General features: G+C 43.1%; 1 protein-coding gene across 3 annotated transcripts; it reads right to left on the bottom strand.

Moving 5' to 3' along the window:
• Positions 1 to 9,732: 9,732 nt before the first annotated feature.
• Positions 9,733 to 82,869, bottom strand: PRDM11 (PR/SET domain 11). 3 transcript variants are annotated; one of them, XM_075927543.1, is made up of 8 exons: positions 82,648 to 82,869; positions 60,801 to 60,919; positions 60,352 to 60,455; positions 58,928 to 59,190; positions 57,622 to 57,689; positions 35,838 to 36,025; positions 19,696 to 20,346; positions 9,733 to 18,896 (listed from the first exon to the last, which is right to left on the bottom strand). In XM_075927543.1, the coding sequence occupies exons 2-8, from the start codon at positions 60,914 to 60,916 to the stop codon at positions 16,732 to 16,734; spliced, it is 3,555 nt and encodes a 1,184-aa protein (XP_075783658.1). In that variant the 5' UTR covers positions 60,917 to 60,919; positions 82,648 to 82,869; the 3' UTR covers positions 9,733 to 16,731. The 3 variants fall into 3 exon arrangements, with proteins under 3 accessions (XP_075783658.1, XP_075783659.1, XP_075783660.1); XM_075927544.1 differs by lacking the exon at positions 19,696 to 20,346; XM_075927545.1 differs by lacking the exons at positions 9,733 to 18,896; positions 19,696 to 20,346; positions 35,838 to 36,025 and adding exons at positions 42,958 to 47,477; positions 49,438 to 49,850.
• Between the last annotated feature and the right edge of the window lie 34,682 nt (positions 82,870 to 117,551).

Here is a 117,551-nt window from a genome sequence, read left to right as displayed (position 1 = left end):
TTTCTGTAAGAATATGTAAAAGCAGTGCTGGGGAGACTTTTGTTAAGCTGTAATGATAAGACCAGTCATACTGGAGCACACCAATGGTCTATCTAACTCAGTCTCCTGTTTTCTAAAAGTAGCCAGGGACAATTGCTTCAGAGGGTAGAACAAGGATTTATTGTATAATCCATCCAGTCATAACTTCTGGCAGTCAGATGTTTAGGCACAGTCAGAGCTTGGGGTTGCAATCCTGACGATTTTAGTTAATAAGTATTGGTGGACCTATCCTCCATAAATTTATCTATTTTTTTTTAAACTTATTTATATTTTTGGTCTTTACAGCATCCCCTGGCAAGGAGTTCCACTGGTTGACTGTGTGAAGAAGTACTTTCTTAAGTATTGCTGCCTATTAGTTTCATTGGATTATGTGAAGGGGAGCTGCATTTCCAATGTAGTATCTTTTTTCTTCAAGAACAGCTAACAGTGGTGTGGATTTGAGGTTCTAGTTTGGGCCTGTTCCCAGTTTTATTTCCTTCAGTGCTGGCTTCTTTGTGAACATTAGCACATCAGTGAGCTACCAAGTTCATTAGAGCACAGGAGGTGTCCTTTGTGTATCAGTGGGGGAGAGCAGAAACAAGAAAGATGGGAAACAAAAGGATGGGAGACAGACACAGGAGACTGAATTCTGAAGCATCCACTTTAAAATGGGTGTTCAAGGCTATAACTAGTATAAGTTGTCCCAGCTGGAGAGGAGCCAAGGAAATAGTGTTGAGGGAGGCAGTACAGCTTAACAGTAGAAACATAATTCTGATTAAGAATTTTAAAACGTGGTGGGGAAAATGGTATAGTGTGTCTGACAGGGAACCCCCATGGTGCTGGTGTCACAGAGGAGATCAGCAAAACGTTGCCACCTGCAGAAGGCTCAGATGACTAATCAGTTCAAATTCTACTTAACTCCTTTTTTATACAGGAGGAAGAGGCAAAGTTCTGAGGATACTCAAACAAGTTTGGGATCCCATGCCATTTGAGGGCCTCCTCACCTATGTGAGCGCATCTGAACTAATCAGAGGTACTCAGGCCTGGTATATGTCATAGCAGAAAAAATTGCCACAGATCCCTCTTTTGCTGGGGTGTTTAATGTTCATATCAAATTTACTGAAGCTTCCTTTAAAACCCCTAAAAATAAGATGCTATGGCAGTCCCAGCCTGTTGCAGCAGAGCACAACTGAATCCAGGGCCTTTGCCATAGATATTGGGATCAAATTGCCTCACAGTAAACTGGGCTTTGAAGAGTCCTCTCTGCCCTAGGAAATTTTTCCCAGATTACTCCACCTTGTCTTGTTTAAATCTTGGTGGATGTGAAAATTGATGACTGAGAGTATGGATTGGGTAAATGGACTGTGAGGTGGATAGAAAGCTGGCTAGACTGTCAGGCCCAATGGGTAATGATCAACGACTTGATGTCTGGTTAGTGGTTGGTTTCAAGTGGAGTGCCCCAAGGATCGGTTCTAGGACCAGTTTTGTTCAACGTCTTTATTAATGACCTGGATATGGAGATGAATTGTACCCTCAGCAAGTTCGCAGATGACACTAGGCTGGGGGAGAGGTAGATATGCTGAAGGGCAGGGATGAGGTCCAGCGTGACCCAGACAAATTAGAGAATTGGGCCAAAAGAAATCAGATTAGGTTCAACAAGGACAAGTACAGAGTCCTGCAGTTGGGATGGAAGAATTCCAAGCACTGTTATAGGCTGGGGATTGACTGGCTAAATAGCAGTTCAGCAGAAAAGGACCTGGGGATTACAGTGGATGAGAAGCTGGATATGAGTACCCAATGTGACCTGGTAGCCAGGAAAGCTAATGGCATATTAGGGTGCATTAGAAAGAGCATGTCCAGCAGATCTAGAGAAGTTATAATTCCCATTTGTTCGACACTGATGAGGCCACATCTGGAGCATTGCATCCAGTCCTGAGCCCCCCACTATAGAAAGGATGTGGACGCATTGGAGAGGATCCAGCGGAGGACAACCAAAATTATTAGGAGGGACACGACCTATGAGGAGCGGTTGAGGGATTTGGTCCCTTCTTTAGTCTGTAGAAGAGAAGAGTGAGGGGATTTGATAGCAGCTTTCAACTAGGGAGGTTCCAAAGAGGATGGAGAGAGGCTGTTCTCAGTAGTGATGGATGGCAGAACAAGGAGCAAGAATCTCAAGTTACAGTGAGGAAGGTCTAGGTTGGATATTAGGAATAACTATTTCTCTAGGAGGGTGGTGAAGTACTGGAATGGGTCACCTAGGGAGGTGGTGGAATCTCCATCTCTAGAGATTTTTAAGTTCCAGCTTGACAAAGCCCTGGCTGGGATAATTTATTTAGGTTTGGTCCTGCTTTGGGCAGGTGGCTGGACTTGACCTCTTGAGGTCTCTTCCAGCCCTAGGATTCGAGAGCACTGCCCAGAGCTAGACAGGGGCTATGAAAAACTCTCCAATGCATTTGGATCTATATAGATCTGGCTGCAGCCTGCCTGAGACTCCAATCCAGCAAAGCTCAATTTAATCCCTTCTCTGCCGCTATCCCTGCTATTTCAGTCCTTGAGCATCTCCCAAACTCTTTCAATGCTTCTGTGGCCAATAAAGGACCCAGTGCATCTCAGTACTGACCTGTGCCACATCCTTCTGTAGCATGTCCCTCATGCACACACCTCCGCACCCGGCCTGCCCCTCAATCCTGACCTGCAGTACTCCATGTGATGCCAAGTCTGGGATCACGTCAGTCCCAAACTGCTGTCGCCCTTTCCCTCTCCTTTCTTCAAGGACACCATCTCTGCCGCATGTCCCAATAGCTCAAAAATGAGAGGCAGCTGTAAAGAATATGGACAACCCTCCATCTGAGGTCAGTAAACTTATTTCCCTCCCCCCCCGGACTAAAATGGGTTTCAAGCCCAAGAATTCAGCAGGATGAAAAGTCTAGTGAGTCACCACATTCTGTTCTACAGTAGCCTGTTGCTGTTGATTTTCTGTTAGCTATTTGCTATTTTTAGACACTCCTCCCCTGTAAATGGGCTGCAGCAAGATTCAGGTGGCAACTGTTCTGTCTGCAAAAACTGGCATCTGCTGCTCCCTCCTCTCGCCCACAGCTTGGTATCTCCATGAAGGCTGCAGCGCTCTTATAGTTTTACCCCCTTGTGGAGGTATCTGTTTATTGAGCACACTGAAGACAGGTCAGTGCATACAGCTGCCGTGCGTTGGGCGGGTGTGTGGCTGTTGGCAAAACCTTTGCTACTGCTTGCTTGAAACACCTTGGGAGGGGGAGGGGAAGATGGAGAGTGATAGGAGAGTGAGGCATCTCCATAGAAACCAATCTGCTTCATTAATAGGAAAGTCACACCATGGTTCCTTCCCTCCCTGCCTCAGCTGCTAACTCATTGAATCAGACACATCAATGCAGACTTAGTCTTCTCATACAGAGCCTGTCCTGAGGTAACTCCCAGCAGTATAGTCACATCAAAAGGAAATTAACAAGTGAGCTGACTAAGGAAATCTAACTTTATTAAAGGAAGGAAAGAAGAGCTGAGAAAAGTGTTAACCCTTAGACACACACTGCTCCCTTCCTTTCATCTACTATATTCAAGTAATAAGTTAGTGCTGACAGCTTCCCCTCTGGGTGACTGGTCAGTTTTAAAGGCAAGTTGGCCCCTTCCCCTGACCTTGCATTGCAGCTGACCTTGAGGGCATGTCTAGTGTTCCTCATGATGAAGAAATTGCTTGCTTGCTCCTCTGAGTCAAGTTTGCAATGCGAGATACCAGCATTTCAGAGCCTCTTGCCAGCAGCAGTAGCCATCTTGATGAGCAGTTATAATGACACCAGCAGAGACAGGAGGGAGTTTGCCAGTGGCTTGGATGCTAATGGATCTATCACAACCAATTGTTTCCTTTTTTCCCCCTTGCACTGTTTTCATATACATTTGGTGCTTGTTAACAGCATTAAAATCAGCAGCCCTGGAGATGGATAAATATTTTTATTCACAAACAAGTAACCAGCATGTTTTCCTTCCATGTACTGTCTCAACATTTGTACTCCACCCTGGCCTGCACTCCCAAGACGGAATCCAATTACAGCTCACTGGGAGGGTAATTTTTTGTGTTGCAAACACCTGGCTGCTGAGAACTAAACGGAGACGCGCTGATTCCTTTCACACACTGCACTTGTATTCACAGATTAGTTTAATCAGCTTGGTTTAAGGTGGAGTGTTGCAGTGGTTCTGTCGCCACCACTTCCACAGTAAGAAAAAGACCCACCTTCAGTGTAGACCCAGGTTCTACACTGCCACTCCCGCTGACCAGTCATGTGACCTTGGACAAGTCTCTCCAGGTCTTTGTTTTCCCAGTTGTAAAATGGAGGCAAACCCCCACCTCCAAGAAGTGCTTGGTGGCTCAAATTAATGTTTAAAAAAACCATAAGGCTATGTCTACACTCACGGCTTCTTGCGTAATATGCAAATGAGGCTGAGCATGGACAATCGCCGAGCCTCATTTGCATACCTAATGAGCCACCATTTTTTTTCAGAAGAGACTCTTACGCAAGAAGGAGCATCTACACTGCCCCTTCTCATGCAAGAAAAACCTCTTGCGCAATGCCATTCTTCCTGAAAAGTAATAGGTGCAATGGCATTGAGCAAGAGGGTTTTTCTTGCGCAAGAAGGGGCAGTGTAGATGCTCCTTCTTGCGCAAGAGCCTCTTCTGAAAAAAATGGTGGCTCATTAGGTATGCAAATGAGGCTTGGCGATATTCCACGCTTAGCCTCATTTGCATATTACTTGCGCAAGAAGCCGCGAGTGTAGACATAGCCTAAGAGTGGCCATATTGGGTCAGATCAAAGGTCCATCTAGCCCAGTATCCTGTTTTCCAACAGTGGCCAGTGCTAGGTGCCCCCAGAGAGAATCAACAGAACAGATAATCATCAAGTGATCCCACCCTGTCACCCACTCCCAGCTTCTGACAAATAGAGGCTAGGGACACCATTTCTCCCCATCCTAGCTAATAGCCCTTGATTGACCTAGACTCCATGAATTTACCTACTTTTTTTTGAACCCTGTTAAAAGTCCTGGCCTTCACAACATCAGAGAAAGGAGCTACAAGCACAGGCAGCACTGTTTTGCATGGTTTTGAACCACAGATCTTTTGCATGTTAGACAAAGGTGATAACTACTGCACTACAGAAACCACTCAAACCTTTGTGATGCATAGGAAAAAGCCTCCAGAGAAAGGCAAATTAATGTAACACTTGGATTGTTGGTGGCCTTGAACAAAGTCACTTATGCCAAAATATTGTAAAGTAGCCACTGATTTTGGATGTCTCTGATTCTGGAGGCCAAGCTTGAGACCCAGTTGTCCTCAATTTCCACAGGTGTTCAGCAGCTGCAACTCTCATTGACTTCTATTAGAACTGGGGGAGGAAGGGAATCACCTCTGCAAATGAAGCTCTGAAGTGTCTCAGGTTGCAACAGCCTAAGACAGAGGCACCCCAAATCAGCAGCCCCTTTTGAAAATTCTGGCACTTATTTATTTATAGAGGTAGAGCTTTGCAAATACAAAGTACTAGATGAGTATATTGGGAAAGCTTCTGAGCTGTTAGATTGCTATCACCAGTGAAACAGTATCATGATCCTTGTTCCTTCGGGTAAAATTGGTGGAATTCCTTCTCAAATAATTTTGACCCCCTGATGGCAGCTGTTGTGGAACAGAGTATGATCCAGGCTCACTCTAGGCATATATGCTGCACTTCAGACTTTGTAGTCAGTTCTTTGTGCTGTGCAGGACATGAAGCTCCAAGGCTGACAGGATAATCCAAAATTGGGACTAAAGGAAGAAACAAAAAACTTACTCCCTCTCTTCCCCTAAAGCAAGATACAAGCATTGATAAGCTTTAGAAGAAGATAATTCCCAAACTCCTAGGAGAGGTGGGTATCCACTTGGAATGCTATATTCACGGAGGCAGTATTACAGTAAGGCTACATCTACATTGGCAAGATTTTGCGCAAAAGTGGTTGCTTTTGCGCAAAAACTTGCCGCCTGTCTACACTGGCCGCGAGTTCTTGCGCAAGAACACTGATGTTCTAATGTAAAAAATCAGTGCTTCTTGTGCAAGAATTATGATGCTCCTGCTCAGGAAAAAGCCTTCTTGCGCAAGAACACTTGTGCAAGAGGTCAGTGTAGACAGGCAACATGAATTTCTTGCGCAAGAAAGCCCGATGGCTAAAATGGCCGTCGGAGCTTTCTTGTGCAAGAGTGTCTACACTGGCACGGATGTTTTTGCGCAAAAGCACATCTCTTACGCAAAAGCACATGCCAGTGTAGACGCTCTCTTGAGCAAATACTTTAACGCAAAAACTCTTGTGTTAAAAGTATTTGCGCAAAATCTTGCCAATGTAGACATAGCCTAAGTATTAGGGATATCAGCGTGTAGTCAACTACATGATTAACTGATATGCCTGGGCTTATAGGTTAATCCTATCGACTACATACCCTCTCACAGGCAGCAAGAGGGGGAGTGTATGTCTACACTTCCTCCCTATCTCGAGATAGGAGTAACGTTAGTTACAAAAAATGAGGAGTAATGTTAGTCCAAACCAAGGGGTTTGGTTCGAACTAATGCATCCTGGAGCGCACTTCCTGGTTCGAATCAGCTGGCGAGCAGAGTAGCGCGCGGGTGAGATTATGCTAATGAAGCACAGGATATTTAAATCCCTGCTTCTTTAGCAATTTCTGTCGGCTACATTTGCATCCCTATCTCGAGATAGGGAGCAAGTGTAGACGTACCCAAACAGAGGCAGCAGGGGAGCTGGTTCCCCATGATCACTGGATCCTGTGGAGCTGCCTGATAGAGGCTGGTGCCTGACAGAAAGGAAACAGTGCCAAGGGTGAGGGTGGAAGGTGGGAGCCAGTACATGGAGGAAATTGGCTTTCACACCAACTGCCAGTGCATATTGGTTCCCATGTAGCTGCTCATCCCACGCTCACTGTGGGGGGAGGGGAAGGGGAGGCTGCAATGGAGCAACCTCTGTCCACAGAGGGACTGGGCTCACCCTGGACATAGGGTGCTCCATAGCTTGGGCCTCCCGTGGACAGGGGCAGCAGGTGGGAGCCAATCTGTGCGGGGAGCTGTTTTTTAAACCAGCTCCTCTCACAGACACTCTTGCCTGTCACTCCACGTTGCTGCCTCTGATACAGAGGCAGCAGCGCAGGGTGGCTGGGGGCTCGCCAGGAGTGGGGCTGGAAGAACACTGGCTTCTGGCCCTGCCCCTGGGGACTATTGAATAAGTGTGTAACCACTAAGTTTTCATGTGGTTACATAATTGTTAAATTAATTGATATCTAACATCCCTAATAAGTACCTGTCTTTTCTCTAGAGAAACCATATACCAAGATACTGACTCAAAAGTAAGAAATTAGGCTTATTTAACACTTAAAGTCAACAAAACTGTTTTACAATCAGGCATATGAAAAAACAATTCCCCTCACCTCCAACTAACATAGCTATGCCAACCTCACCTCCAGTGTGGTTGTAGCTATGGCAACAGAAGAGTATTTCCATCTTCCGTCTAGCCAACTTTGTTCTGGAAGTTGTTCCTAGACGGGTGGAAATACCCATTCTGTTGGTGTACGCTGCATCTACACTATGGGGTTTTGTCAGCATAGTTACAACAACATTGCAATGCCATTATGGGCTCTGTAGCATAGACACGGCCTTAGACAAATATTCAGAAAGAAAACAGGTCCAGACCAATCAGGGTGGTAGTCCATCTAATCTAGGATCTAGCAGTGGTGTAAGAAAGTAACCCCTCTGGGTATGTCTACACTAGCTTGTTAGTTCAAGCTAGGTAGTATAATAAGGGTAAGCGGAGTTGCAAATGAAGCCCAGAATTTAAATATCCCAGGCTTCATTTGCATGTTCCCGGACGCTGCCATTTTTAAATTCCCCTTAGTCTGAACTACACGCAGCATGGACTAGGTAGTTCAAATTCAAGATCCTAATTCGAACTACCGTTACTCCTCATTCCACGAGGAGTAACGGTAGTTTGAATTAGGATCTTTAATTCGAACTACCTAGTCCGCGCAGTGTGTAGCTGCGGGCACGGAGTTTGGACAAAGCGGTGGGGGTTAAAAATGGCAGCACTCGGGAACATGCAAATGAAGCCCGGGATATTTAAATTACCCTACCTAGCTCGAACTAACAAGCTAGTGTAGCTGTATCCTTTCAGTAGTTTTACATTTGCTGCCCCTTTGCCTTCATTAGAGTGCCTTTTTTTTAGAAGGGATAAACACAAGTGCATGAATTACCTGCTCCGTGCAATTACTTTTTATATGATCATTATTTGTTTATTCACCAAAATAAATAGTTTCAATATTTTCAATCTCTTTGTTTAAAGAAGTCTGGGAAGATCACTGACATTGTCCATCTGTGGACTCTTTCAAATAGCTCCTAAGACCGGGTGATCAGAATGGCATACAAAATTCTGGGTGAGGGTATATCATTGATTTATATAATGGTATTAAAATTACTAGCCAGTTTTTTATACACCCTTTTTGCTGCCTTTTATTGTTGTTAAACTCTACAATGATACCTAGGTCTTTTTACTTGGCTCTGGTCTGAGTTAGATCAATGTAAGGCAGTTTAATTTGACCTAATTCTACAAGCATCTATAATCACAGATAGCTCCCACCAATACAGCTTGGCCACTATGCTAATAACTTCATCTAACTAATAATCTTCATCTGACTAATATTACATCTCTGTGAGAGGTGTAGCACTGAAGTCAATATAGTTAGGTTAGCACAGTGTCAGAGGAGACATTGCATTGCTTACAGCGAATGTTGCTGCTTTTCAGAAACTGTCCCACAATTCTCCAGTTAAATTGGTACTAGCGCTGCAGGTGAGGAGGGCACCACCAACACAAGGAGCATAGTGTAGATGTGTAAAACCAGTTCAATTACTGAGGTGACTGTACATCAGTCAAACTTAGGTCAACTTCATTCTGAAGTGTGGAGTTGCCTTGAGTTGTTATAGCTAATCAGAACCCAGAAATATGCATGAGTAGTTGTAAACTTTTTCCTTCAATGTGAATTACTTTGCACTTAATTTAAAAAGTGATTTAAACCATTACAAACCTTTGGGTGGAAACACCTGTACCTTAAAAAACTTGCCCAGTTATTTTAACTGATATGAATGTGCGCACACAAAGTTGCTCTGCTTACCTGAACCTTCATGCAAAAAATACATCAATTTAAAAGGAGAATCTTGATATAAAACAAAACTTCTTTTGGGGGTGGGTGAGCTTGGTATCCCCTACCTTGGAAGTGTGGAAAATCCAAAATGGGATTCTCTTCTGCAAACCAAATCCAGCCAACTTTTTGGGAATGTGTGGCAAGACAGCTAAGCGGGCAACTGTACCACTTAGAAAAAGCACCAGTGTGACTGAGGCAAAGGATCTCACCATTTAGCCAACTGTGGCTGAATGACTGGAAGGCAGGGGCACTCCATAAAGCAAATACAGAGAGACTGTGTGATAGCTGAAGTGATGCAGAAGCATAAGGGGAGCATCTTTGCAGACCATCCTCAAGAAGCAACTGACTGAATGCAAATGATTAGTCCCTCCTAGCAAGTTGCAAAATAGGCCTTTTTGGGGGAAATTTAGGTGTCCCTCCCTTTAGGAAATTAAGTTCTACGAAAATAAAGAGAGACTAACTCAACCTGATAAATTTAAATGTTTTATTAACAATCATCTTACATTACAAGGATAATATGACAAAAGGAAAGTTCTCGTGTACATATTATGATATATCAACATAGCTCTATTCGTATCCAGTGTCCTAGCTCCTTTCACACAGGTACTATAAAGCATAGTCTGCAAAGTAATAACATTTTAATGTTCTCTGAAAGTGTGATATTAACATATTAATACATATGTAATAATAAACTTCTAGATATTTTTTCTCTTATTTTGTGTATGTGGTTGACACAAACAGTTCAGCAGGGTTGTGCTTTTGAGGGGGAGGGAAGGTAAAGACTTTATTTTCTGTAGGAAGATAAACAAAAACATATTGCGTTAAATGGGTGATGAGACTCTGAAGTTGCCTGAATGGTAGGAACCATAATAGCCCTCCAATCACAATATAGTACAGTATATGGGAGTGGTTCCCCTGCACAGCCCAGTAAGCATTCTGTACATGAGGTGCAATGTATAAAGGATTCCAATGCCAGGCAGGAAATACTCTATGGGCAACATGTAGACTGTGGATTGGTTTGCTAACTGAGTTTAATGTCAGTGGCTTTTTCATAAAGTGGCCGGGGGTGGACTATCCATGAGGTTCCTGAGGAACTGATAAAGTTTCTCTCTGCTATATGTGTTTACTGGGTCACAACTGGCAGCCATTCTTCGGAGAGACCCAGAAAAGGCAGGTTTGTGACTGGGGCATATGAGCGCGGAGTTGTGTGGAGAGAGAGGCCCAGAATAGCAGGGGAATGAGGTGGCATGAGGAAAGTCTGCACAGCATCTGCTAGTGCAATACCAGTGTAACTAGTCACTCAATGGTCAGAACGAAAATGCCTTGAACTCTTCCTCCTCCCTAAAGAAATTAAAAATTAAAACAAATGTAAGAAGTTAAGTGGTTGCTAGGCTGACTCTGGAGCTGGAAAGCCAAATCTCCATTCCCCTCCTTTGAAGTTACAACTGCTCCCTCTTGGGGAGGAGCAGCCATGAGCCTCTTACATTCGAAAGAATAGCTGCTCTGGTTGCCCTGCCTCACACATCAAAAGCATCACCATGGAGCCAGGGCTGCGTAATACTCACTGCTCTGTCCACAGCAGGAATGGTGCATGGCGAGAGGAAGAGAGACAAGAGGTGCGAATGTCAGTACACATCCCACAAATGTCAATCCATGGAAGCTGTGGCATGGATCCACCAAGAAGTCCTCATCTGGAACTGCCATTCATACAAAAAGATTGATCTTACTCTTCTTGTCAAGGGAGGAGGTGAGGGACTGAGCTCCCTGAATGGCTCAACTCAGCAACATCAACACACCTTGTCTGTTGGCATAAGTGTCCCCCGTGTGTCATTTACAGTGTACCTCATTTAGCCAACTAATTCCTTTCTCCACCAAGAAAGTCGTCTGTATCAGCCAGGCTAGTTAACCACAGAGAAGAAGCTGCTCTTGGTGAAACACAGTAGTCAACGAGGAACATCTGTGCAGTTGCACTCATAGGGAAGTGGCCTAATTGCTCAATTTGGTAGAAATGCAGGTGTGATTCCCAGTTCGGTATGAACATACTCACTCCTCACTCATGGTCTTTTCTTGTGTTGTACTCTCTCTCCATACATCCTCCCATCTCTGACTATGTAAGAACAACAGCACCAACTCAGTATTTTCTCTCATTCTTGTTTTATTCTAACCCCATTTCTAAAACGTTGGTTGTTGCTGTGTGTGAAATATACTACATATGAACAGATTCTATTGTACTGCACTGGGCTAGTTACTGAAGACCACTAGGTCCCACTTACTGCATGTCAGTAGCCAACAAGGAATGCCAACTAGGTGAAGCAGAAAACCACATTGTCACTGCATTCAGACCCCTAGTCATCAAACCTGTCCATGAAGACAGAGAAAAGTGCATAAAGGAGTGAGATATGGATCAGCCCAAGCGTGAATACAAAGGAGATATAGTATGCTTATCTAAAAGACAAAGGCATTCACCTTTTTCCATCACCAAGACACAGTCCCAAGAGTACAGCTCCACAGGCCTTATTTAGCACCTTATTTAACATACAAAGTAAGAACCCCCTTGTTCTAACCACAGCAAAGTTCACACAAACATAGGCCCCCTCAGCATAAGGTTAAAGCTGTACTGAAGTCCTAGTCTTCTGTGTTACGTATCTCATACTAGAACACAGGGTCAGGTTTATACAAGGACAACTGATTCTATATCTATATTATATGTTTATAACTATTGAAAACATAGAAATATATAAATATATAGGATTTTATTTATAGATATATAGTCATGTGATTTTTATTTCTTATGTTGTGTGAAAATGTACTGGGATGTGCATATATACAATATATAGTCTGTATGCATAGGTACTGTATACATACATTAGCTTACATGCACACACATTATACATGTCTCCAAGGGAGACAGGAATTGCATAGGCATTACTGGTTTGACAGTACAATGGTTGGGGGAATCAACGTACCATTTCTTTACTTTTATGACCTCTTTATATGAGGTTGAGAGAGGAATCTGGATAAAGCAGATGTTACTGCATGTTTGCCAAGCAAACTGTCCATTGCCAAGCAAATAACAATATTAACAAGTTAAACAAGAAATGTAACTTAAAAAACCCACAGTGGCAAACTGGCTGAGTTTGCATTGGGGGTTAAAAAAATATTTCGAACCTGAATAGCATCTGAGAACTCATATCACCAAACATGCAAGGAATACATCTGCATACCACAGAGATCAATTCAAGATTTAATGCACAGAACATTATAGGACAATGCCTTCTTAGAGACATTCTTGCATGTTTGGTGTATGATCCTTGTAGCAAGCATTTGTAATCCTTGCACTTTTGGTAGAACAGGAAGAGCTTAGGTTTCCTGTGCCTTTAGGATTGTCCCTGTTGCATTCAGCCTAGAGGCCAGGAGGCCTAGACTTCATGCAGCCACTGGAAAGCTCTGTAAAAGAAAACATCTGGACATCTTCCAGCAAACAGGATAAAGGAGTAGAGGAGCCTGAGAAAAAAGAGGGTAGGAATTAGGCAATCAAACCCTCCAAGGGCTACACAGCCAAGGGTTTGGAGAAGTGCATGCTATTCACGGTCAGCTGTCTTAAAGTAGATGGAAATGAAAAAAGGCAAAGCTCATTCAAAGATTAACAAACCCATTATTTCTTTTCTCTTGAAGACATTCAAGATACCATGAGCAACGCATTCAAAACAATTGTCTCTTGATTCAAATGTAACAGGAGGGAAATAATTTAATCCCGATGCCATTAATTTCCCCACCTCCAGAGGAATCTGTCCTAGATGTCTACATCTACCCCCACCAGATTTATGAACGGTATGTGATGCTGCTACTGCTACACTGAAACCCAACAAGTGTTGTGAATTGGCCCCCTCTGCTGTCCCTCAGTCATCATTACAACCCAGCACATTTCAACCTCTGTTGCCTGCGTGAGAAACGTATAGTTAAAAAAATGCTAATGAAAAATATCTGTGAGAGTCAGCTGGTTATCAAACTGAATGCGCTTTGCTTTTCATAGCTAAATAAGAGGCATCTCTTGCCTTTCCAGTTGACAGAAATCAGCAGATCCAACCACTGTGGGTTACGTCTATCTCTGACACACAAATGTGGCATTTTTTGCAAGAGAAGCCATCATTGATCTGCAGACAGAACGGAGAGAAAGCAACACTATGCACACTTCATTCTAGTGTTGAGAACTTGTTACGAGAGGTGTCACCAATGACCAACTATATTTGAAAACAAAAAGGTAACAGTCACCAGAGCAATTTTTGAACCAGTTTCTGGTGGTATCCGCCTTCCTACAATTTTGGAACATTAGAAAGTAAGGACATTCAGGGTCGAAGTTGTAAATGGGATTTGTGTGGCTTTAACACGTGTTTGAACAAGGAGCAGGTGAGCTATACTATTTAAAAACTGTTTTGGGGATGGGCCACAAGCTAACTTTCCAGAAAGACAGCCATGGAGTTTGCAGCTCCAGTTTGAAAAAGGGCTGTGGGCCAAATAACTTATTCTATTGTCAATAGACTACACCGATTTTTCATGGCGAGTAATGTGAGATACTTGGATCTTCCAAATGCTTGTGCTGAGCACAAAAAGCAGAGAGGGGAAGCTATCTTTACAGTCTCCTTCACACCAGTCTATAGCAAGCACCTTTTCTACTGTCACCATTCACTTTGTTGCAGATTTCCTAGGTATCTGTATGTCATAAGAAAGAGAATTTCCTTGCAATTCCCTGCCCAAGGTCCTCCTGTAATAGCATGCCAGTTCACATTATCCAGCTACAGCTCACAGTTCAGAAGTGGTACAGTGGTTCTTTTGGGGACTTCATTTTCTATCTTCTCACTTTTTAATTAAGAAAGAGGGCAGAACAGCCCCCTAGAGGATATTGATCTGATGGTATGTGATCATGCATTAAGCAGTTGGGGCTTTTTTTTTTTTTTTTTTTTTTTTTTACTTTCCAGACTAGCAATGGCTGAGAATATATTGGGTCTCTAGCAAGGACTTCCCTTCTTATGACCAAACTGTTTGAGTCTGTACAGTTCCACTGGCCTCTGGTCTAGAGCTCTGCTCATTTGGGTAGACAGGTCATCCTGATGCAAGGCAGTTTATTACTATTGTTTATTTGCCAGGTATTATATTGCCTTCCCTTGTGCTGATATGGCATAATGTCATGATCTGACTCACTTGCTGATTTCTAAGGGGATTCCAGGGGAAAATATTCCAGTTCCTGGTTCTTAACGGTGATTTGGATTTATACTACATAACATTACCTATGAAGCTCACACTTGCACATCTGCACTAGCACACTCATTCCATATGCTGAATGGGGAATGGCAGGGGCAGAAAGGAAGAAGTGCTGCAGACTGTATTGCTTCGCTCTGATTTATCACTGTTTGAATTCAGAGACTCCACCGTCTATTTTAACCCTTTCAAAAGTGACCAGCTAAACATCTTTGCTGTATAGTATGTGCAGCAGAATTAGGGCAAGGAACACGGGGAGTCACCACAATTAGTGTTCCAAACAGCATCCAATGCCAATCCATACCACACCTCATAAGGGGCAATGTACGGGTAGACAGGCTGCACTTTCAAACCCGTCAGACAAACAAGCTCTGCCATTTCCCTTGGGCTTTGGAGCTGAGCTAGAATGCAGCGGCTCTGCCACGTATGTCCACCTGACCTGCATGCTGATGTCAAACACAGATTAGTTTGAAGAGCGCAGTGGGATCTAGGCAGAAGTGTGTGTTTTGTTGGGGAAGACAGTGAGAAAACCCTGGCAGTAGAAGTGACTCCAAGAGAGAGTGATTTAAAACATGCTACATCATGATTGAAAACAAAATGTTTTAAAAATAAAATAATTTTATATATATATATATATATTTATATATAAATGAAACTATCAACTAGCAGCAATGGTTCTAGAGATATCTTAGCACCAAGACCAAGGGTGGAGGTTAGCGGTAAAAAGGAAAGGTTCAGTGTTGCTGACACCACAGTCATGTTTCCAAACACCACAGGTTGGCACAAGATGTGTCACTCCGGGAACTGGAAACATGTCAGCCTGGTTTTTCCGGACAACACGGTCTCAACTCCCGTGATGCTCTGGTCAGATTGGTACTACCCATGTCACATCAGCAAGGTGAGGCACTAGCATCTGGGGAGTTTTTGCACCTTTTTTTTTTTCTAACCTGAAGCGATATCGTGTGAATGTGTGATGCCGTTAAAAGAAATATAATTTGTGATTCAAGGTGAAAGTGCTACTTCCAGGTTTCTGTGGGACTTCCTGTGGAAAAATATTTCACAGGAAGAAGTACAGTATTCTTCTTCCTTTTGTTGCCATTCTGCCATGCTTTGATACATGTCACCTTGCTCACAAGGGAATATATAACCTTTAAAAAAGACAGCATCACTTGATTATAACCCAAGATAGAGATCTTGCATTGATATACCCTGCCACAGAATTAGAACAGGTGCTTTTCTTACTCATTCAAAAAATAAAACCAAAACCACCACAATCTATGATTATGAAGACAGAGTATAAATAATGCAAATTAGAATATAATTTTCAGCCCCAAAATCCCCACCTTCTGATGGAGAGGCTGTCTCACTTCCACAGCAGCTCTGGTTTTGAATGAACAGTTGTACAGTCTATCTCCTACAATATAAAAAATATAAATGCAAAAAACCTCCCCATGTCTTCTCTATTATGCTCTCTTACAGTCCACACAAAACATTGTTAAAATATGTCTGACCAGTAATGGGGTTATCACAAGGGGAGCTGAAAACTTTGCCTTACTCGACAGCCCACCAGTGGGGAGTACTGAGAAAGGGGCATCACAGTTTAGCTGATATATTTGTTCTTAAAGTGTGTGTGTGTGGGGGGGACCCCACACCGTAAATAAGTGAATAAAGCTTCTACTTCCAAACAAGAAAACAAGGTAAAGTTGGGGAGCTGGGGAGGGATCCCCCAAAACATGCACAAGTTGTTCTGTTGGAAATCAGACAGCCATCAATGAAGGGCTCAAATGGCTCATTAACTAAACTAGATAAATGACAAGAAAGGCAGGAGACCTCCCCACCCCCAATGCCATCACACACTCACAAACACACAAGGAAAAACAACCGTGAGGAGGAGGTTGACAAAGACCCGTCATGTAGCTTATAAATTGACTGTTAGGTTTGAACATGTAGAGTATGGCCCCAGCACATGCTTCTGACAAATGAAATGTTGCCACCTACGCTGCAGCTGCCATGTTTGGAGACATCAGTAAATTTCAAATATTGTCTCTTTCTTAAAATTCCATTTAGCTTCTATCAGACGCACATCATCTTAACTTTTAATTTTCAGTGTGAGTTTTATATATATAATATATATATTTTATATAATATATCAAAGTTTAGCGTATAGACTACAAAAATTATTCAACAGCTTTTGGAATTGGAGGCATTCCTTCCTAAATATCAGCGTAAAATTCAGAGCCATGGTCCATGCTCTGCAGCATCGGCTTCTGATCAAGGGAGGACATTCTGCTCAGCATTTCTGCAGACAGTGCATAACTATTGCCCGACTTCTCCTCAAACCAACTATCTAGTGCCCTCTTGGCATCAAAGTTGGCAATGGGTGGCCCATTAACGGCAATTGTCAAAAGATCACTAAGTTGTTCCAGAGTGAGCCGAGAGCGGTTGTTTTTGCGCACTCTCTGCAGGGCATTGCGCCCCTTCTCGCAACAGGCTGTTGAGGTGGGAAGGACTTTGAGGATCTGAACTATTTTATTTAAAAGTGGGAATCTCTGTTTGAATTTACAAATGTGACTGATTAAGTCTTTAAAACCATTTTTGGTATAATAATCCACCTTAAGTTCTCTCCATTCCATCAGCAAACTCCCTCGGGTGTCCATACCCTCTCTGCAAACTTCTCTTGAAAATGATGGAACAGCTTCCAGGTGCTCAAATATTTGTACCATATCTTCCTTTCCATAGTTCATGAGCTCCTCGGTATTTCTGGGCCAAGTTGCAAGATCAAACACCTGACATGCTTTCACAAATGTCCGGCTACGGGAATCGAACCTTTGGGCCAGGATTACCTGGGTCTTCTGGCAGATCTTTTCTCTGATTGACTGGAATTTGGCCTCAGCCACCCGCAGGTTTTTCACAGCAACGCCATTAAAGTTTTCACGGAAGTTCTCTTCAAATTCCTGCAAGTACTCTCCAGGTGAGTCTGCCAGCCTACTGATCTCCTGGATAGCCTCCTCTATTTTGTCATCCACTTGTGACACAAGGAGATATTCACCTTGGAAGATATAGGCCAGGCGTGAAAGCACAGCAATCACATCCAACAAGAAATAGATCAATTTAATTGACTGGTAGTCCATAAGGAACTGCAAGAGAGCCAAGGCAATGGCAGAAGCATCTGCTCTTTGGGTCTGACCACTGACATCTTTGAGATGGGCCACAACTTCAAGGTAATCCTTGATCAGTGCATTGAGGACATTCTGTTCCCCTATGATCCATTTCACTGCTCGGATGTCTCCCAAGAACTCTGTCTCTTCGCAAAGGGTGGCAGCAGTGACTCTCAGCTCACACATCAGCCTGGGAGAGTAACGATAAAAGCTAAGCAATTGCTTCAAGTTGTTTTCCAGCTCCTCCAGACATGGAAGCTCTTTCCCACTGATTGCGTCCAAAATTTCTAGATGGGGCCTATGTACCATAAAGGGCAAGCAAAGCAACCAAGGCAGAGTCTTTCTGATTGTCATGAACAAGTTGGCTCTCAGGCTGGCAGTAATGTTAGCACCATCTACTCCCAAGCCTATAGTTGGTTTCTCATCCTGCAATCTTATTCCCAAACTGGAAAAAGCCCTGTCTAATGCTTGGAGGTAACTATCTGTTGTACAAAAGCCCAGCTCTTGAAGAGACAGGAATTCAGTTGCTGGAGGTCCATCGCTGCTTGTGTACTGAACGTAAACTGCTACTGTGTCAGCAAGCAAATCGTCACTTTGACCATCCAGAATGATGCTGAGAAAAGGAGACTGCCTGATACGTTCTACCAGATCCTCTCGCAGAGACCGGGCGATATGATGGATTAAGATTTGGCAGTCTCCCTCATTCATGTACTGATCCACCACTTTGAGTTCACACTTTCTCAGTAGTTCTGCAAGAGGTCGAAAGTCAAAATAAGGCCTGCCTTCCAGAGCCAAGTGATAGGCTGTGTTGAAGAGCAGGGTCATATTTCGGCACATCTCCTCCGTTTTCTCTGGATGCATCCTGAGCTTGTAGAGCTGCAGGCACTTCTTGTGGAGGTTGCTCTGGCTGTGAAGCTTTATAGTGTGTATTTTGAACTGTTTAGAGCCAATGATGAAGGCTGAAGTCCGAGAGGATTGCACCGTGTACTGCCTGCAGACGTGGCACCACATTTCATTCAACGTGGGGGAGTACCGCAGAAACCAGAACTTTTTAAGCCACTCTTGTTTGAAGCGTCGAATCCTCCTGCCAGTTGCAGAAGACATCTTTGAAGGCTCATCTGTAGCAGTCATCATATCATTGGAAACTGATTCATCAGCAGAGTCCACCTCCTGGTCATCATCCTCCATGATTGTGGGAACAGAGATGATGCTTTCAGAAGCTTAGAAGAAAAAGAAAAGATATTTACAAGTTCAGAGATGCAGCAAACATTCAAAAGATAACACAAAAATTTGTCTAAACAACTGGCCCAAATTCTACACTTCATTGGTTGCACACCAGTAGTACAGTTTGGTCCCCTGACTATAATTTTTGAAAGAAAAATCAACATAATTCCCAATAAATCTTACACATCAGGCCACATTGGACAAAAAAGGAACGGTATGACATTTTGGCAACTAGCACGATGCATAAGGTATACTGCACACTGTTTCGGGAGAGAAATTCGGTACGTTCCTGGAGGAAATTAAACATATCTTCAGAAAGGGACACGTGCTTGCATTAAGGCAATAGAGTAAGCAATGAGTACTTCCAGAGGAGGCCAAAAACTCATTACACTTTACACACATGCAGTGAGCTGGTATATTTGAGACTCAGCGTTTCAAGTCATTCAGACTTTCAGGCAGAGCTTCCTGGCGCTTCTGCTGGAAAAAAAGAATATGTCAAAAATACAGCAAACAAACCAGCTGCACTGGAATTCCTTTTTTTTTATTTATTGACAGTGTATTGATTACAATGGAAACAAACAGTGCATGTCATCATTACACAAAGTATGTCTTCCTAGTCTACCCACAGCAACTGCTTCTGCCCCTTGCAAAACCTAGTCAGCAGACTTCCACAAAACAAGGCCTTCCTCAGAAGGGATATTCGGGATAAAACATTTTTAAATATATGCAGCAGACAGTAACTCCATTACTCTCCTTAAGCAGGTGTGAAGAACATTCTAATTCTGCATGACTTACCTGTGGGGTCAGACAACTCTTGGAGCTCAGGTACCTGAGGGGGTACAAGAGGTGGCTCAGATAACTTGCCAGATCTTAACATGTCTAGCTCAGCCTGCAGCTCTCGGATCTTCTTCTTCAACCGTATGCAGTTGGGACAGAAGGAAGTTGTGGGGATTTCATGTGAGTTGCCTTGAGTTGATGCTAGCGATAGCTCAGTCGGGCTGTCTGCCGTGAGTGACAGAGGCTCTTCATCTTCATCTTCTAGGAGGCCCATCTCTTTGGCTGCACTGTAAGATGAACCATGGGGAACCTTCCATTCACCTTCATGTTGATTTCTTCTGAAGTTTGGGGAGCTATGCCGAATGGCAGCTCCACACCTTTCAAAAACGTCTTCGGCCTGGTATTTCGATGCCTTTCTGATAGAAAGGGGTGTGCTTGCACTTAGCTGGGGCTCTAGCCGCTTTGCTGACTCTAGCGAAGCCTCCAGAACATCTTTGAAGATGAGATCTATCTTCTTTTTCTTCATCTGGGTGTGGGATTCCCCCTCATCACAGCTGCGCTTGTATGGGCTCTTCCCTTGCTTTAAAGTGGTGAGCTGGAGGGGGCCTCTCATATCCTCTTGGTTTTCCACATTTTTTTCTGACTTTTCTCTCTGCAATTTTTTATCTCCTAGAAAGAAAAGTGAGGGGTAGGGATCATCAAAGAGAACATATGCAACATTTCTCAAAACTAAAAAGAAAAGAAAAAAGCAGGCCAAATCCCTGCATATTTGTATATTGCATTATAAATAAGGGAGCTAATAGAATTCAGTGGAAACCATGACTCAGGAGAAGAGGAGCTCTATTAAACGGGCAAGCCTTCAAAATGGAGAGACAAGTACCTAGGTAGCTACACAGGAATAGGACCCATACATTTTTTAAGAGAAGAAAAACTATTGGCAGGTTGCTGAATGTAATGGTATAACCAACCTGTGGTGGAATGAGACTACACAATGATTTACTGATCGCAGTGGAATCCAGGACCCTGTGCCCAAATATCTACTGCCCTTCTGGAAGTACAGTGACTACTTTGACTTGGTAAAAGGTATCAGGTAAATAACACACAAAGCTTGAGCTTCAGAGTTTTTCATCAGAGCCCTAGAGTCTACCCATTTCAAAATAGAAAGCTTGGAAGCAGTTTCATTCTGTTTCAGTTTGAAGGCTCTTCCAGAGATGAGAGCACAAAGGGATCAAAGAGTTGCAGTCTTAATCCCCATGGTACATGTTGCCAATGCAACCAGAATTGGTGAATTCCCTCCAGTACTGGGACAGCTATCTTGTCCCAATGGACTTTAACAATGTGGCCACTAATCAAAATTAAAAAAATAAAAGCAACTTTATATAAATGATTAATTGCTTAAAACAAAGGGAATAGCCAGATGTCCTTACCTGGATAGTCAAAGGATGAAGGGTTTGGTTCAATTTCCATCTTTCTTCTATCTTGTAAATAACTTCAAGCATTGGTGGCTTCCCAAACAAGATGTTGCTTTATGCTGATTTTTTGTGTTTTAAAACATATTCATGGTTTCGTAAGTTACAGTGTAGGAGTTACTAGGGTTTGAGGAGAGCAATGCTAAGAATGCAGAAAAGATGCAGGACTCAAAATACTCAGGGTATGCCACTAGGTGGAGGGTTTGACTGGACAACCAATTTCATGCCGAGTTGTTAGGTTATGGTTGTATCCCCACTTGCTGTCTTGTATAAACCAAAATAACAGCCTGTGTTTCAACACATTTCACCAAGGAATGGTTAAGGGCTTGAATTTTTTACATTGTTTTTTCTCCCTTTCATGGAGGACTGAAACCACGAATAAAGGAAGTGACTTAAGACTGATCCTACTTCTTTTACAACTAAATAAATGATTCAGCCCCATATAAACATATTAAATCACATTTTAAAAATCCCCTTATCTAATAGGTCTTAAACCCAGGGAATTCAACATTAAGACAAAAACTTTATAAAAGAACATGAAAAATAATAGCAGCTTTGCTACTTATTGTGACTTTACGAAGTCTGTCTTTTTACTTGGCAGGCTGCAGAGGACTCTGTATGCTTAGGATATGCTTCCAAATAGAGTATTATTTAACAGATTTCTATTTTCTACTGAGCTGCAAGGTGAGGCACCTTCCAGAGCCGCCTTCAGAGCAGATGCTGCTAAATCTGGGAATTAAAAAAGGAAACCTGCAAGTGATGCTCAGTATGCTCTACGTCTGTTCTCCAAAGTTTAGCCCACTGCAGAGGCGACTGGCTCCAAGAAATATCTGCAGGTTGGCCTTCTCAATTTCTCCTATAACAACATCTTGCAGCACCTGTTGGTCCAGGTGAGATGCACACACCTACCCTACTCTCATAGCTTCTTACCTACCCTCATAGCTTCTCTCTGGTCTAATGTGCACTATGATTTAATCTCTGAATTTATACAAACCCAAGGTCTAAATGTAAGTGTGGCATGTGTGTAGCAGGGCTATTGATTTCCAGAACCTGTGTCATGAGCATCCAGGCACAGACCAGCATTGGGGCATACCACTGAACTGCCAGCTGACATGTGGGATGCCCAGGACATATTCTTTTCCTTTAGGATCTTCTGAAAGTTTCAAAATATTTATGAGCAACTGGTGCAAGTGTGGGATAAAGCATCTCCCCTAAAACTTATATACAACGATTAATACAATTGTTCATGGAATAAGTGCATATTCATTAAATATTGTCATTGAGCTATTGTATTGCCAATAAATAAAAACAAGGGTAACAGAATAAACAGATCGTCCAGGAGGCCCCATCCTACCCATGTTTTAACAGAAGACACCTTTTACCAAGTCAAGGCAGCAGCTGTGCAGAAATATTATTGATTATAAATTTTCATTTAGGTTGGCTGCCTCTCAGAGGCCCTGCCATTCTGTGGCTGGGCTTGCAAAGAAATTCCAGTGATCCCTTTTGTGTCATAGCATTGTACAGACAATCAGGTACATCAGAGGTTTTGTAGGAGTTTGTCTTCCTCTAAATCTCTCTTTACTGAATACTGGGCCCAAAGGGCCAGTGGATTTGTTCCAGTATGACTATTACTGCAATAAGCCAACAATACTTATCCAAAGAAAAGACATTCTGATTCCACAGCCAATTGCAAAGCCTGCCATATGCACTACAAACCATGTAAAGCTGCATGTCTCAGGAGTCTCTAGCCAATGCAGTGATTAATCAATTCACTGAAGAAAGAGCAATGTTATGCCAGGAAATCAGACATATACAAAACACACCAAGGAAACATCCCTTTCACATACGCCAATACTAGATGATCACAATGGTCCCTTCTGATCTTGGAATGTAGGGTCTCCTGTTGAAGCCTATAGGGCTAACCTGCTTGCTTGCCTATAGGTATATAAATTTATGTTTTCCTTATCGTTTTGATTATATATTTATTATAATAAGTTATGGTAGGTTTACATTGGCAGTTTGGTTATAACACAAGAGATTTACAGGTCACGTCCTGTATGTTGAGCTAAGGAAAAATTTGTATTTTTGTCTGGGACCTTTCACCCAGACAGCACAGTTAGCTCACATATGTTTGGAACCATTCACCTAGCTAGATGATGATAACAGAGTAACTTTCCATGGTATAGGAACTTCCAAGAATACCCTCAAACTTAGCAGGTACATCATTACATAGAAAAACCTGAAATAACCAGGTCAAGTCCAGACTGAATAACCGGGTAGGATAAATGTGATAGACAACCACAAAAAGCCCATGGTAATGAACTGACACATATGATAATATGTTAAGATCAATGATATACTGACCTATTGGAAAAAGACTCCTTAGCATTAGTAAGGTGAGGAAATACAAATAAGGAGAAAACGTAACAACGTCAGTGTAACATATTATAAAAGTGGCATTCTAGTTTAGGTGGTAGGAGAAGAAGGTGTAGTTCTTGGGAGGTGCCAGAAAAGAGATTACACACCTTGTGCAGTAACTGGGCTTTGTCTACACTGTGCTTTCTTGCGCAATACAATATGCAAATGAGGCACGGCGATATTCATTGCCGTGCCTCATTTGCATTCCTAATGAGCCGCCATTTTGCAGAAGGGGCTTTTGCACAAGAAGGAGCTGTCTACACTGCTCCTTCCTTGAAAATAGCAGCAGAACGGCTCCTATGCAAGAGGGGGGTTTTGCACAAGACAGGTGAGTCGGGGGAAGAGTATCATCTTCCTGGGTCTCCTCTAAGTCTTCTATGTCATCTTGAGTGGAATCAGATCTCATTGATACTAGGGGTCTTGGAGCCACTGGTTGTGGTTTCTGCTGTGGTGGGGACTGAGGTGCTGCCATCTGGGCTCTGAAGGGGGCCAACGGATCCCATCCCTGCCAAGATGGAGGGAAAGGGATGAGAGGGAACCAGGGAAAAAGCTACCACATCTGCCCTTGGTTGGAGTTGTTAGGATGGTTTAGGTCAGGGGTGGGGAACCTCAGGCCTGGGATCTGGCTCCCAGCTTGTCTGGATCTAGCCCCCCAAGGCTCAAGGCCCCTCCCAACAGTGGGGAGTCCATGGTGTCACTCCAGCCCCCTTGCTGCCCACCGTGGGGCTGGAGTAAACAAAATTTTCTAGGCTGGCTTCCTCCCAACCTCTGGTGTGTGAGGGGAAGGTCGGGAATGTCTTTCTCCTTCTCAGTCGGGGGTCACATCAGTGAGGGTTTGTTTGTTTGCTTTTGCTTCTCACATGTATGTAGCCCCTGACTGACTTTTCTGTGGGTGAGTGGCTCCTGACCCAAAAAAAGGTTCCTCGCCCCTGGTTTAGGAAAAGAGTGAGAGAAGGACATTTCTTCATTCTCATCCTCATTCTGACTTGAGAAAGGCGGAGCAGAACGAGATAGGGTGGCAAGCCTGCTCAGTCTCTCAAATGTCAGAGTGGCATCGGTTCCGAAGAGAGTGGCTTCCAGTACTGATGTAACTGCGAAATCTTTATGTGAGGTCCCGGGGCATGGTGCCAGGAATAACAATACCGAGGATGCTGGTGTGATCTCGGTGTGCGCTGGTGTAGGTCCGGAGATGCTGTCTGCCTGTACCATCATTGGTACCAATGATGTCTTGGTGAGCGAGCCTGTTACCATTTTTGATGGGGCCTTTACCAGTAGGCTCAGGCAGCTCACAGTACTGGTCTGTTCTACTGGCTTCAGTGCCAACTTTTTCGGTGCCAACAGTGCAAGAGTGGTCTTTTTAGATTTTGAAGAGGAGACCTCAAGGTGTGCTTCTTTAGCTGACACTGCCCCTCAGGACTTGTCCGCACTGGACGTGTCTTTAACCTGCCAATCCCCCAAAGCCAGTGCCTTCGGAACTGAGGATGGCTTTTTTTGTGGAGATTCCTTTTTAGTCAGCCACTCAGTACTTGGGGATACGTGCTTCCTCTTTGCTGTCGTCTTAGCTGGATCCTCTTGAGGAGGTACAGTTGTCCCTTGCTCTGAGACTACATTAGGGAAAGTTTGTGGTGGAGTGGCCCAGAGGCGGATATAGGGCAGGGCGAGCGGGGCGGCTGCCCCGGGCCTCGCGCTTCAAGAAGCCCCACGCATGCGCTGCGGCAAAGGGGGACCCTGCGAAATTGGGCTGCCCTGGGCCCCGCAAAATGGTCATCTGCCCCTGGAGTGGCCTATGACTCTGGTTTAGATGCTGGTTTTATTGTCATCTCCATCATGAGAAGTTTTAACTGCCCATCTCTGGCCCTAAAACACTTGGAGGAGAACTTTTTTCAATGGTGACAATTTTGGGATGGACAGACTGCAAGTAAGGCATCTTTTAAAGCCAGGAAAGCCTGGCATGATTATAAGTCTAACTAGAGGGAAAAGGGTTAGAAAGAAATAGATTTTTTTAAGAGGAAATAGGGAGGGAAAGCACCCAAATAAATCTATATCTAAATAAACTATGCTAATAACAATCTTATCTGAAGAAGTGAACAGGAGTGCAGCTGGATTCTGACCAAACCCTGAAACGGTTGAGAAGGAATCGAGGGACTCCTGACAATGTGTGTGCATCGGCACGCTTGCTACGGCATGAGACAGCACCATGCATGAACATTAGCACCGAAGTTACCGCTGCTAAAAATATCCAACTATAAGCCCAGGGGTGCTGAAACACCTCCAGAGGAGCTACCACAGGACACGCCTTGAAGAAGAATGATGGCCATTGTTGATCATAGGGAAGCTGCAGGTGATGAGGAAGATGATGGCTAAGACTTCAGGTTGTTCTAGAACAGGGGGCAGCAACCTATGGTGCTTGAACCACATATGGCTCAGTATGGAACCAAATATGGCTCTTTTGTCATTCTCAAAACACATGCGACTTTTTAAATTAAAATGAAACATTCATTCTAAATTTAAAAAATGCATAATTATTCATGTAGCTTGAATGCGTGCAGGAACCTGAATTTGACTAGTTATGATGTAAACTTCAAAGAAAAGTTAAAAAAGATGCAGCAGCAGACATCCCATTAAATTAAAGGTACGTCTAAACTACACTCTATTTTCGACAAACGATATGCAAATTCCACAGGAATTCCAATCTCACTTTCGAAAGCAGAGCTTTCAAAAGTGAAAGTAGTCTGAACGCGTTTTTTTGGGAAAAAACCCTTTTTTAAAAAAAATCGCACAAACCTCATTTTTTAAGGAAGAGCAGTTTTTTTGAAATAGGGTTTTCTTCTGAAAAAAAAAAAAAAAAAAAAAACGCATCCAGACTTTCACTTTCGAAATATCCTCTTTTGAAAATAGAGCATAGTCTAGACATAGCCTAAGTCTGTGAGTAAATGTTTCATTTATGCTATTATTAATCATCATGTCAATTCTTAATAATATTAAGTTGTATATTTTCAGTCATGCAAATTGGCATTCTTATACAGCTCTTTGTTGACCACATGTTCTGAATTATGATGTAGTTTAGCTCTTTGGTTTGAAAAGGTTGCTGACCCCAGTTCTAGAAGGAATATTGGGAGTATATGGTATGGAAATATAGATGTACATTCCCTATTTATCTTCTGAAATTGGGGTGCTTGTGACTACAATACAAGTATTAATACACTATATTTGTAAATATACAAGAGTTCCTATAGTGTGTGTGTTGCATCTGTGCACACCAGGGTTCCCAACTATGGAATAATTGAATAATGGGCCTGATTCTGGGACAAAGGACCTGTCAATCCTAAAGGTGGTCATTGGAAATTCATAAGCAATCTTAGATCAGGCAACACAGTGGAAACACCAACTAGTCACTAAAATATAAAGGGGATTCCTTTATATGTGTGTTAAGAGGGCTTTGTAAGTTGAATTGTGATAATATTATGGTACCAGAAGAAGATAAAAGTGCAGTCATATCAGGATCCAAGGTGGTGGAAGAAGTTGATCAATTTATGTATTAGTTGCTGCCAAAAGACTGCATTAACTCAGAGCTTGTATTGTTCAAGCTGCCTTATTTCAGTCCCCTCAACTCCCCCAGGCTGCGACTAGATCCGTCTCCTTGCAGCTTCCCCCTTGCTGCTTGATAGGCCTCGACTGGGTAATAACCTCTTGATCAGTTAAGAGCCACAGAGCGAAGAGAGAGGGAGCCAATCTACCCCTCCCCCGCTGCTGTTTTGAGGGACTCATTTAAGTAATTGTTGAAACCCGTTAAGGGGTTATTTACTTAAGGAGAGATGTCTCTATACATGTTTGTGGATTTTTTGTACACCTATGTATAACACTAATTAGACTAGCGAGTAACCTATTAATTGAGCTCATTTCAAAAAGAAATTGAAAGTGAATGGAGTTCAGGAGGTTTAGTAGAGTAAGTATGAATAAAACATAGCCAGGTGATTAGCTAGGCATTGATCACAGGATCCTATGTTTAATGTAAGGTTTAAGACATTTAATAATATAGTCAGGGAAAGTATAGAAATATAGAGAGCAGTACAAAGTACAGTTTTTTGTATTTATTAGGGTAAAGAGAAGAAATGAAAGTTGCCTAAGTTTTGCTGTATAAGCTTCTCTTCCACCAAAAGCAGGGTGTTAATAATTCAGGAAATAAAACTGCATACAATGGTTAAACAAATTATTCAAAAGAAAAATGTACTTACCAAAAGGTACCAAAGACTCAGCCCCCACTTAGTTGTACAGACTATAATCTAAATTCCGTACTCTATCAGACTGACAGATACTGTGCTTTTAATATATGATTTCAACAGGAAGCAAAAAGTCACTGTATCTTCGACTAGTAGTTAACAGATCATGGCTAAATAAATAAATAAAGCCTATAGGGGAAATGCATCTGAGTGTTTTGGAGGAAAAAGGAAGTGGGCAAAGCGAATTACTTTTACCAGAATAATATTGAAGTTTAAACTAACCTTTTTTTTTCCTTGAAAAAAAGTTAAAATCTAATATTTTTGATTCATTGGGCTAAGTCTGGTGTAACAACAAAAGCAAACTCTTGCTAAGCACTACTCCACTCTCCCTGAATCTGTAAGTAGGAGGCAGTGGGAAAGGAAATGTAGGTAACAAGGATATCAAGGGTAATTTCATCCTTGGATTAAATGCAAGTATTAATATTGTTACTTACATATTTGTATTGGCCAATTGCAATCATAAACTTTGGGGTCTGACTCAGCTGCAATGCATCATGATTCTAAAAATAGGTGTCAAGTTAGTTGCGATTTCAAACATACCAAGTTTGGTAAAAGAAACCAGCAACCTATATTATTTCTGCTTTACATAGGAAGCATTTTAGGAAAATGCAGCTGCCTTTGTTACACACAATCTAGTTATTGTTACAAGTTTTAATTTTACAAAAGAATATATTTGACTTTTCTCTTGTAATTTTTCCTTTTATGTAACCTAAATAAAAAGTTAATATTTTAATATTTGTTTCATATTTTAAATAGTTTTACTGAAGAATAAAAGTATAATACAAAGTAAAGCAGATATTCTAGTTTGTTCTGTGAAACCATGTAACCAGCATCCTATGCATTAAAGAGGCAACAGCAAAGGAACTGCTGTTACTTAAAGGTACTAGCAATTCTTATCCAGACAGAAGTATTTTTTAGTATGAGCACCATTTAATAGCTGTTTAATAGCTTCCCAGATTCCCAATCAGTACTTGGACAGATCCTTTGGCACATATATTTAAAAGATACCCAGAGAATGAGGATCTTTCAGCAGACAAGGCTCCATCATAGGGTCTTTGAACAGTTAGAGCTGGGTAAACCGAAATGTGTTTTATTCCTACACTCTTCTGTGTAGGTCAGAGGAGTCCCTACTCCTACTCAGATTTTCCAACTAACCAGTTTTAATCTGAATCTGAAACAGATTCAGATGAGTTAATGGTTACTCACTTGTGTTCTAATCTAAAAATGCAAGGAAACATATTTGGCTCCTAATTAATTTATTAGACCTCTTTTACAGGTAAATCTGGAACCATTTATGTTTTAACCCTTAGGTTTCCTGGACATGGTCCAACAACGTTAACAACGTTCAGTACATTGATGGTATGATTTGGTGCTATGTTAAAATTATTTGTCTATAAGTTCTATGTTTTGTGTCACATGACCAAATTATGTTTTGTGGAGTTTTGTTGCAACAACACTGGGTAATGGAGGATATACACAAAATGTGCATAATATAAATATTTGTAATAATGTTTGTGGCACTGCACTAGTTATAGTATAATCAGTGTATAATTAGAGTCCTTATAAAACATAAATGGTGGTTCAATCTTTGTACAAGTCTATCATAAATTTAGGTGTATTTGCAATGAGCAACTTAATTGGAACTATTATATTTACAAATATATATATGTAATTTTGATTTGGAATTTGTTAAGCAACATGGCCAATTGTTTGTCAGAACCCAAGTTTCAAGAGTTTGTTGGCCAAACCTCCACAGTATTAATGTAGAATTCTATCTTTAATACCTATATTACAGCTATAATGTTTAACATTATATTTTTATATATTTTATATATACACACACGGCATATTGTAATATATATGTATATGCTGAAATGTTATAAAATATAAAATATGATTGATATAATAGAGTATATATTAGTATACTACAGCATCGATTAATTATATCATTTGGTTTTAATAATCAAACTCAATAAAATGTAAAATCAGGTTCCAGATAAAGTAACATGATGGTGGGATAATCATCAAGATTATAGCCAGCAAAGGGGGGCGGTGTATATGTCTACACTGGAACAAAATTTTAAATGTATAGAACTTGTCATTCAAAGCTTTGTTTAGAAATCGTTAAGAAATTAAGTGTAATGTAAAGCTAGGAAATGTCCATGTTGGATCAGGAAAGGGACATGACTTTAGAGGTACTTGGCAACATCACAAACGCCTCAGAGGAGACCCAAGCCAAAACCAACTCACAAAATCAGGTAGCAGCCAGCATGGCTCTTCTGCAGCAGCTGTGATGTCCTAATATTTGGTTCAGGAATTCACCTGGCCAATTAAATGTAGATTCCCAAGCTCCAGTGTTTGTACTCATAGACTTTAAGATCAGAAGGGACCATTATGATCATCTAGTCTGACCCCCTGCACACTGCAGGCCACAGAATCTCACCCATCCCTCCCAGAATAATCCTCTCACCTATATCTCAGATATTGAAGCCTTCAAATACTTTGAAGACCCCAAGATGCAGAGAATCCTGTAGCTGTGATCTGTACTCCATGCTACAGAGGAAGGCGAAAAACCTCCAGGGCCTCTGCCAATCTACCCTGGAGGAAAATTCCTTCCCGACCCCAAATATGGCGATCAGCTAAACCCTGAGCATGTGGGCAAGACTCATCAGCCAGACACCCAGAAAGTTCTCTATAGTAATTCCTATCATCCCTCCATTCACCTATTTCCCACTGATAATGAATGGTCAATTTGTTACCAAGATCATGTTATCTCATCAAACCATCCCCTTCATAAACCCATGGGCTGTGTCTACACTGCACCCCTTTTCCGGAAAAGGGATGCAGATTAGACACTTCGGAATTGCAAATCCACGGGGGATTTAAATATCCCCTGCGGCATTTGCATTTACATGGCTGCCGCTTTTTTCAGGCTCGGGGTTTTTGCCGGAGAAAAGCGCCAGTCTAGACGCGATTTTCCGGAAAATAAGCCCTTTTCCGGAGGATCCCTTATGCCTACTTTCAAGTGTCTAATCTGCATCCCTTTTCCGAAAAAGGGGTGCAGTGTAGACATAGCCATCTAGTTTAATCTTGAAGCCAGATAGATCTTTTGCCCCCACTACTTCCCTTGGAAGGCCGTTCCAGAACCTCACTCCTTTAATGGTTAGAAGCCTTCATCTAATCTCAAGTCTAAACTTCCTACTAGCCAGCTTATATCCATTTGTTCTTGTTTCCACATTGGTATTAAGCTTAAATAATTCCTTTCCCTCCCTGGTATTTATCCCTGTAATATATTTTAAAAGTACAATCATGTCCCCCCTCAGCCTTCTTTTGGTTAAGGTAAACAAGCCAAGCTCCTTGAGTCTCCTTTCATAAGACAGCTTTTCCATTCCTCGGATCATCCTAGTGGTCCTTCTTTGTACCTGTTCCAGTTTGAATTCATCCTTCTTAAACATGGGAGACCAGAACTGCACACAGTATTCCAAATGGGGTCTCACCAATGCCTTGTATAATGGCACTAACACCTCCTTATCCCTACTGGAAATACCTCGCCTAATACATCCCAAGACCATATTAGCCTTTTTCATGGCCATATCAAAATGACGGCTAATAGTCATCCTATAATCAACCAGGACTCCGAGGTCCTTCTCCTCCTCGATTACATCCAATTGATATGTCCCCAGCTTATAACTAAAATTCTTGTTATTAATCCCTAAATGCATAACCTTACACTTCTCACTATTACATTTCATCCTATTGCTATCACTCCAATTTACAAGATCATCCAGATCTTCCTGTATGATATCCCGATCCTTTTCTGTATTGGCAATAGCTCCCAACTTTGTGTCATCCACAAATTTTATCAGGACACTTCCACTTTTGGTGCCAAGGTCAGCGATAAAAAGATTAAATAAAATTGGCCCCAAAACTGATCCCTGAGGAACTCCGCTAGTAACCTTCCTCCAACCTGACAGTTCACCTTTCAATATGACCTGCTGTAGTCTCCCCTTTAACCAGTTGCTTATCCACCTCTCAACTTTCATATTAATCCCTATCTTTTCCAATTTAACCAATAATTCCCCATGTGGTACTGTATCAAATGCCTTACTAAAGTTGAGGTAGATTAGATCCACCTCATTTCCTTTATCTAAAAAATCTATTACTTTCTCAAGAAAGGAGATCAGGTTGGTTTGGCACGATCTACCTTTTGTAAAACCATGTTGTAATTTGTCCCAATTGCCATTAGCCTCAATGTCTCTAACTACTTTCTCCTTCAAAATTTTTTCCAGGATCTTACATACTACAGATGTCAAACTAACAGGCCTATAGTTACCTGGGTCGCTTTTTTTCCCTTTCTTAAAAATCGGAACTATATTAGCAATTCTCCAGTCAAATGGTACAACCCGAGTTTAGAGATTTATTAAAAATTTGTGCTAATGGACTTGCAAGTTCATGTGCCAGTTCCTTTAATATTCTTGGATGAAGATTATCTGGGCCCCCCGATTTACTCCCATTAAGCTGTTCAAGTTTGGCTTTTATCTCGGATATGGTAATATCTACCTCCATATCTTTAGCCCCATTTGTTAAGTTACCATTATCCCTAAGCTCTTCATTAGCCTCATTAAAGACTGAAGCAAAGTATTTGTTCAAATATTGGGCCATTCCTAGATTATCCTTAACCTCCACTCCATCCTTAGTAATTAGCGGTCCTACTTCTTCTTTTTTTGTTTTTTTTCCTATTTATATGGCTATAGAACCTTTTACTATTGGTTTTAATTCCCTTTGCAAGGTCCAAATCTACCTGACTTTTAGCCTTTCTCACTTTGTCCCTACATGCTCTAACCTCAATAAGGTAGCTTTCTTTACTGATCCCTCCCATTTTCCACTCCTTATATGCTTTCTGCTTTTTCTTAATCACCTCTCTGAGATACTTGCTCATCCAGCTTGGTCTAACACACCTGCCTATAATTTTTTTCCCCTTTTCTAGGGATACAGGCTTCTGACAGCTTCTGCAACTTTAACTTAAAATAATTCCAGGCCTCCTCCACTTTAAGGTCCATACTTTCTTTAGTCCAATCAACTTCCCTAACTAATTTCCTTAATTTATTAAAGTTAGCCCTTTTGAAATCAAAAACCCTAGTCTCAGATTAATTTTTGTTTATCCTTCCATTTAATTTGAACTGAATTAGCTTATGATCATTCAAGCCAAGGTTGTCTCCTACAACCATTTCATCTATGAGGTCCTTGCTACTCACCAAAACCAAATCTAAAATAGCATCCCCCCTTGTTGGTTCAGCAACTACTTGATGAAGGAATTCATCAGCTATCACATCTAGGAAAATCTGAGCCCTATTATTATTACTAGCACTTGTTCTCCAGTCTGTATCTGGAAAGTTGAAATCTCCCATGATTACGCAGTTTCCATGAGTATTTACTTCATGTACTGAATGAAGGTAATGGAGAAAACAGATTCTGTCCTAAATCTCCACATAGTGAACTCTAACTCAGTAATAATTGTGGTCTGAAGCCAACAGTACAAGGACACCCTTTGGTGCACTGGTGCAAGGACATCTTTTGTGCACTAATATCGTTTCTGGGGTGATATAATCTCATACCAAGTGGACAGTATGCAAAACTTGGAGAAGACTGGATATGGACAGTACTGAGTTTATTGCTTAAACTGTTGGTGTTATACCTGCATATATACAAAAACAAAATGTATCTTAAAGGAACATATTATTAAGGGGCATATCAGGTGAATGTGCAACCCTCTGTTATAAGCTAGTGAATGTAACCATGTCACCTTTAGTAACCTAAAAGGGATTTATATTCAAATCAATAACTTCAGAGTGGATACATCTATATCAGATGTAGCAATGGGTATGGTATGGCATATATCAGTTCTGTATGAAGTATGTACATATTACGCCATCCTATAAGTTTAGGATTGAAGAAGGTAATTTAACCAGGAATTAGCATTAAGTATATTGTGTTGGTAATTATGATTTTACAACAGGAAACAGGAAAAGACACTTGTTCAATTCTTATTAAAAATGCCACTAAATTAATTCATGTGTCAGGTCTGACACACTGCACTTCTACTTTTATTAAGATTATTATGGCAAAACCGTATGTGTTCTCTTCATAGCTTCTTTGACTGTGTTCAAACACCACAAAGATAACATCTATAGTAAACCCAGTGATGTATCTCTTTTGGTAATATATCACCACATGAAAATTCCACTAATGGCTTGCTGCTCTGAAGACAGGTATCTCTAAATTGGTAAATACAATACGTTTGAGGTGTATATACTGCATTGAGGCCAGAAGGAAGGTACCAACAGGATCAGTAGTCGTTGTTGTTGGTAGCTTACCAGGCTAACTAAACAGGAGACTTGTTTGTGAAGGATAACATATGGTGATATTGGCCAGCATCTTGCCATTGTTGATATATCTTACATTATTTGTATGGTCAATTGGAGAGCAGAGTCACAGGGTCAAATTTTTGCCAATCCCTTAACACATACTAATTAAGCCTGTGACATTTCCCATTTTCCTGTTATCTACTGTGTTAAGGGTAAAATCCTCATTGTACGTGATAGGGTTCATTAACACTCACTCTATCAAGGGGAGGACCTGTAGCCAATGGGCTAGTTTGTTTCTGTTGTATTTACTCTATTCTTGCTTCATTTTATTCTGCTTTTTATTAGATGTAGCAGTAATGTTGCGTGCGGTAGCTCTTATAGTGTCCAAGTTATTAGCGCACAAACATTCTCCTTTATATATTAGATTATAGTAAGTTTTGGCAGGTTTATATGGCAGTTTGGCTGTAACACTAGAGACTTACAGGCCACGTCCTCTATGTTGAGCCAAAGTAAAATTAGTATTTTTGTTTGGGACCTTTCACACAGAAAGCACAGTTAGCTCACATATGTTTGGAACCGTTCGCATAGCTAGATGGTGATAAGATAGAGTGACTTTCCATGGTATAGGCCTAGAATACCCTCAAATTTAGCACATACATCATTACATAGAAAAACCCAAAATAACCAGACTGAATAATCGGTAGGACAGAAATAATAAATGTGATAAACAACCACAAAAGGCCCATGGTATCAAATTGACACATATAATAATAAGTTGTGATAAATGATATACTGACCTACTGGAAACAGACATTCACCATTAGTAAGGTGAGGAAATACAAATACGCAGAAAACATAACATCAGTATAACGTATTATAAAAGTGGCATTTCAGCTTGGGGCAGTAGGAGAAAGAGATGTAGATCTTGGGAGGTGACAGAATGATGGCCACTGTTAATGATGGGGAAGGTGCAGGTGGTAAGGAAGATGATGGCTAAGACTTCGGGTTGTTCTGGAAGGAATGGTGTGAGTATATGATATGGAAATGTAAGAAGTACATTTCCTATTTATCTTATAAAGTTGTGGTGTTTGTGACTGTGCTAAATGTATTAATAAACTATATTTGCAAATATAGGCATTCCTATGGTGTGAGTGTTGCATCTTTGCACATCAGGGTTCCCAACGATTGTATAATTGAATTCAGGGCCTGATCCTGGGACAAAGAACCTGTCAGTCCTAAAGGCGGTAACTGGAAATTCATAAGCAATCTTAGATCAGGCAACACAGTGGAGCCACCAACTCAGCAACCTTCAGAAGGGACAAACCTTGTAGAAGGGAAATTCTGAGATCCCAGTGTTTTGTTTCAGTTTCTTACCTTATATAAAGTGAAAATGCCTTTCCATGATTCTCCACTCCACAATGTGTGGTTTTATTTCTTATATGTCTATCCCCTGGAACCCAGCAGCAGGGACTCTGCACCCAGTGAGCTTCAATTATAGAAGTTCAGAACACCATACACAGATTGAGTTTTATTTATTTATATTATATGCCTTTGATTGAAAGCATCTGGTGCACAGAGCTTGATCACAGAAAGGAAAACAAAAAGGTTATGGGAAGGCAGAAACTCACCTCTTGTGAGGTTTCTGTTGATGGTCTCCTGTGACATACTATGCAACCGCTTCATGTAATCCTCACTGTACCAGACTCTCAGCCTCTCCCCAGGCCGGATGTCCCGACAGGCTCGGAAGTAAATCCTCTCACTATGCTGAAAGGCCATCAGGTTCTGCTCCCTCTCTTCTCGGGATATGATCACGTACCTGAGGGTGAGGATAAGGCAGGCTTGAATCACAAACTTCAGTGGGAGTGTGCCCCAGGGGTGAAAGGAACTTAAATTTCTATTGCAATCCAGGTCTCTGACAGCTCTTTAAATAGCTCCGTACTACCTCTTGCCGCAGCTCAGCCAGCTCTTGCCAGAACTGCGTACCGGGATGCACCCCTCCTTACTTTCACCTCTGGTGTACTCCTACTTTTCTTATCAAAGTTAACTGAGACAGAGCCACAGTCATGACAGAATGATCTTCAAAGACAGCACAGAAACAGCAAGATTAGATAGCATGGAATTATGGATAATGATATGCCAATTTATAGATACAAAAAATATGAACAGGGATACCCAAGGACTATAAATCGCTTCTTGGGTCCATAGTAGCTGTTTCTGTCTGGGAAGGAAGGTTATTTCTTCTATTACTGTAACAATATGTATCCCATCTGAAGGGCTATCAGTGCCAGTACTTGTGATGCACACACTCATTCCTACAAGCGACAGCACCTTCTGGCCTCCCACCAATCCATCTGATGGCTTCTCTAACACCATTTGAGCCTTCAAATATAAGCTGTATTTCTTAGCCTCTCCCTGGGTGGTTAAGCAATACCTGGGTACTCAAAAGGGAGAAGATTGTGTTGGCTGACAATGAATGCATAAGACAAACATTCTGAACCAGAGCCTAGGAAATTGAGGGATTATCTACACTGGTGGCTTTTGTACTTGTGCACTTTCACTGCTACCCAGTGCAAAAAAAATACAGTATAGACAAATTGTAAATGCTTGAAATACAACAACACACACTTAGGGTGAGTCTACACTGCAGGACTTGATTAGAAAGAAGCTACGCAAACTGAGCAACCTCAATTGCATAGCTTATTTTGAAATAGGGAGCATCTACATGGCACTTATTTCAAAATGGAGCACTTTTCCTCTAGCTTCCCTTATTCCTCATACAATGAGGGTTATAGGAGTTGAAGTAAGAAGTCCTCCAGCTTGACAGTATTTTGACACTATTTTGAAATAACTGCTTGTTGTGTAGATGTGGACTACGTTTTTTTGAAATAATGTTGCAGTGTAGACCTACACTGCCACTGACTTCTGATGGAAAAACTGAAGTTCAACAATGAGGGGTTTTATTCCTATTCTTGAGAAGCCAAGTTTTAGCTCAGTAGGAACATGGAAATTTATCTTGCTACTCAGCCAATCCTCTACATGCATTGTGATAATATAACAGAGGCAGACATAATAGTCAAGCTACAGGTTGAACCTCCGAAATCCAGCACTTTCTGGCAGGATCACAGACATTGCTGGACCAGAAACCTGGCTGGGAGCAGGGGTGGCCAGGATCAGGAGTGAAGGCCCAGCCAGTGGAAAGCAGATCCAGCTGGGCTGGTGGCTGGGAATGCAGCCCACGCCAGTGTGGTGGGGAATGCAGCCTCAGCCGGGGCTGTTGGGAGCAGGGCAGGTGCGGCAGGGAGCGTTGGCTGGGGCTGGCAGTGGCAGGGTTCATGTACTAGGGAGTTCCACCATCAAGACCATCATAGTGGGGAGCACAGCCCCAGCCTTGACTGGGAGCTGATTCCAATGACCAGGGCTAGGAGTGGAGCCCAGTGGCTGGGACTCGTGCCTCCAGACAGGCTGGCAGCCAGGAGGGGAGCCTTAACCTCCCCTGGTCTGGCAAACTCTCTGGTGCTAGACTAGGGAGGTCCAACCCGTAGTGCGTCCTTTCTTCTTCTTGGAGAAGGTAAGAAAGCCATCCTGTAAGCCATAAGGATCTTTTCCATTGTTGCTTAACCACCTTTTCATAGTTCTATTGGACTGGAAGCAGAATCCTAATATTGTGCATATAAAACTGGTTGATGCTATTTGAACACTATATATTCTCCCTTTCACCCCCCACACATAAAAGGCATATCCTGCTCTCTCCTGCTGGCATAAATGTAAACATCTCCTCCCCCCCCCCCTGCTTTTTACTCCTCTTTGATTTTAAAGGCCCATGTCACAATGACCCCAATATTAACATGAGAGAGCAGGATACGTCTCCCACAATCTCCTACTGCTGTGCCTTGTATGAGTATTTGGAAGAGAAACCTGCATATTTTTCCTTGAATTTCTCTCTCTCTCTCTCTCTCGCTCTCTCTCTCTCACACACAAACAAGCATACACACATACAAATTGCAAAGAAAAAAAGTTCATAAATTTGATCAAGTTTTGCAAATACTCCAAACAGACTTACAAAGCCTTGGGCAGCACGAGCTTCATTAGCTCTGGGTTTTAGTATTAACCAACTGCTCATTTGACTGTAATCAGCTATGATTTATGTATTATCACACAACAGACATTATCCACAGTGGTCTATACAGCCATCAAGAATTATGCAAACAGCAGCCTTTTTTTACTCCCACCAGCAAAACAATGCAAACAGCCTATGAGATTTTTTTTTAAGTAGTCATTTATAATTGTGTCAGAACAAGTGAGCCCTCATTCACAGCAATGTAGCTCTGGGAAGGAGGCTACTAGGGATTGTGTTTGTGCATCAGATGTCACTTTTGTGTTGACCTATTCAGGCATTCAAAAAACAATGCCTAGTGCGCACAGGAGATATGCTGCTTTGTTATGATCTCTTCAGTAGTTAGTCCACTGAAGCAGCATAATTAAGTGCAGAGAATAATTACCCCAGCACAAGCAAAGTAACAGAACACTTTGAAGTGACAGGTAAGGCTTGATTCTCTAGCTGTTCTTCATTCTCAGTCTCCCAGTTCAGTAGGAACCTTGAGATAAGTCTATTCGTCTACACAAGCATGATTACTTTTAAGAACTTAACACCTTCCACAAAGGCGAATACTTCACAGAAAGTGCATGGTTAAGCCCTGTAGCCAATGACATGGATACATTTATAGGACTGCATCTTGTAGGTCAGAATAATCTGGTATGTGCCCAGTAACTAGATTTGTCATAAGAGATTTTGAGAATTCAATAAGGTTCAGCTTTGTGTGAGATTGAATTGGTAACATTTTCTATCAGCTCACACAGGAACAAGATATAGTTAAAACTGTGTTTTCCCGTTACACTGCTTTCTATGCCCACCAATCCCGTGCTTGATCCTAAAATAAAACTAAGGACTCACAATTCCCACCTTATGATTCCTATCCATTTTTCTTTTGCCAGCTGAGCTTCCCTATTTAGGTATAGTGCTGGCTGTACACTGTTTCTTCCCCTTCACTGCTTCCAATATAATTTATCTTGCCTGCCATTTCCTAAGCTTTCCACACATCAGGAACGTGTGTGGGGGTCTGTTAGTTATAGCAAATGCTATTGTGGATCTAGTTCAGGCTGTCTGATAGTGGTATGGAGAGTTCTGGGATAATCTGCCCATAAAGAAATGTTTTCCCAACCCCAGACAATTAGTGGTTAGTTCATACCGAAAGCAGGAGGCTCTATATCCCTTATATTTTCCCAATCTAATGTAAATGTGGATATTCTCATCCATATAACTAAACTTAAGAAATCCTACCAACCTTTTAGCTAATAGTATCCTGCAGCAGTTAGTTCCATAGATTCATTATGTGTGGTGTAAACAAGTATTTCCTTTTACAAGTTTAAAATTACATGGTCACTGAATGTCCACTTGAGGTTGGAACCATGATCACAGCAGGGTAAAAATTAAAATCAGGGAAACTGGCAACATATATAAATGTCAAGGCAGATTTCCTAATAGTAATGAAGTAAACAAACAATCAATTTGTAAGTACCTAGCAAGTAACAGTCAACATGTCAAACCAACTTAGTATCTTTCTTTGACAGAATAAACCTTGTGGATGGGAAAAAGCAGAAGATGAGTTATTGCCTGACTTTAGTAAGGATTTTGATTTTCTCTCTCATGACCTTCTCATAAGCAAACTATGGAAATGTAGCCTTGACAAATCTGATACAAGGTGGGTGCACAATTATTTGGAAAACCGTACTCAGCAATTATCAATAGTTCATAGTTAAGCTGGTAGGGCATATCCATGGGGGCCTGCAGGGATCTGTCCTGAGTCTGGTTCTATTCAATATCTTCATCAATGGTTTGGATAATGGCAGAGAGAGTAGTGTTATAAAGTTTACAGATGATATTAAGCAGGGAGAGGTTAGACATGCTTTGGAGGACATGATTAGAATTCAAAATTATGGAGAAACAGTCTGTAATAAATAGGATGAAATTCAATAAGGATAAATGGAAAATTCTCTATTTAGAAAGGTATGATCAACTGCATAAATACAAAATGTGAAATGACTGCCTAGGAAGGAGTACTTCAGAAAAGGATCTGGGAGTTAAAGTGGATCACAAACTAAATGAGACTCATCAATGTAATATTATTGGGGAAAAAAACAAGCAAGCATCATTTTGGAATGTATTAGCAGGAGTGTTGAAAGCAAGACATGAGAAGTAATCCTTCTACTCTACTCCATGCTGATAAGACCTTAATTAGAGTTCTGGCTACCAGACTTTGGGAAAGATATGGACAAATTAGAACAAGTCCAGAGGAATGCAACAAAAATTATTACAGTTCTAGAAATTATGACCTATGAGAAAACACTGAAAAAATCGGGTTTGTTTCATCTAAAGAAAAGGCATGATAAAAGTACAAGCCTGATAGTACGTAAAAGGTTACTATAAAGAGGAAAGTGATAAACTGTTTTCCTTATCCAGTGAGGCCTAGGCAAGAAGCAATGAGCTTATATTGCAGAAAGAGAGGTTTAGGTTAGATATTAGGAAAAACTTAACTGTCAGGGTAGTTAAGCATTGGAACAAATTACCCAGGGTAGTTGCAGAATCTCCATCATTGGAGGCTTTTTAAAACAAGTTTGATAAACACCTTTAAGGGATGGGCTAGATCATGCTTAGTTCTTCCGCAGTGCAGGGGACTGAACTAGGTAATCTCTTCAACTCTCTTCCATTCCTACATTGTAGGGTCAAAGAACTTTTGGTTATGAAGAAAGGCCAAATGGTTCTGCATTTTCTCAGAAGACCTTACCCAAGCCAATCTTCCAGCACTCAAAAATCTTCCCTGCTCCTATCAGACAGTGCTCTAGTGCCCCCACCCCTGCCAACTCGTGAAAATGGTTATTTCCCAGCTGTTACACACCTGGAAAGTAGTCAGCATCTTGGATTACACTGTTGTAATTCAACCTAGTGTAGTTAGGATCAGTACAACCCCACTGTGTAGGCATTTCTGAATTAGTTTAAGAGTCCCCTTTAACTGTATTGAATCATCTTAAAACTGATGTAAGGTTATGTCTATGTTGCAGTAGCACAGCACAGCTGCAGTTCTGCTCTATCACCATACTGAAGACATCTACTACAGAAGCAGGAGGGGATTTTCCATCACTGTAGCTAGGAGGTTGCTAGGCTGACAGAACTCTTCCGTCAATCTAATGATATCTACACCAAGGCTTAAGTTATCTTAACTGCATCTCTCAGGGGAGGGAGGAGGGGTGTATTTTTTTCCACATCCCTGGGTGATGTATTTAAGTTAACCTACGTTTTAGGCGTAGATAGTATCTACAGAGCTCAAACCAATTTAAGACTCTCTGCATGAGGAAGGTGCCACAATTTACCTATATCAGACCTTCATTAACAAGTTAGCTTCATTAAAAAGTTAGCTACCTAGCTACATTGCTCAGGGTATGAAAAAGCCACACAGGTGAGTCAACTTAACCCTGGCACTGATCTAGTTACCACGTTAAGGGAGATGGATTAACTACAGCGATGGACGAACTCTTGTCATGGTAGTGAGCATTTACACAGAAGTGCTTTAATGGTGCAGCTTAGTGCTGTGGCATTTCTAGTAAACTTCTGTTTAGACAAGATCTTAGGAATGTTTCCCAGCAAAATTCCTAAGTGGTGTGGTTCTAAAAGAAAAGAGACACTGGCGACCAACGACAAGTCAAACCCATCCACCTATAATGATCTCAGTTTTTGAAGAGGTTCCTGCAGATTACTGAATTATAGTTCTCTTGCTGGTGATAAAGTCTCCCAGCTATCCCATCCCCTGGGACAGAAAGACCAAAGTGTAAAGTCAGAGCAAACTCCTTTTCAAATGCTGACAAGGACTTTGCTTAGTCCATTCAGACCCTGCAAAATGCCAGGTGGCTGACTGAGAAGGAGAAGGAGTCCTGAGCCTCAGGAGCCAGATCCAAGTAAGCCAGGGTGCACATCCAGCCCCCGGGCTTTAGGTTCCCCACCCCTGATTTAGTGGATGAACGCTGTTCTGTATTCCCCTTACTCTGCTTCTCTCTCAAAGCTGACGCAGGACTGCCAACTGCCAAGAAGCTCTCAGGGTCTCCCTGATCAGGGTAGGTTGGTGTAGCTATTTTTCTCACACTTCAGAAGCAAGAGGGATTTGGAGGGAAAAAGGGAAACCCATTGGAGATTTGAGTATTGGAGAGAGCCACAGGCCACTTGAGGGCAGGGCCTGTGTGTTGTGGGACAGCTGGGAAGTCATTCTGTCCCTCCCTGTCAGCCTCCCTGATTCGGTCTTGTCTCCCCCATTCATCTGCACTAGCTCCTTCCTGGGGACTCCATGCTGGTCTGGTGTCAGTAGAAGCTGTGGGGAGGGTAGAGAGAAGCCACATGGCTGTCTGAAGCCAGATGCCACAGCAGCACCAGCAGCCAGGAGGAGCAACAGTCGCTGGTTGCCTCCATTCCAGCAAACCATAGGAGATACCTGCCTGCAGCCCAGCCATTAGAGACAGGCTGCCAAAGGCTTATGTGTCACTCCAGGTTTGTGACCCTTGGCAGCCCTGAGATGTCTGGGAATATCAGACAACAAATGGATGTGGTTGCAGAGATGGCTCTGTATTCTAGATCTTTAAATTTAGCTGCCTGGCACAAATCCAGGCAGAGGAGGACAGGGAAGAACAAATGACCCAACAAGCATGTGTGTTAAAAGTGTTATATATTTATTGTAATCTTAACAAAAATACTTTTAAAGAAATATTTTTCCAGCATATACAAGAAATGGAAATACTGGCATAAGCACAGCAATATGCTTTGACATGGACACTTTGTTTGTCAGGATCCAATCGTCAGTCACTGTGATGTTAACAGGAGGAAGTGCCTTTTGCAAGACAGCACAAAGCAACATTTCACTGAGGGTCTACACAGGGCAGACAATTATTCCCAAGAATCAGGCCCCATTTGTAAAACCCCACAGAGGAAATTCAGGGATACAACTTAATCTAGTAATTGGATTTTATAATACATGGTCCTTTCTTATCACCAATCCTCAAAGCCCCGATGTCCCATTAGCAGAACAGACAACAGGGCCATGGGGATTTAGTATTATCCCCAAAATATATTCATCTTATTTAATGTAGATAATTAAAACAAACACATTCGTATGTGTTGTTTTGGGTTGGTTTGTTTGTTTTTGGTTTCAGAAATAATGCATTTAGCCTTTTTAGGAAGTGGGTGAGAGGTAATGGAGGGCTCCTAAAATAAAGGACAAGCACCACCTCTGGTGGTCAACACTTTTTAAGTGCTTCTGTACATTAAGGGCTTAATCCTAAAAGGTTCTAAGTACCCATGACTACCGTAAGAGTCACTGGGAACTGTGGATGCTTACCAGCTGCAGAGATAGGCCTCCATTGTCTAGCTCTGAAAGTTCTCATGGCAGCTCCCTAAGGGCAAAATAATCAGGAGGGGGCGGGAGGAGGCTTTAGTCTTGTAATTATATCAACAAGACTGCAGCATGGACCAAATATTATAATAAATATAAACTAAGAATATTACTAAATACTATTCAGCAGTAGTACCATATTTACTCATATAAGCTTTAAAACATTTGCTATTACTCAGTTTCTCTGTGAGCCACATTAGATAAATTTCTCTAACCTCTGCCGAGATCAAATCTAGTCCCCCATCATAAAAATCAAAAAGAGTATTTTTCTACAGAATACAAATATTGAAAATGCAGCAAAACAGCAGACTCATGGAAAGGAAAGCAAGCATTGCCCTGCTCTGGCCTTGATGCTCTGGGGAAATTCCTTTATGAGAATTCAAAGTTGGTTAATTCCTGGAAGAAGGGGGTTTTCTCCTCACCGGACCCTGGCTTTCTTGACTAGAGCCCTTTCTCAAATGATTAAACTTATATCTAGTTGTATTAAGACAGTTGTATAAAAATATACACACTACTGACACTAGGAGTGGCTCAGCCAGTGCAGTAACACTGAACTAAAGTATTTTAGACAATTGTCACAGTATATTATAGAAGGGAAATGGTATACAGCTGAAAGAAGAAAACACTCTTAAGAACAGTTAAGTAGGTCTCACATATTGTGTTGTCTGAGTTCACTGTCCACTAAGGCTCTGTCTATGCAAATTTTAGCTGAAATTGCAGTTAGCTTGGGACAAGGGTAGCTTTAAATTGGATGGACATGTGTTCACATACTCAACATGGTTAGTACTTAGTAACCTTATGTCACCGTTTCAAGAGATATAGGATGACAGTGCTGTCTTTGTGCAACCAGGCAGTAACATTCTATATGTAGATATGAACCCCACCCCTCCAAAACTGTACTTGTGCCTCCAGTTTGTGTAGGCACAAACAGTAGGACGTCCCAGAGAGCATAGGCTCAGAAGTTGCTGGGGTTGTTCTGCATGAATGCCCTCTTGGCACACAGGGATAACTGCCCAAGTTTTTTTTAGAGTTAGAGGTGACACAACAGTTGATTGCACATGTATAGGCAGATGGAGCCTACGACAACAACAAAGATTAAAATGTTGAAACATTGTTTCTGTCCAGGCAAGAGAGAACTAAGTGTTTGTGGTTGTAGTTTAGATACAACTCAGGAAGCTGAGATAGCTCAGAAAATTTGGGTTGAAAGCTCTTCAGGGCAGAGACCATGCCACAAATTCTGCCCTAAAACACTCTGAGTGTAAATAACTCCACTGTAGTCAATAGAATTATACTGATGTAAAACTAGTGTATGTGAGTTCAGAATCAGACACACTTCTTATTTCTGTATAATACTAGTGCATGTTCGGTGTACAAAAGCAATAAAGATAGCATGCCAGAAAAGAACATGGTACATCCCTGTTTAGCCACAATCATAGTTCAGGTTGAACCTCTTTAGTCCGGCACCCTGACTAGACCTGACAGGTGCCAAACCAGAGAATTTTCTGGTCCATGGGAGGTCAATATTGTCTAACAGCATTACCAACAGTTTCACTGTTTACTGGGCTCTTAAAAGACATTTAGGGGTAAATTAGAGCTAAGTAACAGCACAGAATGCTGAAAGCCAGGACTGGTGGATGAAACCAAACATTATGGGACCGTGGGAAGCTTGACCACACCCATGATAAGTTGACATGCGGCTGAGTAAAATCATGCCGGAGCATTGATGTTGCAGGACCAGAGAGTTCCAGACTCGAAAGGTTCAACCTGTATAAAAAGCTAGCTATGTTTAACCACGACTGTGAAGTGCAAACGGAGCCTTAGAACACTCAAGGAAATAGATGGCTTAAACCCTGCAATGTAAGTGCATGAAATATTGCAGGGTTCTGGGTAAGCGCAATGCCACATCTTTGAGGGTTTATAAAATAGAAATGTTGCACAGATGGGGTGGTCATCTAGTCCATCCTTCCATGTGAAGGAAAGATTAAATATACAAAGGCCATTCTGGACAGGAATTCATCCAACCTTTTCCTAAAAGTCTCACATGATGGGGATTTCACAACCTCCTTTGGAATCCTGTTCAAGTCCTTAGCTAAGTTAAGAAGTTTGTCCTAATAACTACGTTAAACTGCCTTGACTGCTAACTAAGCTGATTACTACTTATCCTACCCTCAGTGGACATGAGCCATCCTCTATGCCAAACAGTTCTTGGATGATCTCTTCCAAGCTGCAGTGGGTAGGAGGTTCTGTCTGCAGCTACTTTCTCCCCGTCTCAGCATTAGCAATTTTATATCCTCATTCCCAAAGCTATGTACAATGATTATAGTAAGCCCTCGTCTCCCATTATTGCAGAGTACAAATATGAACTAATGAGTAACTACATCCTTTAAAGCTATAATGATGCATCATTTAGTTAAGAATCTGCACAGCATATATGCCAATTTGCAGGATAATGGTGGGAGGACAGAGGCTGGGGTATTTTGTGGTTTGGCTTTTAAAGGAATTTTGCTGCCCTAACAACATTTCATAGGCATAATATATCAAAGAAACCTGTCTAATTACATCTCTCAGCCTCTAGTGCTTTTAAGCTAAGGTGGGTAACCTTTTTAGGCTTGGGGGCTGCTGACCCACAGAAAAATCAGTTGGGGGCTGCACACAAAAAACAAGCAAAAAACAAAAAACAGTCACTGATACGGCCCCCGACTGAGGAGAAAAGCACTCCGCACATTCCCATTGCACACCAGAACCTAGTGGAGCCCAGGCTAGCAGATGTTGTATGCTCCAGCTCTGTGGAAGGGTGGCAAGGGGTACGGGGGGCTGGAAGTACCAGCGCGGGCTCCCCAATGCTGGGGGAAAACCCTGAACCTTGGGGGCCAGATCCAGGTAAGCTGAGTGCTGCATCCAGCCCCTGGACTTTAGGTTCCTCACCCTTGACTTAAGCAGAGGGCCCTGATGACTCAAAATAGCTACAAGACAAAAATAATTGAGATTTAACTGTCCTAGGTTTGAGACACCTGTTTGCCAGTCCATCAGACCAGGCCTTCTACTCAGCTGCCATAACTTTTACTGCTTTATAGGTACGGGAGTGGGGTTCTGCTGCTGCTCTTTCCCTTGTAATACTGATCCTTAGGTAGAGGCCCTGTGAATTTGCAACAGCTCAGGATGGGCCTCCTCCATTTATTTAACATGATGCAGATTAAAAATGGTGTTTTCTCTTTTGTGATCTGGTAGTCCGCGCAGGGGCAGTCAACTTTGGGGGGCTTTGGTTGGACTCTGCATGGGGCTCAGATGTGCTCCTGGAGCAAGCTGCCTGCAGGACAGTCCTTGAGGTGGCATTAGGGTCTTGCACCATATGAAAAGCCTGGACCCCATCACGGATTTCTGTCAGGGTCTGGCACATCTGGCTGACTTGCCCAGTCAGGTCAGCCATCCTCTGGCCAATCACATGCATGCTGTCCGCCATGTCTCTGTGGATAGCCACCAGCTCTTGGCAGAACTGCCTAAACAGGTCTGTCTGCTGGGTGTGGGAATGGAGTAGTTGCCGATCAAAGCTAGAAAGGGGTGGGCTCCTGGTGCGTGGGCGAGGGGGTTTGTAGGTTGACTGGGTGTGTGGGGACAAGTGATGCACTTCCTGCCTTTGGTTGGTAGCTTCAGATTGATCAGATGAAGAAGAAGTGCGGAGGAGAGAAGGCCCCGAGAGCTGGTTGGCTTCTTCACCATCCCTCTGCAGTGATGAGAAGTGGTGCTCCTGTGAGGGGCCTGGCATTTCCTCATCTTCATCAGCTTTAAACAGAACAAGAAGTGAAAATTATTATGGCAAAACTTTCTCTCCAATGACTAGTTTCAATAGATCTTAAAACAGCTGGAAAGCTCTCTCTTCACTATCCATGTAAAGCAAAAATTAGCATCTGAGCAACAAATGTTGTAATTCAGGCATTAAGAGTGAAGGGATCTAATCAACTGAGGATGGATCCAATCCAGTATAACTATATAGATTTGTTACCAGAAACTAAAATAATTTTAAACAATGACCTACCTTCTCCAAAACCATGGGTAAGTAAGAAATGTGCATGTTCTAGGTAAATTATAGCTGCTGACCTCAAAACTCACCAGAGATGTACAGATATCTGATGATAAACACCTAATCATGTACTATTGTTTACATTATATTTTATATAGACAGCTATACAAGATCACCCGGTCCTTGCCAAATTTGAATTGCAATGCAGTATTTTTGGTTTGGTGCCAAGGAATGCAATTTGGTAATGCTGCTTTAAAACGACAGGACACCGAGTTAGACTGATGCAGGAGAGGGGGGGAAAGCCACATGAAGAAAACTCCACTTCAGTGTAATGACACTGATTGCAATAAAAATCTAGTGACAATCCTTTCACGGGCATACATACATCAAAGAGAAGGATAATGCCTTATACTTCTAGTTAGCTACTGATAGCCTCACACAGACATGTTAACTATTTTGAAAAAGACTCTCAGTTCAGAAATGACTTTCTGGCTGATAAATGTTACAAACTCACTACAAATGTGCACATTGGCCTTCTGATTCTGAAAGACAGATTACTGATTTCCAAAGGTAGGCGCAAAAAGCCGTCGAAGGGTATGTCTACCTTGCGAAGAAAAAGAGAACTCATCTTCCCCCTTCCCCACACACACAAGATTTCAGAGCCAGGCTCCAGCCCAAGCAGAAATGTCTACACTGTTATTTTTAGCCCCGCAGCCTAGGGCCTCTGAACCTGAGTCACTAGATCCAGGCTCTGCAACTCAGCATCGTGGGTTTTTCTCTGTTGTGTAGACATACAATAACTAAGCCCTACATTGCCAGGGATAGTAGAATTCTGTCCGTGCATTTCTATTAACAACATTAACTGGTACAGCACTAAGGGAAGAGACGCCACATAGTGGAAACTTGGGAAGAACAACAGGAGTGCAACTATACTTAGTCCACTTTCCAGAATAAGAGATACCCCCTCCTTCCCTACTTCATATCGCCAATGGCTTATAGCCAAGAAAGTTCCACATCCACACAGAAAAATTCATAAGGAAAAAACAAAGCAACACAGAATAGAAAGGAGCTTAGGTCTACAGTCATGGAGGGAGATAGTGAGTATCACTATAGAAGTGTAACTAAAAACCAGAGTCAATCTTTTGTTTCGGGAAAGAAAAAAAAACATCACCATTCCTCTTTTACTAATATTACTTGCACTGAACACTCAAACCACCAGATAAGAAGCCTGCAATAGCCCAAGCACAAGCACCAGTGGTCACCATAAAAGAGGACCTCATGGAAGCCGGATACAGTGCATCTGATCCATTAGCAAAGGGACTTGGTGCAAGCTTGTCCAAGTCTCCTCCATACTGGGATGCAATTTGGGGAACCTTACCCTAGTACTTCAAGTAATTTCATCCAGTTCCCAATACCTGGCTGGCTTGGGGAAAGCTTTGATAGCTGCTTAAAAAAGGCAGAACCTTCTTACTGTCCAGCCATAGAAAGGGGAGCGACAATAGGGCAGAAGGCTGGGAGAAGTGGATGCAGAAGAAAATGTTAATTTGGGATGTGGGTAACTTGTTTCCATCTCACTTCACCATGATCAACAGACCTATTAAGCAACCAACATCAGTGAGAAGGAAGGCAAAACAACACCTTGTATGGTACACAAATGACACAGTTGTGTCAAAACTGAGATATGTGAGCATAAAACAGAGAGGTTAATGCAGTGATACTTACAGCTTGTTGATGGGCTGTCAACCACGTCCAGATCCGCTCTCCGGAAGCCGTGCATCTGGTGTGACGAATGCAGCGTCGACTCGATGGCTCTCTCGTGGGCGGTCAGGACGATGGCCGAGGGCCGCCCCGCACTGCCAGGGCTGGAGAGGGACCTCTGCATCAATGCCAGTTTGTCCTTGGTCCTTCTCTTCATGTCGTCCCATCTGTGCTTAATGTCTTTTACAGACCTGGGGACCTGGCTGACTGACGTGATTTTCCTGGCTATGCCTTCCCAGATCTTGTCCCTGTCAGCATGGGATAGACGCATGGTCTCCCTCCCAAACAGCATGGCTTCGTTCCGGGTCACCTCAGTGACCAGAATGTCCAGCTCCTCCTTGGAAAACTTGGGCTTCCTCTTTCGTTCAGTCATATTCCTTGGGTTGAACATCCCACAAAGCACAATTGGGTAAAAAGAAATCAATGCCAAGTACCAAATCCCCAAATCCAACCACATGGCCAGTGCTGTATCAGGGCTGATCTCCAGCCAGAGGAGTTGGTGGGGACCAATTCTGCCCACACCCAAACAAGCTTTCAGTATTCCTCAGTTGAGGTAGAAAAGGGTGGCCATTTTGTTTTTAAAAAGGTTATTTTTAAGCTTGAAACTGGGATTATGGAGATGCTAGTTTGAGCTCCACAATTAATGTTGAGTTAATTTCAAAGCAGGGATTCAAAGCCTCGTTATGTATGAACATTTCAGCATATCCTTGCCAAAATGATAGCACCTCCCCTGAGTAGTGAATTAATTTTGAGAGAATGTATGAGGACTATTAATTATTTTATTAATATTAATTTAAAAATGGGACCTTTTAAAAAACCCTAGTATTCTGTGCCAGACCTTACGGCTACCTCTACACTGGCACCCTTTTCCGGAAATGCTTAAAACAGAACAGTTTTCCGTTATAAGTATTTCCGGGAAAAGAGCGTCTACATTGGCAGGATGCTTTTCCGGGAAAGCCCTTTTTACGGAAAAGCGTCCATGGCCAATGTAGATGCGCTTTTCCGGAAAAAAGCCCCGATCGTCATTTTCACGATCGGGGCTTTTTTCCAGAAAAGACTACTGTGCTGTCTACACTGGCCCTTTTCAAGAACAGTTTTCTGGAAAAAGGACTTTTGCCCGAGCGGGAACAGCATAGTTTTTCCGGAAAAACACTGACAATTTTACAGTAGATCGTCAGTGCTTTTCCAGAAATTCAAGAGGCCAGTGTAGACAGCTCGCAGCTTATTCCGGAAAAGCGGCTGCTTTTCCGGAATAAGTGGCCCAGTGTAGAAACAGCCTACTTGTGTGTTGTAAATGATTCACAATACAGATTCAATTTCCCTTACCATTAAAACTCACTGAAATCTTATCCATAGACTACCATATGAATACTTCTTTTAAAATTTAAAAACTGATAAATGTCTTTTTTTTAAACTTATCTTCTGAAGTGAATATTTTTTCTTCAGTGTGGTTAATGAATACAGTTCTTCAGATAATTACCACAAATAGCTATGCAGTACACTCACTGAACAGTGCTCAGTCACTACACCATTGACCCAAATTTGGCCCAGCCACCTTTCTGCTATAGTGAGCAGCAACGATATGAGTACTGGTCCTGGCAGATCCATGTCATAGCCAGCCCGGCCTCAGCGAGTGTACTTGGTTATTCATATGCAGAGAGGCCCAGAAGTAGAGAGCCCACTGATGGATCAATCTGACTTTGGCAGGAGTGGGAGACTAGAAGACAGGAAGGGCAGGGGAAACATGTGTGCACTAAGAATGCAAAGCACCCGTAAACCCAGCTTAAGTAATCAGCATGCTCAGGCTACTTTATGCTATTCCAGAGCAGAGTAAAGCAAACAAAACACATAGATGACTCTGGTCTCAAAACTTAGAACAAACAGGATTTAGGATTGATACAACGTATCTACCATTCATTAAAAATACGGTAAGGTTCTCTTTGGGTTTCCTGGTTAGCATTGATGTATGATGTTTCTGATCATTTTTAAAAGGGGAATTCTCACACAAAATCTATATTAAGATGAAGTTAAGGTTGAAAGTATTTATCTTTAATGTAAGGTAAAAACTATCATTGGTGATATAATTAACTTAAAACCAACCTTTAGAAACTCATGAATTTCAGACTTATGATAAAACAAACAAAATCCAAACATGCTACAAATGGAAATGCACAGTTAGAGCATCTAAACCACCTTAACTTTGTGCCACAGTAATACCGTGGCAGCAGGGGAAAAATGAAAAAAAAAAAACTAATATGTCTCTAAAAATCAGTTTAATCGAATCTAAGATCACACAGTGAAAAGCCTTAATTATTGGATGGTGTCACTACTCGCAGGTGTAATTTAGGCCTTATTTTTCTAGATGTTATACAGGATCGATCTCTATTGTCTGGACTTCTATAGTCCGGCACCATCTGTGGACCAGCATCCCTATGGGTGCTCCCAGGCTTGACCCATACTCAGCAACTCCCACCCTTCTCTCCCACAGCTTCTGGTGTGCTAGAAGCTCAAGGAAGGAGGCAGGAGGGAGGGGGAGGAGGGGACAGAGGATGCTCAGGGAAGAGGCAGTATAGCTGCTGAGCCCCACAGCCAGAAGCATAGCCCTGCAGCCGGCAATGGAGTCCGGGAGCACACCCTCCCCATCATGTGACTTGTTGCTCTCGTGCGGGGTTGCACTCCTAACCCCTGGTCACAGAGCTCTGCATCCACCCTGCCTCTTCCCCTGAGCACCGTCCTCCCCCATCCTTTCTTGGTTGATGTTGGTCTCTCTGATGCTGCCAAAGTGGAGCCCAGTAGCCAGTGGCAGCAGAGGGGACAGCATGGACTTCTCCGGTCCAGCAAATTCCCTTATTCACGACCAGTCAGGTCCCAAGGACGCTGGACCAGGGATGTTTACTAGGGTGTGTGGGTATGTATGTTGAAGGGCCTGTCTGCCCTGCATGGACATTAAAGACTCCAAGATACATTTGAAAGGGTAAGTAATACGATCCAATGTACTGGCCAGTTTCCCACCTGTCCCATTTGTGTGATATGAACTAGATATCAAGAAGTGGCTGCCATTCAGTGTTGAAAGCTTTGGCATGCATTGGCATGAAAAACACTAGACAAATGGAAACTATGACAAACACTTATGAAAAAAAATGTGGAATCCCTTCAGGTGCATTTGTTTTCTTAGTACTCCCATGCTGAAACCTCACTGACTGTGTAACAGCCCCCCTTTGCTCAGGATTAATGTAAGAAGCAGTTAAGCTCCTTTACGGACTAGATATCTGAAACAATAGGAGCCACTGCCCAAAACATAGGTCACATAAAATGCTGATCAGGAGCTGGGTTAGTGGGCAGAGGGGTTTTACTGGAGGCTGAATGCAAATACCAAAGGTGAGGTATATTGTTCTGGTGGAGTTGTGTGTGCATGCACACATGGGCGTGGACACAGATGCATCCAGAAACACCTCAGAAGCACTCAGAGAAGGCAGCAGAAAGCCAAGGACAACCACTGAAGCATGTGTAGTGTGATCCTGAGAGAAGGCTGAGAGAAAGCTTTTGGGCAGAAAGCTGGCTGGGGAAAGAGGGTTGGAATATTTGCATGGAAAATGTCTCCTGTATGATTCCTACTGTGTTCATAGACGCTGAACTTTGTTCACATTCTTTGTAAATAAACAGAACTGTATGAAACAAATACCTTGACAACAGCCTCAATTTCTCCTCTTAACTGAAACAACCATAAGATTTTCAGTAGTGGCTAACTGTGTTGCTCAAAAGGGATAACAGTATGATCATCTTCCTCTAAAGTGAAAGCAGGTGAAATTGCAACAGAGAACTTGCTTGGGAGTTGCTCTGAGCAAAATAAGTTGACAGTGCTAACAACACTGAGCCCTTTCTACGTTACTGCTTCCATTAATGCTTTATCATTGTTTAAGCTACGCCTGTGGTGAATCATGGGTCGCAATTTTGGCATTGCAACTAATACCATGCAGGGAACTGCACAGATGCACTCGGTCACAAACTAAAGGGAGATGTGGCAGTTTTGGGTCCTGTGGGCCCATACCAATCTTTCCGTCCAAGTCAGTGCACCAGCATGGAATTCTCCCTTCATTTTGCAGTACAGGAGAATCCAAACACCAAAAGCAAAACCAGACCAAAACTGGTGAGTCTGGCCTTATTTTAAGACTAATCCTCAGGAAGCCAGTAAGTGTCAGGTGTCCAGCAAACATGGTTTGCACAGGTTTGTGAAAGACTTGTGCAGCACAGTGATAGTTACCAAGAGCATGGGATGAGTTTGGGGTCAGTATTAAAACCTAGTGTTTTGCCTGTTAGAGATTCTTCAGTCCCCTAGTTTTTGGCACCTGTTGTGTGATTGGAAGGAGACGGCTTCAACTTTCAAGTGTTGTGGCCCATGCACAATGAAATGTTGAGGGGATGCCAGGCCCTCCCCACAGGAGCCATAACAGCCCATCCACAGTTTGAATTCACTCCTCGCCTCAGAAGGAGCAAGTCCCCAGGACAGCTTAAAGCGGCACAAGTTTCACTTTCAGTTGCAAAGGGGCATCAGATAATGGCTAATGGGCGCTATACAGAACCGTTCTGCACACAAAACCACCTACTCTACACTGCTTCTGAGAAGCACATGCACAATGGCCTCAGAGTGCTGAGTGCAGGGAGCTTGTGGCTCCATCAGTGTTCCAGAGTGATGCTGCTGTATATTCGTATTCCTGCACAGCAGTTCACTGTTACAGGAGGATCCATAAGAGCCCTCAGACCCCATATACTGAGAGCGAACAGAATTGGGCATATGCAACCTAAATTAAATTAAATAAGCATGGGCATTGAAACCAGACATCCATTCCGAGCCACGTCCAAAGGGCAGAAGAAAGTAAGATAATGCTATTACAAACCCATTCAGCTGTGCGCACATGTAGCCATCATAAACCTGGTAGGAAACGGTCTCCAAGGAATTGCACCAACAATGCAGAACTTAAAAAGCAAACACACAAACATCTCCATGCACATGTGTACATGGGATGAGATAAATTAAGACTTTCCTATCCCAATGGTGAGGATTTGGAGCAGGTAATAAGTTTTTGAGTATTTGAGTGCTCTTTTCTAGCAACAACTTGGAGATTGTAACCTGCCACAGGCAGGGGCAGCTGAGAGTGCCGCGGGACCTAGGGCAACGCCGCGGGGCCCCGGGCAGCGAAATTTTGTGAGGCCTCCCCTTTGACACGGCGCATGCGCCATGGTGAATGTGCGGGGCCTCAGGAAGCGCGGGGCCTAGGGCAGCCGCCCCGCTCATCCTGCCCTAAATCCACCGCTGGCCACAGGCAGTCTAAGACACTCACATATGAGACACCACATGGTGATAATCCCCTTGACACTGCCACAACACTAGATGCTTCCCTTCACCATCTTCCAATGAGGAAAATGGTGGGTAAAGGGCTCCGTGCACTATTTCAAAGGCATTTCCAGTTTCTAGGCATATCCCCGGCCTCATTCCTTATGACAAAGGGTCACCAAAAAGTATGACGTGTCTCCTCCACATCCCAAAAGTAACCCAATGTAGTGGGTCTGGTTCTGGGTTTTGTGCGAGCCCTTGTAAGATTCAGGTTCAGGGCTATTTGTTTGTTTGTTTGTTTGTTTTATTAAAGCTGGTGGCAATCAAGTGATTTTGACTGAGGTTCAAAGCCAGTCCTCATGTGAAGTGAGACTGATGAAATGGTTCACACAAATCCTAGCACAACAAACCACTAAGTTCCACACAGTATTAGAGACAACAACCTTTTCTGTGAAGAGAGGTCTGTTAGAGTGACTGGTTCTTGGATCAGTAGCCATCTCAACATGCAACCCTGCTCCAAGAGCTTCTTAGAGACAAAGCATGAAGAGCAGGAAAAATATAACTTGCACGTGTCACCTGACAGCTGCTTGTCACCTGCCCTGTCTTGTGTTCTTCCTATCCACAGACTTAAAGAGGATCTGGATTCCCCAAAGAGTAAGCACTGGAAGGTGCCAAATTCAATCATTAGGAATATAAAGATGATCAGATTTGGTGGTTCAAACACACATAAAATGATACAATACAACGATGAATCTCAGCTCAGGCTGTTGACCACATACTACTCTACCACACTGAGCAGACCCACTTTGTTCCCAGAGAGAATGCTTTGCCATTCTTTTTTCAGATGCTGCTACAGCATTCCTAGAAGTACAGATTCTGGGGATAATATCCATGAAGGGTAAGACACTAAGGTAGGATCCTGAATGCCTACCAAATATGAAAGTTTCTGCATGCACAAAAACTTGCCCCGGCATTCCTTTTTAGTAACAGAATGTTTGTTAGCATGAACACAGTCATAGTTCCTATACTACTACTCTGGGAAACCGTATGTAGAAGGGTAAGAAAGATTTCACTCCATGGAATTCAGTCAGATAGTTGCTAGACCTTTCTGTATTACCTATGTAGGATCCCTAATAAACAATGTCTAAAGGAGTCTGGAGACCCTCTTTCACTATATCTCCATTATTGTCCCTATTCTCTCCATCCAACCTTTTATAGTCTACTCGCTCTACACGAAGCTGAGCACAATGGTTTGGCCAATCCCTTAGGACATAACCAAGGCAAATGTTGGCTTACGACAAGGTTTATATGAGGTCATTTTGTCCTATGGCACTGTTGGTAACTGGTCATGGATAGGATCAACATGAAATTGATAGTGGGATGGCCATGGAAGTCAAATCTAGGAAGAAGATATCTTTATAATGTACTCATTTCATGGGACTATGTTTTCTCTACTCCTACTCTTGCCCCTGATTGGGTTATGAGAAGAGGTAACAGTAGCAGAAAAAATCTCTCCGCAGTTTCTAACCTTGGAAATCTATGCTATAAGAGCTATGTCTAAATATCTATCTATTCTTCCTCTCACACTTTCTTTATTCCATGAGTTATGTAACACCAGACTAAAGACCAGTCCTATTGGCGTAAACTAGATTTCTCACACACAGAACTCCAGCCTTTCTTGTCTCATTGTCTGAAGATCCATCCTAGATAAAACTTTCAGGACACCCTCCATTTATGCAAATATCCAAAAAAGAAAGAGCAGTACCAGTCTACAGGTTGTACTGGCTGCTTTTGTAGTGTCTTCACACATGTTGCACACTATACTTCTTTCTCTGGTAAAGCTAATAAGTGGATTATTCATTTGGGCCAACAATTCAATTAATCCCAAAGTTATTTTGATCTTGTCTGGAATGCCTTCCTGAAGCGGACTATCTAGCTCTTCAAAACTCCACCACTGAAGGCAGTGCTATTGATTGGTAAGACAACTGCAGCAAGAAATCCACAAGTCCTCATGCCCTCTGTCAGCTCTGCCACTGACACATGCATGGCCTTGAGCAAGTCACTTCACCTCTTTGGAGTAGCTTCCCTATTTGTACAACGTCAACGCCATCTGCTTACAATGTCACTGGGGGCTGCAAAGAGCACATCAATGCTTGTAAAGAACTCAGAAGCTGAAGAGTGCCATATAAATGATAAACATCTTCATTTTTCACTCTTCCATTCAAAAACCAGCTCCACATTTCATCAAGTACCTACACTGCTCTGTGTTCTGACGCTATGAAACCACTCAGCCAGCAGAGTTCAATAACAAATGCAGAACCTGTATAATCAGTCATACTAGTGGCACAAACAAGAAAGCAAACAGAAGAGCGCTATAGCAGATTTTGCTCCATTAGAAACATACAGAAAAAGGGAGGGGGGGGGCACTCTCAATGTTTGGAAAATGGGAATAGCTAAAATCAATACGGAATATTTTCTTAGTGATTAAACATAAAATGGGGGGGAGGGAATCAAAGAAAGCTTGAGTGAGATTAGTTAATATTTGTAAAAAGGGGAAGCATATATCTGTTCACTGTTTTTACTGTCCTTGCTTATCACAAAGAGCCATTCTCTGCATACACCTCCCTCTGTTAGATCTGACCATTCAATTTGAGAACAGAGGACTCTAACCAGAGCATATAATAAAAGAACCTGAGAGCTGAACCCTTTCTTAAAGGGCCTCTTTTGTAACTGTGACCCAGAAGGATGAGATGCGTATTCTGCCTTTTCTCTGGGTCAGAAATCCCTTCCAGGGAAGTTAAGAGAGCTGGACTCACCTCATCCAATTTGCTTTGGTTTCATCTGTCCCATCTATAGATTTGTAGCGGTTGTTCTTATCGACAATCTGTAGAATAATAAAATGAAAGTAGCAGGAAGACTGGCTGGCTCAGAGGGAATTGGGGAATACAGAACCTTTCACCTCTAGATCATATTTCCAGGTCAGGGGATAGTGGGATATAAAGCATTTCACTTCTAGGTGATGGTTTCAAATCAAGCTTTGATCAATAGGGCATCTAGCTTGTTCCCACTAGATGTGTGTTTTTGGTCCCCTCTGAGAAAAGAGGAAAGGTGGTATCAGTCCACCACAAAACTATCACTGCAGCTGGCACTATTTTGTGCACTTGTTGGCAGTCTCAGCTAAAGATGCCAGGGACTGAATTCCCCGCCTTCCTCTTCCCCTTCTCCCTCAGAACAGAGACATGTCCCCACTTTATAGATAGCTAGACTGAGGCACAGAGATAAGGAGGGCCTTGGGTCAAGGTCACAAAGGGCCCTGGTCATGGTCACAAGGCATATCAATAGCAGTATTGTGAGCAGGAGTAGCCCGGTTTTCCTGTTCTGTGCTTTAACTATGCATAAGCAGTTCTCAAACATTTCCCAACCCCAATTCCACCTTGTGTCTTCTTTATGGCTGAAAAGGATTGTGGGAGAGGGAGAACAGCAAGAGGATTTTTAATGCTGACAATTGTGCGTGGTAGTAGGCTGCTCCTCATGAATGATAAATTTAGGGGATGCTGGGACAGCTGAATGCTGGTTGGTGGCTGTCTCCTTTCTTAGCACTTCACAATGCTCTGCTTCAGGGGAAAGAGAAGTGTTGTTTTGAGAGGCAATGCAAACCACACTCTTCGGCAGAAGCGACCCTCCTCAACCCTTAGAGTAGAGAAAGATACATTGAATTGGTTCCTCAGGGCATGTCAGAGAGAATAGCAAGAGGCAGGGGGGGAAGAGAGTAAATTATTCCCTCTTTCCTTCCAAGTTCCAATGTTTGTGAATCTTGGATACTTTCTCAGCCAGTGGGCTATGTACTAGAGGGCACCCTTTTGTGGGCCACTTGTGGGTTTTGCCCCATCAGTTGTGAGCTCCTGCACTAGACCACATTCCCTCCCAAGACTGGGAATACAATCCAGGAATTCTGACTCCCAGTTCCCTTCTCTAATCTGCATCCCTAAAAAAAAAAATAATTAGGGCAAGTGAACCTGGATCTGCTGTAAATTTAGCAGAGCTAGTAGAACTACTCTATAACTCAATGATCTAGGCGGTATGCTTGGATCATCACAATAGGGAGGCAGTTAAGACACTCACCAGCCAAGAGAAGAATCCAGCTGATTTGTCCTGACTAGAGATCTGTCCCTCATACGGTCCAAAGACGTGACCTTTGGGGATAACCTCATTCACACAGCGTACATCGTTCTCCCCGCTGGGTTCTTTCACCACCTCCATGCCAGGCGGGATGGTCAGTGCTGCCCGGTCAGGGATCCCAACGGGTACCGGAGTGTCTGACACAAACACGGGGGGACCATGGTTTGGGCATTCATCCACAAAATACTCCTGGCAGGCTTCACAAACTGGAAGAAACAGGAATTTGCTTGTGAACTGAAGCTTATACCAGAAAGGCCAACATGTGAAAGCCATTCTTAGCTTATACGACCTATTATAATGAGGACAAAACTCAGATTCTCCTACTGCAAAAGCAAAGAATCCTGTCACTGAAGTAAATGATAATTTTTCAGCAATACAGGGCCCATAACACAGTTTAGCAGTCCTGTGTCCATTCCGGAGAGGGCAGAAATGTGTTCTCACGCACACCTTCTTCTCCTGCTACTCTGACCATATCTTCCCACCTCCTCAAGCCCTTTACTAGCTTCCACTCACTTTCTGTATCAACTTAATCCTCCTTCCAGTCCAGAATGAGCACAATTCTACTCCCACGTATGTATCTTCCCATATCCCTCCTATACACCTTCTCTCCCGAAGTTCCTTGACAATGGCTTCTTTTGTGGCTCCTGCCATGTCAAAGCTTATATCTAGAGCAGTTTGCCAAGCATTTTATCTTCTGTTCCAGAGACCATGTTAGCCATACCGGCCAGTATCCCACAGGTTCTGTGCTGTCTCACTCCTTTAAACTACTCTGGCTCTTGGGGGCAGCACTCTTATTGGCTTGTTGAGTATATGACTCTTGTTCACATCCAGTAAATACACATGCCCACATAATCCCACTGCCTCTGTCATATGCCTTAGTGACAAGCAGTATCATATACTTCTCCTATGTGAAGAATGGACTGTGGCCTCTTCAGGAGGCCAACACCACTCAGGGGGTACAAGTGTGTGCCATGCCACTTTTGCCTTCCAGGATGTGAAGCAAGAAAAGAGGAGTTACCCATGCAATGCTCCCTTGCCAAGAAAGACAGTTCCAAAATCTACACCTTTTTGGCTCCATGGTTACCCAATCCTTATGTTTCAGAGCCTGTAGCACATTTGCCATCTATTTCCCCACACAATCCACTACAAACCCCGAACTTTGGTGACTTACTGTCACAGATCCCTGCCTGACAGTTTCAGCATCAAGTATTTGAGCGTCCTCAGGAGTTTAACTAAAGTGATGTGTTTTCAGGTAAATTATGCCTCAGACCCTCCTCCTTTTCTATCCAGGAGGAACTAGGTAGATTGGGAGTGGAGAAAAATTCTATCTAAGAGGAGGTGTCTATTCCCTCCAATAAGACACTTACACCAGAAATCCACCTGCTGAAAGCTCTTGGTCACAATCAAATCCCGTTTCCCTTTCAGTTTCTTCGGCTCCACTTCCATAGACTGAGACTCAGCCCTCCCAGAGCTGGGGAGAGACAGCAAGAAATTAAAGAATTTATGAGAAAGAATAGAAGGAAGAGACCATGAGATAAAACAGCCTTACACTGTTTCCCGAGTCTAAAGTGTCAAACTTGATTTTCTTATCTAAAGTGCTAATACATAGTGCCCCAGGCTGTCCTCCCAGAACATGGTGCTCCAAAGGCTTCATGGCTATTACATGTTTCCAGTGGAGAACCTCCATGTCTTGCAGAAATCACAAAGATTCCTAATCCCAGTACTGCTGCAGGTCAGGGATATGCAATCAAATCTTAAACGCCTGGCTGAGATGGATACAGGATGAGAAACACGAGGCAGAGGTACAGTATCTTACCAAGGTTGCCCATACTCCTGGTCTCGGCATGGAGAGCAGGCCTCAGTCTTTATTGTCACCATCTCCCCTAAGGAAGCGTGGGTCTGGATCAAGCAGTCCTTCAGGTTTTCACTCATGTTCTGAGAGAGAATGAAAAAAATAGGGATAGGGAAAGAAGTGAATGGTGGAGAAGTCACAACATTTTCCTGGATTTAAATATCCAGCTGCTAGAAACACCTATCTGAGCACAAACAAAAATCCCCTTTTGGACCAAGAGACAACAGCAATTCTATCACAGGTAACACCTAGGTTCAGGATACAGGCAGTTAACATGGGGCACTGGGAATAAGGATGCAAGGCAGGAAAACTATGCTATACAACATCTGCAGCAGAAGAAAGCTAATACAGGGCTACATGCTTTGAGATCAAAGAGAAGACACTATAGTAGTGCAGAGTGTGATTATATAACTAAAGACTTGTCTTTAAATAATGCTTAGAAACAGAAGCCTATGGGTTGGCAATGAGCCATGACTTGTCTAGGTGATCCAGAGGGTGCCATAGAGGGTGGAGTGAGGATATGGGCACACTGAAGTGCTCATATTCTTTGTGCACAATGACACAAAATCACCTGCCTCAAAGGCATGCCGGAATCCAATAGCACAGTATGCACAGTAGTCACTTATCTCCCTACCCTTTGTGGCTATCACCTCCCTTCTTGGAAGTATATTGTTTTATTTAAAATGCTGCTCCCCATCTTAGCACAAGAATAAGAGAATATTCAATTAAATTAAAAGATGGCTAATTCAAATATGTTATCAAACATCCCATTGTCACAGGATCCCATTGAGGAAGACTCAGAAAGACACAGGACATACATATTGATGTCAAGAATATTTAGAGTTGTTATATTAAATGCTAACAAAATTTTGGAATGGGGTATTAAACTTCATGCTTCAGGGCTTCTGCCAGCCTATAACCATTAGGAATCAGGATACTTCTTAGCTCATATTGCCCCACATATGCCTAATGTAGAGTTCTTACAACTTCCTCTGATACACCTGGTGCCAGGTACTTTCCCAGAAAGAAGTCTGGACTAGACAAAAATCAGTTCTGATCCAACATGGCAATTCTTTTATGTCACATATTCATGTCTCACGCAAGGCATGTCTACACTACAGCCTTAACCAACCTAAGTTAAGTTGACTTACAGACACTGAAATAATTACTGGGGTGGCTGATGTCCGCACAACTCTTCATCTGCCAGTGGGGTGCTTCCTCACCAAAAATACTAGCACTGATTGAAGAGGGGCAAGGTAGGGGGTTGAGAGTCAGGATTCTCAGCTCTGCGCAACTCCCTGCCAGCTGCCCCCTAGACAGGCAGATCCCCACTCAGAGTGTGGTTGGCTACCATGCTCCTTGTAGGAGACTGAGAGCTGGAGGGAAAGCCGGGGGGGGGGGGGGGGTAGGCATGCAAATTGGACTTCCTGCCAGGAATAGGGAGCTGGGATGTCATAGGGCAGAGCAAGCCTGAAGCCTGGTGACAAGCCCATTTGGAGCAGAGACCCGGCAGCAGCCCTGCTGGGAACCAGGCTTCAACATAGCCATGAAATTGACAAGGCAACCAACAGCTGATGTAAGTAATGCAGTGTCCCTATTGCCACTGTGTCATCCCTAAATACACCAACATAAGGCGGTGGAGATGTCAGTGTAGTGGGGCACTTATATAGACTGGACAATGCTGGAGTGTATACACTGATGTGGTTAGGTCAACATAAATTGCCTTATGCCAACTTAACTGGAGCATTCACCAGGACTCTGTTACACTGGATATCTACAAACAGTTCAGTTGTCGATGAGAACCCTTCTTTCTGAAGTGCCCATCTAGGAACAGTGGTTTCAGCACAAAATCAGAAACAAGACTCCTGGATCTTATTCAAGATTAGGTTCTAGATTCTTAGACTGTAAACTCTTGTCCATAACACAGCACGATGTGAGTCTGGACGAGGATTGGGGTCTGCAATACGAATACATAACAGTATTTCTAGCTTTAGCAGATTTTTTTGTGACTTTGGGAAGTCACAGACTTTCAGTTTCAATTTCCCACCTGTCAATCTAAATTAGAGGAATCACTGATTTGTATCATGACTTCACCAGTTAACACTCAGTGGATTTTGAAGGTGAAGCCTGTGTGTAAGTACTATTATGCTCACATGCATCTAGGCACAGAAACAAATCCCTAGCCAACAAAAGAGAGAGATTCTTTCAAGACCTGGGAGATCATTTCAGGGTGTGGCAAGGTACTTGCTCAGGCCTCTCGCCCTGGGACACCTTCTTTGTCCACAGATAACCAGAAGATCCTTTCTTGTGCAATGACCCATGCCTTTTTTTGTTTGTGTATTTCCCACCATCTTCTATTTACAGAGCTTTGGTTTTCCAACAGCTCCCCCTCCCTCTGGCACACATACAACCACTCTAGCTTCTCCCCTTTTCACGGCCCCTCTGGATGCCTTATATAGCCCTCTGGCTAATGAGGCCCACAGCTGTTTCCATCAGCCCTTCAGGCCTGGGCTCACTCAGCTGGCTGTAATTGGTCTTTTCAGACAGGCTGCAGTGGCAGAGTTCTGTTTAGTCAGCATCTGTCACAAGGGGAAGCAAGACATTGAGGGTGCGTCTAAACTGGCAATATTTTGCACAAAAGCAGCTGCTTTTGCACAAAATCTTGCTGCCTGTCTACATTGGCCGCGAGTATTTGTGCAAGAACACTGACTTTGTACTGTACAATATCAGTGGTTCTTGTGCAAATACTTCGATGCTCCCGCTCAGGGATAAGCCCTCTTGCGCAAGTGGGCCAGTGTAGACAGGCAAGTTAATTTCTTGCGCAAGAAAGCCCAATGGCTAAAATGGCCATCAGAGCTTTCTTGCGCAAGAGAGCATCTACACTGGCACGGATGCTTTTGCGCAAAAGCATCCGTGCAAGTGTAGACGCTCTCTTGCACAAATACTTTTAATGGAAAACCTTTTCCGTTAAAAGTATTTGCGCGAAATCATGCCAGTCTAGACGCAGCCTGAAAGTTACTGCCTTCAATGGACTTGCGTATTTTGGGTGGCTCAGAGCTCTGTCTGCATATCCAGAGTGGGGAATGAATTCTAAAACCAACTCTAGATACCTGGGCTGTAAATGGAGGCTAGCAGCCTTCTCCAGAGAAAGACAATCTTTTCTAAAGAGCTTGCTTTAAAAATGCATCAGAGCAAAAAGAAAAAGCAGAACTAAAGGGAAGGAAGCAGAGCAGCTCTTTCCTACAATGCCTCCCTAAGGGGAAGCATGTGCTGATGTTGGCATTGGGGCAGACATTCAACTTAACTTTCCACCAATGGAATGCAAGAGGAACCCCTGTTTTAAAACCCACAACTCCAAAGTTTTTATGCGGTAAAAACTTCAGATTGCCTGCTCTCAGGCATGGAGCAGACATTTGGCTGCGTGAACAGACAGTGTCTTGTCTTTTTCCTCCCCCCTTCCCGTTCAAGGAGGAATCTGAAGTTCCTTCGCAAATCCAGGATAACAGTATGAAGACATGATATGTAAACAGAGGAAGCCAACTTTCTATTATCTGCTATTTACCAGCCCTCAATAACTGCTGCAGTCACTTCAGTGCACTCAGCAGCATCTTACTTTCTTCATGCTACTTTCCAGCGGGTTGTCATGAGACCAGGGGTGGGCAATAATCTTTGGGGGAGGGGCCTCTTCAAGTTCTGGAAAGTGGTCAAGGGCCACACTTTTCTATGGAAGAGATGCAGGGTCTAGGGTGGAGGCTGGGTTCAGAAAGGTGTACGGGGTAAGGGACTGGGGCGCAGGAGATGGTGTGAGGTAAGAGAGGGAGTTTGAGTGAAAGAGGGGGCTGTGACCTGGGTCGGGGATAGGGAAGGAGTATGGGCGCAGGAGAGGATTCTGGTCTGGAGGGGGGGCTCTAGGAGGAGCTGCAAAATCTGGGAGGGAGCTGTGACCTGGGAGAAAGGGAAAAGGGGATGCAGACTGCAGAGGATGTGGGTGGTGACCTGGGGCAAGGGATTGGGGTGCAGAGTCTGGGAGGGTGTTTCGGTGCAGGACAGGATTCTGGCCTGGGGGAGGATTGTAGAAGGTGGAACAGGGTCTGGGAAGAGTTGTGACCTGGAGCAAGGGGGTACAGAGGGTTTGGATGGTGACCTGGGGAAGGAAGTTGAGGTGTGGGAGGGGCAGGGGTGACAGAGGCAGGCTCTGACTGGGAGGCGCTCACCTAAGCCAGCAGCTCTGTAGCAGGGCCGGATTAAGGCATGGCTGAGCAGGGAGGCTGGAACAGTGGGGACCATGATCCCATCACTTGCCCTTCAAGCAGGTAAAAAGTAACAGGGGAGAGGAGGTAGAGAGGAGCAATCAGGGGCAATCCTCGGGGAAGGGGTGGAGTCTACAGGGGAAGAGGTGGGGTGGGGCCATGGTTCAAGTGCTGGTGCTCCCCCTACTTCTAGGGAAATCCTGGCACTCGTGTGGCTAAACATGTAGGCTGTGTCTACACTGGGCCACTTATTCCGGAAAATCAGCCGCTTTTCTGGAATAAGCTGCGAGCTGTCTACACTGGCCCTTGAATTTCCGGAAAAGCAACGATGCTCTACTGTACAAAATCAGCCGCTATTCCGGAAAAACTATTCTGCTCCCGCTCGTGCATAAGTCCTTATTCCGGAACACTGTTCCAGAAAAGGGCCACTGTAGACAGCCCAGTAGTCTTTTCCGGAAAAAAGCCCTGATCGCGAAAATGGTGATCAGGGCTCTTTTCCGGAAAAGCGTGTCTACATTGGCTACAGACGCTTTTCCGGAAAAAGGGCTTTTCCGGAAAAGCAGCCTGCCAATGTAGACGCTCCTTTTCCGGAAAAACTGAAAACGGAATAGTATTCCATTTTAAGCATTTCCGGAAATTCATGCCAGTGTAGACACAGCCGTACTGTCCTGAGCTCACCTATACAGAGCTCTGTATAACTGCAGGACCTACACGACTATATAACATCACTTTTTTTTTTTTTTTTTTACAAGTTCCTGAAAACCAACATATCCCTCTCTGGTTCCTGCTATCAAATACATAGCAGCCCCTGTAGATAGCAACATACATGCAATTAGCCAAAGGAAAGTTATGTTTGCGGACTGTAAGGGGCCAGATTTTCAAATGAGCTGACATCCTATAGGCTCAGCTCATTTGCAAATCTGGCCCTATCGATCTTTTATAGTATCCTTTCAATAATGCTGCCAACAGTTCCACATACCTTCTGCAACACTTGCCAATTTTAATCTTGGTGAGTGTAGGCAATTCTCACTCATAAAACTTAAGGTCTTCTGAATGGGTTTCACATTTTGGTCATGTTTTCTCCTGACACCTCCCCTACCCTCCAAAATAGTGACAAACCACTGTCAAGTTCAAAGTTCCTTAGCAGCAACAGCTCTCTCACCTATGGGGTTTGTGTGTGTGTGTTTCCAGAAGGTGGGATGGGGTGATTGAGGCCAGAATCAGAACACGTGCTTTGGATTGGATTAATGGATTTCTCTTGTCTAGATTCTTACACTGGAAAGGGAGGATACCTCAACCTTCTATAACACGCATCAGGTTCAAGAGCCCCATCAGGTTTGGCCAGCCTAGCTGTGAATCGGGCACCCTGCCATATAATATCCACAATGTTACAGATCAAGATCAAACTGCTTCCCTGCCCCTCAAATGAAATCTCCAATGCATTTCAAAAGCATTTTCATGCCGGTTCTAAACACTCACTAAGCGTGTGCACTTTTTCAAACTAGCTGGTGAAATGTCGTGGGTAAGGGACACCAGTTATTGGTGTATCTCAAATCTACCCAAAAAGAAAAAGCATGTCCAGGAAGCAGATCCCAGAGATGGCACTTTAAATAGCAGATGTGGTTATGCCAGCTGGTAAACTGCCATTTTAATTTTTTTTTATCCACGGAGATGGGAAGGGATTCATGAAAGAATTAGCTAGAAGGCACAGAGATAATTCGCATTGCTCAACTGTCATGGGCAGAACTGCCAGCAGGACTAGCACTGCCTGGCAACTCAACCTCCAGTGCCCATCAGAAGAAAAGCCAGCCAGGGATCGAAGTTCCATGTGCATTAGCCCCCCTGAAGAGCATATCAATCTTATAATGAGATAGAAAGCGTGAAAGGCTGTTTCTAGACATTCGAGCCATTAATTACTTTATCCGTAATATCTTCTTTTCCCTTATTTTGGAGAATGTCAAGAGCTGATGAAAGGGATGGACAGAGCACGAGTAAGAGACAGTGAAGTACTGGCATGCTCTGTCCAAACTTCCCACATAGAACTTAATCAATTCACCTTTATCCATCTTATGCACTTCAGTGCAGATTCCCTGGCTATACCACTCAATTCTGACAATGGCCATAACCCTGACCAGCAGTGTGACCTATTTCTCCAGCCTTTGGCTTCTCCCAAGTAGTGGCTTCTCCCGTTGTACTGTCTAGAGCAGGGTTTCCCAACCTATGGGTCGGAACCCAAATATAAGTCGCCATTACATTTCACAAGGGTCAGCAAGTGTCTCCCCAGCTGGCTCTGCCCTCCCTTCTCCACCCATTTTTGAATTGCCTTGGGTCACTAAGTCTTCCTGAACTGTCAGAATGGGTCCCCATCTGGAAAAGGTTGAGAACCGCTGGTCTAGAGATTTGCCACTTAGACAAATGTCCACTAGGGACTAAGTAGTGACCATAAAACTAACTTCCATTCATATCCAACTCAGATGTGAAATCAGTTCTCTATAGGTAGACTATATTATTTACCTACTGCAACCTCAAGCCTTTCATCTTAAAAGGTGGAGAGCAGGAAAAACTCAGGTTACTTACATAACTATCTACAGATGAAGAGTTACTCATACCATTAGACACAGAGATATTGAGAGGAACTTTCTCAAACACACAAATCAAAAGTACACTGTAGAAAACAATTCTCAGGTTTCAAAGTTTTTTCATCAGAAACCATTTCTACTTAAGAACATAAGAACAGCCATACTAAGTCAGACCAAAGGTTCATCTAGCTCTGTATCCTGGGCTAGTTGCAGCTAGGAAGAGGTATGAAGGATAAGAAGAGTTTTTACAAGTATGTTAGCAACAAGATCAGGGAATGTATAGGGCCCTTACTGAATGAGGAAGGAAATCTAGTGACAGATGGTGTGGAAAAAGCTAAAGTACTCAATACTTTTTTTGCCTGGGGATCTTCACAGAAAAAGTCGCTCCCAGACTGCTACACTGGGCATCACAATGTGAGGAGGAGGAGAACAGCCTTCTGTAGTGAAAGAGCAGGGTAAGAACTATTTAGAAAAGTTGGACATGCACAAGCCCATCAGACGAGATGTAATGCATCCATGGGTGCTGAGAGAGTTAGGTGATGTGATTGCAGAGATATTGGTCATTATTGTTGAAATCTTGTGGCAATCGGGGGAGATCCCAGACAACTAGAAAAAAGAAAATGTAGTATCCATATTTGAAAAGGGGGAGGAGGATCCAGTCTCCAAGGAATCCATTTTGAAAGACTCGGAGGAGAGGAAGGTGATCAGGTGCAGTCAACCAAGGGCAAGTCATTACTTCACCATGGACAAGTCATGCCTAACCAGTCTGATTGATGAGATAACTGGCTCTGTGGATAATAGTTAGGGGGTAGGGCCCATGACTTATGAAAAGAGGCCGAGGGAATTGGGCTTATTTAGAAATCAGAAGAGAAGAATGGGAGAGGGGGGAAGAGGGATTGATAGTAGCCTTCAATAACTTGAAGGAGGAGAAGGGGTTCCAAAGAGGTTTGGGCTAGGCTATCATCAGCCACCACTGAGAATAGAACAAGAAGCAATGGTCTTAAGTTACAGCATGGAAGGTCTAGGTTGGATATTAGGAAAAACTGTTTCACTAGGAGAGTGGTGAAGCACTGGAATGGGTTGTCTAGGGAGGTGATGGAATCTCCATCCGAGATGGAGATAAGGCTTGACAAGGCCCTGGTTGAAATGGTTTAGTTGGGTTGGTCCTGATTTGAGCTGAGGGTTGGACTAGATGACATACTGAGGTCTCTTCCAACCCTAAACTTCTATGATTCTGTCTTCCAACAATGACCAGTATCAATAGTTTCAGAGAGAATGAACAGGACAGATAATCATCAAGTGATCCATTTCCTGTTGCTCTTTCCCAGCTTCTGGCAAACAGAATCTATGGACACCACCCCTGCTTATCCTGGGTAATACCTATTGATGGACATATCTTCCATGAATGTATCTAGTTCATTTTTGAACCCTTTTATAGTCTTGGCCTTCACAATATCCTCTGGCAAAGAGTTCCACAGTTTGACTATGCATTGTGTGATCAAATACTTCCTTTTATTTGTTTTAAACCAGCTGCCTATTAATTTCATTTGGTGACCCCTAGTTCTTATGTTATGAAAAAGAGCAAATAGCACTTCCTTAACTATTTTCTCTATACCCGCTCATGATTTTATAGACCTCATATCCCTCCTTAGTCATCGCTTTTCCAAGCTGAAAAAATACCAGTCTTATTAATCTCTCCTCATGCAGAAGCCATTCCATACCTTATATTTTTTGTTGCCCTTTTCTGAAATTTTTCCAGTTCTAATATAACTTTTTTGAGATACTGCATGTAGATGGTCGCCCTATTCAAGATGTGGGCGTACCATGGATTTATTTAAGAGGCAATTTCTCTTTATAGAAACCATGTAGACTCTTCCCCAACAAATTCTGTTAATTTATGTGTCTGACAATATTGTTCTTTACTATAGTTTCAACCAAATTGCTTGGTACTGAATTTAAGCTTACTGGCCTGTAATTGCCAGTATAACCTCTGGGCCCTTTTAAAAAACTGGTGTCGCATTAGCTATCTCCTAGTCATTTGGTACAGATTCCAGTCATTTCTTAATTTCTACTTCTGTTCATACAGCTCCTCATACAGCAGGCTCCCAATCCAGTTTAGGCTTTTGGGCATTATTATAATATAAATATTGTGTAATACTCCTGGCTCCAGACAGATTGACTAGGTAGTACCCAACAGAACTTTTTCATCTACAAATTCTAGGTTGACAACACTTGGACTCTTTACAGTTATTATAAAAAATACCCACTATCTGTATTACAGGAGGATACATATCATGTAGCAGTCTCCTTTCCAGAGTTTTAGGGCTTTTCTACACCTAAAATGCCAAAGCATCACTGCTGTAGCATTTCAGTGTAGACATTACCTATGGCAGGGGTGAGCAATTAAAAAAAAAAAAAAAAAAAAAGCAGCCTGCCAAGGTTAGTCCCTGGTGGGCTGCCGCTGCTATATCTCCCTACACCTCTGCAGGTATCAGGTGATCACAGCTCTCGCTGGCTGCAGATCACAATTTGTGGCCAATTGGAGTAGTGGGAAGTGACCGGGACATTACTTTCTGCCACTCCCAGTGGCTGAGAACAGCAATCCATGGCCAACGAGTGCTGCAATTGCCCGATATTTGCGGCAGCGCAGGTAAATATAGAGGTGGGGCCCTGCCAGGGACTAACCTGAAGACCAGATCTGGGAATTTGCACACCCCGACTTATGCTAATGGGAGGGATTCTCCTGTTGACAGAGATAATCCATCTCCTAGAGAGGTGGTAGTTAGATCGATGGAAGAATTCTTCCATCAAACCAGTATCTTCTATACAGAGACTTGGGTCAGCTTAACTTCACCACTCCCCGGCTTATGTGGTTAAACCCACCTAATTTTCTAGCCTAGACAAGGCCCTAATTTTGTTCTACAGGTGAATAGGGGAGGTATAACTTTAGGAAGGGGCAAAAAAAACCCTGAAACTCTTTATATATTTGTCACATTTTTTAAATTCTAACCGACTCAGCTCCTTAAAAGCATTAACAATAACATCAGTTCATAACAAAAGTAAATAAATGGTTCTAAAAAAATGCAGTGGAAACCAAAGCAAGAGTCTTATTTGTTCTTCCTCATTTGTACCTTCTTGCAGGCCATCAGGAAGATAAGATCTCACAGTACAACAGACATTATTCAGAGCTGATAAATCTGCCTGCAGGTTAGGGGTTCATGTTACAGAGCTTACAGCAGTGTTGTCTGAGTGTGGGTCATTTTGACTGCCTTTTCCTCAGCATAGGCTACAGTCCAGCTACTCCTGGGATCAAATCTGCCAAGAAATTAGATATCCGTGTGCTCAGTTCATCAATGCCATAATTCTAGCTGCACATTCCCTTCTATATTGAGAGGGGGAAGTTTGGGAACTGCATTCCCTAATCCAGCAGAGACAGGGCATTTCTGAAGTTATATTCCCTCATATCCCTGTCAGCCTCATATCCCTGTCCCCAAAGCAAGCGGTTTGTGCAAGAATAGCTGCAGCTCCTTTATGGCATGGAGAAATTTTAAGAATACATACTACGGCAAACAAGAAAAGATTCAATGGGCTTAATCCAATTCACAGCAAAGTTAATAAAAAAACCCTCACAATTCTCCAGAACTATCCCATTGACAATAAAAAAACAGAACTAGTCCAGGATATCCAGTAACTCTCAGAAAAGACTTTCAAACACCTGGCTACCGAATAATTCTACTCAACAAATATCAGCAAGGTCCACAGAATCACAAGGAAATATCAGCATTGGTTTACTTGGTGTTTTCAAAACCACAAAGATATCCAATAAATAGTGACACCCTCTGGGTGTACAAAATAAAGAGAGCACAGCCCCTTCAATTGCACCATATTTGGCAGACTCCAAAGCACTGGAATCCTACCAATTTCCCTTCTGACCCATTTCCACAATATACAGAATAGATTTCTCAAGGAGAAAAGCAGCACATCACACAGGTAGGGATATTTAAATATACAGGCAGTCCCTGGGTTACGTACATGTATGTAAGTCAGAACTGGTACATATTGTAGGGGAAACTCTAGCCTGTAGGGGAAACTCTAGCCAAACATTTCTCCAGAGCTCAGTTTTATTCTCCCACACCTCACTTCCCTCAGTCCTTTATTCTCAAGCTGAGGTGTCTGCTGAGAAAAGCCGCTCCGCGTCTCCCTGGTCTGGTGGGGGGGGGGGGGGGGGAGGCGCTAGCTTCACGTCTCCCTGGTCTGCTGGGGGGAAGCAGCTAGTGCGGGGTTGCCTCACCCCGTTTGTAAGTAGGGATCCGATGTAAGTCGGACCCATGTAACCCATGGACTGCCTGTATCTGAATGATGGCTCTGGACATCTAAATATATGGGGATTAAAGAATTCGTAAAGATCCTGCTAGCCCAAGGACTTTGCCTACTAGCCAAGATTATAAAAACTACTTTTGCATAGCCACACCTTTTCCCAAAACCTAAAAGCATCAGAAGCCTGGGCACCCTCAAAACTCAGGCAGGCACTGGGTGACATGCTATTCATATTTGGAAGATTTTCTTTATAGCCATAAGTAATAGAACACAATAGTATGAACACTAAAAGCTTAGATACTGCAGAGGCTGATGGTAACCGTTGAGGGGAGCTTCCTACTTGCCTAGGCATGTGGATTTTTCAAGCACTGATGAGACAGGTACACGTGCAGTCTCTAATGTATGTGTGTGTAATAAGAATGTATTATAGGGAGTGAGTAGAATCAATTGCCAATATTGATTTCTGCTGAGTTCAATTTTTGCAAGTGTATTGACAGTAATTGCTTCTTGTGGTAGTTTAAAAGTCTGATTACTAACTGTAGTTGTATCTAACATCTGTCCTGGTACAGTCCCTGCAAAATATCTCCTCTTTCAAAGGAAACAGCAGACTACAAAAAGGAGACAGGAGCACAAAGTACTTAAGCAGATTCAGAATTAAAGGTTACACAGAAAGGAGAAAGACTGCACAGACTGGGTGTAAAAAGAGAAGCCAGCAATTAAATGAGCATTTTGGGTACCCAGAGTGAAAGGTGCAAAGGATTTTAGATGCTTCATACATAAAGCAATTGCAACTGAAAACATATTTCTCCCTTGAAAACTCCTTTTAATTCCTATCTTATTAGTTATTTACCGCTGCAATTGTGTTTAACTCAGTACAGAAAGTTAAGATACCATTTGCATGAAAGATTATCAAAATAAAGTCTCAATATACTGAAAGAGAATGATACAATGTTTCAGCTGTTGCCTTAAATTGTCAACATGGAAACATCTGATGACCCCTAGAAATAATAGCTCCAATTACTGACCTTGAGTGGGTGATCAGAGGAACAGGACTCATCAGGAACTTGTAAAAGTTTCAGGCCTGTAACACTTCTGTTTATTGTTCACAAGTGTGGGGTTTCCAAACACATATCTGTGACCTGGCTCATGAATTCTGTATGTATTACACTAGCAACGTTTGTGGTTTTCAGTGGAAGTTAAGAAAAAGTACCCACATATTACACAGTGTTTCATAGCATCAGCCCATATATTATCACCAGTTTACACTCATACATCACCCCAGTTACACACATATGAGTCTTCACTGATCTTGACAATTAATTTGAGAGCTAAGCCATCCACAGGACTTATCCAGAATCAGGATCCACAAAACCACAGGCACTCATCTTTGCCAGTGCAGATTATTTCTGACTCACAATACCTGCGGCTATAACAGTCTTGGGCTCCCTTCACACACTTCTGGCAATTCCCCTGAATAATGACAGACAGCATGCCTTTCTATTTTAGTTCTACTTTCCAATCCATTCGGGACATCAGCACTTAATATGTTACATACCTGGCACATTATTTAGCATCTAAGTGGTCAAAACATTGTGGCTATGACAGCTAATCCAACTATCAAGACTACTCTGAAGCTTCAGCGAACGTAGAATATAGTTCTCTACTTCATCAGCTGGGCATATTGCCCAGGGAGCTGCTTTGTGAACTATGAGCTACAATGACTTTCTGTTAAATGTAAGGTGTAATTCAAACTACTGGTTTAATTGATAAAGCCTGTTATGATTTGTGTCCTGTGAATCATGAGGCATGACAGCAACTAGACGTCCATGCCAGTTGACTTGGGCTTCTGGGGCTGGTTCACTGCTGTGTAGACATATAAGCTCAGACTGATGCCTGGGGTCTTGGGCCCTATGGGAGGAGAGGATCTGAGAAGCTGGGTCCCAGCCTGCATCTAAAAGTAAACACAGCGGTGAAATATCCCTGCAGCTGTGAGTCTGAGCCAACTGGCACAGGCCAACTGAAGGATTTTCTTTGCTGTGTAGACTTACCCCAAGGGCATGTCTACACTAGAAAATTATAATATAAAATTATAATAAAAAATAATAATTTTGAAATAGCATGTCCACACTACCGGGAAGCCTCAAAATTAGTCTGAGGCAGGCTCCGTTAATGTGGATGCACTACTCAACTTAGAGCCCCAGGAAGCACTGGGGAGTAATTAGTTCGAATGACTTTGGGGAGTAGTTATTTCGAAATAGCAGCACTGGAGTGTCCACACTACCGCTATTTTGAAATAACTATTTCAAAATTAGCATTAGTCTTCGTAGAAAGCAGGAGTCATTATTTCAAAATAACAGCCTTAGTAGTGTGGACAGTCCACTTATTACAGGAAACCCCCGAGTTGCGACTGCCCGAGTTGCGACCCTCCTCCCCCACACACTTACAACTATTTTTTAAAGTGCGGGAGGGGCCAAAAAAACCCAATTTATGTCGTCGGCCCGCATTTATGACGGTGCACAGCACCTATCATCAACGAAGGTTCGAGTTACGATGCACCCGACTTGCAACGCTTCCCGGGGAACCAATCGTGTCACAAGTCGGGGGTTGCCTGTATTTCAGAATAGATGAGGAGCAAGAGACCTGTCTCTCTTTCCATGTTATGCAATCACACTTCAACCCATTGGCCTGCAATGCAATTCATTGCCAGGCCTCTATTTTCTTTTTACCAAGGCTTTTAATGAGGCAGGGAAGATCGTGGCTTTGTAGGTTAACATTTTGCCACCTTTAATTACTTTACTGATATGTTTTTATTAAAAGTACAAATGCCTAAAACATTTTTTGTCAGACACTGACATTATACATAAAGACCAACATATGGGTCATACTGCGATTTTCCTAATAGCAGCTGTAGAATGGCAGGGTTGTGTTGCTGATGCAGGCATACAATTAAAGTCAATTTGCCATCTAAGAAACAGCAGAATGAGAAGTAGAGAAGCTAGTCCTTTTGGGCATGCACACACAACTAATAAGTATTGCTCCTAGCTCACACTGACCCATACATTCTAGTTCAGTTCAAGCTAGTGAGCTAAAAATAGTGGTGTGGCCACAGCAGCAAGAATGGAGGCCAAGGCTAGCTGCCCAAGCATGTAGCCAAGGGATCAGGTGGGATTGTGCCCAGGCAGTTAACCTATTTTTAGCATGCTGGCTCAGGCAGAGCTAGCATTATGTCTCTAAACTGAGCTATGAAGCACACCTCCCTGCTGCTGCGTAAGCATGCCTTTTGTGAGATGCATGCTTAAATTAGATGCATGCACCTAGATACCCTGGCAATGAACAAAAATGATAGCTATTTGTGACCTATGGGTTGCACTGAGATGATAGCCTGCAGTTGTATTTTATTGAAGTTTCTTTGGAAACCAGCCATTTATGGAGAGTTTTAGCTTTTGTTTTTTAAAAAAATTATGTTGTCACCTTCTGAATACAAAGAAAATGCTTTGAATGTGAAATACCTGGAATGTTGTCTTCTGTATACAAAGCTTTTAAGCAATAGTTCTGAGAAATTCGAAGTGTCAGACTGTCAGAGACCCTGAGGGTTTTTAGGGTGTTGTCTTAAACTATGCAATTGCTGGATTCTCTGTAACTTGACGTCTTTAAATCATGATTTCAGTACTTCAACAGCTCAGCCAGAGGTTACGGGCCTATTACAGGAGTGGGTGGGTGAAGTTCTGTGGCTTGCAATGTCCAGGCAGTCAGAGTAAAAGATCATGATAGCTCCTTTTGGCTTTAGCATTTATGAGCCCCATTCCCTTCTGTGATGTGTTGACTCTGAACTCTAGCTAGGGTAGGTCTACACTGCAACACTATTTTGAAATAACTAGTGCTATTCCAAAATAACTTACTCTGCATCTACCCAGCAGGCAGTTATTTCAAAATACAGGCAGTCCCCGGGTTATGTACAAGATAGGGACTGTAGGTTTGTTCTTAAGTTGAATTTGTATGTAAGTCGGAACTGGCGTCAAGATTCAGCCGCTGCTGAAACTGACCAGCGGCTGACTACAGGAAGCCCGAGGCAGAGTTGCTCTGCCCTGGGCTTCCTGGAATCAGCCACTGGTCAGTTTCAGCAGCGGCTGACTTGGGGACGCCTGGGGCAGAGCAGCTGGGATGCTGCCAGGTTGGTCCAGTAGCGCCAAGGAGCGTTGGCGAGAAAAGCCTGGTCTGCTGGGGGGAGGGGGGTGCACTAGCTGCGCCCCCCCCAGCGGACCAGGGAGACGCGGGTGGCAGGACCGCCGAGACGCGCCGTGGTCCCACCCACATCCTCCGCGGCTTTGCTCCGCATCTCCCTGGTCTGCTGGGGGGAGGGCTTCCCCCCCAGCAGACCAGGGAGATGCGGAGCAGCTTTTCTCGCCCCGGAGGACATGGGCAGCAGGACCGCGGCACATCAGGGCGTCCCGCTGCTCACGTCCTCCGGGGCGAGAAAAGCCCTGTTCATAACGGCGGATCTGACGTAACTTGGGGACTACCAGTAGTACCAAAATACTGTCAAGCTGGAGGACTTCTTACTCCGGCTCCTGTAAGCCTCATTGTACGAGAAAAAAGGAAAGTCAGAAGAAGAGTGCTCTGTTTTGAAATAAGTGCTGTGTAGATGCTACCCATTTTGAAATAAGGTACGCAATTGACGTAGCTCAATTTGAGTAGCTTATTTCGATTTAAGCTCTGTAGTGCAGATGCATCTTTTGGGTAACAGTTTAAGCCTCAGCATTCTGACTAGCGATGTTAAGGACTAGTTGATAGGATAGTTGACTTGTCACTTCCTCCCACCCCTGCTGCCTCTATCAGAAAGAGGCAGCAAGTGGAGGGAACCCGGGCTCAGTGCTGCACTGCCCCTTTGAAACTCTGCTGCAGCATGTCAAACAGGCAGTGTCGCACAGCTGGTCCCAGGCTCCTTGCAGCACTGCCCCTTCGACACGCCGCCATGGTGGCGTGTCAAAGGGGAAGCATAGTGCGAAGCCTGGTATCAGTTGTGTGGTGCTGCCTCTTTGACACACCGCAGCAGTATTTCAAAGGGGCAGTGAAGCACTGAGCCCGGGATCAGCTGCCCCTTTGAAACGCTGCCGCAGCATTTCAAAGCAACAGCACTGTGTGGAGCCTGGGGTCAGCTGGGAAGTCCCCAGCTGATCCCGGGCTCCATGTGGCATTGCCACAATGTTTCAAAGGGGCAGCACCACCTCATCGACTAATCAATTAGTCAATTACACGATACTTATCCTTAAATCTGTCCAGCCTCACTGTTTCCACCAAAAAACCTTTGGATTTTGGAAGAAGCTCCAGTACCTTCACTTTTCCCCACACTGCCTCTTGCTGTAACCTTAATGAGTGTCTAAAGTGTAAAAACTGTTCACAAACCTGTTTTCATTAGTGCATGTTACGTACAAAGCATCTCAGAATTACCACTTTTTCCTTTCCCATGCTCTCACCTTCCTAATCTTTGCTATTAATACAGTTCTTGACATGAAACATGTACTTTGCAGAACAAATAAAATATATGTTCCCTGCCTTGGAGTACTTTTCTCTCTTTCTTCCTGATATTTTTGTATCCACCCCTCTATACTCAACCTTTCCCTTCAGAGGCCACATGCAGAGCTTTTCTGGGTGATTTGGCCTTTTCAGTCTGCAGTGTGATTGTTCTCTCTGGGTTACCTTCTGTTCTGAAGATTCTCCTCTCTGACTTTCCTTCTAGGCAGTGGAATCAAATGACCAGGCCCAAACTTTCCTTCCCTGAGCTCAAACAACAAGGGAATCCTTAAAACATAACATTCCACTGGACAGTTTTACAAGGGACCACACATACAGAAGGAACCTTTCCACTTGTGAGGACGGGGGAAGAGGGAAGGTTCCAACAGTAGCGAGAAAATGGGGAAGATAGCCAAAGCCTATAAAATGAGCACCCACTTGCCTCATTACCAGGGAAAAGGCCAGTGCTAAGGGAGACACTTCAAGCTGCTACAACCCTGCAGAAGTCATTGGACCATGAAATCTTATGCTTCCCATTCAAAAGCCAGTGCTGCAAAGACGACCCTCTCATTTTTCAAGCAAAAACTAGTTAGCACCCCTTTTGGTGGAATGTGTTGCAAATATAAATACAATGAGAAGAAGGGAAGATTAGGATTAAGGGCAGGAAAGGAAAGCTAAGCACCTCACTGGAAGGCAACACAGTCTAGTAGATTGGACAGGGAGTCAGATGACTTGCGATCTACACCCAGATCTAACAACGACCTACTGTGTTGTCCATTTCTCCTCCAAGCCCTTGCCTGTCAGGTTGATTTAGCTAGACAGTACTTTGGCTCAGACACGTTCCCTTATTTTGTGTTTTAACAGAGCATAGCAAAATGAGGGAGCACCAGTCTAATAAATATTACCATGTAGTAATGTTTCTGTGGTGTGCCTAATAATCGCATTTGCTGAATGCACAGTCTTCCTTTAAAACAGACAAGGTGCCAGGTGTCAAAAGAGCCTTACTCAGTGTATTCATGTTAACCAAAGGACATTTGAGGCAAAAGAACTCCAACTTTGTACTGAGAAAGTATTATATCTAGACAACTGGCAAACAAAATCCAAAGGACTACTGACTTCTTAAGTTTCCTAAAAGCTGCACATCAAATTCAGCAAAATGTCTTTTTGCTGAATGTGGGTTCTCTTGTGAATGTAATAGATTTTCCTGTATGCTAGATACAGACATCCCCTCACATAGTGCATTTGGGGCTATATTTAGCTTCTCCTGGGAAATCTCTGGAGAAGATTTTAAGGAGTAAAAAACCTTGCATAACTACATTAAAAGACAAGAAATAAAACAACTGCAGGAAATCAAGTTATCTTAAAACTAGTTTTCAGTGCAAAAGTTACTGTCACCAAACTCCTTCCCACTGAACTGTCCTAAAAGCAGCTAATGTGACTCAGAATCAGAAAGATAAAAAGAACCCATGAAATGTCAAGATAATATTGTGCTTGAGATATTAGCGTGAACTATATTTCAGGGAAATGCTAGACTGTTGTTGGTAGGCCAGTAGAAGAGTGACTTAGGTAGATATATCCTTTGCCTGAACATACAGCCCAATATCTTTTGTTTCAGATCATAATCTTCAATTAAAAGTAAAAATGGCCTTGTCCTAATTAGAAATGTTATATATCATTTTTACATTAGTAAAGAGCTGAAAATAGAGCCACTTTCCTGACTCTTTCATTACCTTGTAACATTTCACTCCATATCAAGATTATATTTAAGATCCAACTCTGTCAGTCAGATGTCACATACCCTTAACTTCTACTGATTCTAGTGGAAGTTAAAATTGTTCTTTACTTCTCAGGAGTTGCTTTGCGTAATTGGATACTTGGACTATAAGGTTTTTGGATCTGGAACTATATTTTTAAGTATACTGTACCTGATGTAAAACATTATATGTGCTCACAGTGCCAGGGGAACAATCGTTTGATTTGATAAGATTTGGGGGTTTGTTTTTACAAACTCAGTCCTTTATTCTCTTCAAGACTCTAGCAGCTGAAATAAAAGGGAACACAGGGCCCAACAGTTTTGTGTGTAGGCTGAACTACAACTTTTCTAATTGAGCAAGTCAGGGTTCTAGCATGGTTTGACATAGTTATCTCACTTCCCCATCTGGAAGGCCTGGAGAATCCAAGAAATTGATTTCCTTCCAACCTGAAAAGCCATGTTTTCCCATTCTTGGGGGCTTCAGAAGGAAGCTCCAAAGATTTAATAACAAAAATAAAAAGGAATTTCACTGTTCATATCAAACAACGTACATTCAGCTCAAACAGAGAAGGTGAAAGTTTTCCACATGGTAAACAACTAGTTCAGCAAAGCACTGAGACAACTTTTCCATTTCCACTATGTGGGGGACCTAAGGCAGTTCTAATTTTAAAACCAGGCAAATTGAACCTTAATTCTGTTAATCCTGGATGAATGAATATGCAGAGACCGGTTTTGACTCAAAAAGGAAAATGCAGATCTTGTTCTTTGACATAAATAGAACCTTGGATAGTCCAAGTTTCAGTTCCTTCCAAGGAAATGTACTTCACATGGAGTTAGCTTTTAGCAAACATATTTGCACACCTTATGGGCTCATCGGTCCAGAAAACAGCCTAACTCCAAATTCTTGCAGGAAGAGTCAGGTATTTGTTAACTTATTATATATGGTCTTTAAATCATTTCAAAATACAGACATATAAAAAACAATGTTAATTGTACTACATTGCTCTGTCTTATCTCATCCACTCTTATTTTAAGCACTTCCAAAAATTTTCTTAATCCTAAACAATACATTTCACATTTTCCAATTCTGACTTCAAGCCACACTTCTTTTTTCCTGTATGCAACACAGGATGACACCGTTCAGAGTTTTTAACCCTGTATTTTGGCTCACCAACATTGTTGAAATAACTAATTTTTTTATACATCCACAGATGGATCAGAACTTGGACTGAACTTGGAGCTGGGATTTAACAAATATAATTCTAGCTCTGGTGCTGATTTGCTGTGAAATCTTGAATTAGTGAATTCAACTCTAAAACTAGTTTCTCTAAGTAGGGGATAGTACTTAATTATCTACTGAGGATATGGGGTAGTGAGTCTTACTTTGTAAAATGATTAAAAAATGTAAATTATTTCTAAGTCAGTGTTAAGTCCATAAACCACACTAACAGGCACTCTAAGGCTGTGTCTAGCAGGTGCTTTTGCGGAAAAACTTGTCAGCTGTCTACACTGGCCGCTTGAATTTCCGCAAGAACACGGACGATCTCATGTAAGAAATCAGTGCTTCTTGCGGAAATACTATGCTGCTCCCGTTCGGGCAAAAGTCCTTTTGCTCAAAGCTTTTGCGCAAAAGGGCCAGTGTAGACAGCTCAGATTTGTTTTGAGCAAAAAAGCTCCGATCGCGAAAATGGCGTTCGGGGCTTTTTTGCGGAAAAGCACATCTAGATTGGCATGGACGGTTTTCCGCAAAAAGTGCTTTTGTGGAAAAGCATCCGTGCCAATCTAGACGCTCTTTTCCACAAATGCTTTTAATGGAAAACTTTTCCATTAAAAGTATTTGCGGAAAATCATGCCAGTCTAGACATAGCCTAAAAACATGCAGTTACCTTCCTGCATTAGTCACTGCAACTACTTTTTTGTTGATGATTTCACACTTTTTTCTGGCTTTGAATCATTCATAACCACACTGTGATTTCTGCAGATCTGGTATCTGAAAGTATAGGTATCCGGCCAGTGACTTTTGAGAACAAGTTTCAGCTTATAGGGTGTTCCTGAGCAGCTAATTTGGGCTATGCATGATGAACAGAAACTCACAAGCCATATGATATTGTGTTTGTTTCTTGAGTGGCAACAAACAGCTTTTGCAGAAGTATAAATGAATGATTAATTAAATAGTATGGACAGTTGTTTACTGAATGATCATATGTAAGAAGTCTGAGATATGCAGTGGTTGTTTGAATACTCAGGGAATAATACATACAACTCCACAAAAGCTAAACTTACTTGAGAATTTCTCTGTTAGCTATTTGTAAGAGTGGTTATTTTAGGGGTAAAGAAGTGTTTGTATACTACTTATTTCCCATTTATAATCCCAGACCACCCTGGAGTTTTTGTTAAAGCAACAATCAACAGCACAATTACTGCTGGAATGTAAATTGAGATCCTTAGGTTTCAGGCTGGACACTCTACACAAATGAGGCCATTCCACACCTGTCAAGAGCTCAGTATGTCAGTGCACAGTTTGCTCACGTTCAGAAGTTTGATTCTCAGTACCAGCTATACTTATTTAATGAAATCTTAATTCTGCAGAAGCTGAGGAGGTCAGCTAAAAAATGCTGGCAATGCATGACACTACCCAGAATCTTGGGAATGGGCAGGCTCAGCACAGAACGGTCCTTATTAAGGCGAGAAGCAGCAAAACTAACCGGTCAGTACCACTCTGCGCTACACCTTTAGCCCAAGGAGAAGACATTGAAGGGCATGGTAAAAGAACCCGAAAGGAAATTAACCAGAGCACTTACCCACCACAATGGGGGAAGAGTATAATACCCCCCCCCCCCCGTCATCCTACATACAATCGCCTCCTCTCCCTTCCAAATAGAACTGTCACACAATCCAATACCCCCTCCCCATTACCCTCCACAACACACGGCCACTGCCAGGGCCTCCCTCTCCAACCCCCAGCACCGCGGCTTCTCTGCTCCCCCCCAGCTCTCCCGATCCTTAAGCGGCCCCACGGCCCCGCCCCCGCGTTCCAATCTCGAACGCTCGCTGCCCTCCCCCACCGCCCATTGGCCCGCTGCCGCGTCACTCACCGGATACACTGTAACAGCCAGGGGAGGAAGGGGCGGGGAGGGAGCAAAGCAGCAGCGGGGCGGGCGGGAGAGGAGGGGGCCGAGCCCAGCGCCCGCGCGCTACAAGGGGAGGGGGAGGCACCTACCTGCCCACCCGCGGACCCCGGGGCGGGGCGGGGCGGGCCGGGGGGAGGCGGCCCCTGCCCCGCCGCGTCCCCTCTGCAGCGAGCCCGGCTCCCGGCCCCGCGCGGCTCCGGCCCCGCCGCCCGCCCCCGCGTGCCGCAGCCATTTTCGTGGCCACCTTGGCTACCAAAGGGGCTGACTCACCTCGGCGCTGCGGGCGCGGGGGCCCCGCCTCGGTGTGGGGGGGCCCGCTCCGCCCGGGGGCCCCCGCCTCGCTGCCCCCTCCCTGCCCGCCGGCCCGGCCAGCCCGGCTCGCTAGTCCCAGGCGAGGACGGGTCCCGTGGCCGGGCCGGGCTCGGCGGAGGCGGCGGCGGCTCCCTCCCTCCCGGCCGTGACCACCATCTTATTAGCACAGGAAATGACATGGAGAACGGAAGAGAGGGGCGTTCGGGGGCCGAGCCCGGGGACCCCCCGAACCGGGGGAGGGAGGCGCAGCTGGCCGGGCCCGGGACGCGGGGCTCTGCCACTGCCCCTGCGCTGCCCCCTTCCCTGCGAATAGCTTCTGAGCCCGCAGCACAGACCTTGATTGCCATTCCTCCCCGATCCTGCGCTTTCGGCAGAAAAGCAGCGGGAATTTGGCACCGAAACTAGAAAAAGGAGGAAGACTTGAAAAGGGTTAAAAACACCCAAATAGGGGCAGGGGGGAAGCAACTTTGGGAAAAGAAGAAAAAAATTGCACAGCAAAAGTTGCTGAGCTTTTTTTTTTTTTTTCTGGCTTCTTGCTCCTTGCTGCTGGCTCCACGTTTGATTTACTCCCCTGATCTCTGCTGTCGCCAGCTGCCTTGCAAACTCATCCCACTCTTGACTTCTAAAAATATCCACACACATAAGTGAGTTTTTGAGGGGAGGTATCTTAGATCAGTCCCAATGTGAAATAATTAAGCTTGCAGAAAAAAGTAAAGGTTTTCCCTGCATTCATAAAATGTTATTGTTTTAGGTGCTGCTCCTGCAGAGGTTACACGTTATAGAATCATAGAATAATAGGACTGGAAGGGACCTCAAGAGGTCATCGAGTCCAGCCCCCCGCCCTCAAGGCAGGACCAAGCTCCGAGTTCTTACTGAAGTCCTTGGGAGGAGCATGCATAAAATTAAGCTTTAGTGTGTGAAGGATTCAGGCCATTGATTTTTAAAACTGGTGTCAGTACATATGTGAAGTTATTTATATGTAAAGGCATTTTCATAATTGAGTCCTATTTAGTGCTGTTGAAGGAAAGTCAATCACTCTGCATTCTTGAAGAAAACTGGACAAAGTGCTAGGAAATATCCCTTAGGGCAACATATGTTGACTGGTACTGGAGCTATCAGGCCAGCCATCTGGAAAAAGGTGATTTTAAGTGACTAATTGGAACATGCAGGAAAACCATTTGTTGCCCGAAGGAAGTATTTTTAAATGGCCGTAAGGTGAATCCAGTGGTGGGAAATCTTCATCCAGGTGGGAAGACACAGCAAGTCTGGGATGTGTACATATATGCCCTCATTAATTTCCATGAATCTCTGCAATATTCTTCAGTGTGGAAAATTCAACTTCCTAGTGAAATTGTAACACATAACTGGTGTTCAAAGCTGCTAAGATTTGAAATAGGGTGAGGAGCTATGTGCACTGATTAAGGACAATATGACAAAGGAAAGAGAATTAGGCATAATTTAATAAAATGACATTTTATTAATAAAATTCTAGCTAAAGCTATCTGCAGACATTACATTTTAAACTAAACAATGCAGACTGCCTGAATGCTGTGCCAATTGGGATACAGTGCATGAGGGAAAAGGGAAAGCTAGATTAGTTTTCCAGTTTGTGAGTTGACGACAGGCTTGTATGAGAATAGGGCAATGATGGTAATACAAATGCTGGTATTGCCTCCCTTTTTTACTGTCCTGATAAATTAGATTCTTTTCCATTATGTAATGTTCGCAGATATGCATTGGGAAAAGGATGAGTTGAGTTGAGAAACAAAGGAAGTGTGTGTGTGTGTGTGTGTGTGTGTGTGCGTGTGTGTGTGTGTGTAAAAGGAAATAAAGTGTATTCTGACAAAAATAAAAGCCCAGTTCTGTATCCCTTGCACTCAACTAATTTCAATGGGAATTGCGGGTGTGCATTGTTGGCAGAATCAGGCCCCTATATGTTCCTCAAAGCTGTCTCTAGATTGGCAAGTTTTTCCGCAAAAGCAGGTGCTTTTGCGGAAAAACTTGCCAGCTCTCTACACTGGCCGCTTGAATTTCCACAAGAACACTGACTTCCTACTGTCTGAAATCAGTGCTTCTTGTGGAAAAACTATGATGCTCCTGTTTGGGCAAAAGTCCTTTTGCGCAAAAGGGCCAGTGTAGACAGCTCAGATTTGTTTTGCGCAAAAAAGCCCCAATTGCGAAAATGGCGATCAGGGCTTTTTTGTTCAAAAGCGCGTCTAGATTGGCACGGATGCTTTTCCACAAAAAGTGCTTTTGCGGAAAAGCATCCATGACAATCTAGACGCTCTTTTCCGCAAATGCTTTTAACGGAAATCTTTTCCATTAAAAGCATTTCTGGAAAATCATGCCAGTCTAGAAGTAGCCCAAGTGTATAAAAGATTAGCTGTCTGGCTATATAATGAGAGTCAGGAGGTAATCTACTTTAGCTTCAGAAAGAGCTTAATTTACAAAACAAGGATCATGTGAATCAAGTTGCTGCACTGATGTCCAAATGTAAATCACTGTGGTCTCTGATTATGGTCTCTCTTTGTGTTCCCCATTTCCAGCCATTCAGGAATATGCTGCTACATGGAGGGTAACTTTGCTGTGTAGTTTTATCACTAACTTCTGATGACATAACTATGGCAGTTTCATAAATAAGCATGGGAAAATAATACCATGAGCTGTCAACACCTTCAGACTTTTCAGAAATATATCCGATCCCACTGCAGATTGCCTCTGGTTTGCGATTTCTATTTGTGTTGGAGAATACAATTTGCATCATATACAATATTGGGCAGAGTGCAAAGATGATTAACACACAATACAGTGAGCTGCACTTGCTGACTTCTGGAGGTCTGTTCCAGCCTGACATGATGTTTGTATGAAGTTAGTTAAAAGAAAAAGTAATAATGAACCCTCTCCCCCATGGAATTAATAAAGACAACTACTAAATGGCATTGCACATTTTTTGTGTGTGCTTGTCTCACTGCCACTTGACCCTTCTCCCCAGTGTTTCTTGTTCAGAGTGTAACATGTTTGTGGTAGGGATCTTGTCTCCTTTCCTGTCTAGAAAATAATAATAGTATCAATCAACCCTCTCTGCTGAAGACTCCTCTCTTCCAAATCAGTTTCCCTTAATTTATTATAAATCATTAATTTTGTAATGAATCCTTACCCAGTCTTTCCCTCCCCCCCCATCTTCATGGATTCCTGGGTGTTCTGAAGTGCTGTGCTATACTTGTCCTGTGCTCTGAGAAAAGCTTTACGTACAACAGCACTCATTTGTGGGCCAGGTAGCTAGAGCTGGAAAAGACCTTGCAGATTATCAACTGCATTGCCCTGCAGTAGCAAGATAGTCTTCGAGCAGTGGATGTATTAGAATCAGATATTAAAAAGTTCTTATACTGGAATTTAGCTTTGGGAGCAGGGCCAGCCCGAACCTTTCGTGCGCCCCGGGAGCGCGGTGCTGCCCCCAGGAGTGCGTCGCATGCACGGCCTCGCCCCTGGGCACCAGCGCATGCGTAGCCCTGCCTGGTCCAGCAGCCCTGCGCAGTGCCCCCTATAATGGGGTGCCCCCAGCGGTAGCCCGGTCAGCCCGTAGCTCTGTTTGGGGCCACAGGAAAAACAGTTTGCACACTGATGTCAACACAACAATCCACAACTTAAACTCCTTCAACGTGTTATCAACAATCTACAACCTCTCCTGGAAAAATACCCCTTCCTTTCAGAAGCCTTGGGGGAAAGGCCAATCCTTGCATGCAGAAAACCCCCTAACCTCAAATTATTTCCAGTAACCGCACAACACACCATCATAATCATCCAGGAACCCACCCCTGCAATCAGCCCCGGTGCCAGCTCTGCCCACACATCTACACCAGCAATTTCATCACTGGATCCAATCACATCAGTCACCAAATCAGAGGCTCATTTAATTGCACATCCACTAATGTGATCTATTCCAGCATTGCCCTCTGCCAAGTATATTGGCCAAACTGGACAGTGTCTACGGGAAAGAATTAAGGGATACAAATCAGATGTCTGAAAAGGCAATACACAAAAATCTGTTGGAGAACACTTTAATCTGCCTGGATATTCATTAATGGATCTCCAAATCATTGTGTTGTTTTAGGCCAATTCCACACGCTAAATACACAGGGAAGGATTAGAAATTGACTTCATTTACAAGTTTAATTCTTATGCAAATGGTATGAACAGGGACATTGGCTGGCTAACACACTACTAGGGCTCGTCTACACTGGCCCCTTTTCCGGAAGGGGCATGTAAATTTCATGAGTCGTAGTAGGGAACTGCGCGGGGGATTTAAATATCCCCCGCGGCATTTAAATAAAAATGTCTGCCGCTTTTTCAAAGTAGGAATAAGAGCCTCCGGAAAAGGGCGCTTTTTCCGGAGGATCGGGGCCAGTGTAGACGCTCTTTTCCGGCTTTTTTAAAAGCCGGAAAAAAGCGGCGGACATTTTTATTTAGATGCCGCGGGGGATATTTAAATCCCGCGCGCAGTTCCCTACTACGACTCATGAAATTTACATGCCCCTTCCGGAAAAGGGGCCAGTGTAGACGTAGCCCTAGTGTCTTAAGAACAATTAGTACCTCCGTTGATTGGTTTGTTAACAGCCTCTTATAACTATTTGAACCATCTACTCACAGGGTATGTCTAGACTGCATCCCTCTGCTGACAGAGGGATGCAGATTAGGCAGGTCAACATTGCAAATGAGGCAAGGATTTAAATATCCCGTGCCTAATTTGCATAGAAATGGCTGCCACGTTTTGCTGACTCCGCACTTGGTCGACAAAAGGCAGCAGTCTAGAGGGGATATGTCGAGAAAGAAAGCCTTTTTTGACCGATCCTGTAAACCTCCTTGCAGGAGGCATAAGGGAATGCCTCTTCCGAAAAAACTATCGGAAAAAGGCTTCTGGGCACTATGGTAATACAAATTAGTAGTAGTAGTAGTAGTAGTAGTAGTATTAGTATTGAGCTTCGGAGGGTTGGCCGAGTTAGTCTGTAACAGGAAAAACTTTAAAAACAACAAATAGTCTAGTAGCACCTTAAAGACTAACAAAACATGGTATCAGGAGCTTTCGTGGGCACAACCCACTTCTTCAGAAGACAGGGCATTTTTATTGAGAGCATTTTTAAACTTGTGTCTATGGACTTTAGAAACATGATCATTGAGGAATTTGTTTGTATGATCCCTTAGGCTGCGTCTAGACTGGCATGATTTTGCGCAAAGCGACTGCTTTTGCGCAAAATCTTGCCGCCTGTCTACAGTGGCCGCGAGTATTTGTGCAAGAACACTGACTTTGTAATGTACTAAATCAGTGGTTCTTGCGCAAATACTCCGAGGCTCCCACTCAGGGATAAGCCCTCTTGCGCAAGTATTCTTGCACAAGAGGGCCAGTGTAGACAGCCATGTTAATTTCTTGCGCAAGAAAGCCCGATGGCTAAAATGGCCATCAGAGCTTTCTTGCACAAGAGAGCGTCTACACTGGCACGGATGCTTTTGTACCAAGGCAAATCTTTTGCACAAAGGCACATGCCAGTATAGATGTTCTCTTCAACAAATACTTTTAACAGAAAAACTTTTCCGTTAAAAGTATTTGCGCAAAATCAAGCCAGTCAAGATGCAGCCTTAGGGTATATCTACACTTGCACCCTAGTTTGAACTAGGAATGCAAATGCAGGCATTTGAACTAGTCAATGAAGCGGAGATTTAAATATCCCACACTTCATTAGCATGATCTCGCAGGAGTGCTAGTTTGAATCACAGCTGATTCGAACCAGGAAGTGCACGCTGGGATCTGGTAGTTTGAACCAAACCCCTTGTTTCGAACTAATGTTCCACTCATTGACCTGTTTATACTATGACTAACTTCAGGAGTAAAAGTTTAATATTTACGGCCCTGTGCAACTTTTACTCCTGGGCTACGTCTATACCAGCATGATTTTCCAGAAATGCTTTTAACGGAAAAGGTTTCCGTTAAAAGCATTTTCGGAAAAGAGCGTCTAGATTGGCATGGATGCTTTTCCGCAAAAGCACTTTTTGCGGAAAACTGTCCGTGGCCAATCTAGACGCACTTTTGCACAAAAAAGCCCCAATCATCATTTTCGTGATCAGGGCTTTTTTGCAGAAAACAAATCTCAGCTGTCTACACTGGCCCTTTTGCACAAAAGGGACTTTTGCCCGAATGGGAGCAGCATAGTATTTCCGCAAAAAGCACTGATTTCTTACAGTAGGAAGTCCGTGCTTTTGCGGAAATTCAAGCGGCCAGTGTAGACAGCTGGCAAGTTTTTCCGGAAAAGCGGCTGGTTTTCCAGAAAAACTGGCCCGTCTAGACACAACCCTGAAGTTTCCTTGTTGCCTAGAGTCAGTACTGCATTCTCTGTGTGCATCTTTTTTCAAAAACAAACAAACAAACAAACAGACCACCATGTTTAAAGGAGGAAGAGGTAAAGCAATTTGAATGTTTTAAATGAAAGATATTATGATGGAAAAATGGTCCTTTAAATTGAACAATTTAATTGTTCACAAAAAGTGCTTTTAAAAATAAATGTTATTGGAAATATTGAAAATGTGTGTTTACCACAAACCAGGGCTGTGTCTACATTGGCACCCTACTTTCAAGTAGGAATAAGGGATCTTCCGGAAAAGGGTTTATTTTCCACAAGATCCTGTCTAGACTGGTGCTTTTCTCCGGCAAAACCCCAAGCCGGAAAAAAGCGGCAGCTATGTTCATGCAAATGCTGCGGGGGATATTTAAATCTCCCGCGGCATTTGCAATTCCGAAGTGTCTCATTAGCATCCCTTTTACAGAAAAGGGTGCCAATGTACACACAGACCAGGTGTTTAGTCAATGAAAAATTCTGATAACATTTTCAATAGCCGTTTTGAAAATATATTTGAAAAATTCATGAAAAGTTTTGAAAAAATGAAAAACGTGTTCATTTCAATACTTCAGCACAAAAAAACCTTCAACATTTATTACATATTTCACACAAGTATTTTTTCATTTGAAGATCATTTACAGGATGAAGGGGTACTGACTGCTTTAGAGTGCATGGTGAATTCAATAATGAGTCCCCATACTTACATATGTTTTGTGTTTCTTTTTAAAGTGGCAACACCAACTGAAGTCTAGACTTGTTTGAACATTTTTGTCTAATGCTTTTACAAATTATCCCTAAAATCAGAGCAAACGTTTTTTTTCCGGTTTATTTTGTACATTTGGTAGCACATTAGGTATATCCATTTTTGCTGTTTCTTCTGAATAATCTGTTGGACAATTTCCCCTGTTCTTCTAGGTCTTTTATTATAGTGACAAGAAATATGTAAATGTTATCACAAAACCACAGGCATTTGCAGGTGTAGGACCTGCAACTATTTTAATTTTTGTTTAAAAATTGGCTAGATTTCAAATTGATAGTGCCTTTTGATAGAGGTCTATAAAATCATGAGTGGTGTGGAGCGGGCCGATAAAGAAAAGTTATTTATTAGTTCCCTAAATAGAAGAACTAGAGGACTAGAGAAAATTAATGGGTAGCAGGTTTAAAACTAATAAAAGAAAGTTCTTCTTCACACAGCGTGTAGTTAACCTGTGGAACTCCTTGCCAGAGGAGGCTGTGAAGGCTAGGACTATAATAGAGTTTAAAGAGAAGCTAGATAATTTCATGGAGGTTAGGTCCATAAAAGGCTATTAGCCAGGGGATAAAATGGTGTCCTTGGCCTCTGTTTGTCAGAGGCTGGAGAGAGATGGCAGGAGACAAATCGCTTGATGACTGTCTTCGGTCCACCCTCTCTGGGGCACCTGGTGCTGGCCACTGTCGGCAGACAGGATACTGGGCTAGATGGACCTTTGGTCTGACCCAGTTCAGCCGTTCTTATGTTCTATGTTCTTTTAAATGTAAGTAGTTCTCTAGCAATTAAATTTTCCCCATATTTTGTTCAACAAAAACAAATACCCTCTCTGCATTAGATTCGACATCTGTATAGTCCTGCAAATCCGCAGATATCCACAGGTACCTGCCCTCGTGATATGAATGCAGATATCCATGGCTGATTTTTGCAGATGCAGATGCAGATACAAATTTTGTATCTTTGCAGAGCTCTACATGTGTGTGAATCTCCATTCAAGTCCCTGGAGCTCAGTGTAGGCACAGGAATCTAACTGTTCAGACTCAGTTGCAGGATCACAGCTTGAAGTAGCCAGAACTTTGATTAAATATGTTTGTGTAAGCCAGCTCCAGGGCACCCTGGGTCTATAGCAGAGTTTATTCTTGCCTACTTCAGTGGCCAGGACTATGTTAAAACAATGTGAATTCTTGCACAGATAGTCCCTTTATTGCTCCACTCCATATATATATATATATAGGGGCTATGTCCTTAAAAGCAACTGTTCTTCAAACTGCCTGAAGCAGAAGGCACCAGTGGACAAATGGGTCTTCCTCAGTGTTTTAAACAGATCGGCTACGTCTAGACTGGCATGATTTTCCGGAAATGCTTTTAACAGAAAATTTTTCCGTTAAAAGCATTTTCGGAACAGAGTGTCTAGATTGGCACGGACGCTTTTCCACAAAAGCACTTTTTGCGGAAAAGCATCCGTGGCCAGTCTAGATGCACTTTTCCGCAAAAAAGCCCCGATCGCCATTTTTGCGATCCGGGCTTTTTTGCGCAAAACAAATCTCAGCTGTCTACACTGGCCCTTTTGCGCAAAAGGGACTTTTGCCTGAACGGGAGCAGCATAGTATTTCCGCAAAAGGCACTGATTTCTTACAGTAGGAAGTCAGTGCTTTTGTGGAAATTCATGCGGCCAGTGTAGACAGCTGGCAAGTTTTTCCGGAAAAGCGGCTGATTTTCCAGAAAAACTGGCCAGTCCAGACACAGCCATCATGTAATTCATTTTCCCTGCAAGAGAGACTCAAGGAAGCCTCAGCATTCAGGTCCAATTCCAAAAACTGGGAAAGAGTTGGCTCTGGGGAGTTGATTTAGGTCTGTCTCTGCCTCAGATTTGACTGTCTGGTATGAGGCCCCTCTTTATCTTGCAATTTTTAATAAGTGTGTTTTCTGTTTCTGTGTTATCAAGCTCCCACTTCCTCTCTAGGTTTGTCTGTGTGGTTCATTGTGCATGTAAAAATGTAAAGTTTTACCTGTCAAGTGCGGTACCTTTCTCATTTCTGTCGGCATCTCTATGTAGCTTTCCTCAGATGTGCCCATGAGATCTCTTGGAAAGGATCATCTTTGCTTATGTTCAGAATATTTGCAGGAGTCAAACTGAGCACAGGCAGAATTCCAGGCACTCCAATGGCATGTAATGATTCCTCCCTCTCATGGACATTTGTATTATTACAGTTTGACACTATGTTGGACACTGGTGCACCTCTTCAGGAGTGATTCAGATGCTGCCCAGCTGATTAGCAGAGTGCCTACAGCTAGAATTGGGTTTCTCCTAGTGGTGCACTTTCATACAAGCCTCGGTTCACATAAAAATATTCCACACATGGATGGGGGAAAATCTGCACATGGATTGAAAAGATTAGCGGAAACACTGTATGTGTGGAAGATGTGGGCATATAAAACAGAGGGGAATAGCAAGCAAAGAGTGTTCTTAGAAAGCAGCATTATAGATAGGGCTTAGAGAAAAGCATGGGAGGAGGCAAAGGGAGGCCTAAATCAGGTGGGTGTATGTCAGTCCTTGGACCAGTATCCATTGACTTTGAAAGTCTCAGTTGCAGGGATTTTGCCCATCTCCAGGATATCTTCTTATGAGGATTCATAATTCTCTCTGTTTGCAATTTATTATAGTCTCCTCTCATTTATCTGAGCATGTCTCCAGGCTTGTGGAGGAAGCACTATACTGATTGATGGGAAGAGGACAGGACAACCACACAAGTTTTTAACTGAAACAAAAGACAGGACTATGCAGCACTTTAAAGACTAACAAGATATTTATTAGGTGATGAGCTTTCATGGGCCAGACCCACTTCCTCAGATCAAATTGTGGAAGAAAATTGGCATGGCCATATATACCAAAGTGATAAAATCAAAGAAAGTGAACACACATAAAATTGACAAATCAGATTTTAGAACAGAGGGGGGTGAGGGGAAGAGGTTAGTGTCTATGAGATAATGATATTAGGGGTGATACCTATCTCTAATTCTTAATACGATGCATGCTTTTGTTGACTTGGAGAGCCAATGTGTTAATCTCACAAGTATCACACTTCCATATACCTTTAACACACATGGGAATCCCAGGAGCCTTTCACAAATGGAAGCATTTGACACAGGGTATGTGTACACTACAGAGGGGATTTTTTTAAAATGTTTTTTTTAAAATTCAATTACGTCCACACTGCAATCGCAAAAATTGAAAGAACTGAAGGGTTTTTCCGACATTGATGAACCTCTGTCTATGAGGAAGGAGCCTTTTTCCAAAAGAGCTCTGTGTGGATGGGGAAGAGGGAGTTCTTTTGCAAGAAGAGGAAAGAAAAGCACAGGTGCCTTGGTGGCCATTTCGCCTATAGTAATTGCAGCTTACATGCAAGATAGCGTCCATTCAGTGTGGACACTATCTGTCGAAAAAGCAGATCGCTTTTCCGATGTGCTTTCGCAGTGTGGATGCTCTCTTTCGGAAGAAGTTTTTTCGGAAGATCTCTTTCGGAAAAGCTTCTTCCGAAAGAAGCCTGCAGTTTAGACATAGCCACAGAGAACTGAGCCAAAGAAGCTGCTGTAACACATCAGTCTTCTCTATTATCCTGCACTCAACATGGTGTGGAATGGTAAATAAATAACAGGATTTAATTTTGGTTTGCTTCAGGTTATGTGCACAATTCTCTCTAAGTTCTGCCTCTGTGTTTCTGTGACAGAACTGCACAGAGAAAAAATCTGCTTCTCTGGCTTTTCTGCTGTACTGCAGGGCATGCTTTATCATTAGCATATATTTGTTATGATATGTAAAGAACATATTATACTATCACATAACTTAGACACACCTGCCCTCTCCCAACCTTCAGAAATCTGATGACTTGGAACATTAAATAGAATAGGAATCTCTGTCAGTTTCTAAATATTTCCTTTTTGGATTACTGTTTGTAGCTAGGGTTGTGAATCATCAGATTTACATGTATTTTCCCTCCTATTTAGATGTACTCTCTTCCTCTCCAATCCTGTTTTATGTATATTTTTGGACATATGTTTTGATTATTTAACAACCTGATCAGAGGGAAAATCTACTGATTCCCTGTAGGATGCTTTTGCTCTTTAAAATCTGAAATATTTGTACTATCAAAAATATGCTGCTGAATTTAATATAAAAAGCATTAATAAAAAGTAAAACAACATTGAACAATTAATTTATGCAAGACATAGACTGAAATTAGTTTTGTGCTGTTGCAGTGGGAACAGAACTTTGTTAACAATTCCCTTTGCACTACTTCGTTTCCATTGCTACAGATAGAAAAGCATAAATGAGGAAGAAAGATTTTAAAAGTCAAATTCACTCACTGTACGTGCCATTAGAACTACAGATTAAATCACAAATAATCAGAGTCATGTTTGCCAAATGGAAAAGTACTAGTCAGGAGAACTATGCTATTTTCAGTCTTTTGAAAGCACCTCAAAGCACTAGTGCAATCAGTCTGTGGCCATAAACAAGATGAAATTCAATAGAGATAAGTGCAACATACTACACTTAGGAAGGAAAGATCAACTGCACAACTACAACTGGAAGTGGGTGGTAATATTGCTGAAAAGCATCTGGGTGTTCTAATGTTTCTTAAATGGAATATAAATCAACAATATCATTAGGGGGTCTAGTAACAGCAGTGTTGCATGTAAGACACAGAAAGTAACTGTCACGCTTTGCCCAGCACTGGTGAAGCCTCAGCTGGAATACTGTGTCCAGTTCTAGGCATCACTTTTCAGGAAAGATGTGGACAAAGAGAGTCCAAAGAGGAGAGTCACAACAATTTTAAAGGGTTAAGAAAACCTGACCTATGAAGAAAAGTTAAAAAAAAAACCACCCCCAAAACATGGGTAGGTTTAGTCCTGAGAATTGAAGACTGAAGATGACCCAATAGTCTACAAATATGTTAAGGGCTATTATAAAGAGGATGGTGATCAACTGTCCTCTGTGTCCACTGAAGGTAAGAGAAGGAGAAATGGGATGAATCTTCAGCAAGGGAGTTCTAGGTTAGATATTATGGGGGAAAACTTTCTAACTGTAAGAATAGTTGAGACATTGCACTAGACTTCCAAAGTGGACTGCAGAACCCTTCTCAACATGTCATAGATAGTGTAGATGTCCTTGTCCAGCTTTAGCTCAGAGATCTGGACTATATGACCTTTCAAGGTCCCTTCCAGCCTTACATTTTTTATGATTCTATGAGTTTTCTACTTCAGTACTTATCTGGTGCTCCTATCACTATAATATGTGTGCATCTTCTTTCCATACTTGATTACGATCTCTTTTGTACAGATGATTAAGTAACAGACATGGTCTCTGATGAACTATAAATGCTTCCAAATGGCCAGACCAAGCAGTGAGCTCTCTCTGCTTACACAACAGGCTAACTTCAGTTTACTGTATGTCAATGAAAGTGTCAAACTGAAGATGAAAGGGGAGTCACTAGAAAGAGGATTTTGGGGGAATGTGGAAGGGCTAGGCCAGATTACAGAAGGGAGAGAAGTGGGGGGGGGGGGAGCGATGGGGGGTAGCAGGAGGGAGAGAGTGTAGAATGAAAAGAAGCAATAGAGGGGATGAGGAGGGCATTGAGTGCTGCTGGAAACCAAAATAAGATAGAACCAAGTGAAGAAAATCTTGTGATTAGCCACATTTATTGAGGGTTAAATGATATCAACACATACTCTAAATAACCCATGAGAACATGAACCAAGAACCTATGTGTGTCTTCAGTTGTGGGAACCATATAATTGAAACTGGCTGCATCTATAATTATTTCATCAAATCTCTTGTCCCGTTTGACATGCAAGTGCCACAGACCAAGATTGGATGTCTTTCTAAAAGATGTGCACTCATACTACAAGTTACTGGGCTCGATGCAGGAACTGTGTGATGAAACTCTGTGGACTAGATGGTCATAAATCAGGGGTCAGCAACCTATGGCTCTTGAGCCAAATATGGCTCTTTTGTCATTCCCAAAATACACACTATTTTTTAAATTACAGTAGACTTCCGATAATCCGGAACCTATGGGACTATCAGGAGGTACTATAAAATGGTTATATATATATACTGTATACATTATATACTGTATATAAAGTGTTCTCAACCCTTTTTATTGTACATACTGTATACAGTATACTGTAATGTTTTTGGTTTTTTAAGCCTTTTTTACCCTTTTTACTCAGTTCAGCTGCTGCCGCTGTTACCTTGTGACTCATTTTTTGCCGAAGCTCACTCACTAGGCTCTTGCCATTTTGATGCCGGACTATCAGGAGTGCCAGACTATTGGATGCCGGACTATTGGAGTTTTACTGTAAAATGAAAAATTAATTCAACATTTTTAAAACACATAATTATTCATGTCAAGATGGTCTTTTTTGGGGGGGGGGTCTATTTCACCTTTAACCAGAGGTGAAAGTAAGGCATTGCGCCTCAGTAAGAAACAGCTGCACTCCGGCAAGAGGTGGCTGGGGCACTTTGCTCATTTCAAGGGCTGGCTGAGGGCATGCTATAGGGTGCGCTTCCAGTCGGAATAGTGAGAGAAGCTGGTGGTGGTAGATGCCTCCATCTGTCCGTGGTGGCCTGGCTCCAGCCCCCATGTGATTGCCATGGTCTGTTCCCAGCTGCCATGCTCCTGGGGCAGACCACATGACCCAGCCCTGACAACCCTGCGAGTGCTGCAACAGCCGGACCAGGATATAGTAGCCTGGCCAACAGGGCCCAGCCCCCCTCTGGCTACCGTGTCCTACCCCCAACCCGATCATGGGGCATGCAGCAAGGGCTGGTGATGGCCCCCCTCTTGCTGCAGCACGAGTAGGAGGGGAGGCCCCCTAGCACCCTGCTCTGCCTTCTGCGCCTCCCACACAACCACAACCCCCTGCCCTGAGTCCCTCATACACCCCAACCCTGACTCCTGCACCCCCACATCCACAAACTGCACCCCCAGCACCTGCAGAAGTCCCATTAAATAAAGTCTGTGAGTATAATTTTTTATTTACGCAATTATTAATCATGTCAATTATCAATAATATTAAGTTGTATATTTTCAGTCATGCAAAGGGGCATTCTTATACGGCTCTTTGTTAACCACTTGTTCTGAATTTTGATGTAGTTTAGCTCTTTGGTATGAAAAAATTGCCAATCCCTGTCATAAATGATCTCTTCTACCTTTAAAATCTAAGACTATATCCTGTATTTCATATGGGCAAAGCATGGCAATGTCTTTTCCTTGTTCATACTACTTTAAAAGCCCCATTGTGATGCATTGAGAGTGAAGGTCCCCATCCGCTGGAGCATAGACCCATGATGATATACTTTGCTTTTTTTATTTTCCTCACAGTCCTGAGCCAACATTTATGATCCGGTAGCATCTGGAGCATTGTCATTGCACTGTTTCTCCACCAAGGGGCATAGGAGGCTTTTGGTTGAAATAGCTGCCTCACCACTTTGGTAACTATTCATTTCTTTCAGGGCTGTTTCTTGATGTTCAAAGGAGTACCCAGTTCAATTTCTAGGTGACTGTGACCAGCCTGAGTCAAATCAATACTCATGGTTGTCTGGACAGCCCCATCTCCCCATTTGGCCTGTGAATGGCTTTGGGATGTGGTGCAGATGAAAAAAGATAATTGTTCCATTTCAGGAGCTTCAGGGGGTAGCCGAGTTAGTCTGTTACAGAAACATCATGGTATCATCTACATGTTTTGTTAGTCTATAAAGTGCTACCAGACCATTTGTTGTTGTTCCATTTCAGTTGTTAATACAATCATAGCCCTCATAGTTGATTCTGATGTTTTCACATTAGATTTTTACAACTGTGTATCCTGCAATGTATTTTCATAAACACCAGCACTAAAATAACATATGATTCTATACTAATTCTCATTACAAACCATGGGCAGATTTCTGTCTGGAACCTAGAAACAACCAAGTCTCCCTCACACAGGCAAGTATAGCCACTGCCATGATATGTGTCCATATTCTGGACAAGACCAGTCCAATATGCACTTCTTGTGCACTGTATGGGGTGGATCTTTCAGTAGTGTTACATCAAGGATGAATTTAACACTACATCAAGTAGTGTTACATCAAGGATGAACCCAGCAGGTTCAGAGATCATTACCAGAAAATGAAGTGCATGTGCAAGCTACCAGATGACCATGTAGAAAACCCCCATCCCTTCTGTGATGTATGTATTAGAAGATCTACAAAATGGTCTCTCCTTGAGATTTTCCAGGAGACAGAATTAGGCCAAACAGTTTAATCTCTGCTTCTGACTGAAGGTTTCTTGTCACAGAATCATAGAATATTAGGACTGGAAGGGACCTCGAGAGGTCATTGAGTCCAGTCCCCTGCCCCCATGGCAGGACCAAATACTGTCTAGACCATCCCTGAGAGACATTTATCTAACCTACTCTTAAATATCTCCAGAGATGGGGATTCCACAACCTCTATGGGCAATTTATTCCAGTGTTTGACTACCCTGACAGTTAGGAACTTTTTCCTAATGTCCAACCTAAACCTCCCTTGATGCAGTTTAAGCCCATTGCTTCTTGTTCTATCCTCAGAGGCCAAGATGAACAAGTTTTCTCCTTCCTCCTTATGACACCCTTTTAGAGACCTGAAAACTGCTATCATGTCCCCCCTCAATCTTCTCTTTTCTAAACTAAACAAACCCAATTCTTTCAGCCTTCCTTCATAGGTCATGTTCTCTAGACCTTTAATCATTCTTGTTGCTCTTCTCTGGACCCTCTCCAATTTCTTCACATCTTTCTTGTCACGTGCCTATCACTGCTGGAATTTAGGCTTCTCTGCAAGCATCACTATGTCCTCCTGAGAAGCTCCATGAAGGCAGATGAGTGCAAAGAAGACAAGATCCTGGGGAAGTTCTCATCCAAGATATGGTCTAAGAGTTTGTACTCCTGAAGGAAGGGAGCAGAAAACACTGGTGGGAAAGGAACAGCTGAATTGCACAAAACCAAGGAAACTTCGTCTGCTTGTTTTTCAAAGGAGATGCACAATTCCCTGGAGATTTCAGAGAGCAAAGTTTTTGGTATGAAAAATGGATATTTAGCTAAGTGGTCAATAGGTGCGCATAGAATCATAGAATCATAGAATAATAGGACTGGAAGGGACCTCAAGAGGTCATCGAGTCCAGCCCCCCGCCCTCAAGGCAGGATCAAGCTCCGTCTATACCATCCCTGACAGATGTCTATCTAACCTGTTCTTAAATATCTCCAGAGAGGGAGATTCCACCACCTCCCTTGGCAATTTATTCCAATATTTGACCACCCTGACAGTTAGGAATTTTTTCCTAATGTCCAATCTAAACCTCCCCTGCTGCACTTTAAGCCCATTACTCCTTGTCCTGTCCTCAGAAACCAAGAGGAACAAATTTTCGCCTTCCTCCTTGTGACACCCTTTTAGATATTTGAAAACCGCTATCATGTCCCCCCTTAATCTTCTTTTTTCCAAACTAAACAAGCCCAGTTCATGAAGCCTGGCTTCATAGGTCATGTTCTCTAGACCTTTAATCATTCTTGTCGCTCTTCTCTGTACCCTTTCCAATTTCTCCACATCTTTCTTGAAATGTGGCGCCCAGAACTGGACACAGTACTCCAGCTGAGGCCTAACTAGTGCAGAGTAGAGCGGCAGAATGACTTCACGAGTTTTGCTTACAACACACCTGTTGATACAACCTAGAATCATATTTGCTTTTTTTGCAACAGCATCACACTGTTGACTCATATTCAACTTGTGGTCCACTATGACCCCTAGATCCCTTTCCGCCATGCTCCTTCCTAGACAGTCGCTTCCCATCTTGTATGTATGGAACTGATTGTTCCTTCCTAAGTGGAGCACTTTGCATTTCTCTTTATTAAACCTCATCCTGTTTACCTCTGACCATTTCTCTAACTTGCTAAGGTCATTTTGAATTATGTCCCTATCCTCCAAAGAAGTTGCAACCCCACCCAGTTTGGTATCATCTGCAAACTTAATAAGCGTACTCTCTATCCCAATATCTACATCATTGATGAAGATATTGAACAGTACGGGTCCCAAAACAGACCCTTGAGGAACTCCACTTGCTATCCCTTTCCAGCAGGATTTAGAACCGTTAACAACAACTCTCTGACTACGGTTATCCAGCCAATTATGCACCCACCTTATCGTGGCCCTATCTAAGTTATATTTGCCTAGTTTATCAATAAGAATATCATGCGAGACCGTATCAAATGCCTTACTAAAGTCTAGGTATATGACATCCACCGCTTCTCCCTTATCCACAAGGCTCGTTATCTTATCAAAGAAAGCTATCAGATTAGTTTGGCATGACTTGTTCTTCATAAACCCATGCTGGCTATTCCCTATCACTTTATTACCTTCCAAGTGTTTGCATATGATTTCCTTAATTACCTGCTCCATTATCTTCCCTGGGACAGACGTTAAACTGACCGGTCTGTAGTTTCCTGGGTTGTTCTTATTCCCCTTTTTATAGATGGGTACAATATTTGCCCTTTTCCAGTCTTCTGGAATCTCCCCTGTCTGCCATGATTTTTCAAAGATCATAGCTAAAGGCTCAGATACCTCCTCTATCAGCTCCTTGAGTATCCTGGGATGCATTTCATCAGGACCTGGTGACTTGCTGACATCTAACTTTCCTAAGTGATTTTTAACTTGTTCTTTGTGTATCCTATCTTCTAAACTTACCCTCTCTCTGCTTGTATTCATTACGTTAGGCACTCTTCCAGACTTCTCGGTGAAGACCGAAACAAAGAAGTCATTGAGCATCTCCGCCATTTCCAAGTTTCCTGTTACTGCTTCTCCCTCCTCACTAAGCAGTGGGCCTACCCTGTCCTTGGTCTTCCTCTTGCTTTTAATGTATTTATAAAAGGTCTTCTTGTTTCCCTTTATGCCTGTAGCTAGTTTGATCTCATTTTGTGCCTTTGCCTTTCTAATCTTGCCCCTGCATTCCCGTGTTGCTTGCTTATATTCATCCTTTGTTAGTTGTCCTAGTTTCCATTTTTTATATGACTCCTTTTTTATTTTGAGATCATGCAAGATCTCCTTGTTAAGCCAAGCTGGTCTTTTGCCATATTTTCTATCTTTCCTACACAGCGGAATTGTTTGCTTTTGGGCCCTTAACAACGTCCCTTTGAAATACTTCCAACTCTCCTCAGTTGTTTTTCCCTTCAGTCTTGCTTCCCATGGGACCTTACCTACAAGTTCTCTGAGCTTATCAAAATCTGCCTTCCTGAAATCCATTACCTCAATTGTGCTGGTCTCCCTTCTACCTTTCCTTAAGATCATGAACTCTATTATTTCGTGATCACTGTCCCCTATACTGTCTTCCACTTTCAAGTTCTCAACTAGTTCCTCCCTATTTGTTAAAACCAAATCCAGAACAGCTTCTCCTCTGGTAGCTTTTTCAACCTTCTGAAACAGAAAGTTGTCTCCAATGCAGTCCAGAAACTTATTGGATAGCCTGTGCCTCGCTGTGTTAGTTTCCCAACATATGTCTGGATAGTTGAAGTCCCCCATCACCACCAAATCTTGGGCTTTGGATAGTTTTGTTAATTGTTTAAAAAAGGCCTCATCCACCTCTTCCACCTGGCTAGGTGGCCTGTAGTAGACTCCTAGCATGATATCACCCTCGTTTTTTACTCCTTTTAATTTAACCCAGAGACTCTCTACACGGCTATCTCCTACGTTCATCTCCACTTCAGTCCAAGTGTGTACATTTTTAATATACAAGGCAACCCCTCCTCCCTTTTTTCCCTGTCTGTCCTTCCTGAGCAAGCCGTACCCTTCCATACCAACATTCCAATCATGTGTCCCATCCCACCAGGTTTCTGTAATACCAATGATATCATAGTTGTATTTATTGGTTAGCAATTCCAGTTCTTCCTGCTTATTACCCATACTTCTCGCATTTGTATATAGGCATCTAAGATACTGATTTGATCTTGCCTCCCTGTTGTGCCCTGACCCTCCTTTCTCCTTGCCATTATAGGCCGTAGTCCCCCCCATTTCCAACCCATCTCCCAGTCCCGCACATGCAGCACTTACCTGTGGGCTTTGCTCACCTGCCCCCGTCGAACCTAGTTTAAAGCCCTCCTCACAAGGTTAGCCAGTCTGTGTCCAAACAAGGCCTTCCCGCTCCTGGAAAGGTGAACTCCATCTCCGCCAAGCAGTCCCTCCTGGAAGAGCACCCCGTGATCAAGGAAGCCGAATCCCTCCTGGCGACACCATCGTCGCAGCCAGGCATTCACCTCCAGGATGCACCTCTCTCTGCCCGGGCCCCTACCTTTGACAGGAAGGATCGAAGAGAATACCACCTGCGCTCCAAACTCCTTCACCCGTACTCCCAAAGCCCTGTAGTCACACTTGATCCGCTCAGTGTCACACCTGGCAGTATCATTTGTGCCCACATGGATGAGTAGCATGGGGTAGTAGTCAGAGGGCCGGATAATCCTCGACAATGCCTCCATAACATCTCGGATACGGGCCCCTGGCAGACAGCATACCTCTCGAGATGAGCTGTCAGGGCGACAGATGGGTGCCTCCGTTCCCCTCAGAAGAGAGTCTCCAACCACCACTACCCTACGTTTCCTCCTCGCAGTGGTGGCAGGAGACTGCTCAAACTTGGTGGTGCAAGGCCTGGTCTCCTCCACAGTGGGGGGTGACTCCTTGTCTCCTGCAGAAAGTAAAGTGTAACGGTTATGTAACAACACAGTGGGAGGGTTAGGAGCAGGGGTGGAACACTGCCCGCTGCCGGAAGTAACCAGCTGCCAGTGCTCACCCTGCACCACTGCCTCCTCCATAAGTGGCTGGTCAACAATCCCATATCCTAGGACAGTGACCTCCGTGGACTCCACAGGAATACTGTCCAGGAATTCCTCATGGCTTCGAATGCTCCTCAGCCTGGCCACCTCCTCCTGTAGCTCTCCCACCTGCTGCCTGAGAGATTCCACCAGCAGGCACCTTTCACAATGGTTGTCTCCCCCAGCCTGGAGATTACTCAGTGGGAATTGCAAGCCACAAATACAGCAAGACCACACCAGGACCTGGGTAGAGGCATCCATGCTCAGGTTCTCTGTCTGGATACAGGCACAGGTGGAGGAGACAGGAGAAGTACTGGCACAAGCGCTTCGGGTCTTCATCACCATCAGTTACTCCCTCTGCCCAACTCCCTCTTCAACTCCCCTGTCTGCAGTCCCCTGTCCGCTTCGCTCCCCTGGTCGCACTGCTCTGGCTTTTTAAAGCCTGCTTGCCTTGGCATTCTGCTCTGCTCTTGGCATGATTGGGTCTTTTCCTAACTGGCTCATCTGTACCATATATTGCTTCCCAGAATGGAACCAAAACACTCTCTGAAAAGGGGATTCTCATTTCATCCTTCTCTGTATATCACACACACTTGCCATCCCACGGTTTATTGGTATGTTTCCATCCCACAGTTTATTAATATGTTTACAAGAACAAAACCTGCACTTCCAATCTAAAATGGCTTATTTTAGCTGAAGAACACAAGAGAAAACAAAAGTTAAGTCTTCAAGACAAAAAATATTGTCTATGTGTCTGGGTCCTCTGACCGACAGTAGTGACTGTCAGAATTAAACACAGATTGTGTCTGCACTCAGGCAGAGTTCTTAGAAAAATATTCATACCAATACATTGCATCTTCTTCCTTTTGTTAATTCCATGAAATGGGTCTGCTCTCTCCCTCGAACGAGCTCTGTTCAGTGCCATATCTTCTCTTACACTGCAGCCTGACATGTTTTTCTTTGTGACATCCCACTACCTCTTCTTGGGTCAGTCTCCTCTTTGTCATTTTTTTCATCCGTTGGATTCTCTTACCCCCACAATTGCAGTTGGCAGTTGTGCAGGCAGATAGGTAAACAAGTTCCTGTGCCCTGAATAGATTGCCTGAATAGATAGAACTAAAGATTTTAACTTGTGCTGTTTAGTTTTTGTCCCAGATAATGAAAAGCTGAAACACAATCAAGTCATCATACATTTCAAAGGATAATTGTTAATAGTGATCTTTATCATCCAAATTTGTAATCTTTGTCAAAATTGATGTTAGTTGATTAAATCTATTTTTTATGAAACCATGCTGATTGGCGTGAACTATGTTACCATACCTTGAGTTCTTTTTTGGCTGCATCCTATATTACCTGTTCCTTTATTTTAGTCAGGATTGATGTCAAGTTAATAGGCCTATAATTACTTATGTCACTCTGTTTATATTTTTAAAGTATTAACATAATATTGGCATTTCTAGTTTTCGGGGTTTCACAGTTTCTCCAAGATTTATTTAAAATGATCATTATTGGTTTGGAAAGCTCCTCAACCAACTTTTAAAAAAAATTTTGAGCACCATCTGAACCTGCAGATTTAAACATATTTAACTTTGGTAGGCGCTGCCTAACATTCTCATTAATATATATTATAATGGAAAGTATTTAATCATCACATTTGTATAGAATGTAAATATTTATTGAACACTTCTGCTTTTTCTACATCATTATCAACAATTTTACCATCTCCATCTAACAATGGACCTGTAACATGATTAAATTTCCTTTTGTTTTTTATATGTTTCAAAAATCAATTTTATTTTCCTTAACTCTGTCAATTCATAGATTTTCCTCTTATACTTTTAGCTTCCTTTATCAATTACCTGCATTCCTTTATTGCCATCAGCCTCCCCTTTTCTCCCTATATTGTATATATTTATTTTATAAAATTGTTTTTCTGTCCTCTCTTAACTAGAATGGCTTTTTAACACAAATAGACTTCTTTCATGATTGAAGAATTGTGGCTTTTGGAGTATCAAAATATCGTTAAATAACTCCCAATTTTTCCTTCTTCTGATCAGTTTTGCTTATAAGGATTTAGCTTATTATTTTTAGCTTTGAGTAATTGTCCCTTTTAAATCACCATGTGTATATATTCACTGATTATGGGCATGCCCAATTCACTCCTAATGAACATACTTGTCATTTGTAACTTAGGAGCCCCTAATTTTAAGTTCAGTGATTCATCGTTATCTTTCAGACTGAAGTCTAATATTGAACTCCACACTGGATGCAATGAAAGGATAAAGTGTCTGGAGCAGAAGGTTAATGCCTTAGCTTTTCACTTCTGAATATGTAGGGTATGTCTACACTGGAAAAAAAAACAATAGTGGAAGTGAGTCTTAGAACCATGGTCTACAGACTTGGGCTCATGCTTATGAGTCTAAAAATAGCAATATAGATTTTTCTGCTTGGGCTCCACCTATTTTTAGCATGAGTTCTCTGAACCCATATCTGTAGACCTCACTTCTGAAACTCATTGTCAAGTTGTTGTTGTTTTGTTTTATTTTGTTTTTGTAGCACAGACATATTTTTAGGCTCAAAGCCTGAATTAGTAAATGATTCCAAAGAAAGGCAGCAGTATGATAGTGCACACCAGTCTACTACAAGGAACAAGCTATGAAGATACTCTGAGTGGAGATAATTAACAACACTTCCATTTCCTTAACTCTTATTGGTTCATGAATGTAGGTCTGAAGGTGATCAGTTCAAATCTAGTCACCTTCTCTTGTGGTTAACAGGAACAACAATCTCACAAATTTGTGTCCAAGTCGGGCAAAATGTAAAGAACTGCAGTGAACAAATGGATGTCCTCTTTGTCTTGGCTTCCAAATGATTTAGCTTCAAAGTAAAGGGATTTGATTATCCCTGGAACCTGCTGAGAGAGACAAATGGAAATGGCAAGAGCCGATCCCATTATAGACCCCTGAACGGAAAATTAAATTTCACATTAAGAGACCAGGGTCGGAGCTCGCTGCAAAAAAAAAAAAAAAAAAAAAAAAGGACAGGTCTTGAAACACCTGCCACTCTTTAAACCACTAAAAGAGAGGAAATGAGACAGCTTAAAAAATTCTTTCTTGGGAAGGATTTAGTCAAACACCAAAACCTGCCACTCTGTTTTTCTGTGTCATGAAGCATTAACATCATTTGGAACTTCTTCCATTTTTAGTTCAGTTTTCTCTCTCAAAGAGGCATGAAGAGACTTAGTGAAATAATAAACCTGTCACTCTGTGTTTTGGGTGGAGGAATCAAAAGTGCAGGAGTTAGAGGTGCCATCATCCTAGACCAGGGACTCCAGAACTTGTCTGACATTGCTGCACATGAGAGAAAGTGGCAGCAGCCCCAGAAGCATTTCGGGAAATTCAGAATGTGATTGAGTCATGGGTAGCAACGCTCCAGAGTCTGTAGGGGTTCCTTTAGTATATCATGAGAATGTATCTAAAATGTCACTGCATGTTTCAAAATTTTCATTACATACCATTGAGAATTGCTATGTTACCGAATGGTGCTGTGTCCATATGTCACTTCCTATCAATACACCAGCATGCCTCCATGTTATTACACTTTGCTGTGAATGTGATTGCATGTTACTGCACATCCGTACATTCCTGTGTTACTGCAGCTCCCTATGAACCTGTTCAACACTGTACCCCCATTTCATTTCACACCTCCATAGGTGGTAAAAAGGTCACTTGTTAACTTGTATGTAGCACACATATGTATTCTATCATCCTCTGGGATAGGAGAGAAGGGAAATTTTATAGAGAGGCAATGCAGTGGTGGGGTTGGTTCTTAAGTCTGGTGTTTCTGTAGGAATGCCGGGACAGTCATCGGCTTAAGAAATCCTGTGTGTCCATAACACCTGGAGAACAGAGATATTGGATATTGACTTGGTCTTTCTTCCGTCATCCCTGTGCCTTCCTGTAATAGAACTATGCCCACTGCAGCTAAGTGTTCAATGCTGTTTTACTTTGCTGATCTTTGTGGTTCTTCCATTGAACAGACAAGCTGATTGTCTCAATTTTTGAGGAAGAAGGGATCTTGTGCAAAAAGGGTTTATTTGTTTTTTGCAAAAAGGCGCCACTACACAGCACTTTTTTGCACAAATACCTCTTCTGCAAAAAGGATTGGAAGAGAATATGCAAATGAGAGCACAAGATATACAAATGAGTGCTCCATTTGCATTTCCTCCTCCAGAAAAAGTTTGTAGTGTAGCCATAGCCTAAGAGACCAGTCCAATTCAAGAGTTCGGCAATTCCTCTGTTTTCTAGGAAGTAGTTTTCTTTTCAGTGGTACATGTGACAAGTTGAAATAAACATGAAATGGGGACTGCCCTGTGACAAAGGTGATAACACAGAGAGATAATACTGAAGAAAGAATTTCATTAGGCAAAGAAAACACTATTATGGTTAAAACTATTTTGTCTCTGTCATCTCTGTTTCACAACAGAGCTTCAGTGTGTCCTAATGCCTTCGCCTGCTCCTCTCCAGCCTGGCTTCCTGTGGTGGATTTTTTAAAAAAAGCAATATTCCTTCTGACACGGACCTCAAAGGAACAGCCCTCTATAATGCTGCAGCTATAACTAAGACACTTTCCACCTTGACTTTCCTAAAAGAAACAGCTAGTTAAATTGCTATCCTCTCCCAACTACTCCGGAGTGCTCAGCGCTCAAAATCAGATCAGTAGAGTTAGTACTTCTTAAGCTAGTCCAAAAACATGAGAGAACTGACTTGCTCAATACAGATGTGTTAGTAGCACTGGACAAGGCCTGGTTAGAATGGGTGTAGAACAAAGTCTGGTACATTATCACTTGCAGTCCGATTTCAAATGGAGTGCAGTGAGATGGTTAGCAATGCTGATATGTGTCCAGACGATGGCAATGAAGATACTTAAAGGTCTGAATGGAAGATTCAGCTGATGAGAGGTTGTATAATGAACTGGCTATCGTTCTCTCCTTTTTTATGGCTCTCCATCTCTGTAGTATTTGAACTCCTTGCAAATATTAAATGCATTAATGTATACAACCTCCTGTGAAGTTGGGAAGTGCAGATGGGGAATGGAGGCAGAGGGAGATTCGGTGATTAAATTGGTAACTGCTCCCAGATTACTGAGTCAAGCCAATGCTACACAATCATCATTTCTAACACGTTGTGTCTGCATGGCTGTGAACATGTGAGAGCTACAATGTAATGGATGGAATCCGAAGGGATCCTTTGTATGTCGTAGACTCTACTGATAGCCGTTGAAGGAGATTCTCCTTTTACTCCAGTGGCAGGTGCCTTTGCTTTTGGAGTAGAAGGATCTGATCCTTGCTGCTGCTGTGAAGAATAATGAAACTGGAGAAGACCACCTATGTGACCATGGATTGGTTACAGTTGGTAAAAAGTGGGATTATTTAGCACAAAAAGGAAACAGAGCTCTACAAATCTGGCTGTATCATTCAAAGTTAGGAAGGTGTAGTGTTCCCTCGCTCTCCTGTCAGGAAGGAGGCCACGCTGCCTCATAGCCTTGGGGGTTTAGTCCTTGGCCTTGGGTGGGGTCAAGTTGTTAGCAGTCTAGAGCTTTGGACCTCTCTGACAGAGGCAAACACACAACAACTGAGGTGGGGCAGCGCTCCATATAGTCTCTAGCTCACAGCCCTTCCATATGGCTGACAGCCATTAACAGTCTAGTGCCTTAGCCTTCATGCAGGGCTGGAGCCAGAAGCAGATTGTGGCCTAAAGATCCCACCTTAGTCAGACAATAAATATGCTGAGTGAATAAGTTCTAAACTGGGGGGGGGGGGGGGGGCAGAGAAGGGATCAGGTTTTAGCCTAAACTTGTGGGCTCAGGCAGCCAGCAAGCACACACTGTCTTGTGGTAAAGGTAGTAGTGAGTGCCCACACAGTCGAAGGGGCTCCAACAAAGCGTGAGCATCCAGCAGGCAGTCTATGATGTTGGCAGGGGTGTTCACAGAACACAGGCTCCTGACCTAAGGTGGGGAGTCAGCTACTCTATGGTTGGGGTGGCAGAGGGATATGGGCTTGCCTTATTCCACAGCATCCCAATCTAGGATCCTAGCAGTGACAGAGTGGTCTGCCCCTGCGGTGAAAGGGATGTAGCCACAATACGCCAACTTAGACATGGTCAGACCTGTACCTGGCCAGTAGTTGGCTGCCCCTGGCCACTTCCTATATCCCTGTGGTTTGGTATCATTGGCATCCATCAGTCCTAGGGCTCCTCAGGATATACAGATGGCTGTAGTCCCAGCAACTCCTCTTCTGGATCCATCTCCTTTGGGGTAGGGGGCAGCCGGACACAGGTATAGCTTCCAGTGCTGTCTTTTCTGCTGGCTCCAGTCTAACTGAGCTGCAGAGCCTTCTTTTTATACTTCCTGCCCCACACTAGTACTTGCAGTGAGGGAGGAGTGGGGAAGGTTCATCTCTGCCCACCAAGGAAGTGGGGAGGAAGGCCACTCTGCATCACTACAAAAGGATATAACAAAAAGGGAACAGTTCCTCCCTGCCCTACGGTCATTCCTCAACCTTTAGAGCTGGTTAAAATGGGAACTAATAAAAGGAAATGCTCTTATCACGTTATCTGCCTGTAGAATTCCCTTCATAAGAGGGTCATAAACGGGGGCATCATTTGCGATGGATTAAGGAGGGCAGTTTCTTCCCTCACAATGTTTCATAGGCGTATATGATCTACTCCCCCAACTTTGCAGGATATAATATCATCACATATAATGTTCTACATGCTGACACACAACTTTGCACCAGATATTTTTTTCTGAAATGACACCTCTAGTTATAGGCTCGAACACAGCGGCTAGTTTTTAAAAGAACTTGGCATTTTATGACCAATAGCCATACTAGCACTTAGCCCTAGGCTAAGAGTAATCCCACACCATGCGTCTGGGGCAAGGCATTAAATATGGGCCTTTAAAATAGTGCTAAGGAAGTTCCAAAGACCGTCTCAGCTGTGATACAGTCCAATTTCAGGAAAGCATGGGGAGGGCATATTTGGTTTGACCTGCTCTCATGAGAAGCAATAAGGTTTAGTGCCAGTATAATTCTGACACTGGTGTTCATGTGCTGGGTGGGTTCTTGTGTGAGAATGGGAGGGGAAGAGGGAGAGATGTAGTGCTGTCTGTGGTGCTGAAAGTAGAAGGGGTGCTAGGAAGCAAAAAGCCAGCAACGGATGAAAATAACAGCAGTGAGAATATCCATGTGCTTTGCCCTCCCATAGCACCTTTCATCCCAAGGGGTCTCCAAGTGCTTTATTCACAGTGGACTCAGCTGTGCTAACTTTACCTACACACAAAGTCTCATTGATTCTGATGGCAGTTTCTGTGCGAGTATGTGTCCACCAACCTGAACAAGGGTTGCACAACTGGGCTTAATTCAATAAGTCTCAACCCACTGAGATGAAGGTAAAGGATTTATAGGAATTTATCTCACCAGCTGCAACTAACATGCATACCCTTTCAATTAGCACGCAGCAGCAATTTAACCGTACACAACAGCATTAAGCTACAGCGGAGAACAGAAAGTGAATAAGAATCCAGTCTGCAGTTGAAACTCTAAGTGGCAGGAGAATGCAATTCCTTGAGCTGAAATTCTGCCAGGATGCTAATGCTTGAAAAATAAATCCATGAGCTCTTTGATGACTCATTGGTCAAGACCTTTCCTGAGCTATTCAAAGCAGGCCAGGGACTTAGTTATATATCTTCCCACAGGCATCTCCAGACATTCCCCCCATGGTACATGCTAGTGATCCACACTCAACTTGCAGCAGCAGCTTGGCTCTTGTCCTATGGGACTGAGCCCAGTTCCTTGCTCTGGGCATTGCAACCTGACCCATGGGGGTGCAGCACCCCTCGGGCTTGGCCTGGTGATTCCTCTATTGTGACAGAGGGGCCACCAGGCCAAATTTCAGGAAGTGGCTTTCTGAGTGGGTATGTGGGGTTGCAGCACCACTCTGGTTTGGCTTCGCTGTCCCTCCATCCAGGGTCACCAGGCCAAACCTGAGTGGTGCTATCACCCAGGTCCCAGTGCCATTTGGTTTGGGGCCCTTTTCAGACATGGGGACCAGGCAAATTGCCTCCCTCTTAGCACCAGATTGATGTCCCTGACAATGGTATGCACTTTCTATACATGTGTATGCCCCTGCATCTTCCATTCAAACTACTGCAAGATGCATGGCTAAATTTCCTTGGACTCCTGTGAAAATCTCAATCCTAGATTTCACAATTAACCTGAAAGACAAAACCTCCAGCACAATATCCCCCCACCTTGCATTGATTCATACCATTGACTGCCTACTTAAAAATCACCTACAGTCCTTTCTGTATTATCTAATTATACTTCAGAGGTCTCCTATCCAAGTACTGACTCTTTCCTGCTGTGTGAAGCAAGTGAGACTCAGGAGGCTCCTGGCTCACAGTGACATGACAGCAGGTGGCAAATATTTATGGTTAACTATATGAACCCAGCCATTGCCAGGGGCCAAGAGGTGGAGAAAGTGGAACTTTCTCTGCAGCTATACTCTTCCCTCAACCCTTTTACTCTAGTTCTTTTAGGATTAATGGAGTCAAAGATTGCAAGGCTGCCCAATGACAGATATTGTCTGGGGACTGATATTGCAAACACATGGCAACGGTCCTGTCATTTTCCTTTGTCAGGCAGGCAGCTGGTAACACATTCTCTCAGCCTGGGCATTGTTTGGGAGTGGAGTGGCAGATGGGAGGAACCACCTCCTGTTGAAATGGAAATGAATCCAGATGGCAACATTGCACATAGTTAACCTTCATGTTGATCAATCAAACATGTGTGCCACCCTGAGATATTAATGTTATTAATGTCATTACACGAGGAGTAACAGTTAATTTGAGGGAAGGATTTTGGATCGGACTACCGCATCTACACGCGGCGAGTTAATTCAGGCTATCGGCTTTTTAAAATGGCGACCGGCCGCGAATATGCTAATCAAGTGTGGGATATTTAAATCCCGCACTTCAATAGCAACTTCGGTATGCTTCATTTGCCTCCCTAGTTCGACCTAGAGGGCAAGTGTAGACGTACCCTCAGTGATGACATACTTCAGGTTGGTGGATATGGTCAAGAGAGGGAATATATATTAGCCTATCACACACTGACACTTGGGTCCTATTCATGGTTCAGTCTCACTTGTGTGGTATTGAAAATTCTCTCATTTTAGGTTTGAAACTCACAGCTCTGGAGGCAACAAGCTAGCACTGTAGGACTTGCAGACCCCTCTCAGCACAAAATCCTCTGCATTGTTTGGAGCCCTCTTCCATGGCCCCTCTCAAATGCCCCCACCCACTATGCCTTTAAGCTCCCTTTCCCTGACACTTCCTGCCATTTCAGCTATAACTCTAATATCCACACACATGCATGATGTATTTTTTCATTTCTAACACACAAGTCTCTTTCTCTTTTTCTGAGATTGTGCATCACTGATATCTGACCACCTCTGGCCATCCCCACTTCCTTATGGGTTTACCCCCTTACGGCCATCTGTCCTTTAGAGACTGAAATATATTCTTTCTTGACATAGTTGGATTAATCTCCCAGCATGTACCGACTAAGACTGTTCATCCCAGAATTCAGATCAGTCTCTTGAATATACACAGCTGTGAGGTGTATTTGAGTGATTAACAATAGTAATTAATATGCAACTCCTCATGGGAAGCATGTACATGTGTGTACGTTGACTGTGCTTCCAAAACTTTTGTCTCTTGTGCCCAAAGATGCAACTGTGTGTATGTGTATCATGGGAGGGATACATACAACATATGCTACCAACTCCCCCACTCCCCGCTACCTTCTTGTATTGATCACACATAAGCAGCAGAACTGCATCTGTTTTAGAAAGGCTTTCTTTGCCATCTCAACTCCTTTTCTTTTCATCTTTTTTAATCATGGGGTTTGTTAGTTACATGCGGTATTGACCCAGGCAGCTGTCAACTGCTCAAAAATATCCCCACCAACATCAGAACAATTAGCTAGCTCCTCTCTATTCAAGCCCGTGTTGCCACCATGGACATAAAATACTGGGACAGATCCTCCTCTCACTTGCACTGGGGCAAATCAGGAGTAACTCCTTGAAGTCAACAGAATTACCCTGGCATAGATGGAAGAAGAAGCAGACCCACTTTGTTCAGTGCTGGGCACCTCATTACTGGAAAGATATTGACAAATTGGAAAGAGTTCAGAGAAAAGCTACAAAAATATTTCAGGGATGGACGTAAGAGGCTAGATGAAAAGAGAGAAAACTAAAGGGGTTATCTAAGTGATGACTAAGTAGTGATATAAAAACAGTCTGCAAACACCAGGGAGAGAGTGGAAACATTTAACTGAATAGCGGAGATCTTTAGCTAAGGATGATAGTTTGAAATTAAAAACAGGGTGGGGGATTAGGAAAAGTCTCTTGGCAGTAGGATAGTCTTTCAGGGTAAGGATGGAAGTCCTGTTGCTATTTCAAAATAGAGGGGCCAAAGCACTAGAAAAATATGCAGCAGGAGACTATCTTTCCCCCCACTCCCTGGCATGGCCCGGGAGATGGATAAGATGTTACCTATGGGAGCTTTTCCATTGCTAGAATCTGTGATTTTCAACCAGGCATGGCTGTAGCCTGGTATGCAGTTCAAGGGAAACTGTATGGTGCAACAACAGAACTTCTTTTGAGGAAGGGCTGGAATGAGCCATTTCCAGCCCAGTTTCCTGTCAATCAGTTCTCAATAGCATTTTACATAGTATAACACTTCAACTTCCCTGAAAAGCCTTCCTTCAGAAACCAAAGGCTGAGGTCCCCTCAGGGGTCCCCATATGGGCTGGTGTTTGCACCTTTCACAAGATGTACATTTTGCTTTAGAGACAACCACACAGTGCCCCTGGCTGGGAGCAGGGCTTTTGGACTGCGTCCCAGGGCTGATTGCACCCTCTGTAGAGTTTATGAGGATGAGGATGTTAATGGAAAAAGCTTTGGAAGAATGTTCCTTAATGTGCCTGATTTTGTGTTTTCAAATCTGATCAGCATTTTTGGATGATTGGTAGTGGCGGCAGTGGCATTTCATTCTGTGCAGGCTGGGCATTGATTAGCAATTTCAGAAAGATATTTGAAAAAAAGAATCAGGCTGCTGCTAATCAAGGTAAATCGAACCCTGCTGAGCCAGTGATTACACATTTATTCAGTATCATTTGATAACTCTCCCAAGATGCTTCTCCATCTCTTGCAATTCTCTGTTTCTTGCTTGCTCGCCTCTCTGTGTGCATTGGCATCCCCATTACCCATCTTGGGTGTCTGCATCAGTGACTCAGTGAGAAATAGGGTAGCTGCTGTTTTCCAGTGATAGAGTAGAAAGGGGATGAATGTGTGTGTGCGTGCGTATCCATCTCTTCTGAGAAATACAGGCCTATGGTGCAAGTTCCAGCACAGTTAGGTGGAGTGGAAACAAAATTTCCCTCTACAGCAAAAAGGAACGGCAGTCAGAACTAGCAACTGCCAGGACAGTAAGAAAGTGTCAGCAAAGTATGCTGGGGATATGGATCAAGGAAACAGGATCACAGACACTTGTGTTGCTGTTTGGTTACCAGAGCGCTAGCCTGGGGTTTTGATTTCAGCAGAAAAATAGACAATTCATTCAAACAATAATTCAGTATTGATTAGAAATGGGAAGTACGGGAGCAGTAGAGAATGACACAGGATGAGTTATATACATTCCTGGCTTCATTCTCTGTACTCACAATTAATCTGAATATCTCCCCCCTCATTGCCAAACCAGACATAATTTGCCCTCTTGCCCCAGAAGAGAACACCATGACTTAGCCTCAAGGGGGTGCTCAGGGAGGAGAAAGAATCATTCCCAGGGAGGTTGAGTGCCCTATCACTAAGCTTACCATTCCACTCCCCTCTCAGGCCCCTAAGAACTCTACAAGTGGGCTGTCTTGCCTCATTAATACCAGTGTAAAGCCCAACAGTCCTCTTTTCCTGTGGTTTGTCCCCAGTCCTGCACTGAGTCCAAAATGAATGTGGTTTTGTCCAGTAGCACACAAGAAAGATGCTCTTTTGAAGAGTGCACTGCTATGCCAGCACGACTTCAGTATGGCAGGGTCACACAGGCAGAGATAGGCCTACACTCCTGGAAGTACCGGAATATCCAGTAATCTGGGGATGCATGCAATGCATAATACAAGTACCAAAACACAGTCCATTGATCACTCCCAGTGCAGGTAGCTCTTAAATTCCCATTCCTTTGACATAGTAGATACCACACTTCGGGGACTTCTACTAATCTAGGCTTTTCTTAGGGCCTCCCCTTGTCCTCCTGCTAGGACAGCACTTCCCCGGCACTTCCATCTGGACTGGACCCTCACTCTTCTCAGCATGAATCCTCACAGTCTCTTTTCTGGTAGCATCCTTACTAGGGAAGTAAATCTAATGCTCCCTGTTCTGTCAACCTCTCATCTCAGGCAGGTCAGCAAGTAGGCCCTTTCTCTGTTCCCCTGGCCCTTACACCTCTCCAGTGCTCCGACTCCAGCTCACCGGCATAGAGACCTCTATAGAGATCGGCATAGAGACCTCCCCTCTACTGCTTCCCACCATTTAACCCTTTTCAGCCATCTGCTCCAGGTTGGAAGTCAGCAGGCAACTCTGTGTACTGCTTTTCTGATTTCCTGCCTTCCACCCTGCAGCTGGGGGAGGTCTGCCAGCAAACCTCTCTTCAGCCTTCCTCCAAGAACCTCCATCATATCAGGCTGCCCCCTTCTCTTAATTAGGGAAATTGGGAGTGTCTATTCTGACACATGGGAGCTGCAACTCCTTCATTTAACGGGGTTGGCCTCTCTGGGTATGTCTAGACTACATGGTTCCATCGACGGAGCCATGTAGATGAGTTTACTAGACATAGGAAAATAAAGCGGCGATTTAAATAATCGCCACTTCATTTACGTCAAAATGGCCGCCGCGCTGTGCTGATCAGCTGTTTGGTGGCACAATGGGGCAGTCTGGACACGCCGCGGTCGACAAGGGAAGCCTTTATCAACCGCTCCAGTATGCGTCCGTTGACGGAGCCATGTAGTCTAGACATACTCTCTGTGACACTCCTGCAGGAGTAGCTTCAAGTACTGAGATCATCAAAGCTTTCACCTGCCAAGTGAATGCTATCCTCCTTATCCATGGAATCCCAACCAATGGGGAGCTCTGATCAATGGACCCACATATGGATCCCCCCTCAGACACCAAACTTGAAATGTGATTGAAAGAAAACCCCATATTCAAACACTCTATCAGAGCTGTGGTGTTGGAAAGCCAGTTCTCATACTCATGGGTTGAGCCTCTCTCTTGTTTCAAATGAGACGAACAAATTGGAGGAGTCTGATACAGGAAAAATGGATTGAGGAACTGGGGAGGCCAAGAAAGTGTGAGCTCCATTCTGTGAGGCCCATGGTATCATATGCACTAAGATAGCCCTGCCCTAACTTCATTACTTCACATCCCAGCATCGTAAGAAATTGATGTTTGAAATGCTCCATGCAAATCTCTCCTTTTTTTGCACATTATTGTAGGTCTTAAAGGGCATTGCTAGACTCTAAAGTAAAATAAATGCCTACAGTGTTTGAATATAACATTGTTTTTAAAACAGCAGGGGTTAAAACAGTGAATAAAAAGAAATACAATGAAGCAACCATTATTATTACTCAAATTACAAGAAATAATTATCTACCATATATTTGAGAGAGTCTCTCTGTCTGCTTGTCCAAGAACTCCTCCTAAATGGTAAGAGCTAGGACCACCAAATTCAGTATACAGCTGCCTCTTATCACACCTTAAAGCAAGGTCAGGGTTTGGTTATGCCAGGAAAATGGGATGTGCCTGGAATGGGAGTGCTTCTCATAAACCATACAGAAAAGAGACAGAATCACCAGGCAAGTGAAAGGGGCTGGCTTGGGACACCTCCCACCCCAGTCTGGCTATGTCTACACTACAATGATCTATCAGAAAAAGGTACGCAAATTGCACTCTGCAAATTGTGCTTCTGACAGTTTTTTTGGAAGAGGCTTTTCTGAAATTTGGCCCGTCTACACTGGGCCAAATTTCAGAAAAGCCTCCTCTTTCGGAAGAGCCCTTCTTCCTTGTGGGAGGAGGAAGACAGGGCTTCTGAAAGAGCACGTCTGTTCTTCTGCAAAAAACAAACAAACAAACAAACAAACACGCAGAAGAGCAGATGAGTTCCCTGGGCATGGCAGAGTTTTTCCAGGATACCTCTGGTATCCCAGAAAACCCCCATAGTGTAGACATAGTTTCTGGGACTGCCCCAACCCCAAGTTTTCTGCCTCCCAGGTGCCCTTTAGGGAGGGCTGGGAGGCTGCAGTTCTTGCACACATACCCTCCCCCAATTCATCTGGGCACACTGCCGGCTGTTCCCCTTTGTCAGGGAGTGAGGAGAAAGTACACAGTTTGCTGAATTCCTCAATCTGACTGGGGAGTGCAGGAGGCAGACAAACCTAGACCTACTCCAGCCGAGGGACATGCACCCCTCCCTCGGCTGTGCACACTAGAGCTGCAACAGCCATGGAGAGAAACTTACCATCTGGTTCCAAGCTGCTGCAGTGAGAGAGGATAGGGGTAGTTCTCTCTTCCCAGGGCAGCCTGCATACTGAACCCCTCATCTCAGTCCCACCACAGAGCAATGATTTAAATGAAGCATGTGCATTTTCATTTTAGTTAAAAAAAAACCCCACCAAAAATTAATTGAGCTAAGGACCCGAACAACGCTGGGTAAATCTTCTAGTACATTTTTGTGTGTGTGGGGGGGGAGG

The sequence above is a fragment of the Pelodiscus sinensis genome, chromosome 4 (genome assembly GCF_049634645.1).
Source record: "Pelodiscus sinensis isolate JC-2024 chromosome 4, ASM4963464v1, whole genome shotgun sequence".
In the NCBI taxonomy this organism is placed as follows: domain Eukaryota; kingdom Metazoa; phylum Chordata; order Testudines; family Trionychidae; genus Pelodiscus; species Pelodiscus sinensis.
This window is presented reverse-complemented; position numbering and strand designations above follow the sequence as displayed.

Bases quoted from the DNA above. Each gene is read 5' to 3' on its own strand.
- PRDM11 (XM_075927543.1), bottom strand. From the start codon at position 60,916: ATGAGTGAAAACCTGAAGGACTGCTTGATCCAGACCCACGCTTCCTTA. The intron at 59,191-60,351 runs GTAAGTGTCTTA...TGTTTCTTCCAG, and splicing joins TCAGCAGGTGGATTTCTGGT to TTTGTGAAGCCTGCCAGGAG. The intron at 57,690-58,927 runs GTGAGTGTCTTA...ATTATTCTACAG, and splicing joins CTGGATTCTTCTCTTGGCTG to ATTGTCGATAAGAACAACCG.